This window comes from Lygodium microphyllum, chromosome 12, assembly GCF_053477565.2.
Source record: "Lygodium microphyllum isolate KBCC chromosome 12, Lygodium_microphyllum_v1.1.10, whole genome shotgun sequence".
In the NCBI taxonomy this organism is placed as follows: Eukaryota; Viridiplantae; Streptophyta; class Polypodiopsida; order Schizaeales; family Lygodiaceae; genus Lygodium; species Lygodium microphyllum.
In genome coordinates, this window is record NC_141146.1 from 88,468,331 (window position 1) to 88,595,624 (window position 127,294).

Consider the following 127,294-nt stretch of genomic DNA (forward strand, 5'->3'; position numbering starts at 1 on the left):
AGAAGGAAGACTTGGAGAAAGCGAAAAGACAATCCCTCAGGGAGGCCGAGGAGAGAGAAAGGAAGTAGGAAGCAAGAAGAAGAAGAAACAACAGAGCAAGTCAGGCAAGCTAAAAAGGTGTCAAAGCAAGAGGCTAAAAGGAGAAGAAGAGAAGAGCAGGAGGAAAAAGAGAAACTAGAGGAAGAATACAAAAAGGCCGAAGAGGAAAGGAAAAGAAGAGTCGTAGAGGAGGAAGAGGAGTTAAGAAGAAAGGAGGAGGAGGACTTGGCCGAGGCTACACGTCTGTCCATCGAGCAGCAATGTAGGGCGGATGACCCACAAGCCTGGAATCAGCCAAGGGAAGAAGGGCCTAGCTCCAGCATGCAGGAACCAGAACCCGCGCCCCCCGCAGTTTTGGAAGGAAAAGACAAATCCTATCCCCACCCTCATGGCACCCCCCAGCTGAACCCACTATGCTCACCCCTAGCATCCCCACCAACTTGGAAGTGTCCAACCTGGTGGCCTGGATGCAATACTTCATCAGTAAGAAAATGGCCCAAGGGAAGAGCACGGAAACCATGACCACGGGACCAAAAAGGCCAGCCCCGCAGATGCAGAATCGAGGCATGACCAAAAGCGTCCGCATATGGAGGCCTCAACCATCCCTACCCACGCAACAATGATGCCACTAGCCAGTTACGATGAATACATTGCTGAGCTGCTCTCCCAACTAGAGAGAGTGAAGGAGGAAAAAAGAATGGCAGTGGCTAAGTTGGTGATAAAGAAAGAGTCAGTGGTGGCGGCCTTCCAACTAGAGAAAACCCACATCCTCACCATGCAGCAACTAGAGAGAGTGAAGGAGGAAAAAAGAATGGCGATGGCTAAGTTGGTGACAGAGAAAGAGTTAGTGGCGGCCTTCCAACCGAAGAAAACCCGCATCCTTGCCATGCAGCAACGCCAAATATTTGAACTCAAGCAAGAATTGAAAGCAAAACAGGACAGGGAAGAAAGCTACAAACAGCAGCTGGAGGATGAGAATCAAGAACTTGTGCAGATGCACCGGGAATACAAGCTCCTCCTAATGCAATATAAGGAACTGGAATCAAAGACCGCCACCATTGAGTAGATGATGGAGGAACTAAACGCCAAAGAAGAGGAGAGAAGACAAGAGAGGGAGCAACAACGAAAAGAGATCGAGTCCGATCAACTACGCCTCGGGAAGAAGGAGCAAGACAACATGAGCAAAGAGCTCAGGGCTTAGGAGCAGAAGATCGTAACCCTAGCACAAAAGTAGGGGGAGAGCATGGAAGAAATGAGCAAAAGGGCCGAGAAATGGGCCATGCAGAATGAGAAACGGGTGAAGGCACTAGCGCGGTGCCTCACCTTGGTGGAGAAATAAAAAATCTTGGCAGAAAGCAAAGCGGATGCCACCTAGATAGCCTTCACTGCCCAACCATAGGCCTTCCTCAACACACTACTGGACACAATTCAACCAGAGGGAAAGGAGCCGTTGGAGGTGGTGTAGAAGAAACTGAGCATCACACGTAGAGCCCTGCATGTGGGGCTACAGATGCCACCCCAACTTGCGGAGGTTAGGCTGGGCTTAGAAGAATAGCTAAAGTACCTGCTACTAGTCGGCCTAACCCCCCAGGAAGTGGATACCCTGGGATTTGAAGAAAGAGCACCACAAGAAAATCGGCAGGGGGAGGAAGCTGAACTCGAAGTCGACATGAACAAATTCAGAGAAGATGTAATCCCACAGCGCCCCTCGCCGCACGATCAGGAACAGCAGCAACTCGACCCGCCCCTGGACAGACAAGCCACCCTCAAGGAGCGACGGAAAAAGATAGTGAAAGAAGCCAGAAAAAGGCTGGATGCCAAGCCAGTCGTGCAGCCATCCACATCCCTCTCACCATGCCTCGATGACCTCCCAATGCAATTCCACGCAAAGCTAGTGGTCTGGGAATGGTAGAAAATCAAAAAGGACCCTTTCTCTTTCAGCTTCCTTATGCCTGACAGCCTGACAAGGGTCCTGCCGATCAAAGTAATGGAGGAGGTGATCGCGGATGGTAGCCGACTAGGCCAAAAATGGCTGGATGACAGGGCAAAGACCCCCACTCTGTGGGGCATGGAGGAAGCCAAATTTTGGCAAGACAAAGTGTACGAAGTGCCACACACAGTAAGGGGCTACGACTACCAACCCCTCTGGAGAAGGTGAATATGCAATACCAACATACTTGCCTAGATGGCATTTTGCAACACCCTACCCTACGAGAGGAATGACCCCACATTCATGGCATATCCTCGTAGGGTAGGCGTGCATTTTGTCGCCACCCTCCATTGGAGGCATGACTTCCCCATCATCTACAATTCCAACGCCACCTCCTTTGAGGATGCTCTACTTTTTGATTTAGGAAGCCTACCCACCTCCATGATGCGCTTCCTCGGGTTGAATTCTCATCCTATCCCGATCCCGCTTTCATAACCACGTGTAATTACCTTAGGCTCCTTAAGCTCCTACTTAAGCAAGATCCGGCACCGCAAGAAAACGGCTTGCCTCCCCTCTTTTTTGATCCTAATGCTATTGATAGCTACGCTATGACCCACTTGATGAGAGCTAGCCTACTACCTTCCTTTTGCCTAGCTCTCCTAGAGGATATGAGTGACAGCCAATTCACTAGGTGTAATCACCCCTTTCTATCCACCACCTCTCTCCACGTTCGCATGAACCTGAAAGGGTACATGCAAAGCCACCAATTTTTATGTAAATCCATCCGCCCTCCCTCCCCCCCTCATTCCGATGATGAGAATTAAACTTGGCTGTCATACTCCTAATGTAATACTATCCCTAAATATATCCAAAAAAAAAAAGAACAGAAGTAAAGAAAAGCACGATCACTGCACCTAGGGGTCCTTAAGCTAGGCGTGTCTGGTGGCTTCGGTCAGCTGGCTCCACTCCTAATCCCCTAGCCCTTTTTGCTCCCCCACATCACGCTTAGGGCACATCAAGGGCAGGACACACCTAGGGAGGTAACACTCACCTATGGTTAGACCTGTCACCCTAAGCCACTGGCACCACACCCCCTTGGCACAAATGGGGTCCTCAAGTGTGGGACATCACCCGGGCTTGCCTGCGGTTAGACCCACCTCCCCATGCCACTAGTACAATACAATGCACCAACACGCTAGGAAAAGCACTCCCCTTAGGTAGAGCACCGCACCTTCTTCTTCAGGCACCCCAAAAGCGCCAAACCACCAACTTCGGAGGCCCTCGTCCACTCATGACATCCAGTGAGCTGCTCTGACGAACATCATTCTTGAACTTCCACAAGCACCTGAATCTACATGTGGCCCTCATCCTTACACCAACGCTGAAGTGCCATGGGATTGGCACCCGTCTAGGAGGGGGGTAATGTTAACCCCAAGTCAAGATGGCGAAAAAATGGAGGAAAAAGCAAAAGGAAGATGGAAAAAGAGCAAAGATACGCAGGTGGCTTCTAAAGATGAACCGGGGCAAAAAGGGCAACCTTAAATGAAAAGGCACCTCAAAAAACTCGAAAAACTCTTGTAAAAGAGTGCCAAGCTCCCTCCTGTGCCAATTGTAAAATATTAGATGGGTATGGGCTAGAGGCACAAGGCTAGAAGAGGGAAATGGAAAAAGGACCTTGCCACAATGGCCGATCATGTAAAAAAGGGATGGGTGCCCATGGGATTTTAGGGTTTGTATATATAAAGTTCAAAAGGTGAATAAGAGATCATTCTTTGATGTGTGGCCACAAGAGTCTTCATTGCATGATAAACAAATGCTCATTTTTATAATCATTTTGTCTTAAAGATGATGCATAATTTGCTTATTACAACTTGCTAGTTCGAATGTCATTCTTCTTATCAAAGCAATGGGCTACAATCTTACCTATTCTTCCACAATAATGGAAAACAATACCAAAATTATTAGCATCTCTATTGTGCCATCCACCTCTTCGTCTAGAGATCTCCCTTACCTTTAGAATTACCAAGGCCTCCCAAAATGTGCATATCACTAAACTCTTAATTTAATGTGGTTTACTAGTTACCATGAGCATAACCTATACCATGACCTCTTGAAGAGGATCTACCATATTTCCTTCTTAAACTTGACCAAAAAACTTGGACTTATTTATCACTTCTTTCAAATGATTCACCCTTCATATTGATCTCTTTAGTGAATTGTGAGAGAGACCAACCCGTTGAAATTTAGAAATGGCTTCCATACATACATAGAAGCAGTAAAGGATTTATAGGCCTTCTATGTAAGGCCAACCAAAGTAGATAAAACCAAATCATCATCATCAAGTATTGCATTGATAGCTACTAAGGCATATGCAATCTTCCTCAACTTCAAAACATACTCGTTTACAGACATCTTCATTTTCTTCAATGTATTCAACTCTTGCTTGAGTTGAATCTTCTGTACCTTAGTATTTATTGAAAACACATTCTTGAAGGTTATCCAAGTTTCATGTGAACTTTTGCATTTCTGATAGGCCCCAACATAGCGTTATCAATGACTACAAATACCCAATATATTACCTTTTTGTCTTTTGCATTTCATTATTTCCACGTCTTTAATTCTTCTGTAATCTCACTAGATCACTTAGCTCTGGTTCATTTTCCTCCTCTAAAACAAATTTGAAGAGACATTTTTCAATAAGGAAGTTTGTAACATAGAGCTTTCGTGATGGATAGTTGTTTCTTATCTAGCTTCTCAATAATTGGATTTCCAGTGTTCTCAACATTATGACATAACTTAGTACCAAATAGCAAGCAAAAATCTTGCAAACCTTCACAAAACGTGCATAACAATAACTCAAATAGCATTTTTCACTATTTGCTCAATAATATATAACAACCTACAATCTATACGCAGATAAACCTTGTGTTTACTTCTTGGCAAACACCTCATAACTTACAAATTCGAAATCTTTAACCTGTGCACCAGAGAATGACTGACATAGTTGAAGTTATAGTATATCCCGAAATTGTTGTCTACAATACTGCAAAGCTAAAAAGAGCTTGAAACGACCATAGATGGCCAAAAACATAACGGTCAATCCCTAAATAGCTTATCTACAAAATATGTATTATTTTTCTTGCTCATCAAATTGCATTGCAATCCTAGATTTTTTTCCCTACCCTACTTCATGTGCCTCCAAAGGCACTATCCAGGAGAAAGAGAAAATGAATGGGGGAGCTTCTTCCCAATTGCTTGCTTTCTTGAATCCTTGCTCCTCTCTCCTTCACTTCAAGCTTGAAAACTAGCCTGTCTCCTTATAGGTATTGCTTTGATACCATGTCGTGAATCGTGTGGTGGGGGGACTTGCTTGAGCTACTGTGCTGAACACACACAATACACTCAAGAGGAAGCTCACTCAAGAACACAAGAAGAGACATAAAGGCCAAAACATTTTCTTACTGGTTTTTCTTCTTTTTTTCATACACAATGCAATGTACACAAAGATAAGATACAATATAAAGCAAAGTGACGTACTAAGTCAAATAGTGCATAACTAACTATGCTCATTGGTTGATGCTATAACTATGTCAACTATAATTAAGTGTAACTAACCAAATATAATAATTGGTAAGTTAGTGGCCATGTGAGGATCATTGATGTGCTAAGTTTAGACTACAAACCTATTCAATCAAGTGGTTTGTCCTCATCAATGTCCACATGTGTTGAGCTTGCCATGTCAATAATTAGGATTCCCCCTCCTTTTATAATCTCTCTTGATTCTCTCTCTCTCCCTATCATTTGTATCTCCCATCACTTTCTCACATTTTTTTCTCTTACATTCATTTCTCAACTTCTCTCTCTCTCTCTCTCTCTCTCTCTCTCTCTCTCTCTCTCTCTCTCTCTCTCTCTCTCTCTCTCTCTCTCTCTCTCTCTCTCTCTCTCTCTCTCTCTCTCTCTCTCTCTCTCTCGTATTAGATTAGGGTTGCAGGAATGCAAGTACATAGCTTGGAGGAGAAGAAAGAGCTGGAAACAACACAAGTCAAAGTGTATTGAGAGGTATCAATAAAGAAGATTTGCAAGACTAAGTACATATTAAAATTGAATATGCATATATACATGGCTGAGGGAAAAAAACCTCTTAAAGAGGAAAAAAAGGGCCTTAGCAATCCTAAGCATGTTCACGCACATCATTACCAAAATATGGCAAAAAATTTCCATTCTGACTAATGTGGTGAATAAGAGATGACATTCATGTATAGGGAAGTGCCATGCCCAATGGACTACATCAATCCACAAAGGGGAATAAGGAGAAAGCTTTGTGAAAAGCTTCAAACTTCTCGTGAGGCAAAGCCTTTGTCAAAATATTTACAAGGTTGTCCTTTGTTGGCACACTTAGGCCAAGCTAATCTTTCCTATAGAGACTATCTTCCTAATATAATGTTAGTTCACCTCAATGTGCTTAGTACATGCATGGAACATTGGATTCCATGCAACTACTAATGCACTCTAAGTGCTAGTAAAAACGGTTGTGGTAAATGGTTGTCCAACACCCAAATCAATTAAGAGGCACTTAAGCCAAATACACTCGATTGTAGTGCTGAAAATTGCCCTATACTCAACTTTAAAATTGGAAGTGGTCACTACCAGTTGTTTCTTGCCCAACTATGATATGCATGACTTGCTAAGCATGAAGCAAAAACCACTTGTGGATGTACAAGAAGAGGCCTTGCTCAACCACGATATGCCTGACATGCCAAGCATGAAGCAAAAATCACTTGTGGATATACATGTATTATAATAACCAACCCATGCAGAATTTTAAAAAGCATGTAAATTTGGTAGGTAACGATCCCTCCTTGGGATAAAATGTCCCAAGGTGACAAGGATCACTTAACTACTAAAAGTTCAGCTTCATTGCCTACTAATCCTTAGTACATACAATATGTATAAACCTAATTGTTTGTGAGACTACAAACTAAATGTCAAGCCTTGTGATTCATACATAAATCAAGCATCCAAAAACCCATTGTTAGAGAAAGACATCAAGGTAGTTTGTGACATTATGAAGGCTCAACTTCAAACTTGTCTCCAAAGGAGTAGCAAAAGGCTTGTAGTCTTCAAGACCAAATTCTTTGCAATAATATCTCAACATACTTTATTTAACACAAAGAAATATCTCCATCACATTGCTTAAACTGAATGCCCAAATAATGATCCAATATACCCAAATTTGACACAAGAGGACATTTGGTAGTTGCTCAGATACCTATCTTGAGCAGCACCATTCAAAGACCCCTTGGCATTTACAAACTTTGATTTGTTAAGGAGACTTCTGAGTCTATCTCATAGAAAAATATTCGGTCTTGACCCACTAGGATTGACCTAACAATCTCTATCAACATTCTAACATCTAGTCAAGAAGGTTTGCTTTACAATCTATCAAGGTTGAGATAAAAATATCACGACACAGTTCAAAGAGAGTGATAGATGAAGAGGAGCTAGGCTTGACCCCTCTATCCATACGATATAATCTCAACTTTAGTCTCCTAAAATAGTGCTAATTAGGATTTAAGATGCAACCATTAAAATTCAACATTTAGCTCTATTCATATTTCCTTCTTTGGGAAAGCACATGACTAATTGACTCTACCCATTTGCTAGATAGCATCATCATGATGACCATCCACCAACTTTCCATGCACACATCTAGTTTGCTTATTACTTAGATCCTACCACATAGTGAGACATGTAAAATCAACTTCCTTAATTAGTTTGTTAGACAAAGTTCATTGAAACATTTAGGTCACATACACAAAAATAGTGAAAACAATAGTTTCCATACAAACTTAAAGTCAAGACTAACTCGATGCTTTCTCTTCATCCCAAACTTCTCCTTCCTCTTGGTATCCACCATTTGATAACCTGACCCTAAACCAAGTCAAACATACACTATGATCACTCTCTTTCAATCGAAGTCCCCCTCATACCCATCATCATGTACCTTGCTTGTCATAGTGAAGGATTTCTTTCCCCATCAAAGGACAAGCCATGAGTATTACCTAGCTGAATAGAACCCCATTGGTTCTCATACCACAATAAGGCCAAATCTTCCTTACACTTTTGACCTTTCAACTAGGTGGCTATCTACACTCTAGACAATAATAATTGTTCAAGTGGAAGCTGTGATAGCAAGACTCAAGGGCAACTACATGCACACACAATAATTCATATTTTCCTTATTCACAAGTCATCTTTTTAGTCATATCTAGCCACAAACATCTCGTCCAACTAGTAATTCACAACTAGCCATTACTAGGTGCAAGCATTCTCTATTAACAGTAAATCCACTTATGCAATGAGCTTTCATTTGCACCATTTAACAATACTCCTTTGCTTGCACAAGAGTAACATTTAATACAATCCCTTATCTTCCACAATGGGATATCCATGCAATTGGGGGGTTGACATCCACAACTTGATATAATTGCATGATCCCTATAACATTTTTCCTAGGTGTACATAGTCCATTACTGCACGATTTTCTACCTTCAATCTGAATGTCTCGAAAGTAGGGCAAAGTACATCTTCAAAAACAAAACCTCTTTTCTTCCATAATTATTTTCATGACCCCTTATCCTATCAACATTGCATCCATCCAACTCAAGGTAGGTTTCTTGAAAGCATAACATTTTACCATTATTCCGATATCACAAAGTCCCATTACAAGATCCTTATATGCCTTACGTAATCAATCTTAGATTATATTCATGTATACACAATCATCACAAGGCCTCTATAAAGGGCAACCATAATTAATGCTAGGAATTGCAACCATCTCATTTATAATTCTCTTTTCCTTCTTTCAATTGGGGGGGACTAGACACGTCCCTTAACCCATATTTAGTCACACTTACATTGTAAGGCACTTTAACCTTAGCTAGCCCTATCACTCCAAATTTGAATTGCACCTTCCTATTGCAATTGTTCCTTTTGATACAATTGCATAAACTCTAAGTAAGACCACCATAAAATACCGATTGCTACACAAGGAAAACCAACTTCCCCACATATATGCTTCTTAATTATCCCTATCTTCAATGGCAAGTAGGTGTCCCTACAAAACTAGTTATGGCTTGAGAATCATTACACTTTAATATTTATCATTGTATTGACCATATTAACATTGCACAATACCTAGCTCCCGCACTTGGGGCTCCATTTGTTTAGTACTGTGGGAGCTTTCACTCAACCGCCAAGACCCACGGACCGCTTATTGTTTCAAGCGTTCCAAGCCGAGCACTAATGGCTACCTCTCACATAACCGACGCGCCATCCATATCTAAGGGTGTAGTGAGCTTACCTCTGTGCCGTTCGAGTTATATCCTCTCTCGCGCACTCCGGTAGCTCCACGATCCAAGTGCAAGCTTCAAGCAATCTCTATCCTCAAGCTCCATGCTCCAAGCTCCATTGCCGCGAGCAAGAGAAGAGAAGAGAAGAGAAGAGAAGAAGAGAGGAGAAGATGGAGAGCTTCTCCTCCTCGGTCCCTCACCCTCACACACTCACTCCCTCACACTCTCACACTCCCTCTCTCAAGCACAAGCTCAAGCAAGCAAGAAGAAGAAGAAGAAGAAAAAGAAGAGGAGAGCTACTTTTGGCCACACACAAGAATGAGCTTCTCATTCACTTTTCAACTTTATATACAAAACCCCAAATCCCTTTTGGGCGGTCATCCCCTTTTCCCCTTTTTTACATGGCCGGCCGTAGCCTAGGCCCTTTTTCCCATTGTCCTTCTATCTTCCTAGCTTCCTTTCCACCGCCCATCTACATTTACAAATTGCACAGGTGAGAGCCCGGTGCTCCTTGAATTAAACCATGATGCACTTGCGCTCTTTTACAAAAGTTTTGACTTGCGCTTTTCCTTGTGCGCCTTTCTCCCTTATTTAAGACTCTTCTCCTTGTGCGTCTTTGTCTTTTGTTTCTCTTTTTCTTGGCCTTTGCCTTTGTCTTCTGCTTTAGCTTTTCCGGATTTTCCACCTTCGTTCGTTTGAGGGTTAACAAGTACATGGAGCCTGATCAAGAAAATTGCTTATGTAATTGACTAGCCTAGCTAAATTCCAACATCTCCATTCAGAGATAACTTATGCATTTCTTTTGCTTCCCTAATATATCCTTATGTTTCTTTCCCTTCTTGCCTATAACTTCCCCAAAATTTTAAGTTTGAATATTCGAACACCTCATTTCTATCATCACTATGGTCTCCCTTATTAGTTTTTCATAGCATCTAAAAAATGGGCCATTTAATAAAATTAAAAAACGTTTAAATATAGTATATTTTTCCATAATCTTTCCTCAATTCTTTTCAAACATTTCATTAATGTATATGTATTTTGCTCCTCTAATAGTTTTATCGCTATAATTTTCTCCCATATTTTTATTAGCATTTTGGCTGGTAATATTTAGAATTTTCTACTAGCTTTTCTAAATATCTCTAACTTGTCATTACACGATTATTTATTTAAGATTCTCTCCCCTTCTCTAAGTATTGTCTTTAAATATGCTATTTTATTTGCTAATAATGTACTTTCAAAATCTTCTAGCATTTTAGCTAAATAATTAATAAATCAATTATTTTCTAAATATCTTTAATTTATAAATGTTCTATAATTTCTTTCCTTCATTGAATTTATTTTTAAGAAATGATAATTACTAATATTTATTTTAGACTACTCTAAGCCCTCTTAGTAATTTAATTTTCCATTATTTCCTACTTTAATCTTTTACAACTTGGGACTTGATAAAGAAATGAAGAATGCCTAGATTTTAAGGAGTTGTTCCTACACTTTGTTGATCAAGGGTGACCCTACATCATTTTGTTGCTTGATGGGTGCAGGGAGTCCAAATAGGGAAGGTGAAGAGGAGGAGGTGGAGGTGTGCATTATGGAAGAAGGAGGTGATGGGGAGGATTTAAAGAAAAGGAAGGGGGGACTAATTTGTTAGTATGGGGGTCGAGCTAGCCACCAAGCACGAAGGGCCATAAGGGCATGTAGAAGGAGGGCTATTGGCATCTACACAAGGGGACGGGGGAAACTCAAGCGTGAGAAGGTTGGGGTTATGGCTACTCATGATGGTGAAGGAGATGAGCTAGAGGAAGAGTACAAAAGGAAGTGGGAGGTGGTGCACATATAATTAGTTTATTCCTAATTAAACTGCTCGAGTAAACTACTGACTAATTAACCTAGCTCAATAATCTTCTTAAGTAATTAATGTACTAATCATACTTAACTAACTATCCTATTCACTAACCCACTAATCGATTCTTATGGAGTTCATGTACGAGAGTCTTGGTAGGTGTCATGGCTTACAAAGTTCCTATGTGGGTGTTAGGGGTACTCCCGACTTGTATGAACATTTGTGAGTATCAATTTGTGCACATGATATACTCAACAAAAATGAAAGGGGGTATATTACAACAATGTAGTAAATAGCCATCGTATGCCCATTCCCATGCTTCCATAGTAATCAAGTTTTGTAGTCATACTTAGTGAAGCGTAAAGTGCCTCTAGTTCCTCTTGCACTAGTATCCCAAAATCTATAATATCCATTAAAAATGTCAATAGATAGATCATTGTGTTCAAGTTCAAGCTTACCCTTCGATAGAGTGACTGTGTTAGACTTGTAGATTCTAAAAATCTCGTAACAAATAATTTTTCTCTTAGTAGAACATAAACCATGAGCATCAAAGTGGGCATTTGAGGAGCTTCATCAAATTTTGCTTCAACCTAAGCTTTACTTTAAGCTTTCATGGTTGCCCCAACTCGACACTCCCAAGCTATGCATTAACTTTCCCCTTCATTAAGGCTTCTTCCTGGCATTTTATCCCACTTCCAAAGGACTCGTAGAGCATCTCTCAATGCTCATTGAGGAGAGTAGTTGAAGAAGACAATAGAGTAGCAAGTGCATTTTGCATTAAATTTTAGTCTCACGTGCCTTCTTTAGTAGCTCCTAACAAAGGCATTATTTGGTTCTTGGATGCTTGGCAACTCATTGGCATCCTTCTCAACATGGGGCTTGTTCTTAATCACTCCTAGAAGAGGTTTTGCTCAATCATTGTCTCATAGTTTGGTACAAGTCTTTTGTAATATGGACATCATACATTGAGTTACAAATGCTTATGAGATGGTATTTTGATGCCTAGATTTTACTTCAATGCTCGGGTAAGCTTTTGGATCATTTAGAGCTCAAATAACTTGACATTTGAAGGCTTCTTTATAGTAGCAAAGCTTGGACATCAAGCATTCACTATGAACATCTATGTATTACATGTCTATAATCACTTTAAGGATTCTACATCTACATATTTATACTTGGCATTGATGTTCATGCCTAGATATCCTTGTATTGAGCTCTACATCTTGGATTTGAGCTTAGTTGTTGCATTTGGGCATTGTCTATTTTCTTCAATGTGTGTGTGTGTGTGTGTGTGTGTGTGTGTGTGTGTGTGTGTGTGTGTGTGTGTGTGTGTGTGTGTGTGTGTGTGTGTGTGTGTGTGTGTGTGCACGCGCGCGCACGCGTGTGCATGCCAAGCACCACTAACAATAAGCAATACAAGGTGTCCAAGTTAGAGACAAATCAGCCCATAGTCATAAACAACTGCAATGACATGATATGCATACACCAAGAGAGCATAAAAGAGTCTCCCACTTGAAGGAAATCCGAGCATATATATATTGGACACCTAGATGTTTTGAGCTTTGTTTTGCTATTTGACACTTCGGATTTCCTTCAAGTGGGAGACTCTTTTATACTCTCTTGGTTTATGCATATCCTATCATTGCAAATTTTTATGACTATGGGCTGATTTTTCTCTAACTTGGACACCTTATATTGCTTATTGTCAGTGGGTTGTTAGTGGTGCTTGGCATGCATTGTGGTATACATTTATGTATATGATATCTTGGATGTTTTAGCAATCTTTGGTATTTGGTGATTTATGCTACACTGCTAGTTGCATTATATGTCCCAGTTGTTACTTGGATACTCATGGTAGTGGGAGCTTATTCTTTTGTATGCTTGCCTATATTTACATGTTGATTTACCATAGTTTTATGGACAACCGTATTGAAAATTATATTTGAGTAGTTTCTTTAGAGGAGACACTTGTATTCAACACTCTAGGGCTTCCTTCTTGTGGATGGCAATGTATTAGCTCAGTATCTTTCCTATTGTACTCTCTTTGGCTGAGTTTTTGGGACTAATTTGTAGTTATTATAGTAGCACTTGCTCTCTTTGGTTTGTAGATATAATGGTAGGTACTTGTGCACCTTGGACCATCGCCCTTCAAGCTCGTCTAAGAGATCTCGAAGTGGCTTAGGATTCATTGCTAGGTTGGCCGTCAACTTATTGGTCAAGTACCCTAGGATCTCCAAGAGCTCTTAATCATTGTTTGGGATTTGGAATGCAATAGGGTCGGGTTTTCCATGTAGGCTTCTAGTCATTATGCAAACGGCACCAAAGGTGTGTCCTTGAGTTTGGGAGTTGCCTTGATGGCTTATTCATACTCCTTAATGTCTGAGAATGGTAGGTCGATGGTAGCAAGAACATGCAGCTAGTATCGCTCATCCTCAAGGCATGGGATATACTTGGTAAGAGCTCCATAGGATCCCCTAGTCTGTCCATCGCCCTTCAGCATGGTAGAGATGGCGTCTAGGTTGACTGGTGTAGTCTTCCAAGTGTCCATCTCCACTCTCACAGTTTCTGTTCAATTGCCTAAGAAGATAAGACCGTTGCCCCAATCTTCTACGACTCTCACGTTGCGCATTTAGGGTCAGCTTAGCAAGATGTCATAGCACTCCCTTCATGACTATGAAGTCAATAGAGAATTGGATCCCTGTTATCTTTACTGCTCAATTCTTCAACACTTCGAATGGCTTCAGTTTCATTCCATTTGCCACTGTGACATTAAACTTAGTAGTCTCGACTAGTGGGTTACCCCAAGTTTGAAGCACAGCATGGCTTAGCACACTCACTCATGCCCCAGTGTCCACAATTTCCTTTCTTTTGACATCCCCTAGAGCTAGGACTGGCAAGACTGCATGCATTTCTGTGCCTTTCCAAAAGGCATTGACGTGCAGGGATTGAGACATGGAGTGTAGTGTCAGACTCGGTATTTGAGTTTCTGCGTCATGCTTAGGCAAGTCCGTGGTAATTGGTTCATTTGGTTGTTCAACCCACTGCTTCAGCTCCAGCCATAGCATTCGGTACAAACTAAGCAGGTCGCATAAGCTTAGAGTTATAGGGGTGGTCACTAGTGTATTGAGGAGATTGCTAGCCGCTTGCCCCTCTTCTAACTTCGTGATTCTTGGCCAATGGCCTTGACTAGCTTGGTGGCCCAGCTTGTCGTGCCATCGCCTCCCTTGATCTTGGCTGTGGGGGAGAGATTGGCGTACTTATGCTTGAGAGATCATCGATCTCATCCTCTAGAATAGGTTGAGCGTCCTTTAAGTGTCCCTAGGTCTCCTTCACCTTCTTGTTGGCTTTGAGTTGGCATTTCGGATTGGGATACTCCCCGACCTTAGCACTTCCCTTTTTAGGTGTCCGTGGAGCCGACATTTCTTCCTTTACGTCAATGACTTTCCTTCCAATTCACAGTGTTGTAGCACCTTCTAATTTGAGAATGACCTTGGCATCTTTTCTTCTCTTTCTTCATCTCTGACTCTTCTTTTCGACTGAGGTTGCATCAAGGTTTCTAGGCCTTGGCAATGATATACCGGCCTGCATTACTACCCAAGGAGCCTTTGAATTTCCAAGAGGATAGTGAGCATCACAAGCACAATGTTGCTCATGATAAGACCAATTTCTCAATGAAGCAAATGGCAGAACCATCTAACAGCCACAAGCAAATCTTCCAGCCAGTGTCAAAGCCACTTAGGAGTCCCAAGTCTCCTACACCCTCTTTCCCTAAATGGACACAAGAAACACAATAGCAGTCATCAAGTGCAGTTGCTCAATCCCAATCTCTATCTAAGCTTCCAAATGTCCAAGAGATGGGACATGACACCACCTGTAGCTCTCGGCCCAAGGATATGCTTGTGCATCTAATGTGGCTAGGTTAACTAAGGCTCGATCTGCACAAGTGAATGCTCAAAGGGCAACAAAAGACACAACCGCTTTCGATCTACCTGAGGAGCTGACACTGTAATCTACTAGCAGTAGCCAGTCCACTGAACTAGCCATTACTACTTCCAATCACGAATCACAACAGTCACAGCCTTTGGCCGTGATGACACTTCTGGTGGAAGGTGTCCTTGGCTATCCACCTGTGAAAGAGGTGTCGCAACCAACATCTTTGACACCCTTGGCACTTCCAAAGCACCTGAAGCCTAGGCTTAAGGAGAGATCTCTCAAAGAGGTGGCCAAGGAGAGGGCACATCTAACCAATCAACCTAGCAAGGCTATTCAGCAGGTCGCAGCCATGCCCCATAAGGACACACTAGAGAAAGAGAATATTGAGGCCCAACCAAACACATCAACGGTTGACCTAGTTCAAGGTCCTAAGTCCTTAAAGGATGCACCACAATTGCGCAATAAAAAGAGGAGAAAACAATGGCAGTTGCTAATGGCTATAGACACCAACAAGATTGAGACCAAGAGCGCTGATGAGCTGAGGAATAAAGTGTCAAGTCCATCTACCAATGAGCCTGTTGCCATCTTTCCTAACAGCGGTGAAACCTTAGACACATCCATGTGCTCTCAAAAATCAAAGCAACCATTACCATCAACAATTGCTTGCAACACTCAAACCACAGACAATAGAACTCGCACTGACCAATCAAGAGTGGATACAACACTGTCACAACAGGGTGACAAGACTATACCGGTCACATCCAAGGAGAACCATGACACAATAGCAGCAAGGCCTCAGGAGAAACATGGAAGCCCCGAGAGCATATGCAATCCTAGTATTGACCAATCTTGCTCATCTAGGCCTGAGCCCCAAGGTGTGCTAAAGCCTAGGGAAACTCCTAGAACCTTGCATAAGATAGCAACTGAACAAGCCCTCATCGAACATAGAAGTGTTGCAGAATGCTTAACTGAGTTGGATGCTAAGCTCAAAGTCTTCGCACGTGTCTACGTCCTTGCAGACATGGGCACGTTCCCTAGGGAGCAGCTTGAAGAATACTTGCCAATTCCCCTATCCTGGAAAGAGCAAGAACATCTTGATGAGCATTATGGCAGGCTCTTGCATGAATGGATGCGACTCATTTCTAATGAGGAAGCCAACGAACTACGCTTAACTGTGACATTCAATGATGTGCTCTACCAATCAAATGTCTTAGAGATAGAGCAACTAAAGAACAATCAAAGGGTCGAAGTCAATTTGAAAAGCATAGATTTGAAAATTGTGTTACAATGGCCGGACTGGGAGCCCAAATTATGTCAGTCTTAGAGGAGCATTTGACCAAATGGCGGTCTCACAGAGATCCAACCTATGTGGCACTAACTTCCTTTCGAGTGTTGATTGCCATTCTGAGTATGGACTTAGCCGAAACTAGCCAATAAGATTCTCTAATTGATAAGGTTCTCACTGAGGAGGAGCTACATGTTGCGAGTAGGCTCGAACAAGGTACCATGCTACTCAATGTCATAAAATATCTATGTTATTGAGTAAGCTACCACGAGTACTAGATGTGTGTGCCACACTCCAGTACAATCCTGAGTTCTACAATTGGTTTTTATCCTCACGAAGTGACATGGATTTGTAAATATGTACATGAATGAGCAATGAGTTTTGCGACCCTGTATAGATAATATCAACACACACAAACAATGATAGTCAAGCACAAGGAGAAGAGTTGGGTTTGACAGGCTGAGCTCCTCAGGTCCTCCTCTCACTACATGTCTAGAAGTCGTGTGACCATTCCAGCCTCTAGGTGGAGGGCATGCAACCCTCATTACCGCCATAGGAAGCCCTGACCAACATCTTTGACGGAGTAGACAGGGCGTTGTCCCCTTCTATACACCTTTTCCCTTTTCGGTCTATCCTTCCGGGGACGAGCCTTGCGCCTTGCTCCACTCCATCGCAACCAGTCCATGCAACTTAGCATAAGCCAAGATCTGCTAATGGCTGGAATATGCTTCGCAGTCGAAGCAGGGCAAATGTCATCACGGGGCCGTCCCTTTACAACAAATGCCGCATGCCTCACCTCACCCCTCCTCCTCATAAGAGCTTGATAATCCACTATTTAATCCCTTTCATGCAAATAATTCTATACTACCTCAAAGCCTAACCTGGGTTCACATTTTGCAGATTTTCCCATAGAAGTCGTCATGGAGCACACAATGTAACTGGCCTGCAAGGAAGCTCTCCGCCATCGAGGGAGCATAAGGCACTAGCGCCTCCATCAGAACGCTACGTGCCTACTCTAGAGAGGTACACGTCGGAAAGAGGCCCCAAGAGACACTGCCCAGGACGCATGCCGAAAACTCCCCAAGCCAAGAGGACGAAGACTCAAGGGAGCCCCCAGGGTGTAGCAACACCGGCCGTGCTGGCCCCCACCAGATACTTGGGCACCAGGTGCTCGAAAGAGGAGAAGGCAGCTAGAAACAAGCGGGAATTTGATGAATTGTTTAAAAGCATTCTTGAAACGGCTGCGACCAGAGACTACACCATTCGGGTCCAGGCCGATATCTTCCCTGCCCAGCCTGATGAGGCCCCTCACTGGCACAACCCTAGTCGCCCAACCACCCGAACTCACCTTGCCTCATATAAATAGAATAGCCCCCGTGTTATATAAGCCACTTAACAAAGGCCATCTTGCTATAACTTTTTGTCCTTGACTGGTTAAAGGGTCAAGCTCCCTTACTGTACAAACCTCTTTTACCTACTACTAATACATGCCACATCTTTAACAAGCACCGATGATATGCATCACAATCAGCACCATAGGATTTTGATAAAGTAATACCTTTTTGTGTTGCATTTATCATTATAATTGATGCATGTGACTTGCATATACTCTCACAAAGTGTCAAGTGGATGCAGGACGACATAGATCTTTGTACGAAGGTGTTCAGTGTCCAAGTCACCGCAAGACTAGCAATCTTACAATGAGCCATGACGAAGCCTCACCGCCAAAAGTGAAAATCACCTTGTCGATCACCCACATCGCATGGCCCAAAGCATGATCAGTGGCCATTTTCTCTTTTTGGGTCAAACTCTACACCTAGCACTCATTGCAACTGTTCCTCGATTGTACCAACATCTCATGTTTCAAAGAGGTTTTGCCTAGGGAGCTTGTCTCGCCTATGGTTAGACCTATCACCCTGATCCATTTGCATGATTCCTTTTTGCACTCCGCCTTAATACCATTGCAATAGATCGTGGTAAGCAATACACGAATAGCCATGGAAAGTATATTGTACTCGTCAAGCAATACAAGTAGCTGCCCGCTACCGAAAGTAAGGTGTTGTTGAGCTTGACCATGCTACATCGTGTTATCACAGCACAAATGATGTCTCATGCACCTTCTTGTGTACTTCCCCTCACCATTGACAACTTTTTCTACCTCACTGAACCCTTACTTCCTCCACACGTTGCTACGAGGAACCAGACCTACGGTCTCCTAACTATATAATATCTAAGTATGCATGTGCACTCACATCATATCTGCACCACCACAATATATATACAGTTTGGGTCCTCAAGTGCAGGACAATACTCTCAACTTGCTTAGTGTTCGACGTGTCTCCCAAACTAGTTGAATTACGTATTGTGCACGATAAAGAAGACTAGCACTACCCCAAGGGAGAGACCACATATGCGAGGTTTTCAATTGTAGGTATTGAAGACTCCCACAAAAGTGTCATTCGCCCTTCATCAATACTCAACTCTAAATTCTTATCCTTTATCATCATGCAAGCCCACCAAGAATCCTCGGCCACAGAATCTCCAAAAGTGCCTACCCATGAGTGCGACTTCTAGTCCTATCACCACCAATGTGACCCCAATGACCTTCATCCGCACCACCACCAAAACTCCTCTACGGCAAACCATAGATGTCCCTTCCACCCATGTCTTCGGTGCATGCCAAAACCTACTACCTACAACTGTGAGTGCGTCTAGGAGGGGGGGTAATGTTAACCCTCAAACGAACAAGGTGGAAAAGTTAAAAAATCTAAAGCAGAAGACAAGGCCAAGGCAAAAGTAAAATAGAAGAAGAAGGTGCGCCAAGAAGAATGTGGAAACATAAGAAGTGTAGAAAAGTTTTAAAGCAAGGAGAAAGGCGCACGAGAAAAAGTGCAAGTCAATACTTTTGTAAAAAAGGTGCAGGGCGCACCATGATTTATTTTAAGAGTGTCGAGCTCTCACCCGTGCAATTTGTGAAGGTAGATGGGCGGTAGGAAGGAAGCTAGGAAGATAGGAGGACAATGGGAAAAAGAGTCTAGGCCACAATCGGCCATGTAAAAAAGAGGATAAGGGGATGACTGTCCAAAAGGGACTTAGGGTTTTGTATATAAAGTTGAAAAGTGAATGAGAAGCTCATTCTTGTGTGTGGCAAAAAGCTTCTTCTTCTTCTTATCTTCTTCTTGTCTTCTTGCTTGTGCTTGCAAGAGGAAGTGAGTGAGTGTTTGAGAGTGAGGGATCGAGGAGAAGAAGCTCCCCATCTCCTCTCTTCATCTTCTTCTCTTCTCTACTCTTCTATTGTCTCACATGGCTATGGAGAATGGAGCTTATTGGAGAGGGATTGAGGTTACTTGAGCTTGCCTCAAGGATCGTGGAGCTACCGACGTGCATGGGAGAGGAGGGTACTCGATCGGACATCAAGGTAAGCTCACTACACCCCATAGGTAGGGATGGTGTGTCGGCTATGTGAGAGGTAGCCATGGCTGCTCGGCTTGAAATGCTTGACCAATAAGCAGTCTGTAGGTCTCAAGGGTTGAGTTTGAAGCTCCCTTCACTCATCGTACGACACATATGGGTTTACATAAGGCTCATCGCTACTAGGCTTGTCCACATAGTGGACTAGAGTATCACTTAGTGGGTGGGTCATGTAGGGTCCCAGTGGTCTAGGGATGCGTGTAGGATTTATTTTCATTCTAGGGATGGTCGGTTTAGTGCCATTAGGTGCAGAGAGAGCCAATGGGGCTCCCCTTCCAAAGAGGTTCAGTGGCCTGTTGGCAAGGTAGGGTTGTGACCGTAAGGCTGCGGGTATGGGAGCCTCCGAGAGGTAATCGACAATGTGTGGTGTCATGGCCAAACCTACCACAATTAGCACAAGGTCGTGACCTAGGATCCTGACACTCAACTAGCAAGTGGTTTCCGCCACAATGCCCACATTGAATATGTGGGCACGTTGGCCGTCTCATCATCTCTTGTAGTTTGGCTATGTCAATATGATCTCTGCTAGCTCTTGTCTCGAATCTATACCCTTCCCTTTATCCAGCATGCTCGAGTCTACCCTTTCACTTGGTGTTGAGGTTCTCTTAGAACTCCTGGCACTGGACTCTTCTTGATTAAAGCCTCTGGAGTCTCTTTCCTTGAGCTAGGCATTCACTCTAATAGCTTCTTCAAAGACCCTTGTTGCCAGTGCATCTCGTTGTAAGCCTGAGTTGCTAGCCAAGGCTTTGTAGAGCTCTTCGCTTCATATTCCGTTGAGGAATACTGTGGATACCACCCTTTCAGTTGGCCTCTCGCCCATGGGAATTCTGTTAAAGAGGATCCTCACATAGGTCACATAATCTCGAATATCCTCTCTCTCTTTCTACTTGACGTTCATAAGTCGCACTAACAGGTTATGGGAGTATCCAGGTTCGAAAAATCTCTTAATGAAGACATTTTTCAAGCCATTGAAATCGGCACACTCTGCAACATCTAGACTTGTGTACCATGTTCGACCCTTGTCACCTAAACACAATCCGAAGGCTTGGGAGCATTGAGTAGGATCAATGAGGCCGTTGCCCTCGCAGACCTGCTAAAACTGCTCCACGAAACTGTATGGGTTGTCGGTAGCTTTGTATTTGTCTAGTTGTTTTGCTATCACATGGATTTTCAATTGGCTCTGAGAGCCTTGGTTGACTCCTAACCCTATCAATGTAGTGATGTTGCCAATGCTATAGTGCTTTGTTCTGCGGTTGTGTTATCTACCAACCACTTTATCAGGAGCTCACTCAGTGTGACATCTCCTTCTAATTCTCTCTCACTCTCTGACCAAGTCCTGCCTGATAGGGCTAGCGCCCTCTGGATCTCTCGCATTTCTAAACTCTGGCATAAGTTTCTAGTTTGCTGATCCTGGTTGTACACAGCTAGGCCTTGCAAAGCTCTTCGGGCCAGTTTTCTTTTCTCCTCCAGGTATGCTAAGATGTCCTCAACTGGTCTACCGTGGTGTTCTAGCCGAGTTTGAGCATCGTATTTGTATACTAATTGTTGGACAACCTCAAGAAAGTCTCCTAGGTTAAGCTCCTCGTCGCTTCTACAACCTAAGCTACCCTCTTCCATGTCTAGGACTTCCTGTACTACTAAGTCGTTGATCAGGTCGATAAGGCCAAGTAGATCCATCTCCACAATAGTACGCGTCTAGTTTCTAGCTCTATTCCTCGCTTGGTCCTCCCTTCAGGGATTTAATCACCCGCCTATGTCTTTGGGTCTTCTCCTACTGGTGGGTTTCTTCAAGTTCTTACATCTGGGTGAGTTTCTTATTAATTACAACCAGTTCTCAACTTACCCTCACTCTGTGCGTGTGTGCGTGTGTGTGCTCTTTTCTATGCACTATGCAAAGTCAGGCTTTTAACTTTTCTCAATTGTGCTTAGAGGACTGGAATTTAGAGTGAGTGAGAAGACAAGTGCCTAGACGACTCTATCACTCTCGTCGTGGGTTTAGCCCGATAGATTTGCATGTTCGATTTTTGGTCATTCCCACTGGTTTATAGGGTTCTCTACTACTCTCTCTACTCTGTCAGGATTCGATGGTGCCCTTAGACTCCGCTCGATGTTGTTGTTGGGCTGAATCGCTACATGGTCGACTAGCGTCACTTCTATGCTTGAGTCTCGCTGATCCCTTTGTTCCTTTTGCCAAAAAGGCTTCTCTAGCATTTGTGTGTGGTCTTTTGATGTTCGAACATCCGATGTCTAGGTGGTCTGATTTAATATTCAAAAGATTCTAAAAATTCAAACTCAGTCCAACAGGTCCGAATTGCAAAGACTGAATGTTTGATTTGGCCCGTCCGAATGGCCGAGGATCGAATGAGAAAGGGCTAAATGCAACTGGTCCGAGTGTCAAATTCGAACAGTCCAAATGCGGTTGTTCGAGGGCCAAATGGCCAAACAACTGAGGGCCGAGTCAGGTGGGCCAACGTTTGAATGGTGAATTTGGGTAAGCTTTGTCCAAGTGGGATTGGGCCGAGTTGGCAAGGCCGAGGGCCAAAATTTTGAGTGTTTATGTAAGATGGACCAAATGCCGAGTTGGTTTGAATAGTTGACTCGAACGGGCTGAGCAGTGGTGTCCAAGTCAAGTGGGCCGAATGGCCAAATACAAGGTGGGCCGAGGGACGATTCTAGGACTCAGTCGAGAATCGCCATCACTTGGATGGCAGGCTGAATGCGACATGTTTTTCGCTGAGCTTGCACGAAATTCGTCGCGCCGAACAATTGAGGCCTTCCCACCGGTCAAGCACCTCTAGATCCTAGCTACACATGCATAAGAAGGTGTGGGAATACCTGTAGTGGGCAATGAACTCATCGGCGATGAGATTGAAGTAGGTCCACGCAATGAAGCTCTCTCTCACTCACTCACTCACTCTCTTTCTCTCTCTCTCTCTCTCTCTCTCTCTCTCAGGCAACCAATGTTTCAAATGAGCTTCCCCTTGGTCTCCTGGCTAGTAAACCCCTTTGCTTGTTGGTCTCAATCCCCTTTAGCTCTCCTTCCTCCCGTTTTTCATAGATATGTGCCCTATTTGGTCTGTTTTATAGCAGCAAACCCTACATTTGTCCAACCAATTTTCTAACCTTAACCTACTCTAAATGCAACAAGAATCCAAAGCAGGGTACTGAACTAATTTCTCCTACTAAACTAACCATCAAAGATAAAAAATACTTACTTGTAGCACAGATTAAAGACCCAAAACCTCATATCTACCTCAAGCTTCAATTCGGGGATGAAACCCTTACTTCAATGCTCGATTTGAAGTGCGCAAGTGTCAAGCTTGAATCCGTTGGTCCCAGCAACGGAACCAAAATGTAGAGGCGAGCTCAAGCTCAATCGCCAAGACCCACAGACCGCTTATTGTTCAAGCATTTCAAGTGAGCACTAATGGCTACCTCTCACATAGCTGATGTGCTATCCCTCTCTACGAGTGTAGTGAGCTTACTTTGATGTGTGATTGAGTTGCTTCCTCTCTCAAGCACTCCGATAGCTCCACGATTCGTGATGCAAGCTCAAGCATCCTCAAGCCTCTTCCTCCAAGCTCCATCCTCCATAGCCACGCACAAGACAAGATAAGAGAAGAAGAAGAGAGGAGAAGGTGGAGAGCTTCACCTCCAAGATCCCTCACTCTCACAAGCTCACTCCCTCACTCCCTCCCTCAAGCACTCACAAGTAAGCAAGAGAAGAGAAGGAGAGAAGAAGGAGAGTCCACTTTGCCACACACCAAATAATGAGCTCTCATTCACTTTTTGAACTTTATATACAAAGCCCTAAATCCCTTTTGGGCAGTCATCCCCTTATCCCCCCTTTTTTACATGGCCGACCGTGGCCTAAACCATTTTTCCCATTGTCCTCTTATCTTCTTAACTTCCTTCCTACTGCCCATCTACCTTTAGAATTTGCACCTCACCCGGCACTCTTAAAATAAATCACAGTGCGCATTGCGTTGTTTTACAAAAGTATTTGAGTTGCATATTTTCTTGTGCACCTTTCTCCTTGATTTAGGATTTTTTCGTACTTTTTGTGTTTCCATATTTTTCTTGGCGCGCTTTCGTCTTCCATTCCACTTTTGCCTTGGCCTTGTCTTTTGCTTTAGATTTTCTGAATTTTCCACCTTGTTCATCTGAGGGTTAACATCATGCTCACATTTGGTCTACTCAATCATGAGAATAGGTGCAACTAGAATGGTTCTAAATATTACTTTAGGTGAGGTGTGAGGATTATACATGTCCCTTATTTTGGGCAAACATATCATTAATATATTATGTGCTACACAAAATGTACAAGTGTGCTTATTTTCATATTAACGATCTTGGACATTGGCTTTGAAGTTTGAGTCTAAATATTTGGTTATTGAATCTAAAGCTAAAGATTATTGCTTTATTGCTAAAAATAGAGTTTCAAGAGTAAAGGATGGAAAGTACTGGTAGTTTTGAGTAGTGACGTAATCTTTTTCACCTTCCTATTGATGTAGTCCATAATGAAAATATAAGCGTGCACACACACACACACACACACACACACACACACACACACACACACACACACACACACACACACACACACACACACACACACACACACACACACACACACACACACACACACACACACACACACACACACACACACACACACACACACACACACACACAAAATATAACGAAATAATTTATTAACATCCACAAAGAAGCCAAAGTTACTAGTGAGACAATAACTTATATCCATTTGTAAGATAATACAACTACATGGGAAACAATAGTAGACAAAAAGACATCTAAATCTAAAAGTTGAGAAGAGAAAACCTAGTTGGTAGTATTATGATTGATGAAGGGAACCGAAGAAGGGCATACAGGGGCATATCATCTCAAGAAATCCATGGTCAATTGCAGATGAATATCTCATCCTATGTAGAAAAGAACTTGGGGAACTAGCTCCAACTCAAGCAAGAATATGCTATATCTTCCTATGTATATGCCATCAACGAATCTATTAGCATCTATGATGCCTAGATTGAACTCCTTGACAATTAATGTGCCTTGAGCATGTGTAAGTGCATGAGACTCCTTGGTACTCCTCTCATATGTAGAGTGAGAGTGGTTTGAGGTTGTTTGGGTGCTCCTTGTAAAGAAGTCTATGAGATAACTTTGAATAACCTTGACAACCGATTGCTCTACCTCTAAAGATGGTTTCTCTTAGTCCTTGTATCTCTAGGAGAAAAAGACCAAGGTATTTCTAATTTGTGTAGTCCATGGCTCTTAACAATGGCTCACACCACCCTTGAATAGACAACGAAAGCATCCCCCCCCTCGCCCCCTCCCCCCCTCCCAAACCCCAAATTTCATAGTACATTGAGCAATTCTAGGTATAATCCTCCTCTATATTTGGCTCTTGTTGGTAGATATATGCTAGCGTTCCTCATTGTGTGATGGAGCATTAGAACTAGTGTTGTATTTCTTCATCATATTACCTATGATATTTGGAGGGATTTAGTTGTTTATTTTGAGCACTATGCATTTTGAAAACTTTAAATCCTTGCATACTTTTTCCCAATTCATCATAGGCGATTTAAACTCTAGCTAGCTCTCCCTACATGTATAGCAATACCATGAAACTTATGATTTGTAAGTGACAAACTTTATCACTTGTGACTTATTTGGTTTTCATGATCAAATTTAACAACAGTTTCTAAATAATGTGACTATATTGGTTTCTAATTTGGGTTGTTTTGACCTCTCCTTAGGATGGCCATGCAAGTTTTACAACTTTGAAGAAAGTAAACCTAGGGTTAATAGAGAGCATTTATTGGAGTTGATACAAATACCTTCAACTTCGATGATTTATTAGTTTTTCTTAAATTTCACAAGTTTTTTGGTCACATAGAACCAAGCTACCCCACAATTTTGTAATGAAAAAGCATTTTCAAAGCTTTTAAAAATTTTGTTAACAATTTGCTTGACAATAAGCCTTATTTTTTTGTGAGCAATGAGTACATTTTTTGTACTGCAAGCTACACAATTTAAAGAAAGCCTCTGAAAAGAGTCATTAGTCCAGAATTGCTAACATAAGGAGTTATTTGAATTTTCATACTCTAGCTAGGCTAAAACTTCAAGATACAATTAACTTTTGTTAGGCACAAAGAGGGTGCATGCATCCTCTTTGTGGATGAGTTGTGAGGTCCAAATAAACTATTTGTTCTTAATGATTGTGCTATTGTAGTTTGTCCATTTCAAAATGGTTGCTTTTTGGATATTTTGCATGCGTTCATTTCTTTCCTGTTATTTATGAATCAATAGTTCACCTTATCATGATTATGATGGTTACATTAAGTCCTACCTACATAAATAGTTGCAACATTTTGAATCATAATAAACTTTTGGTCTCCATCTTGTGATTTCCATGTGCTTTGTATGTGTGATATAGTAAGAGTGGTGTTTTCCACCAAGGGGCGTGAGTTTGCAAGTAATATCCAATAATCCAATATCTACCATATTAAAGACAAAAAATGGAAGCATTGTCTTCAAATTCAATTTTTAAAAACTCATGCACACACAAGTTTCCATTTAGAAGTTGCAAATAGTAAATTATAATGGTACTTTTGCGTATGCACACTTGTCTTTTTGTAACAAGGCAATATAGAGCTTTTAGGTATATCCTACTTTTATATGGGTAGATATATGACAAACAATTATCCAAGAAAGTTATTTCATTTATACCTATAGTTTAGGGTAGCATCTGATGGACCATTAAATAGGAGAGCATTGAGCACACTTTAGTGCATTAATCACACTATACTGATTCAACTAGAATACAAGCATCTATAGATTGAATGACTTGTTTGTCTTAGTCTAAGGGTGTTTAGTTTACTAGAAAGTATGACTTAGTCCGCAGGGCCACAAAATGAAAGGGATGCCTATGTGGAGTTAATATTATTGCTTGAAAGGGGCATTGCCACTACTATATGGCAAGATGGAACTTTAAAGGAGATGGCTCGATCTATGCTTGAACTCATTTGATTGTCTACTTGTTTGATATTTGTTGAGGAGGTCTAAGGCCCATTTCACATTCATTTGGTTGTGACAAGGGTGAATATGAAGTTTGAGTGTGATGATCGGAGAACATGTTGGCCATTATCTCTACAAATTGATCAACACAAGTTGGTTGGATAGTTTAGTATCATGGCAAACATAGAGCTTGAAAGCCTATATCGATTTCACAGTTGGCAATTCAATCAATTAATATGTCATTGATGTATAACCTTGTTTGGACTCATGTGAATGAGAAGTGTGCATGTTTCACATTTTCCCAGTGTTCTAGGATTAACTATTCGGACAAGGGTTAAACCTTTCTAACTATTTGTACAATTGAACAACAAATTTTTGTAGGTCGGGAATGTTGGGCATGCACATACGCGCGCGCGCACACACACACACACACTCTTTCTCTCTCTCTCTCTCCCTCTCTCTCTAACACACACATGCCTGTTTGTACAATTGAACAACAAAATTTTGTAGGTCGGGTAGGAGCATGTTGGCATGCAATGCAATGTTGGGCGCACACACACACACACACACACACACACATACTCTCCCTAACACACATATGCCTGATCCCACAAGATGATTCCGTGTGTGTTAAACCGTTCTATTGTTTGTACAATTGAACAACAAATTTTTGTAGGCCGGGCAGGAGCACGTTGGCATATGCAATGCACTGTCGGGCGGACACACACACACACACACACACACTCCCTAACACACATATGCCTTGGTCCCACAGGATGATTCCGTGTGGGCTCTAATGCAATCTACAATTGCTACTCATTACCATTATTATACTATAATTATAATGTAATAGAACGTATAAATTCTCCTGGCTGTCAGGTCAAAAGAAAGGAAGGTAGGACCCACAAAGACAAAACACACAGAGAACACAGACAGAGAAAGGGAGCAGGGGCGGGGCGGGGGAGAGGAGTACAGAGCACGGTGGAACCTTGGTGGAACGTTCAAGAAGGGGGCGGGGGGGTGAGTACACAACACGATGGAACGTTCAAGACGGGTCAACAGTGATTGAAGACGAAGTTGCAGAGAAAGAGATGTTTGCATTCTTTTTGTTCACATGATCCTCTCATTCCATATCTCTTTCTTGTCATAGATACCCCTTATTCTCTCAGTTGCAGCAGCATACGAAGGAATCCAAAAAAAGCTTCTAGAGGCCAACAGGTTTGCCCATAATTTACGCTCATCTTGCTCTCTTTTTGTTTTCTCCTCGACTAAGATCCATTGATGGCGTTCGGAGGACGAATCTGTTTTGTGTGTGTGATCAACCTATATTACCAATTGGTTATCCGGATTAAGCAATTTTGCCCGAATTCAGCAGTTTCTAAATCTCCCTGCCCCCGCTAATTGCATCGCTTTCCCCCCCCTTTTATAACATTCTACTCGTTACCTATCTGGAATCAGGGATAAGTTCCAATATTACCCAGTAGCTTGCAACCTCATAATCTCAAAGGAGGCGTTTAGTTTCATAAACACACAGGGGCCTTGAAGGATGTCGGCAGGAGTTGCCAGTGTAGAGAAGCAGGCAGAAATCCTGAAGGACCAGGGCAATCTCTATTTCAAAAAAGAGCGTTTAGCAGCGGCCATTGAAGCATACACAGAGGTTGCACTTGATCGTGCAGATGTCTGTTTGATATAGTTATCCAGGTTTTTGAAATTGCTAATGTGCTCCTTTGTGGTATGCCGTACCTATTGTAGGCCATTACACTTCAGCCGCAGATTCCTACATACTGGACAAATAGAGCGCTTTGTCACAAGAAACGCAAGTAAGGACCTTGTTCTGTACCTCCCCCCCCTTCTATTGTATACAGATGCAGTGATTTTCACTGTCGTTATGTTTCCTGCAATGTCAGTGACTGGGAGCGGGTTGAAGCAGATTGTAGAAAAGCTTTGGAGCTTGACAGATCTTCATTGAAGGTCAGTTGCTTGGAATTCTGTTTTTAAATGAATGGGCATATCTGCAAAAATTGGAAGTCTGAAGGCTATCTAGTGGGATGCACACAAACAGTGCAGCACGTATTTTATAAGCTTTGGGTATGGTCTTTTGATACTGCCAATTGTTTGGAACACTTTTGATATGTTTCTAACTACCTCCAATATGAGCAAGTAAGGTGGGTTGATGCCAAGAGAATAGCAAATGCCCATGAGGATCTACTGTTCAATGCATTGCTCTGCATTATGCTGTCAGCGAGGCCAAGTGGAATAATTAAGTCCACAAAGAACAAACTCCTCAAACAACAAAAGAATACTCAGCTCTCTGTCTGAATGATATGTTCAAGGGTAATGAATGAACAGGTATAAGGGATGTCTACCAAGTTGTAGCACAAGGAGTGATGGTGTAGATGCAAATTGCTGTACAATTGGAACTGGGACGAAGCCTCAAAGCAGAAGGCAATAGTAGCATCACACAGCTCAGGGACACTCAAGGAGGTGGTTCAGGCTGTGAGGTGCTCAAGTTAGAGGCAGATGATGCTATAAACAGCAGATAATGTATCGTCATTGCACGAATCCGTAAAGAGAGCAGTCAAACAATGCTCAAGGTAGGGTATCGGATTGCAAGGTTTTTGGCAACGATCAAGGACAGTCTGCATTTTGGCTGCTAGCAACAATACAGGCAGCTGAGGCTGTGTTTGGGTGCAAACGGCTGTGTTTTGATGTAGGATGCTGGGTGGCAGTCCTGGACAGTAGCATGCAATAGTTGATGGCTCTCCTAGGAGTGGGCTGAGGGAGGTGCTGGAGTGTGATGTCCATTGGAGACAGTTTCTGATTGGTGCAACCACCAGTCTCGAAGCTGCAGGAGCGGGCAGGCAGCAAAAACACAGCCTGTAGGAGTGCGTGTTGAAGCACACGGTGACCTCTAGGAGCAGCACAACATCAGGGTGACTGATCAGATCTGAAAGTGCATCTGTCCATGTGGCTGGAAATTAGGGTGGCAGTTGGGAACATGCTGTTAGGAGCTGGGGGCAGTCAAGGAAGCAGTCCCTCAGGGAGAAGGTGATGTCCAGCAGCCTTGTGAGAGCTGTAAATGGCAAAACGCAGCAGGCAGTCTGGTTTAGAGCCAGGCAGGATGCTGACATCAGCAGTTTGGAGCAAAATGCAGCAAGATGACACCTCTTGTGGAGCAAGTGACAATTGGAAAAAGGATGTCAGGCTGTAGAAGACAGGTGGCAGCAATTGGTGATGGAGCTGGTAGCCGTGGAGTGATGGAGAGTGGATGGGGCAGGCTGGAACTTAATGACTGGGATGCGAAGTGACTGAGCACACCATCTATTTATAGAAGAGGAACCAACCAAATTGTGGGAGTTTGCTTATGGGAACAAAAACCCTGTTTAACATTAAAGTTTGAGTTCTGGGGCTGTTTATATGAGAGATAGTATGTACTCAGCCACCTGCAATGGTGTGGATAACAAAGTAGAGAATTGAGAGGTATGTACCACCAGTGTAGATAGCTCAGGATCTGACGTGAGCAATGTGCTGAAGGGTGCTTTGGACAATGAGCTGTATAGGTGAATGCTACATGATGAGAATGTGCATGTATTGAGGTGCTACTTGCACAATGTCTAGTGGTGACATTGGGACTAGCCCTAGGCCAATTAATTTGTGGGACAACTGAATGGGATTAGCACAATTAATGTGGATGGATACTAGTCAATTCTTGGGCAAGGTTGAGTAGTTAATGCTAACCCTAGGCCAATTAATGTGTGGGACAACTGAATGGGATTAGCACAATTAATGTGGATGGATACTAGTCAATTCTTGGGCAAGGTTGAATAGTTAATTAATTAATTTTCAGAAAATAAATTCTGAAGATGAATTAGTTAAAGCTGGAAATTACTTTTGGAAAGCTGCCAAGTGGCAAAACAGGTTGCTACTTGTCAAACTTCCCATGCAAATTGCAAGAGGGCTGTTTGGGGCTTGTGGCAAAGGGTCATTCTAGTGTTGAGCGTTTGAGGGAGGAAGGAGGAGCCGTCGGATGAGCTTTGAGGGAGGCGGCAACCGATCGCACAATGCGATAGGATAAGGGCAATAGGTTTCCTTCTCTGCCTTGGTGAGAGGTGGCAATATAAGAGGAGGCCTTGTCAGCTGCTTTGGGGTTTTTCCCCCTTTTGAAGTTGTTGGTACCACCATATTTGCCACTAGAGCTACCGATCAAAAGATACTCCTTCCAGTTGATTTTCTCTCTTGTCTACCAATTAGCTCTCAATAGTTCTCAGCCAATTCTAGCTTGGGGCAAAGAGCAATTAGAAACTTTGCTGCTGAAACCCTAATTTACAGCCAAAATCAGGGATTCCATAGCTGCCTTAGGATTCGTGCCCAATTATTGAAGACCCAGAACTTGGAGTAGCAGCTCAAAGCAAGATACTTGCAGCTGAACCAAAGGATAGTCCATTCTTCAAATTATTGTGGCTCGTTGAAACTACCTTCCTTCTCGGATTGGATGGTAAATAACCTTATTTAACCCTAACCACAACAAGAATAAAATTCACATAAACTGAAAATGCAAAGGTTACCACTTAATCTTGGACATTGGAAACCCGATTAGTCTTTTTTCCTAGAGGCTTCTCATCGGGGGTGTGTCCACAAGCAATGGGTTGCAGGCTTGAAAGATATCCCGGGTAGATGTATCTTTTGTACTACTTGTGATAAGACATCAGTTCATCTTTTCATTTCTTGCCTAGTTGCCAAACAGGCTTGAGACTTCATTTCCAAAGTATGGACCTCACTGATAGGGCAGAAATTGCTTGTCTATTATTGGGATCTTGGCAAGATGCCTTCCACGGCCAAGTTGCAGCCTCGTCAGATTTGGCCTTAGGTATTTGCGGCCATGTGGGATGAGTTCAGTGAGGCTTGCTTTTATGGCAGATTTTGTCTATGATTCAGCCAGCCTCATTATTGGAGAGGTAGCTGCTCCATGCATGAATATTGTTTGCTCCACCCTTGTTGTACCATTTGGATGATCCTCTTACTTTATTTCAGTGGATTGGTGTTTGATAGCTTTTTAGAGAATTTTTATTCACATAGTGTGTTGTTCGGTTAGCCTTTTGGCTTCCTGACAGTTGTTACTCATCTTGTTTGGTTGTCCTGATGTAAAATTTTCCATATGTTAATTTACACTTCTCAATGAAAAAAAAAGGAGCTAGGGAGAAGCAACTGCAATGGTAGGAGTAAGAGATGCTCGAAGATCTGCCTTGGGAGGTGAAGCCTCCCTGTTGGTATAAGAACAAGTCTCAAAGAAAGATGGAACCACAAAGAAATGGCTAGCAACCCATGTCTTGAGCTTAGGGAGGACTAGTGCAAGTGCGCATGTTGGCCCTTAACTGAAATACAAAACCCAGCATTTAAATACCATGGAAACTAGAATCTACATACCAATGTTTCATTGTGAGATGCTTTTGTAATAAACAAAGAAAAGCTAAGATCAAAACGATTAGAGTAAAGAAATGGGTGTATGCATCGGAAGTAAAAGTAACAAAAATCATGAAACTAAAGTAGCATAAGGACAGATTAGCCTATAGGCCCAACTTATTAGCCTAATGAACTAAGAGTACTAAGTGATCCTAGACTAGCCTAGTGTATCTTAGAGGACCTAGAAAGTGCTAGCCTAAGGGCGTGGTCACCGTTTCACATGGTCATTAGGCAATAGCTTGGCTGGCCTCTCTAAAGTAGGCGACAGTTAGAAGAGCAAGGCAATAGCCATCTAGGGCTCTAGATCAGCAGGTGACAACATTAAATGCTGTCCTTGATAAGGGGAGGAGTTGGTACAGGCACTTGTGCATGATAGAATCAAGAAATGTCCCTCTTTGTAGCTTTCTATCACAGACTTTGCCAATCCCTTTTAGCAGTTCTCAGCCATTTCCAGATTGGGGTGAAGAGGAATTGTGGAAATTGCTGCTGGAGCCCTAATTCACAACAGAGATTAGAGTTTCCATAGCCATCTTGAGATCTGTGCTCAATTATTGAAGCCCTAGGTACTCAGGGGAGCAACTAAAGACAATAGTCTGCAGCTGATGAGAGAGAGAGAGAGAAAGAGAGCCCATTCCCAAATTCTTGTGGCCCACATGTGAGAGATTGAAGACCCAGACTAAGCTTAGGTGGTTGTACAATCAAGGGAAAATTGTGCCCAAGAAGTGCTGGTCACTTATGACAGCAATTATATTGAAGTTTGAAGAAGATTTGACCATATGTAAGTGTACAGCTTTGTAGCAATACAAGATAAAGAAATACAGCAAGGGGTGTTGAAAGACAGGATGGTATGCATTGATACCATGTTCGAGCGATTGTTGTCAAAGTGCAGTGAATGCAAAAGCGTATGACTAGATTGAAAGAAAATGAAAATGGAGAGAGAGAGAGAGCGAGAGAGAGAGAGAGAGAGAGAGAGAGAGAGAGAGAGAGAGAGAGAGATGGTAAAATGCAGAAATATGTAGTGAATGAACCATGAAAAAGGAAGCAGGTCTATACAATGGGCTGTTGAATGTATCTACTAGAGAGCTCTCACCTACACCAAGTATGAACTAATGTGTGACCTTGGACAGCTAGCCTATAAATGGGCAAAAGAAAAACAACAAATTAATGCATGTCAGCTAGTAAAAACTCGCTGATTGCAGCCAAAACAGTTTGCCTGCAATAAAACATAATATAATAATAATAATAATCAATTGCAATTTTTGTCTACACGTCATGTGACACTTGCACCGACTATCCATATTATCCTAGAAGTGATGCGAATAGTTGGCGATTGCACGAATTTGTCAGACCTGATTTGGAAATGGGAAAGTTTGCCCTAGAGTGATTGTACTTTGCATGTGCTCATTTTGGAAATGGGAAAGTTTGCCCTAGAGTGATTGTACTTTGCATGTGCTCATTCACTGGATGACTAATCTCTAACATCCCCTCTTATATCTTGGATGCAACATAAGGTTCAAGGATTTGGAGTGCTGTCAAAGAACGACATGAGAAAGTGCCTTTGTAAACAAGTCTGCCAAGTTATGCTTGGCCTTGCATTACACCACATTAGTAGTCTCATCCAAGATCTTCTCTCGAATAAAATGGTAACGTATCTCAATGGGCTTCGACCTAGCATGGAATAAGGGATTCGGTGGCAAAGCAATGCAAATCTCATTGTCACAATGAAGTGTAGTATGGTCTGTTTGAGGATAACTAAGCTTGCTTAACAATCTCTGATGTCATGAGGATGTGAAGATTTATTGCTTTGCTTAGCATTTGATTAAAAGTTAATTAAATGTGCAAACGTGATTTGCACATGTGAGGTGCATGTCAATTATTTCACAATGTGGGATCCCAGACCCTGAGATATGAGTTGGTGCCAAAGGCAAAAGTTGTAATAAGTTATGCTTGACAGGCATTAGGTGGTACAGGGTGTTAGAACTTGGCCTAGAACATTTAATTAGCCATTAGTGTCAATGATGTCACTAGGAAAGTGGCATTAATTATTTAATTAATGCTAGTTCGGGGAGATTGAGTGCTCAAGATCACTTGGATGATAAATTGGTGTAGTTAATTTAATTGCTGACTGGTTAGATAATTTTTTTAGGCACATAGATAATTATTACAATAATTTTTAAAAATTTTATTTTGAAAATTAGTTTAATGGGTTGAATAATGCTGGAAATTCAGTTTAGAAGGCTACCACTTGGCAAAACTTGCCATGCAAGTTTGGAAAAGCTGAATTGGGGATAAAGGGAGAAGGAAATCTTGTTTTTGCATTTTGGAACTGTTGGGAAGAGAGGTTGGGCTACTGCTGCTTGCTTTTGGAGCCATTTCATAGCCACTAGAGACCATTTTGGTGAAGATTGCGTAATCTTGACCAGGGGAAGCTAGTAATCACGGTTGATGCACTCTCTCTTGAAGATTACACTCTCTAATGCCCTCTTTGCTGCTGTTAAATCCATTTGGGGCTGAAAATTCGGGCCAGTAGCTCAATTTCACCAGATTCTCACAACAAATTTGTGAAATTTTTCTCTCTATAGCATTCTCACTTTCTCTAGCCATTTCTTAGCTTTGCTTCAAGTTCTGCAGCAATCTCGCCATTGGAGGTGGAGATTTTAGATTTTGGTGAATCTCTACTGTTAACCCTGATTTGCAATATAAAGTAGGGTTTTGACAGCCACCTCGGGAAGTGTGCCCAGATTTGAAGGATTCATACTTGAATTTTCAAAGCTGAAATTAGTGTATTTCAGGAGGATTCAAGAGGCCAGCCAGCTAGTATTGAGTTTGGGGCTAATTTATTCCCCAAGGAGCATGGGTGAAGGTCAAATTGCTAGCAAATCAAGGGGCAAATTGATTTGAAGGCTTGCTGGTCATTTATGACAGCAAGAGGCACTTGGATTAATGGAGGTTGAAGAATCTCAGTTGTACTCCATCCATTTGGAATACAACTTAAAGAAATACTTGAAGGCACACCAAGTTCTAGGGCCAACAGGCTGTCCAATGTCTAAGATTAAGTGGTAACATTTGCATTTTCAGTTTATGTGAATTTTATACATGTTGTAATTAGTATCAAATTACGTTATTACCACCCTTTCCGAGAAGGATGTCTGGCTTTTTTGAAGCCACACTATCTCACAAGTGGTAGAAGAGGCCGCTCTATACTCTGCCTTTGTAGATAATAGGGCAATTGTGGGATGCTTCTTGCTACTCCAAGAGATAGCACTTGCATCCAAAGTAAAGTAATAACCGATCGTTGACCTCCTGTGGTCAACATCTCTAGCCTAGTTTGAATCCGTCTAGCCTTGTAGAATAGAAGCTGAATCGCTTGTACTTGTTGGGTAATAAATACAGAGATTGGTGGCCTCCCTTAGGAATTGCAAAATTTGCATAGCAACTTGCCAATGAACGAGCTTGGGTTCACTCATGAACGTTGCAAGCAAACCAATCGCAAAGCACAAATCAATCCTAGTATTCATGAGCCATATCAATGACCCAATCGATTGCCTATAGTGGGTAACATTCGCCACTGTTGGTGAATCTACATGGATTGTAACCTTCAAGTTTGGACCCATGGGAGTAGAAATAGACCTACACTCCTCCTCAAGGGTAGTCAAAAGCTCTTGCACATATTGTTGTTGAGAGATGAAAATCCCCCTTGGACTTTGCCAAATCTCATGACCTAGAAAGAAGTGGAGAAGTCCCATATCTATCATCTCGAATATCTCATATAGTACTTTCTTTGTCTGCTTGACCTTCTCGGCATAGTCACCTTTTAGAGTGAGATTGTGCACATAAAGCATGAACAACACATGCCCTTCAATTGATGTGTGGATATACAACTGGGGATCAACAGAGGAACACTGATACCCCAACTTTCCTTGGAGGAATGAGTCTATCTTCTCATTCCAAGTAATGGAGCTTGTTTGAGGTGGTATAGGGCCTTCTTCAACCTATGAACTTTGCCATATGATGAGGAAAAGAAAAGAGATTGCTCAACATAGATTTTCTTCTTTAAATCACCATTAAGGAAGACAAACTTCACATCTAACTGACAAACCAACCATCTCCTATGGCTGGCCAAGGCAAGAACAGTCCTAATTGTGGCCAGCTGAGATGTAGGGGTAAAGATATCATGGAAATTCACTCCAATTGTTGCACGAATCCTTTAGTAACTAGGTGTACCTTATGCTTATCCAAAGTGCCATCACTGTGGTATTTGGTCTCGAAGTCCCATTGGACTCTAGATCACATTTCCATGAACGGGTTGCTTCTTAAGATCCCAAGTGCCATTCCACTCAATAGCTTGTAACTCTTACTCCATTGCCTTCTTCCAATACTGTAATTCCAAAGCCTTCTTCATGGAGGTGGGCTCCATATCCTGTATGGCACAAGTCATTAAACAATAGTTAGTACAAACAAGCTCAGTGGAATGTGATTGGTTTCTCTAAGAGTGCCACAGACCATCTTGTGATTGCCATTCCTCAAAAACTCCCTCAATCCCTACATCATGGAGTGTATCATGTGCCCAATGAGGAGGAGGTTAGGTCGCTTTGCCTCTAAGAAAGTCTATGGAATATCTATCGATGCTGACTCAATGGGTGAATTTGGTGGTGAAGCAATCTCCTCCTCAACAGATAGTGGAGCCTTAAGAGGCAACGACTCCAAAGGCACTGGCTAAGGTACCCAATTGTCACTTGGATCTCCAAGTATGGGATGCTTAGCACCCGCCTTTGCAGCTGGAAACTCCACAAACAGAATGTTTGGACTCATATAGACCTCCCGTGAGATGGGATCAAAAAGTCTATATCCTTGTGATTGTAAGTGATAACTGTGACGAGATGCTCTAAATACAAAAACACAATACCAATCATATGACAAAGTACAAACTTATAACACAAAACACAGTTAGGGCTAGGGTAACTCTAGAGACAATGAACACAAATAATAATGAAATGAATGACTGCTGAATATACAATGCTCATGCAACAAACACACTATATAGAGAGTGAATAATGTATCGCAAATTCTTGTATCTTGAGGATTAGGGCATGGATAATGAGGTAGAGAGTGTGTCGTACTCGGAACAGATCTTAAAAATGTTGCAAGGCAGTCTCTAAGTGTTGAACACCAGCAAACACAGCCAAGGAAGGCTGGATCTGATGCATATGGTAGTGTAAGAGAGAGAGAGAGACAAAAAATGCAGGTGACAACTGAGAAGAACCAGCAGTAGCAGTTAGCAGGCTGAAACTTGTTCCGAATAGTGTGTGATAAGCTGAAAACAGGGGCTAGATGTTGTAGACAGCAATGGCAAGCTTGGATTGTGATGTTCTCCGTGTCGGGGGTGTGGGCAGCAAGTTGAAAGATGTGAAATCTGCAAAAGCGAGATTAAGAGAGAGTGGTGGGTTACATGCCTATTTATAAAAAGTTTGGGGTACCCAAATTAGGGTTTTGCATGTGGGACACAAGAACTCTCTAGGATTGCATTTAAAAAAAAAATAAAAGGTTTGCTTTATTAATTAAGCATGTTTTGGGGCTGTTTAAGTCATGCTAATGCATTTTTAGTTCACCCCCCCCTCTCAGGCCCAAAACAGAGCCATGTGAAATAAGCCCTTAACATATATAGTCTTTTATTCCACAGTGTTTCACTCTAAAGCAGCTAGGGTATCATCGGGTAGAGAGTGCATGTTGGTTGCCTAGTGACCTACCAAGACTACAAAGGCAATGGTTATCTTACTAAGGGTGCCCAAGTGATCACCTTAGAGAGGGCAGGGCATTAGACCAAGGGTGCGTGTCGACTGCTTAGGAGCCTATCAAGTCCTATAAAAACGGATGGAATCAACAATGGACTTTGTTTATTTTTTTTTTGAAAGGGTGGTTGGTTTGTTTTTTTTTTCAAAAGATTTAGCAGTAAGTGAGGGTTTGAAATTAGTTTTTGTCCTATTGAGTCACCTGCCCCGAAGTATGGGAAAATAAGGATGGATGGCTCCACTACCTTCATACAACGATCAAAGCAATCCCACACACTACTAGGATAAGTGCCTAGCTGAAGTGTGTGTGTGCCAATCATATGGAGAATATGTGAGAGGCAAAAAAGATAACGGTGAGCTTAGCATGATAAGAAAAGAAAGCAAGCAAGCATGCATGCATGGGGAAGCTACTGTGGAGAACTGCCATGTGCAATACCATGAATATGATGGATCTAGAGTCGACCACTCATGAAAGACCGAAAGGAAATAAATGTGCACAAATGTATGTTTACATGAACAGAATGCCAATGCATATGGTAATGCAAAGGGGTATGCAAGATTTCATGCTCATGCAGCAACAGTGCTATTGGATAGTGCCCTTACAGTGGAATTGTTCACTTGTCCCAGTGTTCTTTTACAATCATGTCATCTTGATAGTGCGAATGAAGTGACAAATGTCCTTAAGTACAATACAAAGAATAAATGTTTGAAATGTCTAAAGCTAAACTATAAACATCATTAATGCCATTGAGCAAGAGAAAAAACCGCCCCCTCTCAAATTGGAGGGAGAAGCAAAAGGGAAGCACCCTCTCCTTAAGAAGTAAAGAAGGGTGGACCCAAGCCATTCCGAGATAGGATGTACTGTAGGATTGGCTGATTGATCGCTTTGGTCAAAATGTCTGTAAAATTGTCGCTTGAAGGTACAAACTCTAAATGAACAATACCTAGCTCAACCTACTCTCTGGTGAAGTGGAAGTGGACTCCCACATGCCGCATCCGAGGGGTGATGATTGGGTTGCTTGCACGGGCAATGGCACTTTGGTTGTCGCAGTAGACAACTGTAGGAGAATCACAGGGAAAGTGAAGCGTAGCCAGCAAGCTTATTCTATCACACGCGTCCAATATGATATATAAATCTGCTCAGGTAGGTTTCGTTATCTTTATGGATTCTGTGCAGTTAGCATACATTACGCATCTGTTTTCCAAGAGTTTACTAGCTTTTTGACCAATTAGTCGCAAATATGTGTACACTCTATTTACACACTTTTCGAAGATCGCAAATATGTGTGCACTCCATTTACACACACTTTTCGAAGAACGGTCAATACTCCTCAGATAGATGGTCCTAGTGGTACCATTGAAGAGATGAGAGCCCTGCCTGAGGAAAAGAGGTAACCGTCATGGGAACGTCGGGTGTTAGGATCTCGTGCCCAATCAGAATTAGTGTATCCTTGTGCAAGCATAAACCATGTCCATAAGTTAGTTCATAATGAAAAGTACACTGCAAATATCTCAACACATGAAGACAAGCAATCCAATGTGACATCCTAAATGCTTAAAAATATTGACTAAGAACACTAATTGAGTATGCTAAATTTGGCCTATTATGAATCAACCAAAGAAGCTTCCCTACAATAGATTGATAGGTGTGTGCATTGAAGGGTTGACCTAGGATATCCTTCGATAGATGGACAGTGGGATCAAGGGATGTGGCCACAGGCTATGTTTGATTGATATAATATTGTTCCACTAGCTAAAGGGCATACTTTTGTTGTGAGACACAAATACTTTCCCCAGAACAAACTACCTCCATCCCCAAGAAATAAGGTAATAGACCAAGGTCAGTCATCTCAAAGGTAGAACAAAGCTTTGTTGGGATATAAAGGCCCGGTAACCTCCGTGTATATAGTACACACACATTGTACATGTGAACGCACCCTTTACGTGCCCTAAGTATAAATACATTTTATTCTTTGTGTACGAACACATTGTTGGAACACTCTTATCTTCTCGTACTTTCACTTTGCTCGCACTCTCTCCAGCCGTCACGCTCTTGTTCGAACTCAAACCAGCTGAGCTGTGGCCTGTCAGTCCAACAACTGGTATCAGAGCTTACGGTACAAGATCATCAGGTCGTGCAGGTGCTCGCGATAGGCGTGCAGTTGGCTAGAGTTCGTGTCGAGCTCGGCTGGAGTTCATGACGAGAATGGAGTCAGGCGACCACGTTGTAAGCATGACCAGTCTGCACCAGGCATACACGGCATAACGTGCGGCAGGTGGACAGCGGGTCAACAGACCCCTTCCCCAAGTCCAACAACAGGCGGCATCTCGGCGGGCAATACGTGACGTGTCAGTCAGATGTGACGAGACGGGCAGTTTCAGCGGGCAAACGCGACGCGACGTGGGTCAATGGACCCCCCCGGTTAGTTCCTTCGTGTTTTTTTTTTCAAAACAAATCAAATTTTCTCTAATCCCCTCATTAGCCTTGGCGGGCCTTCACACACCAAAGGCACAGCTTCAAAATCTGTGCAAATCGGGCCACAGAATTTGGGGTTTTTCTTAGATTTGGCATCATTCATGCCTGTGAGTGACTTTTGAAGAAATTGCAGACATCGTGTGCGGTGACCTCAATTAAATTGGGGATTTTGCAAATTTTGTCGAAATTTTACCTTTCTTGGGTAAAATTTCCTGACATTGGATCCCAGAAATTTGGGGCTTTTCATGTATTGGCAAAGCTTTACTCAGCTGGGTCAGATTGGCTGACATTCATGCAATTTTGGACTTGAAATTTTGGGGATTTGTGCAGAATTTGGTAAATTTCTGCATTTTTTACCCGTGCAGTGGCTGGTTAATGTATAAACAGTAGAGATTCATTTCTGGTTGAGGAAAAACAGCAGGGTATTTTGCTGGTTCAGCTTGTGCTTCCGCAGATTAGTGCATTTACTTTTGTGTTCGTGATAAAATGACTGCAACTTCTTCCAGTTCAGACATCAAGAGTTTGATGGAGATTAAACGGTTTGATGGTCATGGATTTGACCTTTGGAAAGACCGTATGTAGGGCATTTTGTTCCTGAAGGATTGTGAGGATGCTTTGCAGGAAGATAAATCCGCACTAATGTTTGATGCAGATTGGGCCAGAGTGAATAAAAAGACTGTGGCTTACATAAAGATGGGTGCCACTGATGACATTCTGACAGACATTAAGGGTTTAGACACAGGTTATGCAATATGGGAGAAGCTGAAAACTACTTATGAGATCACCACACCTGTTAATCAGGTGCATTTAATGCGCAAGTTGGTGAATATGCGACTGGATGAGTCAAAGTCTGCAACTGACCACTTGAGCGCATTTACAAGGATTCTAAATCAGCTCAAAGATGCAAACTTGGACTTTGATGATAAGTTGAAGGTGATCTTTTTGATTATGACACTGCCAGACTCGTGGGAAACTTTGGTGGTTTCACTCAGCAATAACCCCAATCTCTCGTATGATGGGGTGAGGGGTTCTATCTTGAATGAAGAAATTAGACGTATGTCTAGTGAAGAAGGCAGCAACTCAGCTTATAATGTAAGAGGCAGGGCTGAAAAGAAAAATGCATATGCAAGGCAGAGAAACAGGAGCAGGAGTAAAGGAAAGGATAAGAGTGACATCACTTGCTATCATTGTGGTTGGAAGGGCCACAAGAAACCTGATTGCAGGTACTACAAGAAGGAACAAGAGAGAAAGAAGAATGTAGGAGATAAAAAGAAGGAAGAAAAGACAGATGCATTGGAGACATCCAAAGGCAAAGAAAAGGTCAATGTGGCCTCTAGTGTGGTCATAGAGGAGCTTTTAGATATAGAGGTTGATGTATTATGTGTAGTTGATTATGATGCCCTTGCATGTCACATGCAGGATATGCAGATTACCAAGGTTGATGTCATTGATGCACTCTTGTCAGTTGATGATGGTGTCACTCAGACTTGGATTGTAGACTTTGGTGCCTCTTTCCATGTAACTCCTTGCTTGGAGTGTTTTGCTATGTTTAACGCAAGCAGTTATGGAAAGGTGTACCTTGGAAATAACCATGCTTGCAGCATTGATGGGATTGGCACCGTACACTTGTCTTTAGACAATGGTCAAGAACTTGTGTTGAAAGATGTCAGATATGTGCTTGGCATTAAAAAGAGTTTACTATTTGTTGGTCAGCTTGACTTGCCTGGTTACACCACATTGTTTGGTGCTGGTTTGTGGAAAGTAAAAAAGGGCTCCATGCTGATTGCAAAAGGAACCAAGAAGGGCACATTGTATTGTTTGCATTGTAAAGCCTTGAATGGCAAGTTTCTTGCAATTGCTGAAATTTGCAGCCACTTGGAGTTATGGCATAAGAGATTAGGCCATATGAGCCAAAAAGGACTTGTTGTTGTTACCTCTCTGAAGAGGGTTGATGGAAAAGGCTCTAAACTTGATTTTTGTAATGAGTATCAGTTTGGAAAGCAAATAAGAAATTCATTTTACTCTGGTGTCTCTCGTAAGTCCAATGTCTTGGACTTAGTGCATTCAGATGTATGTAGTATGCCCCTGAAATCATTGGGTGGTGCTGCATATTTTGTCTCCTTTATTGATGATTGTTCCAAGAAGATTTGGGTGTACTTGCTGAAAAAGAAAAGTGAAGTGTTTGCTGTTTTTAAAACTTTTCATGCATTTGTGACCACTCAGATAGATAGAAAGCTGAAATGCTTGAGAACTGATAATGGGGGTGAGTTCACATCGACTGAATTTAAGTCATTTTGTGACTTACATGGTATTAAGAGGAAGCTTACAGCCCCTTATAGTCCTTCAAATGGGGTGGCTGAAAGATATAACAGGACTTTATGTGAAAGAGTGCGGTGCATGCTGTCCAGTGCCAATCTCCCTCATGCATTTTGGGGAGAGGCACTCAAAACCGTGGTTCACATTTGCAACCGCTCTCCAAATAGGTCCTTAAATAATGGCATCCCTGAGGAGGTTTGGTTTGGCAAATCAACCTCATATGACCATCTACGTATATTTGGCTGTGATGCTTTTGTACATGTTAGGGATGAGTTGAGGAACAAACTTGACCCAAAATCTGCAAAGGCATTTTCATGGGCTATGGTGGTGAGGGTGAATTTGGCTATAGAGTGTGGTTACTGTGAGAGTGCGCAGCGAAAGAAGAACACGAACACAGAGGAGAGGAGAGAGGAAGCAGAGAATGAAGGAAGAAAGTCTGCATTGACTGAAATGAATGCTGAATACACTGGAATGGACAGAACAGTCCCTGCACGCAGCCCGGAGCGTCAGTGAGGGAACCAGGACAGACTGGAAGCAGACGCAGCACCAATGCCGGAGACGGAGACGGAGGGAGCAGTGCTGTACCTGCAGAGCATGAATACTGGACTGACTGGGGGGGCTGCTATAAATAGCCCCCCAGCCAGCAAACTGGCCGACCAGCTAAACTGGCCGACCTGGCCAGATCTGGCCGACTATGGCCAGATCTGGTCCAACTGACCAGAACTGGTCCGACTGTCCAAAATAATGGGCAGTCAGCCCAGAAACAGCCCAGATTGGGCTGTAAAATGCCCAAGGCTGAATGCTGACTAAAGCAGCCTAAAAACACACTGACAGAGCTCCTCTGTCTCCTGTCAGACTCTGACAGGAGCTCACAACCAGGAGATGACAGACTGAGACTGAATAAGAGCAGGCTAACACCCCCTCTCAACTCCTGGGAGAGTCTGAAGACCCAAGAACCGCATGTGATGAAGCAAAGAAGCCTGAGGCAACGGCTTCGTAAAGAGATCAGCTGCATTGGCCGCCGTAGGACAATAGACCACCACCAGCTCCGAATCCACGATCCGCTCTCGAACATAGTGATACTGAACCTCAATGTGCTTCGTACGAGCATGAAACACCGGGTTCTTGGCCAGAGCAAGAGCACTCTGGTTATCCACGCGCAGCTCCGTAGGTCCGGTCTGGGAAAAGCCAATCTCCGCGAGTAAGCGACGGAGCCAAACGGCCTCCATAGCGGTCGAACATCGGGCCCGATACTCAGCCTCTGTAGAAGAAAGTGCCACAGTAGGCTGCTTCTTGCTGCTCCAAGAGACAGCACTAGATCCAAGGGTGAAAGCATAACCTGTAGTGGATCGTCGCGAATCCACATCACCTGCCCAATCAGAGTCACTCCATCCAGAAAGGGTAATCCCATCTCCATACATGATCCCAAAGGATCGAGTCCCCTGCAAATAGCGAAGAACCCGCAAGGCCGCCTGCCAGTGATCCTGGGTAGGAGTCTGCATAAAGGAAGACAATAAAGCCACCACAAAGGAGATATCCGGCCGAGTGTGAAGCAGCCAGATAAGAGAGCCGACAAGGCACCTGTAACGGGTGGGATCGGTAAGAGGAACTCCAGCTGTCAAAAGCTTGGACTCAGGGTCCATAGGGCATGAGATAGGCCGACAATCAGCCATATCAAACTCCGAAAGAAGCTCGGAGATATACCTGTGCTGCGAGATAAAAATGCCCTGTGCCATTTGATAGATCTCCAGACCTAGAAAGAAGTGAAGGATCCCTAGATCCGTCATGTCAAACTCCTGCTGTAGAATGGACCGTGTATGCTCCACCTGCTGAGTGTCGCTCCCTGTAATGATAAGATCATCCACATACAAGATGAGGAACACCGAAAGAGAATCCACAACCCGTAAGTAGAGGTTGGGATCATAAGCGGAGCGCGCAAAACCACTCTGTAGAAAGAAGCGGTCAATCCGCTGGTACCAAGCACGAGGAGCCTGCTTTAGGCCATAAAGAGCCTTCCGCAGCCTGTAGACATGATCCTCCTTCCCCTGCACAAGAAAACCAGGAGGCTGTGAAACATAAATCTCCTCCTCAAGAACGCCATTCAGAAAAGCAGACTTGACGTCCATCTGATAGACAGGCCAACGGTGATGAGCAGCAAGAGCCAAAAGCACTCGGATGGTGGACATCCTAGCTGTAGGAGCAAAAGTCTCAAAGTAATCCAACCCTGCACGCTGGGCAAAACCCTTGGCAACAAGCCTAGCTTTATGCTTGTCCAAGGAGCCATCTGCAAGATATTTGGTCTTAAAGACCCATTTCACACCAATCACCTTCCGTTTCGCGGGACGCGGTACAAGCTCCCACGTATGGTTTCGCTCGATGGAGTCGAGCTCGGCCTGCATAGCCTGTCTCCAAATATCCTGTGCAAGAGCCTCCTCCACAGTGGAAGGCTCGGAATCCTGAAGAATCTGTGACATAAGAGCATAGTTCACACATAGTAAACTGTCCCGCTGGGCCTGTAAACGTGCTGATCGACGTGGACCTGAAGAAGAAGCAGGAAAGTGAGTAACACCTGAATCCTGCATGAGCCGGCGATACCATAAAGGAATCCTGAGAGACTTCTTCTGTGAGGGAGACTGGGGGGTCTCCGGAACCTGTAAAGCACCCAAATCGGAGAGGGACTCCCCCTCACCGAGTGAAGGTAAATCCTCCGCATCTGAAGAAGGCTGTATATCCCGAGAAGATCCCGAAGTGGCGGTAGAAGAGCTCGTAGAAGACGAAGGCACATCCACCAAAGGGGAAAGGGAAGCCGAAGGAGGAGGTATGGGGGGGTGCTAAGGGTGATCCTGGAAGGAAGTGAAGGGAGAGAAGGTGGGGGGGGTCCGTCGATGATGAAGAAACATCTGTAATAGAACCATCAATCGGATCCTCAGAGGCCGAAGCCTCATCAAAGATCACATCCCTGCTCACCTCAACCTGCCGAGTCGTCGGGTCGTAGAGCCGATATCCCTTCGTGGTCGTACTATAACCAACGAAGATAAGCTTTCTCGACTTAGAGTCGAACTTCGTCTTCCTCTTCTTCTTGTCCACATGGACAAAAGCATCGCACCCAAAGATGCGAAAGTGGGACACGGAAGGCTTCTTTCCAAAGAAAGCCTCATATGGAGTCATGTTCTGTAACGCCGAAGTCGGAGAGCGGTTGCGTATATGCACTGCTGTAGCCACCGCCTCACCCCAAAGGAAATGAGGAAGACTCCTATGCTCCAGCATAGATCGGGCCATCTCAATCATGGTCCGATTCGCACGCTCCACCACACCATTCTCTGATGGTGTGTTCGGATGGGAATACTCCACCCGAATACCATGATCCCTGCAAAACTGAGAGAAAAGGTGAGAAGTGAACTCTCCACCGTGATCAGCTCGAACACCACGAACCTTGGAAGTTGTTTGGGTCTCCACAAACACCTGCCACTCACAGAAACGGGAGTACGCCTCGCTCTTATACTCCAAGAAATAAGGCCACACATAACGACTAAAGTCGTCCACAATCAGCATCAAATACTTGGCCTTCCCAAGGGAGGCCGTGCCCATAGGTCCGCAAAGGTCGGTATGAACCAACTCAAGCGGAGAAGTAGCCCTCCTAGAAGCAACCCGCGGGTGAGGCTGCCGGTGCTGCTTGCCCCTCAAGCAGCTAGGGCACAAAGTGTGAAGAGGAGGGAAATCAGGAAGTCCCTCCACCATCTTCCTCCTAGAAGCCCGGCGGAGAGAATCGAGGTTCAAATGACCATACCGAGCATGCCAGAGCAGCCCAAGCTCATGGGAAGTCCGCGCAGCCAAGGCTGTGAGCGTATAAAGCCCACCCTCCTGTGTACCTGTCCAAAGAGCATCACCTGTAGAAGCATCCTCCACTGTGACTGCATCTTGAGTAAAAATGACTCGGGTACCTAACTGAGTAAGACCATGCACAGATAATAGGTTAAAACCCAAATCAGGCACATAGAGAACTTTGGCGGAGGAAGACCGCCTGTCAGAAAACATAGGTAGTCCCCACTCCATGAACAGGAACTGTAGAATTGTCACCAATGGTGACTGTACCCCCTCTGGAACGAAGATCCTGAAGCCAATCGTGACGGAAGGTCATATGTGAAGATGCTCCACTGTCGACGAGCCAAGGCTTCTCCTGTGTGGTAGAAGCTAGGGCAGTGTCTTCCTCAACAAAGAGATGCACAAACGCAGATTCTGTTGTGGCTGGGGCCGCCTTCGAGTCCTTCTCCTTAGGCTTCAAATGGGGATACTTCTGCCAACACTTCTCCTCGGGATGAGTGTCCTTCCCACAATGGGGACACTTGGGCTTCTTCTCCTTCGCATCCTTCTTATCTTCCTCCTTCTTGTCCTTGGACTTCTCCTTCTTTTGTTTCTTCTTCTTGCCACCACCTGTGGTAGCCGTAAATGCCTTGGTGGAGCCACTGGCTCCCACCTCTTTGAGTCGCTCGTCATGCTCCAAGACAAGCGGGGAAAGCTCCTCCCATAGGAGAGTCTCACGGGTTCTCGTAGTGATGAGGCTGGTGTAGAAGACATCATAACGGGGTGATGGCAGCTGAGTCAACAGAATCATCGCCATATCCTCAGATGATATCAGACGACCAAGAGAGGCTAGCTCGCTTCGCATATCCTCCATCTTCGTGATGTGCTCCTTCATGGAAGAAGAACCATCAAGACTGAGCATCCGCAACTTCTTCTCCAGGGAAATCTTGTGGGCAAATGTCTTGTGCTGATACAAAGATGCAAGCTTTGTCCATACTTCCGCCGCGGTCTTTAACCTGTGAACATGTACAAGAACAGAATCATGGAGACTCATAAAAAGAAAGGAACGGGCTCGAGAGTTGAGCCTATCCCATAAGGCTGCACGGTCCATAGAGGTGCCATCGGACGAATCCACGGGGGGTCGGTCGATGGGCGAAGAAACAAGCTCCCATAGATCAAAGGTATCAAGGATGCAAGCCACCTTGCATGACCATAGGGAGTAGTTGGAACCATCCAACTTATCTTCCTTCGGAAAGGAAGGGAGAATCGGCACCTGTATAGAGGGAATCAAGGAAGGCATCCGCACAGTTGATGCAGTCTTCATTGAAGAAACCTTCGCAGTAGATGGAACCTTCTGAGATGCATGGACTGAAGAAGGACGAGTGCGAGGAGGGTCTTCCCGATGTCGAACTTCACGATAGTCCCGCCTCCGCTCAGAGGAATGATGAGAAAGAAGCTCATCCTCTGAGTCTTCAAAGCCTGAAAACTGGTAAGACATCTTCCAATCTGCAAAATACCAAAGAAAGTTGTGCCGCTGACGAAATAGGACCAGCAATGTGGTCACCAACCACCAAGACGCAGGCAGAGAGTGCCTACAAACACCTGGATCTGCAAAACGCAAATAGATCTGATGTCGAACACCAGAATCGAGATCACCAGCACCGGGAACAAGCCCAGACAGAGGTCGCCTGCAGGATAGGAGCAGCCGGGGTAGAAGCGACCTGCAAAACAGCAAAACGCAGGCTGTAGGAAGGTCGCCCTGCAGCAGAAGAGGTCTCCTGGCAGCAAACGCAGGGTTGCTGCGTCACTGGATGACGTGGCAGCCCCTGTGTACAGCAAACGCAGGCTGTACAGCCTTCTGATGCAGTCGCCTGGCTGGGATGGACCTGTGGGCAGCCGCCTGAAGGAATCGCCTGGCTGTTGTGGAACTGTGGGCAGCAGCAGTAAGGTATTTCTCTCGTCCTCCGTGCTCTCAATCAGGCGATGATACCATGTGAGAGTGCGCAGCAAAAGAAGAACACGAACACAGAGGAGAGGAGAGAGGAAGCAGAGAATGAAGGAAGAAAGTCTGCACTGACTGAAATGAATGCTGAATACACTGGAATGGACAGAACAGTCCCTGCACGCAGCCCGGAGCGTCAGTGAGGGAACCAGGATAGACTGGAAGCAGAGGCAGCACCAATGCCGGAGACGGAGACGGAGGGAGCAGTGCTGTACCTGCAGAGCATGAATACTGGACTGACTGGGGGGGCTGCTATAAATAGCCCCCCAGCCAGCAAACTGGCCGACCAGCTAAACTGGCCGACCTGGCCAGATCTGGCCGACTATGGCCAGATCTGGTCCGACTGACCAGAACTGGTCCGACTGCCCAAAATAATGGGCAGTCAGCCAAGAAACAGCCCAGATTGGGCTGTAAAATGCCCAAGGCTGAATGCTGACTAAAGCAGCCTAAAAACACACTGACAAAGCTCCTCTGTCTCCTGTCAGACTCTGACAGGAGCTCACAACCAGGAGATGACAGACTGAGACTGAATAAGAGCAGGCTAACAGTTACCTCAGTCCAAGAAAATTATTCGCAGCCGTAATGTTGTGTTTAATGAAGCAAAATTGCTGAAAGGCTCTTTAGCCTCTAATGAAGATCTGAAAATGGTGAAATTTCAGAGTTTACAGCCACCCATAACTTCAGAAAATGAGCCTCAAGGTGCTGTACCACAGGTTGAAACTGATGATCAGCCGGTTACTTTTGAGCCAGATGATGATGGACAGCAAATAGAAGCACAAGGAGGTCATAGACAGCAAGATAGGCTTGCTGATTATGAAAATGCAAGTGCTGGAAATGAAAATGAAGGTGCTGTACAGCATGAACAGCATGCTGAAAATGGTCTACAGTAGCAAATGAATGCTGAAAATAATATACCTCCTGATGTAGGCCCAATTCTTGACAATGTTGATCATTGGGTATGCAGGTCTACACGCGTAAGAAGTCAACCACATAGGTTTGACCCCTCTTTGCATTATGTGATGCTTACAAATGAGGGTGAGCCTCTTACATACAAAGAGTCCAAGTCATGTGAGTTCAGCAGTAGGGAGCTAGCTATGCAGGAAGAGATTAAAATCTCTATATGCAAATGATACTTGGGATTTTGTGTCATTACCAAAGGGAAGGAAGCCACTTCCAAACAAATGGATGTACAAAGTCAAGACAGTTGATGGGAAACCCCAAGTACAAGGCAAGGCTTGTTGCCAAAGGTTATGCACAAAAGGAAGGAATTGGCTTCCAAGAGGTCTTCTCACCTGTTGTGAAGATGACCACTTTATGTGTGCTTTTTGCTCTTACTGCTATTTTGGATTTAGAGTTGTATCAAATGGATGTAAAAACAGCTTTCTTGCATGGTGACATTGATGAGGAAATCTACATGAAACAGCCCGAGAGCTTTGTAGTTCTTGGAAAAGAATAGATGGTGTGTAAGCTAAAACGCAGCTTGTATGGGCTAAAGCAAGCACCACGGCAGTGGTACAAAAAGTTTGATACTTTTATGCTATCTCATGAGTTTACATGCAGCCATGCAGATCATTGCTTGTACATGAAAAAGGATACAGATGGCAGCCTCATAATACTTGTTTTGTATGTGGATGATATGCTACTAGCTAGGAAAAGAAAGACTAGCTTGGATGCTCTAAAAAATCAGTTGAAATCAGCTTTCTCCATGAAAGATTTGGGGAATGTAGAGCATATTTTGGGCATGAGGATTCGTAGAGATAGAATGCAGAAATTGCTGTTTTTATCTCAAGAAAAGTACATTAGAAAGGTACTGGACATGTTTAACATGGTTGAAGCTAAGCCTTTTGGGGTACCCTTACCTCCTTATCTCAAGCTTAGCAAAGTCAACAGCCCGAAAGATGACGTGGAAGCAAATGCTATGAAGGGAGTTCCTTATGCATCAGCTTGTGGCTCTCTTATGTATGCTATGGTTGCTACTCGTCTAGACATTGCTCATGCAGTGGGAGTTGTTAGCAGGTTTATGTCAAATCCTGGCAAAGCACATTGGGAGGCTGTCAAGTGTATTCTTCGATACCTTAAGGGTACACAAAGAAAAAGTATTTGCTATGGGCAGGGTGCACTTAGTTTGCAGGGTTATTGTGATGCAGACATGGCAGGTGACTTGGACACTTGTAGGTTCACCAACGGGTATGTCTTTACAGTTGTTGGTGGGGTTGTTTCTTGGTGTTCCAAGTTGCAAAACATTGTTGCATTGAGTACCACTGAAGTTGAATACATATCAGCTAATGAAGCTTCTAAGGAAGCTATATAGTTGAGCAGACTTGCAGATGATCTCGGCATGTCTATGGGTACTGCAGTTTTGGGATGTGATAGCCAGAGTGTAGTGTATCTGGCTAAGAATGCCATGTATCATTCACGCATAAAGCATATAGATGTGCGATATCACTTCATCAGACAGATTCTGGAAGATGGTCAAATCACATTGACCAAGATTAAAACACAAGATAACCCTACAGATGTTCTCACTAAAAGTCTAAGCAGAGCTTAAAACGAGCATTGCATTCGACTAGTGGGAGTTGGTTAGCTGAATGTTCATATCGGACCTTTAAAGGCCCGGTAACTTCCGTGTATGTAGTATACGCACATTGTACATGTGAACGCACTCTTTACGTGCCCTAAGTATAAATACATTTTATTCTTTGTGTACCAACACATTGCTGGTACACTCTTATCTTCTCATACTTTTACTCTGCTCACACTCTCTCCAGCCGTCATACTCATACGCTCTTGTTCGAACTCAAACCAGCTGAGCTTGGGCCTGTCAGTCCAACAAGCTTGGCCTTAATTTCTGATATGGCAGCAGAATTGGAGCCAATGATTAGTAAATCATCGATGTTTAGTAGGATGTAGCTGACCACCGCTCATGTAGTGCACACATAGAGATTTGAATCATAGGGGGTAGAATGGTATCCATGAGTTTGTAAAAACTTGTCCATCCTATGGAACCAGGACCTTGGAGCTTGCTTGAGCCCATAAAGAGCTTTTTGCAAATGGAACACCTTATACAAACTGTTTGTAGAAGGAGACTCGGGTGGCTGCTCCACATAGACTTCCTCCTCCAAATAATCATTCAAAAAAGTGCTCTTGAGATCCATCTAGAATAGCGGCCAACTGTGCTGAGCAGCAAGTGCAACTAGCAAACGGAAAGATGTCATCTGAGCAATGGGTACGAAGGTCTCCTCATAATCAATACCTTGCCTCTAGTGAAGACCTTGCACTATAAGGGGACGTTTAGAGTCCCATCAACTTTTAGCTTGGTCCTGAAGATTCACTTCGTTCTGATGACCTTCTTGTGACTAGGACGATCCATCAAGGTCCAAGTCTCATTCTGGTCAATATTATCTAGTTCCTTCTCCATGGCCTCACTTCATAGAGGATCCTGGAAAGCCTCTCGTCAATTGTCCGTCTTGGAATGTGCAATGTAATCAGCTGTAAAGATTGAAGCATTTTAAGCGTGAGAGGCAAGCCGAGCAAATCTTCTAGGGCCCTTTGGAGAGCAATCTAGTGGAAGGATCCCTGAATCCCATATGGTCCTTTGATACTAGTGAGGTAATGGGTCTTGCGGAGGGGACTTGGAGTGGAAGAATCTTCAGAAAGGTTAGGAGCAGGTAGTAGACCCGGCTTAGAAGGCACAATGTTTGAAGATATGGGCTGAGGTAAGGAGTCAGAGTCCGGTGCATAAGATTGCACATGTCCCCCTCATAAACGATAAGATCCCACCTAATGATCACCTTGTTTGGTCAAGGGTCAAACAAATAATAGGCTTTCGCTTCGGAAAAATAATCCATAAAGATCAACAGATCAGCTCGGGGAGTGAGCTTTCCTATCTTGTCATCAGGTGTGTGCGTGTGTATGCATGATTCCTTAAGACTTTGAAGTGGGAAACAATAGGTTTCTTGCCAAAGAATGCCTCATAGAGAGTCAGTTGAGGGGCTGCCGCAGTTGGGCTTTGGCTGAGGATGTACATTCAATGCTAACAACCTCAACCATTGATGATTGGGAAGCTCTGTCGCGAACAACATAGAGTGTGCATGTTCAAAACAGTTCGGTTTCTACGCTTTATGACTTCATTCTAGGAAGGGGAGTTGGTGTAGGGGAGCTGGCGAGAAATACCATGCTCCTTAGAAACTCAAAAAACTCGTGGGAGATAAACTCACCACCGCTATCACTCCTCACAGTACCTACACGACATCCAATCTGGTTATGAACTAGCAACACCGAAGCATTGAAATAGGTGAAAGCATGGCAAAGCTGACTCGACCACAAGCTTGGATCTTGACTGATAAGTTGTTCCCTACTCTAACTCTCCCAGTTGCAGGATGTCAGGTGAGAAAAATGTTATCTATAGGGGTCATGTGATGAGTAGCTCCATTGTCCACAATCCAAGTAGGAGCAGAAGTGCTTGGCTGTGACAAGTGGGCCTTTGCGACCGCCTTTTCAGAAGACAACTCAGAGATATGGACGAGACTCACCTTTGATGCCTCTAATTTGATGATTAGGGCCTTTGTAGACCAATCGGACAAGCCCTTTGGCATTGAGAATGTCGTCGACTGTGATTGTTGACTGGTGGAAACATGAGACTGAGCTTTCCACGGCCCTTGAGATTAGCTGTCACCACCCTACTTCCTTTGTTGGGGGTAATCCTAGTGGGGTGCGGGGGTCTGAGATTTGGATTTTGGTTGTGTGTCTCTTGCCTTTGATTGAGACTTGTCAAAATGGCCAGCCTTGTGACAATGTTAATGATACCTATTCTTCTTAGGTATATTCTACCACCCTAGTTTAAGAGAGGATTGACTGTTCTCTTTGGTCTCACTAGATGAGATCTGAGTGGAATTTTGAGGTTTCTTTCCCTTCCCTTGCTCTCCCTTTTGAGAAGTGCCAACAAGGGCCCCCGCTATAGGAGATGCCCCATGAAATTGATCGAACAGCCTAGCATATCGCAAGAGCTAACACTCAAATTCATAGAATGTGGGCATAGTGGGTTGTGAGATGACTTGTTGCACAAAGTTAAAGTATTTCCTTGGCAGCTTGTTTAGGAATAGCGTGATAGTCATTAGGGGACGTAGGAGTCCTTGTCGTAGAGAACTCAACGAGGAGTTGCCAATACTCAGAGAACTGGACCTTAAGGTTATTCTTATCATTAATGGTGAAAATTTGAAGCTCATGGTTAAGATTAATGTGACAAGTCCTATCTTGAGCCGCATAGCAGTCAATCAAGTGTTCCCAACACTTTGATGCTAAGTCGAAATGCTGAAGCTGAGAATGAAACTTAGGTAGTAAGCCCTGCATCAGCTCAACTATAGCGGAGGCATTACGAGCCTTCCATGAGCGGACAACCTTGTATGGAACAAGTTCGGGATTAGGATGGGGTTCCAAACCTTGCACAAGATCCCATGGGTTCTGGGAGTCTAGGACATGCCTCATCAAATTAGACCAAGTGGTGTAGTTAGACCTGTTGAAACAAGTTTTGTCATTGAATGAGTTCTTGGTAGATGAGGAGCTAGAACCATGAGGTGTTGGTGGAGGTGGATAAGTGTGATGTGGTGGTGGATACGATGGTGGCGGATAAGGAGGGGGATAAAAAATAGGGTAGGCAAAAATAGGCTATTGATATCCAATGAGTGCCGATTGCTATAGAGGCACTAGAACAAAAGTGTTTCCATAAGGTGCTGAAGGTGGAGGTGATGGCATTGGGACATGGTAGCCTTGTCTAAGAGTTGATTGGGGCACAATAGAATGACTAAGTGGTCCACTACATAAAGCCATAGAGGGAAATTGTGGTACCAAATGATCCACACTCCAAGAATGCCTTGGAGGGGGAGAACTCGAAAATGTGTGTGTGGGAGGATGAGCTCCCATCATGGTATACCACCCAAATAGGAGAAAGGAGTCGTCCTAAAGGCTTTGCCTAATGGAGGACCCCCCAGTGTAGTGTGTGGTGAATACATAGGTGTACTTAATAGGGACTGAAAGGAATATACAATGGAAGATGAGGGAGGGATGGATGGGAGCCCAAATGGATTTGTGATGGGTGAAGATGTGGGAAATATCATTGGTTTCTTTTGTTTGTTAAATGCAACAAAATGAGATGTATCTACTAATATGACCATGAGAAACAAAATTCCTTGAAGGAAAGGAAGAGAAGGAATATTTACAAGTTCATACTTTTTAAAAAAAACCTTGTCTGGAGTTTTCAAAGAAATATCTATCTTCCTCATTACTTCCAAACCAAACAATGTTATGTATTACCCCTTCTTGAAGAGGATCTCCCGAGCCATGAGGAATAGAAGAATCAAATAGCATAGAATCAGAAACAAGATTGTGCGTACTTGGCACTAGAGAAAAAAAATAAGATGGAAGTGGTATATAATCTGTGTTAGTTTCCACTTGAGGATGGTCAGTCCTAAGCGGAGATTCCGTCGTACTTGCATGGACAATAGTTATGTGCACCAAATCTAAAGGAGGAAACTCAGGCTTACCTTCGATCTGCTGCTGAGCCCTATGCATAAGGTTGAGATCGTACTCAGCGGCTGAAATCTCGTATGGCCAATGGACTCCATGGTAGTCCGAAATTCCTCCACCCATGTTAGATCTAGCAGGGGTAAGCTCGGAGGCCCATTCCTACTCGTTTATTAACATGCTTGGATGTGTAGTCTGGAGCGGTGTCATTTGAGCCTTCTGTTATTTTTGCTTTTGCGAATGAGCTCTCCGATCAAGTCCAAGGTTTCTCAAAGAGAACTTGGCTCTGATACCATGTGACAAGATGCTCTAAACACAAAAACACAATACCAATCGTACGACAAAGCACAAATTGATAACATTGAACATAGTTAGGGTTAGGGTAACTCAAAGACAATGAACATAGATAATAATGAAATGAATGGTTGCTGAATATACAATGCTCATGTAGCAAACACACTATGCAGAGAGTGAATACTGTACCACAAACTCCTATATCTCGAGGATTAGGCCAGGGGTAATGCGTTGGAGAGTGTGTTGTACTCCGAACGGATCCCAAAAATGCAGCAAGGTAGCCTTCAAGTGTCGATCAAAAGCAAACACACCCAAGGAAGGTTGGATTTGATGCAGATGGCAGTCGAGGAGAGAGAGAGAGAGAGAGAGAGAGAGAGAGAGAGAATGTAGATGATAGCTGAGGAGAACCAGCAACAATAGGTAGCATGCTGAAATCAGCTCTGAACAGTGTGCGGTAGGCTGGAAACAAGCGTTAGATTGTTGTAGATAGCAATGGCTAGCTTGGACTGCGTTGTCCTCCATGTTTGGGGTGTAGGCAGCAAGTTGAAAAACATGAAATCTGTAAAAACGAGATTAAGAGAGTGTGTTTTGGGTTGCATGCCTATTTATAGAAAGTTTAGGGAACTCAAATTAGGGTTTTGCATGTGGGACACAATAACTCTCTAGGATTACGTTTCTTTTTAAAATAAAAGGTTTGCTTCATTAACTAAGTATGTTTTGGGGTTGTTTAAGTCAAGCTAATGCATTTTTAGCTCAACAATAATCCACGAACACTTGTCTTTTGGAAGTCAGCTTGAACTTATCTCTCTACTTCTTTGGAATGTGAATATAGGGATTAAACCCTAACACCTTGAGATAAGACACTTTCGATTTTAGACCAAAATAAGCCTCAAAAGGCGTTATACCAACCACGATCGATGTAGGTGACCAATTAAGGATATGGACAATAGTGGTCATTGTCTTAGTCCATAGACACAATGGTATTTGCCAATGCTCCATCACAGTCTATGCCCTCTTGATTCTTTATCTCCAATATGCCATTCTCTTGAGGTGTGTTCGTATTGGCAAACTCTTGACGAGTGCCACGATTTGCACAAAACTTGGCTAGCTCGTTGGAGACAAACTCTCCTTTGGCGGATTGCAGGGACTTGAGTTTCCTATCAAACCTGTTCTCCTCGAAGATCAACCAATCCTTAAAGTGTGAGAATGCTTTAGACTTCAGCTCCAAGAAATCCGCACATGTCATCCTGCCAAAATCATCAACAATGAGCATAAAGTATTGTTAGAGATCTGATCACAGCCAGTGTGCAGTTGGACACAGGCAGTCGGACTGCCACGTGGCAGTCCGACCAGTGCAGGCAGTCGGCCGCATTTAATGCAGCCGACAGGATATTTTCTGGCTCCCTGTTTTGTCCAAATTCTGGCTATAAATAGCCGACATCTCCAGCAGTCTCCCACACTTCTCTGCTCACAGATTACAGACCGGTGATACGCGCTGATTCCGTCTCTGTTCGCAGATTTCAGACAGGAGACAGTGCAGACTGCAGCGGACTTCGAGGTGAACAGCAGGTTGCATCGTCGAGGTGGAGACACGCAGTCTAGCGCACTGCGCCCGTGTATATATCTGCATATCTTTGTATTCAGCACACTTTATACAGCAGATCTTCATCTTCCACTGTCTCTTTCTCTCTCTTCTCTCTCTGCGTTCTCTCTCTCTCAGTCCTATGCTTCCGCATCGCTGCACTTTGACATGGTATCAGAGCAGTGTTAGAGGGCTGACTGAGCGCAGAATCAACCTGAAGAGGAGTTTCTATCGCGACACAAATTTGCATTTTTTGCGTTTGAGGGCAGACAGGAGGGCTGCGCCTTGGAACAAGGCTGAAGCGAGTGTGGGCGCGCAGGAAAGGAGTCCAGGTGGTGGATTTGCTGCTGTTTACTGCTGTTTGACGCGGAGGAAGTTTGAGTTTTCAGCCTACAAGTGCAAGTTTTGCTTTTTCATCGCCTCCGGCGAGTGAAGAACGTTGAGGACGCGGAAGAGCCTTAGCAGGCTGAGTTTTCCCAGTCAGAGGGGGCTGCTTTTGCGTTTGTGAAGGCATTACAGGTGAAGATGTCTACAGAGATTGACTTGGAGTTCCAGTCGATTATGGACCGGAAGGTGCTTGTCTTACCGGCTCTTCTTGCAGATCAGAAGTTCGACGGCGACAACTACCGCATTTGGCGCGTCATGATGTTGGCCATCCTTGAGTCCTATGATTTGGTGGAGCTGGTACAGGAGCAGATCGACCGGCCTTCGGTGAGAGATGAGTCCAAACTCTCTTCCGATGCTTGTGTGGAGTTGGCCAAGGCTCAGTCTCATTGGGACAAATTGAATGCCAGGATTCGTTCCTTTCTTTTTCTATCATGTACTACAGTCGTGATCACTCACATCGAGCACTTGACGGTGGCTCGAGAGATATGGCTGGAGCTTGATCAGATGTATAATCGGATGACCCTTATGAAGCGGGTTTCTTTGGAGGTACAGATGCGGACCTTGTCCGTAAACAAGTCTTCTTCGCTGCGGGAGCACATTAACAAGCTAAGGTAGCTTCAGATGCAGGTTCAGAATGCGGGGAAGCCGATTTCCTCCAAAGACATGGCGATCACACTTTTGTCCTAGTTGCCGCCACGATTCGGTATATTTTACTCTGCCCTTATTGCTTCGGGGCGAGAGTCTACTCTTCGGTGGGAAGAGTTGGTTCCTATGATCTTGGCCCAAAAGGAACAGTTAAAGGGACAGAATGCTTCCAAGTCGGAGGTGCTGACAGGTCAAGCCTCTCAGAAGAAGGGGAAGGACCAAAAGAAGAAGAAGGGGGATAACAAGTCCAAGAAGGACAAGGACAAGGACAAGGACAAAGACTCCACATGCCATATTTGTTGAAAGACTGGCCATTGGAAGAAGGATTGCCCTGACAAAGACAAGAAGGACACCAAGGATTCTGGAGCGGTGGTTGCACCCTCATCAGTTACATTTCTTCATCTAGCTGTCATTGAGGACGCTTCACCGAATGCTTCTGATGCTGCGATGATGGCTCCCCAGGCTCGAGAGTGGATCCTTGATAGTGGTGCCTCCCGGCACATGACTACTTCATCAGATGGTGCTGCCCAGTTGCGACCCTCGCGTGGGCAGATTCTCATTGGAGATAGCTCTTCAGTATCTATTGCAGGTCGGGGTAAGATGCAGCTTATTCCAGATGGACGAGGTGGTACCCATACCTTAGAGGTTCTGCATGTACCAGGCTTAGGGTACCATCTCTTGTCAGTTCATAAGATTTGCTCCCTTGGCCTTTTGGTGGAGTTTGACAATACTACGGTGTCAGTCCTTGATCGTGGATCGAGGAAGGTTCTATCATCTCGATATGAGGAGAACGGCATCTATAAATTGAAGTCTTCCACCGCCCTCTCTACTCTTCTTCTTACCTCTCAGTCACAGTCAGAGTTATGGCATGCTCGGTTTGGTCACCTGAACTATGATTATCTTCGGACGGCGTCACGTGGACAGCTTGTTCGAGGGTTGCCGGATATAGTGGTGAGCCAGCAGCCATGTGTCTCCTGCATTCGGGGGAAGCAGCATAGGGATGCCATTCCCCACACTGCTTCGCGGCGGTCTACTTCACCGATGGAGCTTGTATCTACGGATCTATGTGGCCCTATGAGGAATGAGTCCTTGCGCGGGAGCTCGTACTTCATGCTGATCGTCGATGCCTACAGCAGGATGACATGGGCCTATTTTTTGGCATTAAAGTCAGAAGCTTTCTCACACTTCAAGGATTGGCTTCTCTTTGAGGAGAACCGATCGGGCCGGAAGTTGAAGACGTTGCGATCCGACAAGGGCGGTGAATTTGTTTCTAATGAGTTTGCTCAATTTTGTGCAGATAAAGGAATTCACCAGGAGTTTGCCAATACCAACACTCCTCAAGAAAATGACATTTTTGAACGGAAGAACCGCAGTGTGATCGAGATGGCGCGCACCGTAATGGAGCACTGAGAGACCCCTCAGGTTCTGTGGGCCGAGACTGTGGCTACTGCAGTCCACATCCTTAATCGCTCCCCTACTTCGGCCGTGGAAGGGATGACCCCGTTTGAGGCTTACTTTGGGACGAAGCCAGATGTTTCTTACTTTAGGGTCTTTGGGTGTGATGCCTATGTTCACATTTCCAAGGCTCACCGTGATAAATTTGAAGCAGCTTTCCGAAGACATGTATTTGTTGGCTATAGCTTTCAGTCCCAAGGCTATCGATTGTATGATCCCGTCAAGCGGGATGTGCACACTAGCCGCGATGTGCGGTTTGTGGAGGTTCCGGCCATATCAACGGGTGAGGAGCATCCTGTTCTTGGAGATCCAGGGGCGAGTTGGGCTCCTTCTATAGTTCCACTGGAGCACGTGCCTTTTGATTATGATTCTGTTTCTGACACAGAGTCTACCGTTTCACCGGTCACCCTTGAGGAGCTACCACCGGTGGATATTCCAGAGTCTTTTGCTGATGGAGAGAGACGAGGGGAGGTTCGGCCTCCTCCTCGTTGGGCCCGTGACACACTCCGTGATTCAGGGATCGAGGGGGTTCCTGAGGAGTGGGGACTGCAGGATGGTCCGCGGCGATCACGGCGGCACCAGGCACATTCAACGGAGCTTGTATGCTCTAACTATTGTTTGATGACCCGTGTTATGCAGGATCGAGAGCCCACCTCCTTGAAGGAGGCTTTACAGTTCGCACCATGGAAGAAAGCTATGGAAGCCGAGTTGGAGGCTATTGAGAGGAATGGCACTTGGTCACTCGTGCCCCGCCCCCCGAATAAGAAGGTGATTGGCGTGAAGTGGGTCTTCAAGACCAAATACCTTAGCGATGGTTCTTTGGATAAGCACAAGGCTCGCCTTGTTGCTAAAGGTTTTGCACAGCGCCCAGGGATTTATTGTCATGATACTTTTGCCCCCACAGCTTGTATGGCGACCATTAGAGCGGTTCTTGCCTTGGCTGGCCATAGGAGATGGCCTGTTTACCAGCTGGATGTGAAGTCGGCCTTCCTCAATGGTGATTTGAAGGAGGAGATCTATGTTGAGCAGCCTCCTGGCTTTGGATCTTCAGATGGGAAAGTCTACAGGTTGAAGAAGGCCTTGTATGGCCTCAAGCAGGCTCCGCGTGCATGGAAGGAGAAGATTGATTCGTTCCTCCAGTCTCAGTTGGGATATCGGCGTTCCAAGGCCGATCCGCAACTTTATGTTCACACTTCTGAGGATGGTTGTGTGCTTTTTGTCTTATATATTGATGATTTGATTGTCACAGGTACTGATGCACTGCAGGTCCAAGAGACGAAGTCAGCTTTACATCGGACGTTCGAGATGACGGACTTGGGTCTACTCCATTTCTTTTTGGGCCATGAGATTTATCAGTCTTAGAGGGGGATCTTCATCTCTCAACAGAGATATGTACAGGAGCTCTTGGTGTCTTTTGAGATGGAGGATTGTCGGGCCCTTTTTACTCCTATGGATCCGAACTGGAAGGCCACTTCCCATTCAGCTTCTCCTATGGCGGATGCTTCCCGCTATCGTCAGTTGATTGGGTCCTTGATTTGGCTTCTCAACACTAGGGTTGATCTTTGTTTTGCTGTTGGGCTCTTGGCAGGGTTCATGAGTGAACCTAAGACGGTGCATTGGCAGGCTGCTCAGAGGATACTTCGGTATTTGAGGGGGACGTCTGATTTAGGGATTCATTACCCCGTAGGGACAGATGGTTCAGATCTTGTACTTGCAGGTTGGAGCGACTCGGATTGGGCTGGTGATGTGGACCACAGGCGGTCTACTACAGGTTACTATTTTACCTTGGGTGCAGGTGTTATCTCATGGAGTAGTAAGAAGCAGCCCACGGTAGCCCTTTCGTCTACTGAGGCGGAGTATCGGGCCGTGTCTTCCACCACATGTGAGGCTGTGTGGCTTCAGAGATTATTGGAGGAGTTTGGGTGCCCCCAGACTCGTCCTACTTTGCTGCAATGTGACAATGAGAGTTGCATTGCCTTGGCACGGAACCCTGTTTTTCATGCCCGGACAAAGCACATAGAGATCCAGTACCACTTCATCCGAGAAAAGCTTCTGGATGAGACCATCACTGTGGAGTACTGCAAGACGGAGGACAATCTTGCGGATTTGTTTACGAAGGCACTTCCCCAGGCTCTACTTCGGCGACATTCCAGATCCCTCCGGCTTCTGCCCTGCCCAGGCTCCGATAGGGGGTGTTAGAGATCTGATCACAGCCAGTGTAGTGGCAGCCAGTGTGCAGTCGGACAGGCAGTTGGACTGCACAATCGGACTGCCACGTGGCAGTCCGACCAGTGCAGGCAGTCAGCTGCATTTAATGCAGCCGACAGGATATTTTCTGGCGCCCTGTTTTGTCCAGATTCTGGCTATAAATAGCCAACATCTCCAGCAATCTCCCACACTTCTCTGCTCGCAGATTACAGACCGGTGACATGCGCAGATTCCGTCTCTGTTCGCAGATTTCAGACAGGAGACAGAGCAGACTGCAGCGGACTTCGAGGTGAACATCAGGTTGCATCGTCGAGGTGGAGACACGCAGTCCAGCGCATTGCGCCCTTGTATATATCTGCATATCTTTGTATTCAGCACACTTTATACAGCAGATCTTCATCTTCCACCGTCTCTCTCTCTCTTCTCTCTCTGCGTTCTCTCTCTCTCAGTCCTACGCTTCTGCACTGCTGCACTCTGACAAGTATAAACTTTCCACAAGGGATTTTGTCCTCATTGGTCCACATAAGTTTGTCAAAACAAGCTCCAAGGGCTCCTTGGCCCTTATGAAGCCTTACTGGGAATCACATCTCTATGCTACTTGCCATAAGTGCAAGACACAAATGGTGGGTGGCTCACCCCAATCTTTGGCAATCCACGTACAGGCTGTTGTCCACGGGCCGCCTTTTGAAGGTACTCATAATTGAGATGGTTGATCTGAGCGTGCCATAGCTTGGTTTGCATTTGAGAAGAAATAAGAAGAGAAGTAAATGTGAAGAAAATACCCTAACATAGAAACACAAATAACACCGTATGACAAAGCACAGACTGATAGAAGAAGACAAAAACTCAAAGACAATGAATGCAAAGAATGAATGAAATGATATGACTATCAAATATACAATGCTCATGTAGCAAATACACTATGCAGTGAATGAATACTGTATCTCGAACTCCTGTATCTCAAAGGATCAGGGTAGGGGTAATGAGTTGGAGAGTGTGTCGTACCTCGAACAGATCTCGAATCGCAACAAGGTAGCCTTCGGATATCGAACACTAGAAAACACAGCCAAGGAAGGTTGGATTTGATGCAAATAGTAGTGCAAGAGAGAGAAAGATTAAAAATGCAGGTGAGGAGAGAGAAATACTAAAAACGCAGGTGAGGAGAGAGAAAGACTTAAAACGCAGGTGAGGAGAGAAACAATGAACACAGTTGAGAGAAGAGAGAAAACAATAGTGATAGGTTGAGGAGAGAGAAAACAGTAAATGCAGGTTGCAGGAGAGAGAAAACAAAAAACGTAGGCTGTAGGAGAGAAAAAACATCAGCGACAGATTGAGGAGATGATGGCGATAGCTGAAGGAGAGAGAAAATTTGCAAGGCGGTAGCTGGGGCCTTTAAATGCAGCAGTGTGCTATCGTGGCATGCTGTATGACAGCTAGATGACGGACAACAACAATGGAAAGAGCAGCAAACTGATGATGGAGGGTTGGAAACAGATGCCAGATGAGTGAAGACTGCAATGGACAGCTTGGACTGCGATGTTCTCTGTGAATGGACCGTGGGTAGCAAGCTGTAAATACTTGAAATGTGCAAAAACGAGATTGGCGCTGAATGGAGGGTAGCATACCTATTTATAAAAAGTTTAGGCCCTCCTAAGTGGGTTTGTACTTATGGGATACAATCATTCTCTAGGAACGCATTTCTTTTTAAGTAAACTAGGTTTCTTCCCTAATTAAGCGTGTTTTGGGGCCGTTTAAGTGAAGCTAATGCATTTTTAGCTCAATCGTAAAGGTCAATGAAATCCGCATCTTGTAGATTCCATTCCCCTCGTGACCTGCACAAAGAACTTGTCTCGAATCTCAAGAACTTGGAAGGACTCTTAATTGAACTCAACCATTGCTATGTGAGCACTACCATACCCATCTAGAATTAGTTGCATATCGCCTTTACCTTTGATGGGGATTGAGGAGCTATCACCAATGAGAATTTTGCCTTGCATTGGAATTTGGATGCATATGGCTAAGACCATTTGTAGGAGTCATGTGGTGGGATGTGCTACTATCTGCAATTCATTCACGAGGCTATGGGGCCATCATTGTTGCATCAAAAGCCATTGGTGTTGAATCCTCAATCACCTTCAAATGGAGAAATCTACTTGATGAAGGAGTAGCCACCGCTCTCGAGTTTTTCATGTTCTCTCAATACTGTTCATATACATGCTTATTGATGCCATGTATGTGGTGGCACATTTATTAGGGAACTTATAGTTTCTCCTTCTTGGTGTCCTTACTTGTTCTTGGCGGGGCTATGCTTCTTTCAAGGACCTCTCTTGCCACAAATGTGACAAGTAGACTCCTTTGCTTTGTCTTGCTCGGTCTTCTCGTCCTTCTTCTTCTTCTTCTTGTTCTTTGTGTTCTGTTGAGAAGACTGACTTGTCAACGACTCTTGTTTGGGGAGTGTTCTGACCTTTGAGTTGTTCTTCTTGATCCAAGACGATCAGAATGAACTCTTCCCACTTAAGGGTGTTTGTCTACCTTGAAGCAATCAAGGCAGAGTAAAATACACTAAATTGGGGTGGTAACTATGAGAAAAGAGTTATCACCATGTCCTTCGAGGTGATCACCTTCCTTGTGTTGTGGACTTGCATTTGCAATTTTTGAAGCTTATTGACATGCTCTTGCATGGAAGCAGACTTAGACGGGTTCAATGTCTGCTAACGGTCATCTAATTGTACAACCGATCTAATTCCAGCCATAGTTCCCGAGTAACAATCACATGCTCTATGTGGACTATTATATCCAAGGTGCAAGAGAGAAAGAGGAACGATTAGATGCGGGCATTTAGTTTGTCCCAATGTGCAGGTACGTGCGCCAACTCAATTTTCTCATCAAAAGAAAGCTTGGATAAATCACATGTTGTAGGACAGTTTTTGGCCTCGGTCACGAGCTTTGCCAAATAGGACTCCAAGATGGCAAGTATCATTACTTGCCAGATGTGGTATGTGGTAAGTCTTTTCATTGAGCTTTTGATCTTGACGAAGAATGGGTAACACGGGGACCTTATGGTCCATAATAGCTTGAAACTCCACATTGAGCTCGGAAGACATTGTCACTTGAATAACTTGCGCAAAAACAAGGGCAGCTCCCTTTGACCCCCAAAATGTAGCTTGCTAGGGCTTTCTTTGCTGGTCCCAAACTTGTTCCAACCACCAATGGAGGCGTTGAAAACTCAAAATATGCAGCAAAAGTCTGAAAACCTGGATTTTTCTTGTTCACGAACAGCAAAACCTGCAAAAAATCAGCAACTCTGCTACTTTCTTATACTTCTCCACTTGTCTCAACCTTGTGTCAATGGAGAGCCCTCCTGCTCACTTGCAAACACTTAAAACACAGCCTTTTGTCATGCTAAAATCTCCTCTAAAGGTTTGCCCACGATCAATCAGTTCTTAAATGCTGCTTTGATACCATGTTAGAGTGTAGCGAATGTGGAATCATATGACCAGACTGAAATAAAATGGACTTGCATATATATATATATATATATATATATAGAGAGAGAGAGAGAGAGAGAGAGAGAGAGAGAGAGAGAGAGAGAGAGAGAGTAGAATGCAAAAATCTGCGGGTGAATGAATGCTGAAAAGGAGCAGATCTGTACAGCGGGCTGTTGAATGTATTTGCCAAAGCTATCTCACTTGCACACACCAAGTATGAATTGATGTGTGACCCGGGCAGCCAGTATATAAATAGGCAAAAGAAAAGCATTAAAATAATGCAGGTTGGCCAATGAAAATTGGCCGATTGCAGCCCAAACTATCCGCCTATAAGAATAATAATAATAATAAATTGCGATTGTTGCATGCATGCCATGTGGCACTTGCTCGACTACTTGGACTGTATTCTTTGGACTTGGATAGCGCCTAGAATATGGGGTTCCCAACCTTTTTGGGGCTGTGGATGGAAACCAAATGGGAAGTAAGGAAATGTAATGCACTTAATGATTGGGGTTTCTAAAACCAACCTTCCTCCTTGGATAGGGTGATATAACTTGATTTAACAATAATTACAAGAAGCATAAAATTCACAAAAACTGAAAATGCATTCTTTACCACTTTAATCTCGGACAATGGACAGCTTGTTGGCCCCAAAACTAGCAACCCTTGCGGTATTTCTTTAGCTTTTATTGCAAATGAATGGAGTACAACTAAGATTCACTAATCTCCTCTACTTATCCAAGTACCTCTTGCTGTCATAAATGGCTAGTAAGCCTTTAAATGAATTTGTCCCTTGGTTTGCTGGGGGATTGGCCTTTATCCTGTTCCTTGAAAGACAAATTAAGCCCCAAATCTAATATGGGTTGGCTGGCCTCTTGAATATCCTTGAAATGCTTTAATTTCAGCTGTTGGAATTCAAGTGCTAGGCCCTCAATTTTGAGCACGTATCCCAAGGTGGTTGTCAAAACCCTAATCTTTGCCCTAATTTAGGGTTTACAGCTAAGATTGATTGAAATCTATTCCTTTGGTGACTCAAATGGTTGGATTTTGTTGAGATAACTTGAGAGATGGCTAGAGGATGAGAGAGAATGTTGTAGAGAGAGAAATTTCGGAGTTTCATTGCAAGAAAGGCTAACAAATTGCTATTGTCCTGCTCAAACATCCATGGAAGCTGTCGTCTACAGCTTAGGACCACCAAAAAGGGTGCTGCCTTCTCTTGTATGTTGTCACCTGCACCTAGAGGGCATTGCTGTCACCTAATGTAGGACTATTCTTTGGTGGTTGCAAATCACATTAGCAACATCTTCTTGCTCTCTAACAATCTCCCTTTCTCTCACAATGACTGGAATAGACTTTCACCAAGCCCCAAAAATGTTTTTCCCACTTGCATGGGCAAGTTTTGTCAATTGGTAGTCTTCTAATCCCATTTTTCAGCATTAACATTCTAAAAATTAATTTAATAATTTTTCTAGTGCCCAAAAAAACAATTCCACCAGTCAATAATTAAATTGGCTAGGCCAAAAGATCGTCATTAATTAATTAATTAATGCCTAGTCTCTAATGTCACTATTGACATTAGTGGCCAATATATTGGTCTAGGCCCAAATCTGACATCGGCTATCACCTGGTACTTGTCAAACATAACTTATTATAACTTTTGCCTTTGGCATCAATTGATATTTCAGGGTCTTGGGTCCGAGATTGTGATTAACTTGCACCTTATATGTACAGTTCACATTTGTATATTTGATTAACTAATAATCAAATGCTAAGCAAAACAATAAAAATGGGCGCTAGTTGTTAGAGCCAATTTGGTGTTAATTGTCCAAAAATTAAGTGGTAAAGTGTGTATTTCTAGATTTGTGTATTTAATGCTTGCTGTAATTTGAGTTAAATCAGGTTATCGCCACCCTTGTAAAGAAGGAAGATTGGTTGCACTATGACCTATAATAGGCTGTGTTTTCTAGTTTCAATCCTTATGCAATCGGCATTTGTAGATCAGCCTCTATTCGTGGCAATGTTTGGGTCCTCCAGTCTTGGATACTCCTTGTTTTCCAATGTTGCACATTAGATTTTTCTGCATAGTAGACCCATGGGCCTTGATTAGGTAGAGTTGATCATCTTTTTGGTTGTTTTTAAACTAGAGCAATAACATTTTCTCGTGTTTTTTTGCAAGTTTCCTGAGGGACATTTAGATTGGGATCATGAGGACCATTGAAGTGTCGACCAAGGCTATGAAGATTGAGGTTGGTTTCCGTCTCAATACCATCTTGCCTTTCTCTCGCTTCTCAATCTTTTGGAGATGCCAATCCTTGATCGGTTGTTATGGCACCCCTTGTGCATGTGCTTGTCCCACCCTCTCTATTTGCTTTAAAAAATTGGGACAAACTAGTGTCTATGGTCGTGCAAAGTTGAGTGCCTCCTTGATATTTTTGACCTTGAGATTTCGTGATAGTCCTGATTTCCCAACCTATTGTGGATTCTCATGCTAGATTGAACACAAACTCGATAGCTTTATGGGATGGTCTCAACACCAGCACCCATTTTTTTTTGTTTCGGAGTTGTGGAGAATCTATTTTTGTGCAAATAATGTGCATCCACATGGCTGCAGAGATTTGGAAGAGATTAGCATCTCTTTGTTGGGTTTGGACATTTAGGCACCACATAACCCTAGAGTTGAAGCTTTGATTGCTATCTGTCATTGATTCCCCTGCCGTGAAGGATGATATCAATAAGATGGAGGAGATTTTGGACAAGCTTTTATTTCTTGGTAAGGTCGTGCCTTTCGAGAATCTTGTTGTGACACTTCTCTCACATCATCGATCATCAAAGTATGATGTGTTCTGCACTTGTCTTCTCACCTTGCACACAAGGGATACTACCACTTGGAAGGAGCTAGTCTCGATGGTGCTCGAGTAGAATGCGCCTCAGAAGAAGATAGATTTTGGTGGTGCCAGAGCTTAGAGTTGTTCCCTTATAGCATCATCTTCAGGCAAAGGACAAGCCAAGAAGAAGTTCAAGAAATCGGAGTCATCTTCAGACTTTGATACATATTCAAAGGGGAATCACAAAGACTATCCGAAGTGTCCATATCATAGAAAGACCTTGCACCCAGAGGATGTGTTGGACAAAATAAACCCCCCCCCCCCCCCCCCCCCCCCCCAAACACACACACACACGCACCCCTTTGTTGGGGAGCGAAGGGTGGAGCTACATCATCAAAACCTCTCTCTACCTCTACTTCTTAGTCTACACCTACTATTATTCATGTGTTAGTGTTTATTCATACCCATGAGGAGAAGCCTTTTTTGGCAATTTTGTCTTCTACTCCGCTTTGGCTCATCGACAATAGTGCATAGAGATATGACTCCATGATGAGATTTTCTCTAGGATCTCATTTCATTTGAGGTGACTTTTCATTGGTTCTTGTTTGTGGTGTTGGCACCTTGCCTTTGTTGCTTGACCATCCATCTTCGTAGTTCCACCTTGGAAGTCCTACATGTTTCGAACTTGGGCTTCCATCTCCTATGAGTTCATGGCCTTATGAGACATGGTACTTAGGTTGTCTTCATCGGCAAGCAGCCTTTGTTGAGGATCATTCTACGGGAACCATTCTTGCAGCAATTTGGTGGGAGAGGGGGCTATACAAGTCACATTCTCTTTCCAGCTTTCTCCTCTAGTTGCTTCATGTTTGTTTTCCCGTCTATTGTAGACTCTCACATGGTATCATTCGCCTTGATGCCAACTGAAATTGATGAAGAAGAGCTGTTGTCCACATCTGCATTGGCTAGGTGGCATCTATAGGAGAGCTGAAGTCCCTAGGTTTTTATTTGCAGCTACTAGAGCTGCTTTTTCCCTCCCTTCCTACATTTTCAACTTGGGGCATGCTACCAGCCAGCTATTTTTCTTGCGGGATGGTACATATTTCTTGCTGAGGTCATCATTTTTGAGTGCTAGTAGCTACATCTTTTGTGTGTGTGTGTGTGGGGGGGGGGGGGGGGGGGTAGGTTTCTTGAAGGGCATCTATGGAAAACCTTTAAAACTAGGGGGATTATGCAGATTAGGACCATGAGGATTGTCAAAGTGATGACTGAGACTGCAAAGACTGGTGTTCACAAAGCCATGACCATGAGGATCTTTGTTTAGATTGTCGAGATCGACACAATGATCATGATGTGGTTTGTAGGACAGATCACAACAAGGTTCCTTTTTTCCCACCATCTTATTATTCTCTCCCCTTTTCAATCTCCCAAGGCTACTAGTCTCCGACTAGCGATTTATGGTACGCTCTCATGTAGGTGCTTGTCCTATTCTCTCACCCCACATCAAATAAGATGAATGGGACGAAGTACCTTCCATGGTTGGCAAAGTTGGGTGCATCCTCCACACTTTGGACATTTGGGATTTTGTGATAGTTCCTATTCCTTGACCTAAGAACCGAGTGTGGATCCTTGTGTTTGAATGACCTCAAATTGCCAGCTTCAAAAGCTCCCTCTTTTCTTTTCTCAAGTTATGTAAAGCCTTTGCTCATGCATGTAAGATGCATCCATAGTGCCATAGAGATTTGGAAGAGTTTGGTATCTCTTTACGAGGTCAAGATATTTAGGTGTCACATATTTCTCGAGTTGAAGCTTCGACAAATATCTATTGTAGATTCCCCTACAATGAAGGACCACATTGACAAGATGGAGGAGATTCGGGATGAGCTTGTATCCCTTGGTAAGGTCGTGTCTTTATAGGACCTAGTTGTGATACTTCTCTTATATATCTCATCATTGAAGTAGTATGATGTGTTTTACACCAGTCTCCTCACCTTTCATACAAGGGATACTATCGCTTGGAAGAAGCTAGTCCCAATGGTGCTTGAGTAGGATGTTAGATAGATTCTGACATCTGTTGCGTGAGAGTGCTATGGAGTCTGAGACTAGAATAGTAGGGATAAAGCAGAGCTGAGAGAGAGAGAATCGAATGTGAGTGTACCAGTGTGTTGCACGGTACACAAACAATAAAAATGTATTTATATGTTAGGGTACAAGTAAAGGGTGTGTTCACACCTGTAAGTTTATACACACGGGATTAATGGGAGTGTACACCCAATGCGGCTTTACACCCAACAACCTCTCACTTAAACTATCCAATTTCCACTAGTCGAATGCAACACTCATGTTAAGCCTTTGCAAGACTTTTAGTGAGAACATCTGCAGGGTTATCTTGGTTTTGACCTTAGTCAGCGTGACAAGGCCATCATTCAAGACTTGTCGAATGAAGTGATACCGAACATCTGTGTGTTTGGTACGTGCATGAAATATGGTATTCTTAGCCATACATATTGCACTCTAGCTATCACAACCAAGCACTAGAGTACGCGAAGAAAGACCAAAATTCTTGAACAAACGGCCAAGCCAAATAGCTTCCTTAGAAGCTTCTGTGGCTGAAATATATTTAGCCTCTATAGTACTTAGTGCTACAATTTTTTGCAACCTTGAATACCAAGAAATAGCCCCACTAGCCAAAGTAAAGACATACCCACTGGTAGATTTTCTAGTATCAAGATTTTCTATCATGTCCGAATCACATAATCCATGCATCTCTAGTGTATCCTTTCCATAGCATATACACTTGTATTGTGTACCTTTTAAGTATCTAAAGATACATTTCACTACTTGCCAATGTGGTTTGCCAGGGCTAGACATGAATCTACTAACAACTCCCATGGCATGAGCAATGTCTGGATGAGTTGCAACCATGGTGTACATCAAAGAACCACAAGCTGATGCATAAGGTATGCCCTTCATAGCAGTAGCAACTACATCATCTTTTGGGCAATCAGCTTTACTAAGCTTTGTATATTGCGGTAAAGGCACACCAAGAGGCTTAGCATCAACCATATTAAATCTGTGAAGTACTTTGCTAATGTACTTGTCTTGTGAGAGAAACGAGTGTTGCCCTCTATCTCTTTTAATGCGCATGCCCAAAATGTGTTCAGCTGCTCCTAAATCTTTCATTGAGAAGGCTGAACTCAATTGCCTTTTAAGAGTATGTAAGGTACCCTTATGCTTTTCTGCAATCAGCATGTCATCCACATATAAAACTAGCACGATAAGGCTTCCATCATCAGCCTTTTTAGTGTATAAGTAGTGATCTGCATGATAGCATTTGAATCCATGGTTAAGCGTAAAGTATCAAACTTTTTATACCACTATCTAGGGGCTTGCTTTAGCCCATACAAGTTGTGTTTTAGCTTACAAACTAAATGCTCTTTCCCTGGAATAACAAAACCTTAGGGTTGTTTCATGTACAACTCTTCATCTAGGTCACCATGAATAAAAGTAATCTTCACATCCATCTAATCCAACTCTAAATCCAAGGATCCAGTGAGAGTATACAAAACACGGAGCGTAGTTATCTTTACCACTGGTAAAAAAACCTCTTGGAAGTCTATGCCTTCCTTCTACGTATAACCCTTAGCAACCAAACGTGCCTTGTATTTAGGCTTCCCATCAATACATTTCACCTTGTAAACCCATTTATTAGGAATAGCTTTTCTATCCTTGGGCAAAGGTACAAGCTCCCATGTGTTATTCACATATAAAGACTTCATCTCTTCTTGCATAGCAAGCTTCCACTTTCTCTTGTTTCTACATGACTGTGCCTCTCTAAATATCAGAGGCTCACCTTCATCAGTCAATAAAATGCAATCCAAAGATGGCTGAAACCTCTGTGATTGCCTTCTGACACGTGTAGACCTTCTTATCCAATGATTTGTATTGATAGGCAATGGGCCTACATTCTCAGTTATGTGCACACCATCACCCGGTGCCTGATTTTCAGCAATTTCTTACTGCTGTAACCTGTTTTTGGCATGTTCTTCTTGCTGTCTTATTCCATCATGTGCATCAATTTGCTGTCCATTATCTTCTGGTTGTAGCACAATAGGTTGCTACTCATTTTCAGCATCAAAAGGGACAGAATCTTTAGCTAATGGTTGTTGAATGGCTGGCATTCATGCTGAAATTTGACCTTTTTGTCAAGGTCACCATGTGTAGCATTTTTTAGCAACTTTGCCTTGTTAAATACTGTGTCTCGACTGCGTACTATCTTGCTATCTTGAGAAAGCCAAACTCTATATCCCATCTCTTCCTCATCTCCATAGCCCATGAAGATGCCCTTAATGGATTTCATGTCTAGTTTAGTCCTTTGATTTATAGGGATATGCACAACGGCATCACAACCAAAGATGCGTACATGATCATATGAAGCAAGTTTGCCAGACCAAACCTCTTCAGGAATGTCATTTTTCAATACACCATTGGGAGAGCGATTGCACATATGAATTGTAGTTTTAAGAGACTCTCCCAAGAAGTGCTGTGGAAGATTAGTTGTGGACAACATGCATTTGACTCTCTCACAAAGTGTGCGATTATATCTTTTAGCTACACCATTTGATACAGGATTGTAAGGAGCTATTACCTTCCTCTTAATGCCATGCATCTCACAAAATTATTTGAATTCATTTGAAACATACTTGCTCCTATCATCCGTTCTTATAGCTTTTAACTTAAGCCCTTTCTGTGTGGTAACAAAAGCATAAAATCTTTTAAATGCGTCCAACACTTCCTTTTTGCTCTTTAATACATATACCCATGAATTTCTATGGAAATCATCAATAAAAGTGACAAAGTACCATGCATCCCCATGTGAATTACCAAGCATAGTGCACACATCGGAATATACTAAGTCAAAAGCATTGGACTTTTTAACGACACGAGAGTAATAAGGAGACTTCACATGTTTTTCATATATGCAATCATTACAGAAATCAAGACTAGAGCCTTTTACATCAAATCTCCCTAAAGAGGAGAGAGCCTAAAGGCCTTTTTGGCTCATATGGCCAAGTCTTTTGTGCCAAAGTTCCATTTGTGAATGAACTTTAGCCACAACCAAAAACTTGTGAGGTAATGCTTTACAATGCAAATAATACAAAGTCCCCTTTTACTGCCTTTAACAATCAGCATGGAGCCCTTGTAGACCTTTCAAGATCTACCACCAAAGGTAGTAAAATACCCTCTTGCATTAAGCTACCTAACTGATAGTAGACTTTTCTTTATGGCAGGTACATATCTTACATCTTGCAAAATCAGCTCTTGACCATTTTCAAGGGCCAAGTGAATGGTACCTACACCCTTGATTTTACATGCATAATTGTTGCCCTAGTAAACCTTGCCTAGGCAACTTGCATTGTATTCAGAAAATGACTCCAAAGAGGGAGTAACACGAAAAGAGGCATCGTTGTCCACTATCCATGATTGAGACAGCCCATCATGAGCTGAAAGTAAGGTATCAATTACCTCCTTTTTAGTGACGTGCATATCACTTGTTGCCATAACATCTACATCATTACATGAGGCTGCAACAAGTATCTCTCCAATGCCAGAGAGCTCTTCAATGACCACACTAGATGCAACATTTGCCTTTGCAACTTCTTTTGAGGGAGAGCTGTCATCATCTTTCTTATCATCCTTCTTTTTCTTTCCTTACTGTTTCTTTCTTTCTTGCTCTTTCTTGTAGTAGCGACGATCGAGCTTTTTATGCCCTTTACGTCCACATTGATAGCAAACAACATCTTGTTGTTTGCCCTTGCTTTTTGCTTTTACTCTTACTTTTGCCTTCATTTCTTGCATTACCCCTCTTTTTTGACTTGCCTCTAAGATGATAGCCTGAACCACTGCTTTCTCCACTAGACTTTCTTCTAATCTCCTCATTGAGAATAGAGCCCCTAACACCATCGAAGGTTAAAGCAGGGTTGTTGCTCAATGAAACAACCAGAGATTCCTAGCTATCAGGCAAAGTCATCAATAAGAAAATAACCTTCAATTTATCATTGAAGAACTGCAAACCAGAGTCGTGCAAGTGGCTCAAAATCCCTGTGAAAGCACTCAAATGCTTCAATGCTAGCTTAGACTCATCCAACTCCATGTTTACAAGCTTGCGCACGAGATGCACTTGATTTATTGGAGTTTTTATTTTCACAAGTGTCCATCAACTTTTTTCATATGGCATAATTAGATACAACCATTTTAATGTATAAAGACACTTAATGTCTGTAAGTACATCATTAGATACAATCATTTTAATGTATGCAATGGCCTTCTTGTTGAGTCTACCCCAATCCTCATCTATCATGGCTGCAGGCTTGACTTCCAAAAGGGCATCATCACAATCCTTGAGAAACAAAATGCCTTGCATCTTGTTCTTCCACAACTTGAAACCGGTGCCATCAAACCTCTTGATTTCAAGAAGGAATTTAGTGTCATTGTTGCTTGAAGCATTTGCAGCCATTTTTCAGCAATGCACCCAAAGATCAATACTGCAATTTATGACAACAAACAATGAGCTGAATATTCAGCTAATATCAGCTCAATTTTTCAGTCATTAAGAGCAAGGTTTAGTCCAAGTACATGTACAGCAGTAGAATGGATGACTTTCAGCAATATAACTGAAATTCCAGCATATAATCCAAGCATACATCATTGCCAGGTGACTCCCACTTGAGTAGTATCACCAAAAGTACATCTGTAACAATCCCAGATCTACAAGTGATCACTAAGGCTGCTGCAACATGACTATTCAGCAATACATCAACTCAAATGGGAGCTGCCCAACATGTGTATTGCATACATATGTGACCAAGTCAACTTCTGATACACAAAAAACACCAAGATTCTCTGCAATTTCTTCAAAATCTCACAAGTGGGAGATAAATCTCACTGCTTACAGCATCAAGATTGCTTCAACAATGTTCCCAATGTAATTTCAGACATCATTTTTGCCGAATTCTCAAATTTCAGCGAGAGCCCGGAAATATTACTGACCAGTCTGCCCCTATTGCATTAATACATGAACCCAAGAGCATAAAACGGGCGAAATTAGCAAAAATTGCCATAATCTTGCAAAAGCCCCAAAATTCTCAAGTCAAAATGTGCACCAATGTCAACAAATTTGATTCAGCTAAGCAAAATTTCATTGATATGAGAAAAGACCCAAAAATTTTAGAGCCAATGTGCACAATTTCTGTAATTTCCTGGTCAGATTGTTCTATTATGGATCACGGTTCCTGAATTCGGAAAGCCCCCAAAAATTTCAGCCAAAATGGTGGTGTGTGCTTGTGCACGCGAACACCCGACAGAGAAAGAAGAGAAAAATTGCAGGAAAAAAAAACTTTTCAAATTGTTGAACCATTTGCCTAGTCAGCCGCTTGAATTGTCGCCTGTCAGTTGCCTGGTCTGTTGCACGCGTTGGCTTGGCTTGTCGGCCACTGATCAGCCCCGTTGACAACTTGTCGAGCTGCACACGACCTGCCCCGTTGACCTGGCGTGTCCGCTGCACACGACCTGCCCCGTTGTTGTGCTGCACACAACCTGCCCCATTGTTGCGCTGCACACGACCTGGCCCATCGACCTGGCCTGTCACTCTGCACACGACCTGTATTAGTTGTCCTCTCCCTGACTCCTGCTGCACACTGGGACTGTACTGTCTCACTTGTCAACTGCTGCCTGTCCTGTGACCTGGCACATTGTTGGGAAGCGCAAATGCTATAACCGATGCTCTAATACTAGTTTGTTGCGTGAGAGTGCTATGGAGTTCAAGACAGGAATGAGCAGGGATGGAGCTGAGAGCTGAGAGTGAGGGAATTGAATGTGAGTGTACTAGTGTGTTGCATGGTACACAAAGAATCTCTTGGGCGCTTTACACCCAAGAGATTCTTCGGAATGGTATGTCATGTTGTGGACTTGGGCTTCCATCTCCTCTCAATTCATGGCCTTATCTAACTCAGAGTACTTGGTTTGTTTTTATTGAGTAGACCGTCATGTTGAGGATTCCACTTCAAGAGCCATACTTGTAATATTGGTAGAAGAGGGGGACTAATATGGGCTTCATTCCCCTTGGATTGTGAGGGCCTTCCAAGATACTTCTATTGTTGTACCTATTCTCATCTGTGCATCACCCATCCCAGATCTTCTATCCCATCCCCTATCGTCTCCTCAAGTGGTTTTCTTATAATTCCCATTCCTTTCAGAGAAGGATGATATTCGTGATGCAACTATGGATTCCTTGACCCTTTGTGTTTCAAAGGGGGATTCCTAGGATTTTGAGGAGCTTCTTCACGGATTGCATTCATCTTTGGCCTTTCTTTCATGGGGTGGTCTCTTTCCTTCGTCATCGAGCTACCCTCCCTTGTTGCTTGCATACTCATTCCATTGCCCTTATCCCTGTTGTTCATGTTTAGCACATTATGGTTTCTTCAATAAATCCTCGCTATTGTCTCTTAGTTGGGTACCAGAAGCTTCATTCACCCACCCGACTTAAGTTTTCGAGAGTGATTTGTTTGAGGTCTCTTCATTACCATGGTCCTAGGGTGGCCTTTCATTTGATCGAGCTTGTATTTGTAGATGGGCTTATACTCCTTAGCTTGACATTCTTCATTGACACACTTCATTGTTTGTATCACTCCTCTTGCCATCGTTGAATTCATTCCATCTCCTTTGGCCGTTTACCACATCCAGGATCTAAGAGGGGGTCTTAGCAATCGTGTTTGTTATGCACAATCATCTCTTGCTTGTGAGCCTCAATTTGAGTCAAAGGACTTTAGGAGCTTTGACATTGTGATTATTTGTCAATTTATGTGTTTTAAACACTTCTAGTGGAGGTGCCACCAATGCATTTTGTTTCTGGTAGAGTGACCATTTTTGGTTAATCGGGTGGGTTGAAATGGACATCCACATATTGGGCCTAGATAGTTTGTATGCTAGTTGTGCGCCTCACTCCATTCTCTCATTGATCTATCAAATTAGCCAACCCTCCTCATTCTTCTCTCATCCCCTTGCTTCTATTTGGTGCCCACACTGACGCTTTGCGTTGTGTGTTGGGGCTCACTGTTGTAGCCTTGTATCATATTGTCATCAATTAGTTTGATCCTTCTTTCTATTCAGTCTCCTTCTTCTCTACTCGTTCTTTGTTTACTATTTGCTCTTTCTATTCAATCTCCTTTTTCTCTATTTGCTCTTTGTTTGCTTTCCTGTCTGCTACACACTCTCACAATTACTTGGTTTTGCTCACTAGAAATTGAGCATGCTGTGGGCATCAATCGGATCAAGCAATAGGTGCATATGTTGTTTGATTATGATGTTGCATACTTTGCTAGTGGTTATACACGCTGTTGAGAAACCCTTCACCCTTCACTCACAGTTTGCGTTTTTGCGTTTCTGCGTTTTGTGTTTAGGGTTTGTAGCCCCAAAAAGGGCTGTTATCCTAGACTGGTTGTGTTTATAGGCCACTCTCTCATTCATTCCTCACGGTTGATTCATTTAGTCTGTCACCTCTTCTCTCCAGCCTCTCCACTATCCTCACACCCCTTCAGGAGGACATTGCAGTTCGTGGTTCGTGGCTGTCTTCATCATCTTCCTTGTGCTACGGCACCCTTGTTCCCTTGTATCACATTCACTCCATGATTCAGATCTTCATCATTCCATTCATCAGAGTTTCTTCTCTCTTCTCTTCTCTTCTCTTCTCCATGTTTGCCGAGTTCACTCTGTGTTTCTCCTCGCAAACCCTACTGTCTCGCTGGTACGTTATCTTTTGACACATGCTTCTATCACAATGCAGTGCAAGGACAATTGTGAGGATTTGAGGGGGAGGTCTACTATGAAATCAAGAATTTTAAATGAAATACTCTTTGGCCACTTGAGAGTTGACACTTAAAAGTTGTGCATATGTGAGATACAAATGTGAGTTTAAGTTGAATGTGCGTCCCAATGACAAGGCAATCCTAGCTTAAGCAACGAGGGTCATTGATAGAAATTGTTGTGGACACAACAACACGTGCTAGTGGATGCCTGTTGTCAGATCTTGGTCATTGACATTGAATTTCTTCTTCAAAATTGACTTTGGTGTCATGGGGGTTAGAGATATAATTGATTTAATGCCTTAGACTTGGTTTGTGGAAAGTTTGAACATTTTCAGTTCAAAGAGGCTAGGAATTTAAAACTGAAGCTGGAAATTATATCTAGAAGCTGAGTTTGCACACGCAGGTTTGACACTTGGTAGTTGGCTAAGTTTGGTGCCATGCAAAGCTGTGTGAGGTGGTTTTGAGGTAGATCAAAGGGTGGAGATCTCAGTTTTTGGTTGGAAGAGAGGTGTTGTAGCACCATGACAGCAGGGCAACCTGTCTCAAGGGTGATTCTGGAGCTGAGGGGCTTTTGGGTAATCTGGTTTTTTGGATAAATGGGGGCTGGAACAACGAGCGACAGTGGTAGGAGGGTCAACAACAGTACGCGACAGCTAAAGGAGGCATGCAGCAGCTGTGACAGAATTCGGCTCTGATATCTGAGTAGGTGACCAGTTTTGTGGGTGAAGTTGGGGCTAGACAACCTGATTCTTAACATGTTTCAAGGCAAGAAATGGATGCCAGTCATTGTTTGAGGGCTGAATTGCAGATTTCTCTCTCCTTTCTCCTCTCTCTCATCTATGCTTGAAGCATGTGCCATCTGGTGAAGAGAGTTGCAGACTTGAGCCTCAAATTTGAACCTAATGTCATCAATTAGTTTGATCCTTCTTTCTATTCAGTCTCCTTCTTCTCTACTCGTTCTTTGTTTACTATTTGCTCTTTCTATTCAATCTCCTTTTTCTCTATTTGCTCTTTGTTTGCTTTCCTGTCTGCTACACACTCTCACAATTACTTGGTTTTGCTCACTAGAAATTGAGCATGCTGTGGGCATCAATCGGATCAAGCAATAGGTGCATATGTTGTTTGATTATGATGTTGCATACTTTGCTAGTGGTTATACACGCTGTTGAGAAACCCTTCACCCTTCACTCACAGTTTGCGTTTTTGCGTTTCTGCGTTTTGTGTTTAGGGTTTGTAGCCCCAAAAAGGGCTGTTATCCTAGACTGGTTGTGTTTATAGGCCACTCTCTCATTCATTCCTCACGGTTGATTCATTTAGTCTGTCACCTCTTCTCTCCAGCCTCTCCACTATCCTCACACCCCTTCAGGAGGACATTGCAGTTCGTGGTTCGTGGCTGTCTTCATCATCTTCCTTGTGCTACGGCACCCTTGTTCCCTTGTATCACATTCACTCCATGATTCAGATCTTCATCATTCCATTCATCAGAGTTTCTTCTCTCTTCTCTTCTCTTCTCTTCTCCATGTTTGCCGAGTTCACTCTGTGTTTCTCCTCGCAAACCCTACTGTCTCGCTGGTACGTTATCTTTTGACACATGCTTCTATCACAATGCAGTGCAAGGACAATTGTGAGGATTTGAGGGGGAGGTCTACTATGAAATCAAGAATTTTAAATGAAATACTCTTTGGCCACTTGAGAGTTGACACTTAAAAGTTGTGCATATGTGAGATACAAATGTGAGTTTAAGTTGAATGTGCGTCCCAATGACAAGGCAATCCTAGCTTAAGCAACGAGGGTCATTGATAGAAATTGTTGTGGACACAACAACACGTGCTAGTGGATGCCTGTTGTCAGATCTTGGTCATTGACATTGAATTTCTTCTTCAAAATTGACTTTGGTGTCATGGGGGTTAGAGATATAATTGATTTAATGCCTTAGACTTGGTTTGTGGAAAGTTTGAACATTTTCAGTTCAAAGAGGCTAGGAATTTAAAACTGAAGCTGGAAATTATATCTAGAAGCTGAGTTTGCACACGCAGGTTTGACACTTGGTAGTTGGCTAAGTTTGGTGCCATGCAAAGCTGTGTGAGGTGGTTTTGAGGTAGATCAAAGGGTGGAGATCTCAGTTTTTGGTTGGAAGAGAGGTGTTGTAGCACCATGACAGCAGGGCAACCTGTCTCAAGGGTGATTCTGGAGCTGAGGGGCTTTTGGGTAATCTGGTTTTTTGGATAAATGGGGGCTGGAACAACGAGCGACAGTGGTAGGAGGGTCAACAACAGTACGCGACAGCTAAAGGAGGCATGCAGCAGCTGTGACAGAATTCGGCTCTGATATCTGAGTAGGTGACCAGTTTTGTGGGTGAAGTTGGGGCTAGACAACCTGATTCTTAACATGTTTCAAGGCAAGAAATGGATGCCAGTCATTGTTTGAGGGCTGAATTGCAGATTTCTCTCTCCTTTCTCCTCTCTCTCATCTATGCTTGAAGCATGTGCCATCTGGTGAAGAGAGTTGCAGACTTGAGCCTCAAATTTCTATCCCATTAGCAAGTTTAGATCGATGTTCATAGTACACGTTAGCTTTAAAAAAGGTGAATAGATGGTGTAGATTCAAAGTAGAGAATTGGTTGATTACTTGAATGATAACATGATTTTGTGATGTTGAGCTTCATTTTTTATTTATATCAAGAGGGTACTAAGCTAGATTTATCAAGTGAACGACATTTTTTAATTGATTAGTGTATGTGTTTTCTACCAAAACTGATCTTCATTTTGGAGATGGGAATTTTTGTCTTGTGCTTGTCTTATGTTCTTTTGGTTGGTTTTGATTCTAGGCACGGTATATGCTAGGACTTGCCTTGTTACAAAGCAAACAATATGGAGAAGCAATCAAACAACTTGAGAAGGTTTCTTATTCTTAACTTGCAAAACTTACTCTTGTACATTCCTTGGGAGAGAGGCAAGGGCTGTAGGGGGAGAGGGTAATATAAAATTCATGTCTTCAAGAAGCGTGCAATGAAAGATGCTCATACATTCTCCATTAGGGAAGAACATAAAATTGTTATTTTAAGGCTTGACCAAAAAGGGACTCTATGATTGTTTTTTGGCTATTCCTTCTCTCACGTAGGTAGTTCAAAAGTCTATTGTGCTAGAGGACTTGAAGTAATGGTAGTGATATGCTCTATGTTTTTTGGGTCCTTCTTAGTTGGTGGATTTTCTTAAGAGTGACAATGTTGTGGCCCTTGCTATGTTGTGTGTGTGTGTGTGTTTTTTTTTTTGGTGTGTGTGTGAGAGAGAGAGAGAGTCATATTAACGTCTACAAAAGGCCAAGTTGGCCTATGAGACCAAAAGGTTACATACAAAATGTCTAGGAGGTGTGTGGGTGAGTGTTATGCACTACACAATGATCGCAATACATGCAATAGCAAGAGGCACATATGTATCAATTTGGAGACTTGTATTATTTCAAAGAAAGGCACATCTTTAGACTACACCCTTGTGACACAACACACATGAAGGTTCACCACAAAGGATAAGATTATGTAGAGTTCACTTGAGCTCAATACTATCCCATTATTAGTCCCTTTGGACCTTAACGGAGGCACATACCTACAAAAACCCAACTAGGGAGGGAGATCCTCGCACACACTTGCACACACTGGTTAATATCTTGATTGATGTAAGGCTTCCTTCCTTCAACTTACGCTTATTCAAGGTCTTAAGATAGCTTATGCTATCAAGTTATTCAACGTTTGGTTGTAAGGATTCCTTCCTTCGGCTTAGGCTCATTCAAGGTCTTAAGGTAACTTATGCTATCAAGTTATTCAATGTTTGGTTGCAACAACTTGGACTTGGGGGTCTTAAGATCGTTTAATAGCATATCTTATCAAGTTGGTTAGTGTTTGTCTATCTAGAATCTTTATTTCCTTTCAGTCCATTGTTGACTCTATTACATTGGGTGAGTGGAGTGGACAAGGGGGATGCGTATGAGATTCTAGATTAGATGTGCATATGGTATTTTCAAAAGCTAATCATCAATCTTGAACCATTCATACTTTTAGGTTTTCTTTTTTAAAGCAAGCTTTATATGAAAGAAGCTCAAGTGGTTGCTAGCTTCAATATACTATTATCCTTAGCTTGGCTTGAAAATGGCTTTGCATGCCAAGCTTTGTATGGGTGATACGAAGTTGCTGCATTGTTTGGGTCAAGGCATTGGAACTTTGCCATGGTATGCCGGACCTTGAGGGAGGTAATCCATTAGGTTCCCTTAGCCTTTGTCCTCTTAACTTGTGGAGTGAGGTCCCGTGGTGTTGTTCCCATGGTCCTTCCATTGACTTAGATTCATTCAAGGGTCTTAAGTCATCTTGTATGATCAAGTTTGTCAATGTTTGCTTGCAATGACTTGGACTTGGGGGTCTTAACACAACTCATCAAGAAGGTCAATGTTTTCTATGACCCTTTGTTTCCTTTTAGTCCACTGGTGACTCTATTACATTTGATGATTGGAGACTTCAATATGTTGTTATCCTTAGCTTGGCTTGAAGATGGCTTTGTATGCAAAGCTTTGTACATGTGATACCAAGTTGTCTCATTGTTAGGGTCAAGACAATAGGACATTACTATGTGTGCCACACTTTGAGGGAGGTAGTCCATAACATTGTCATACGTTGAGGGAGGTGGTTCATTAGGCTCCCTTAGCCTTTGTCTTTTCAACTTGTGGATGGAGGTCTCATGATGCTTTTGCCAAGTCAATTACTTGGTTGTTTTCCTTTGCTTTTTTATTGGTTATTAATTATTGCCTTTGCCTTAGACAAACTAGTTGAAGCAGCTTGCTCCTTTGCATGGAAGGTTGGGTCCCATTGAATAACACCTTTCCTTTCACTACAACTTCATTTGGTGTTGAGGTACTTGGAGGGGAGCACTAAGTTGTTGCACTTAGCTTGGATTCGGCATTAATAGAGGCATCATTTGGGTGCTTAGGGTGACACCCATTTCTTTGGTGCCTTGAGTGTCAATGATCCATTGGATTAAGCTGGCATTACTTGGCACGGTACGCAGTTGGAATTCTGAGAAGATGCATGAAGGGGACAACATGGATGTCAGAAGTGAATGTAGTGATGGAAGCGTGGAAAACGGCTATAATAGATTGCTGAACACAAGAGATAAAGGAAAGAGAAAGAGAAACATTGCAAAACAAAAGAACACTACAGAAAGAACTCAGAAGCAAAGAGATACTCGGGAAATGGAATCCATATACGAAGTTATGAGACAATATAGAACCAATGTGATGACTGTGAAGGTACTGGCACCTGCTTCTCTCCCTCCACTAGAATTGTCAAATGATGAATGACAGATGATGCATAATGATAATGGCTATGGAGGAGGAGCTTGATTATATTGGCAAAAATAATGCCATAAATGATGTCAGGTCGGCTAGCATAAAATGCTAAAAATGACCATAATATAAAATGCCTAAATAATCTAGGAAATGTTCTAGTGCCCTAGCCCACTGACATGCATAGACTCAATCATGAATTGACATATCTGCTAACACCCTCTCTCTGATCATGGGTGATCTGATACAATACAATATACAATGATAAGGTCCCATCATAGTACATACAACAAGGACCACTAGAGTAGAACCATGGATACCCAAGTACTGGGTGCGCAAGTCACCTCCAAGGTGCCTCGGAGAGAACCTGATGTCAATGTCAGTTGTATCAGCTCTTGAAAATAGAGAAGAATCATAGTAGCTTGCAACATCTGTCAACAATGTTTCTCACCAACATACAAGACCGTCCTATCAAAAGTGCCTTTGAACATATATGACCATGCCGCCTTTGGCTAGACCGCTAAAGTGTCCACTCATGTGAACTCAGTCTAGGAGGCAATCCTGCTCTCTATCAAAGGACCAGCTCATCATGAACTTGAATGTCAATCCTAGCTCTAGGATTTGACCTTGCCAAACTTTGGTCGATGTGTCAAGGAGACCCCTCTCAAGAACCTGTGCACCTGTATATCTACATAGATGAGGTGTACCAACCCCATCTCACCACCTTCTCACACTCCCTCTCTGACATTAGAGAGTTATGAGGGATGGCCGTATCATCTCTACTAGCAATATGGAAGGGAGGCCCTGGCAGCCATCATAGGAGCCACATACTAAACGTGGACCTGGAGATGAGGAAGAATCGCCGAGAGAGTCATCACCCTTGTCATCGTCCACACCTGCTCCTTCTGTAAATCTACTATTATCTGGCAGTCTTTTCGGAGGTGTCCCTTCTTACCACAATAATAGCACTGAGACGTCTTCTTCTTTCACCTTATGGCACCTTGCTCTAAAATTGGAACATCTGAAGCACCGAGAGATAGCATCCTCACGGAAATCGGAAGTTAAACACATCAAGTCTTCAACATAACACTTGTAGATGAGGAAATAATGTCGGCATGCTAACCATCAGGAGGAGATGCTGGAGGAGCCATGAGGAGGGAGATATAGAGAAGATGAAGAAAGACAAGGGCAAGGTTGTCATGTTCGATGGTGTTCGATTAGTACCGGTCGATACTAGTACGGTACTAATCAAACTAATAAATCTTGGACCTACGTCCGATGAAAAAAATTATATATATAATTTTGATTCCTATACTTAATGTTGGACTCAAAACAATATACTTTAAACATTTAGCGACTTTATACCAAGAGTTTACATATTAAGAGCTTGAGGATAGAGAGGATGGTCGATGAAGAGCTTGAAAGTAGAGGTAGGGTGGAGATATGTTGAAGGAGAGCTTAAGGGAGTGGGATTTGAGAGTTTAAGGAGAGAGAGTTTGAGAATAAAGAGCTTGAAAGTTGAACTTGAAATTAGAGAGGGAAAGAGTATATTGCGAAGAGAGAGAGAGAGAGAGAGAGAGAGTGTGTGTGTGTGTGTGTTGGGGGGGGGGGGGGGTGGGTGTGGGTGTGGGTGGGTATGTACAAGTGTGTTGTGGAGAGGAAGGCTAAACAACACCTATGGTTTACCCCAAAAGTGACCCTGAATGGTCATAAACAGACACTTTGAAATAGTTGGATAGTTTCCATTAGATGCCATTAGACGTAATCGGACATGTTGTATTGGACAAGACAGATCAGACGAGTTGACCCATTTGTCAGATGTGGACAACTAGGGACAAGGGATCTTTAGGAAGAAAAGTATGGCAAAAATATAGACTCACAAGGATGGCATGAGTTCAAAGTAGTAAAGAAAGCACATAGAGAAAATATCAATAGTAACCAAAGTGTAGTGATGAGAACATGACAACCGGATGCACATGAGGCTGATACCATCTTAGAAGTGGATGCAGTGATGGAAGCGTGGAAAATTGCTGTAATAGACTGCTGAACACAAGAGACAAAAAAAAGAGAGAGAAACACTGCAACACAAAAGAACGGTGCACAAAGAACTCAAAAGCAAAGAGATACTCGAGAAATGGAATCCATATACCAAGATATGAGATAGTACAGAACCAATGTGAGTCACCGATTGTGAAGGCACTGGTGCTTGCTCCTCTTCTTCCACCAAAACTGTCAAATGAAGAATGAGAGATGATACATGATGATTTTGACTATGGAGGAGGAGCCTGAATAAATAGGCAAAAAAATGCCATAAATGGTGTTAGGTCGGACAGCAAAATGCTCAAAATGACCATCATAAAATGCTAGATAAAATGCCTAAATAATCTAGGAAATGTCTTGGTGCCCTAGCCCATTGACATGCACAAACTCAACCATGAATTTGTTAGCAGTCATGTTTGTCATGCCTTGTCATCTCCTACCTGTGAGCCTTAGTCTGAGTCATGAAGATGATAATAGAATTAACATATTCTCTAACAATGGATGCCTATCTTACATGGATTACAAATTGGCATGAGTAGTTGGTGAACATTGATGAAGAGATATCCAAGAGCTTTCTCGTCTCTATTGTGTTTGGTGGACTTCCATAATCATATCTAACATTTGCTATCACCTTGCAACTATTTGCTTAGGGCAATGGGCATCAATACTCTATTGATGAATTAACTGCACTTCTAGTTTGTAGGTGAAGCAGAGTCGTCTCAATCACTTTGCTATTGCCTTGAATGATCAAGCCTTTGACTCCTCTCATCATAGCGGCAAAAGGAAGTTATCAAGTTCTTCATCTAGACATCATAAAAGAGGGGGACAAGTGGGAAAAGAAGAGATGCAACCATTGCCACAAGCTAGCGCATGAGATCTCTGAGTGTTACAAGCACAAGGTTGTGAAGCAGGAGAAGAAACAAGTCTCATTGGCTGGTACAATTACCGTGTCTAGTACTCCTAGTGGTGGGACGGATGAGACAGATCATCTTGCAAAAACTTTCTGTTCATATGCTTTTGCAATGCCTTGTTCGTATGATCCCGCCACACATGATGTAGGCCTTTTAATGAAGGACAATGATCAGCATTGGTATGTTGATAGTGGTGCTAATAAGCACATACACCTTAGGTAGGCATTTTTTATTTCTTTGGTTGATGCTACACAAGGGGGCATTGTTATATGTGCCAATAATACTACTTATACAGTCAAAGGCATTGGAAAAATCTTTTTATTATTGTAGTGAATGGGGATATTGTTACCTTAAAGATATTTTGTATGTACTTGGCATTCATAAGACCTTGTCGTCAATGTTAGTCATTGCTACTAGTGGCTTTGAAGTTTTCTTTGTTGGGCTAGGATGTGTGGTTAAGGACACGCATAATGATGATATGATTGCCATTACTGGTACTTCATGTTGTGGCTTGTACAAACTTGATGTTTACGATAGCCACCCTGATTTGGATGTTGTGGTTGTGGATGTTTTTGCCTTATGTGTTACTGAGTTATGGCATGCTCGGTTTGGGACTTCAATTTTGATAGCTTGTTATACTTATACAAAGATGATATGGTGCATGATTTGCCTGAAATATGTATGCCTTGTAAGCATACATGTGAGGGGTGTTTGCTAGGAAAAATACATAGATTTAGCTTTCCCAAGGATGGGTGTGTGGGGCATATGGAAATTGCAGCTTGTGCATAGTGTTGTAGTGGTGCTATGTGCACTCCCTCTCTTAATGGATGCATTTACTTTGTCACCTTCATTGATGACTATACATTGCATACTTCATTGGTTGGCTTGAAGGCCAAGTCAAAGGTATTTTCATGCTTTTCACATTTTATTGCCATGGCTGAACTCTAGTGGCTGCAAATTGGTTACTCTCTGCACTCATAGAGGAGAGGAGTACATGGGAATTTGCAGCATTTCTTTCTTCTAGGGGCATTATTCATTAGTGCACTACGCATTATACATGGCAATAGAATGGTCTGCGTGAGTGCAAGAATAGATCTCTTTTGGAGATGGCTAGATGTATGCTTGAAGGAAAGTCTTTGCTAGATAAGTTTTTGTTGGATGCAATTTATATAGCTTGCTATGTGCTGAATTGTGCACCTTCTTGGGCATTAAAGAATGGAATGCGAGAAAGCCACTGGTTACACACACGCATACGTTTGGATGTCTTGCCTATACTCATGTTCCATCTCAAAAGAGAGACAAGTTGCAAGCTATATGATTAGATGCATTTTTATTGGGTACAAGAACAAAGGCTATAGGTTATATCAGCCCGCTATAGGCTAAGTGATTGTCAATAGAGACATTGTCTTTGTTGAAGATTCAGAAATGTGCATATTACACTTTTGTCAGCTACTTGTATTTGCATTGACATTTAGAGTGCATTGGTAGTTGCATGAAATCTAGTATTTCATGCACGAACAAAACACATTGAGGTGCATTATCACTATATTAGAGAGAGACTCCATAGAGGGGAGATGGATTTGGTTTATATGCCTACACATGACAACATAGCAGACATATTCATGAAGGCTTTATCCAAAGAAAAGTTTGAAGCTTTTCGCAAAGCTTTAGGCTTACTTCCATTTGGGGATTGGTCTGTCACATCCTTGTTGCGATCACATTAGGGGTTTGCTAAATATACCTTATATTTTCCTTTGAGTCGTTTTAGTGTGAATACATCCTATTCATGGGCACTTTTTACCCTCTTGCGTGGGAGGGGTATTTTCCCTGTGGTGAACACTCTTCTGTGTGTAGGTCTATATAACCTTAGGGTTGTACCTTGTACTTGTGGAGATATGATAGGGATTGCAAAAGAGAACACCAGAGTGTATGACCACAAATGAAACATATAGAACTCAAACACAAACACAAAAATGCAAAAAGGCAAAACACAAACAAAAACACAAAGAGAGAAGAAAGATAACTCTAAAGTGAATGAAGGAATGCTGTAAATGAAGGAAATAGTGTACAATATGCTCAAGGGCAGAGCTGTCCAACAGCCCATGGCTCTTGTGGGAGCAAGCTAAGGGATTAGTTGGAGTGTGATGCCCAATGGAGATAGATTCGGAGTGCTGTATTCACTAGTTAGAGGTGAGATGATGTAGAAAGTGCAAGGGCAGCAGGCTGGAACCCAAAACACAACGGTCTTTGGGGTTGGAATTGGTAAATGCAGCAATGCCACTACTTGAAGATGATGACAATCAATCATCAATAGTAGTGGGAGACTGGGCAATAACTATAGGAAGAAGATTTGATGAAGATTAAGCTTGCACTGCAGTAAACGCAAGCTATATGATGCTTGAGAAAAGGCTGGACAACAAGATGGCAGCAGTGGGAGCAAGCTAAGGGAGTAGTTGGAGTGTGATGCCCACCGAAGACAGATCCAGAGTGCTCTATCCACTAGTCAGAGGTGAGATGATGTAGAAAGTGGAAGGGCAGCAGGCTGGAAAGCAAAACACAACAATCTTTGGTAAGGGAGTAAAAAAAACCGCTGGTGAAAACAACTTAGGATCTGCTTAGGATTACTCTGCATAATGAGATGCATAGATGAATGCTGTTGGGATGTAAAGGTCCTTTATTCACCTCCGTGTATTTTACACGTGTATTGTTATGTTGTACATGTGAATACACCCTTACGGGCCCTAAGTATAAATACATTTTATTCTTTGTGTACCAACACATTGTTGGTACACCCAAAATCTGTCCGTCACTCTTACTCTCACTCTCACTCACCTGTTCACTTCCTCTGTTGCAAATCTTCACGCTTCCGCTACCCGCGCGCTCCAACAATTGGTATCAGAGCTGAGGTTAAGGTGCTCGCGCTCCTCGAAGTCCGTGTGAGACAACACCAGCTCTTCGCTCGCGAGAAATCAGTAAGTCGTCACTGTTTCCAGGCACATGTATGTGCTGGACAGTCAGGCGACAGTGTTGCAGGTCACGTTTTGTGCAAGCGACAGCCTGATAGACAGGCGACAGGTGGTTTTTGACCTGGCAGGCAGGACAGGTCATTTTTGACTTGGCAGGCAGGGACAAGTCGTTTTTGACCTGGCAGGCAGGACAGGTCGTTTTTTGATTAGGCGACAGTCAAAAAGGTCACGAGCAGCTAGGACAGGTCGTTTTTGATCAGGCGACAGTCAAACAGGTCACGAGCAGCCAGGACAGCTCGTTTTTTGATCAGGCGCAGGCTGGACGCCTGGACAGGCTGCGTGGCATCAGGCGCAGGTCAACGACTGCAGGCGACAGCTCACGCAGGCTGCGTGGCATCTGACGGGCAGCGCGACAGTCAACGGCTGGTGACGGGGTGATTCAACACATTTTTCTTCCAAAAATTTTTTAAATTTCTCTAAGGTTTACTGCAAGCAACCCTTTTGCCACTGACGGGAGTTCGCGCGCGCAAGCACAGTTCTCAGATTTGGTCAAATTTGAACCTGGAAATTTGGGGCTTTTCCCAGATTTGATGCTGTTTATGCTTGACAATGACATCTGTGTTAGAAATTGCAGACATTGTGCGCATTGACCTCAATTAATTTGGGGATTTTTCAAAATTTGTTGGAATTTTGCTCATCCGAGTAAAATTTCTTGGCATTGGACCAAGGAAAATTGGGGCTTTTCATGTATTGATGCAATTTTGCTCAGCTGAGTTAGTTTGGGTGACATTTGCGCACATTTGGACCTGGAAATTTGGGATTTTGTGCAGAATTTGATAAATTTCTGCATTATTTGCCTGTGCAGTGGCTGGTTTATGTCAAAACAGCAGAGGATTATTGCTGGTTATGCAAGAACAGCAGTGTATTTGCTGATTTAGCTTGTGCTCTTGCAGTTCAGTGCTTTTACACTTGTACTTGTGAAAAATGGCTGCAACTTCTTCCAGTTCTAACATTAAAAGTTTGATGGAAATCAAGTGATTTGATGGTCAGGGCTTTGATCTTTGGAAAGATCGTATGCAGGGCATACTGTTCTTAAAGGATTGTGAGGATGCTTTGCAAATGGATAAACCCGCACAAATGTCTGAGGCGGATTGGGCCAAAGTCAATAAAAGGGCTGTGGCTTATATAAAGATGGGTGTCACTGATGACATTTTGACAGACATTAAGGGTTTAGACACTGGTCATGCAATATGGGAGAAGTTAAAGACTACCTATGAGATCACCACACCTGTTAATCAGGTGCATTTAATGCGTAAGTTGGTGAATATGCGACTGGATGAGTCCAAGCCTGCAGCTGAGCACTTGAGTGCATTTACTGGCATTTTAAATCAGCTCAAGGATGCAAGTTTGGATTTTGATGATAAGTTGAGGGCGATCTTTTTGATCATGACATTGCCTAACTCTTGGGAGACTTTGGTTGTTTCTCTCAGCAATAACCCCAATCTCACATATGATGGTGTGAGGGGTTCCATCTTGAATGAAGAAATTAGACGTAAGTCTAGTGGAGAAGGCAGCAACTCAGCTTATAATGTTAGAGGCATTGCTGAAAAGAAAAATGCAAATGCTGGACAGAGAAGCAGGAGCAAGAGCAAAGGAAAAGAAAAGAGTGATGTTACATGCTATCAGTGTGGTCGGAAGGGCGACAAGAAGCCTGATTGCAGGTATTACAAGAAGGAACAAGAGAGAAAGAAGAATGCAGGAGACAAAAAGAAGAAAGAGGAAAAGACAGATGCATCTGAGGCAGGTAAAGGCAAGGAAAAGGCCAATGTGGCCTCTAGTGTTGTCATAGAGGAGCTCTCAGATGCAGAGGCTGATGTATTATGTGCAGTGGATTATGATGCCCTTGTATGTCACATGCAGGATATGCAGATCACCAAGGCTGATGTGATTGATGCACTTTTGTCAGTTGATGATTGTGTCACTCAGACTTGGATTGTAGACTCTAGTGCCTCTTTCCATGTGACTCCATGCTTGGAGTGTTTTGCTACTTTTGATGCAGGCTGTTATGGCAAGGTTTACCTTGGAAATAATCATGCTTGCAGCATTGATGGGATTGGCACCATATACTTGTCTTTGGATAATGGGCAAGAACTTGTGTTGAAAGATGTCAGATATGTGCCTGGCATCAAGAAGAGTTTACTATCTGTTGGACAGCTTGACTTGCATGGTTACACCACACTGTTTGGTGGTGGTTTATGGAAATTAAAAAGGGGTTCCATACTGATTGCTAAAGGAACCAAGAAGGGCACTTTGTATTGTCTGCACTGTAAAGCTTTGAATGGCAAGTTTCTTGCAGTTGCTGAAATTGGCTGTCATTTGGAGTTATGGCATAAGAGATTAGGCCATATGAGCTAGAAAGGACTTGATGTTCTTACCTCTTTGAAGAGGGTTGATGGAAAAGGCTCTAAACTTGATTTTTGTAATGACTGTCAGTTTGGAAAGCAAATGAAAATTTCCTTTTACTCTTGTGTCTCCCGTAAGTCAAATGTATTGGACTTGGTGCATTCTGATGTATGTAGCATGCCTTTGAAATCGTTGGGTGGTGTTGCATACTTTGCCTCTTTTATTGATGATTGTTCCAGGAAGATTTGGGTTTATTTGTTGAAAAAGAAAAGTGAAGTGTTTGCTGTTTTTAAAACATTTCATGCATTCGTGACCACTCAGACAGGTAGAAAGTTGAAATGCTTGAGAACTGATAATGGGGGTGAGTTCACGTCTAATGAATTTAAGTCCTTTTGTGACTTGCATGGGATCTGACATGGAAGCCAATGCTATGAAGGGAGTCCCTTATGCATCAACTTGTGGCTCTCTTATGTATGCTATGGTGGCTACTCGTCCAGACATTGCTCATGCGGTGGGAGTTGTCAGCAGGTTTATGTCAAATCCTGGCAAACCACATTGGGAGGCTGTCAAGAGTATTCTTAGATATCTGAAGGGTACACAAAGAAAGTGTATTTGCTATGGGCAGGTGCACTTAATCTGCAGGGTTATTGTGATGCAGACATGGCAGGTGACTTAGACACTCGCAGGTCCACTAGCGGGTATGTCTTTACAGTTGCTGGAGGGGCCGTCTCTTGGTGCTCCAGGTTGCAGAACATTGTCGCACTGAGTACTACTGAAGCTGAATACATATCAGCTACTACTGAAGCTTCTAAGGAAGCTATATGGTTGAGCAGACTTGCAGAGGATCTCGGCATGTCTATGAGTACTCCAGTGTTGGGATGTGATAGCTAGAGTGCTGTGTATCTGGCTAAAAATGCCATGTATCATTCACGCACAAAGCATATTGATGTGCGATATCACTTTATCAGACAGATTCTGGAGGATGGTCTAATCACATTGACCAAGATCAAAACACAGGACAACCCTGCAGATGTTCTCACTAAAAGTCTAGGCAAGGCTCAGCATGAGCATTGCATACGACTAGTGGGAGTTGGTTAAAGGTTCACTCCGGACCTTTAAGTGGGAGGTTGGGGGGATGTAAAGGTCCTTTATTCACCTCCGTGTATTTTACACGTGTATTGTTATGTTGTACATGTGAATCCTTAGAAGCTTCAGGAGCTGATATGTATTCAGCTTCAGTGGTACTCAACGTAATGATGTTCTGTAACCTGGAACACCAAGAAACAACCCCACTAGCAGGGTTGTCTCTGTACATAGTACGGATTGATCCGTACGGTACGGTACGGTACGATACATATCTGTACGATTTAGTACGAAAAAATGGGCACTTTTTGGCCACTCTACTTTAAGTCTACAACTTTTTTTTTTCTTTCTCCTTTCTTTTTTTTTCCTTCTTTCTTTCTTATTTCTTTCTCAAGCCTCTCTCTCTCTCTCTCAAGCTTCTCACAATCTCTTTTTCTCTTAAGCCTCTCCTTCCTCTCTCTCTCAACCTTCTCTCTCTCTCTCTCTCTCTCTCTCTCTCTCTCTCTCTCTTTGTGTGTGTCTAGCCTCATCCTCTCTCTAGTTGCACTAGTACCACGTACAAAAGGTTTGATACTATACCATACTTTAGGTACCGTACCTTACGTATTAGTACCATAAGGTACCGATTGAATGGATGCATCTTTCCCATTCGAAGTGCACTTTTGAACGAGCTAAATGTTCCTTATATTAATATGATTCTCCCATGAGATTAGGTTATTTGAGATTCAAATCATTTCTCTCAACCTTTTCTCTCTCAAGCCCACACTTCTCTTATTTGTATGATCATGCATGTATGATATCCACTCCCATCTATGTAGTTATAAGTTGTAGGTAGTAGTAGCGCATGTTGCACATTCCGCATTAGGTTTTGGGCCTTGGCTTGTTACCGTCAAGTACTCATCTTATATACTCTAATAGCATTGCTATTTAGACTTGAAATATCTATTCTATTATCTTTTGTCCAAAATAATCAAGTTATTTTTTTGTCATACTAATATCGTACCATATCTCATAAAATCTTAAGGTACCATTTAATACCATATTTTATCGTACCGTACCTTTCATACTTGGCAACTATGCCCACCAGCAACTGTAAAGACATACCCGTTGGTAGACCTACGAGTGTCCAAGTCACTTGCCATGTCCGCATCACAATAATCTTGCAAACTAAGTGCACATTGCCCATAGCAAATGCAATTTCTTTGTGTACCCTTTAGATATCGAAGAATACACTTGACAGCCTCCCAATGTGTTTTGCCAAGATTTGACATAAACCTGCTAATAACAACTCCCACTGCATGAGCAATGTTTGGACGAGTAGCAACCATAGCATACATAAGAGAGCCACAATCTGATGCATAAGGGACTCCCTTCATAGCTTCCACGTCATCTTTTGGGCTGTTAGCTTTACTAAGCTTAAGATAAGGAGGTAAGGGTACCCCAAAAGGCTTAGCTTCAACCATGTCAAATCTATCTAGTACCTTTTCAATGTCCTTTTCTTGAGATAAATACAAGAATTTCTGCATTCTATCTCTACAAATCCTCATGCCCAAAAAATGCTTTGCATTTCCCAAATCTTTCATGGAGAAAGCTAATTTCAATTGAATTTTGACAGCATCCACGCTAGTCTTTCTTTTCCCCAGCTAGCAACATATCATCCACTTACAAAACAAGTATGACAGGGCTGCCATTTGTATCCTTTTTCATGTACAAACAATGATCTGCATGGCTGTGTGTAAACCCATGAGATAGCATAAAAGTGTCAAACTTTTTGTACCACTGTCGTGGTGCTTGCTTCAGCCCATATAGGCTGCGATTTAGTTTACACACCATCTGTTCTTTTCCAGGAACTACAAAGCCCTCGGACTGTTTCATGTAAATTTCCTCATCAATGTCACCGTGCAAGAAAGTTGTTTTTACATCCATTTGGTACAGCTCTAAGTCCAATACAATAGTGAGAGCAAAAGGCACACGTAGAGTGATCATCTTCACAACATGTGAGAAGACCTCTTGGAAGTCAATCCCTTCTTTTTGTGCATACCCTTTGGCAACCAGTCTTGCCTTGTACTTGGGTTTCCCAACAACTATCTTTACTTTATACACCCATTTGTTTGGAAGTGGCTTCCTTACCTTGGGCAATGACACAAGATCCCAAGTATCATTTGCATATAGAGATTTAATCTCTTCTGCATAGCTAGCTCTCACTTACTGCTGAATTCACATGACTTGGCCTCTGTGTATGTAAGAGACTCACCCTCATTTGTAAGCATCACATAATGCAAGGAGGGGTCAAACCTATGTGGTTGCCTTCTTACGCGTGTAGACTTGCATACCCAATGATCAACATTTTCAGGAACTGGATCTACATCTGGAGGTATATTGTTTTCAGCATTTATTGGCTACTGTAAGCCATTTTCAGCATGCTGTTCATGTTGTACAACACCTTCATTTTTATTACTAGCACCTACATTTTCATAATCAGCAAACCTATCTTTCTGTCCATGATCTCCTTGTGCTTCTATTTGCTGTCCATCATCATCTGGCTCAGATAACCGGCTGATCATCAGTTTCAGCTTGTGATACAGCACCATGAGGCTCATTTTGTGAAGTAATAGGTAGCTGCAAACTCTGAAATTTGACCTTTTTCATATCTTCATTATAGGCTAAAGTACCTTTCAGCAATTTTGTCTAATTAAACATGACATTACGATTGCGAATAATTTTCTTGGATTGAGGTAACCACAGTCTGTAGCCAAATTCACCCTCATCACCATAGCCCATGAAAATGCCTTTGGTGGATTTTGGGTCAAGTTTGTTCCTGAGCTCATCTCTAACATGCACGAAAGCATCACAGCCAAATATGTGTAATGGTCATATGAGGCCGATTTGCCAAACCAAACCTCCTCAGGGATGCCATTATTTAAGGACTTGTTTGGAGAGCAATTGCAAATGTGAACCGCGGTTTTGAGTGCCTGTTCCCAAAATTCATGAGGGAGATTAGCAGTGGACAGCATGCACCACACTCCTTCACATAAAGTCCTATTATATCTTTCAGCTACCCCATTTGCAAGTCACAAAAGGACTTGAATTGAGTTGATGTGAACTCACCCCCATTATCAATTCTCAAGCATTTCAGCTTTCTACCTATCTGAGTGGTCACAAATGTATGAAAAGTTTTAAAAACAGCAAACACTTCACTTTTCTTTTTCAATAGGTATACCCAAATGTTTTTGGAACAATCATCAATAAAGGAGACAAAATATGCAGCACCACCCAACAATTTCATGGGCATACTACATACATCAAAATGCACCAAGTCCAAGACATCGGACTTACGAGAGACACCAAAGTAAAATGAAATTTTTATTTGCTTTCCAAACTGACACTCATTACAAAAGGCAAGTTTAGAGCCTTTTCCATCAACCCTCTTCAAAGGGGTAAGAACATCAAGTTCTTTCTGTCTCATATGGCCTAATTGCTTATGCCATAGCTCCAAGTGACTGCAAATTTCAGCAACTGCAAGAAACTTGCCATTCAAGGCTTTACAGTGCAAACAATACAAAGTGCCCTTTTTGGTTCTTTTGTAATCAGCATGGAATCCTTTTTCACTTTCCTCAAACCACCACCAAACAGTGTAGTGTAGCCATGCAAGTCAAGCTGACCAATAGATAGTAAACTCTTTTTAATGCCAGGCATATATCTGACATCTTGCAATACAAGCTCTTGTCCATTGTCTAAAGACAAGTGTATAGTGCCAATCCCATCAATGCTGCAAGCATGATTATTTCCAAGATACACGTTTTCATAACTGCCTACATTGAACATAGCAAAACACTCCAAGCAAGGAGTTACATGGAAAGAGGCACTAGAGTCTACAATCCAAGTATGAGTCACACCATCATCAACTGACAAAAGTGCATCAATCACATAAGCCTTGTTAATCTGCATATCCTGCATGTGACATGCAAGGGCATCATAATCAACTGCACATAATATATCAGCCTCTGTATTTGAAAGTTCCTCTATAATCACACTAGAGGCCACATTGGCCTTTTCCTTGCCTTTGGCTGCCTCAAATGTATCTGTCTTATCCTCCTCCTCCTTTTTATCTCCTGCATTCTTCTTTCTCTCTTGTTCCTTCTTGTAATACCTGCAATCAGGTTTCTTGTGGCCCTTCCGACCATAGTGATAGCAAGTAATGTCACTCTTTTCCTTTCCTTTGCTCTTGCTCCTGTTTCTCTATCTTACATTTGCATTTTTCTTTTCAGCCCTGCCTCTTACATTATAAGCTAAGTTGCTTCCTTCTTCACTAGACATATGTCTAATTTCTTCATTCAAGTTTGAATCCCTCACCCCATCATATGAGAGATTGGGGTTATTGCTGAGAGAAACCACCAAGGTCTCCCAAGAGTCAGGTAGTGTCATGATAAAAAAGATCGCCTCAACTTATCATCAAAGTCCAAATTTGCATCCTTGAGCTGATTTAAAATGCCTATAAATGCACTGAAGTGCTCAGCTGCAGGCTTTGACTCATCTAGTCGCATATTCATCAACTTGCGCATTAAATGCACCTGATTAACAGGTGTGCTGATCTCATAGGTAGTTTTCAGCTTCTCCCATATTGCATAACCTGTATCTAAACCCTTGATGTCTATCAAGATGTCATCAGTGACACCCATCTTAATGTAAGCCACAACCTTTTTGTTTACTCTGGCACCCAATCTGTATCAGACATAAGTGCGGGGTTATGTTCTTGCAAAGCATCCTCACAATCCTTCAGGAACAATATGCCCTGCATACGGTCTTTCTAAAGGGCAAAGACATGGCCATCAAGATGTTTGATTTCCATCAATCTCTTGATGTTTGAACTGGAAGAAGTTGCAGCCATTTTATCGCAAACACAAGAGTAAATGCCCCTGAACTGCAAAAGCACAAGATGAACCAGCAAACACACTGCTGTTCTTTCTTAATCAGAAATAAATCTCTACTGTTTGTACATGAACCAGCCACCACATGGGCAAGAATGCAGAAATTTACCAAATTCTGCACGAACCCCCCCAAAATTTCAGGTCCAAAATTGCATAAATGTCTGCCAATTTGACACAAGTAAGCAGAATTTTATCAATACATGAAAAGCCCCAATTTTCTGGGATCCAATGTCAAGAAATTTTACTCAAAAGAGCAAAATTTTAACTAATTTGGCAAAATCCCCAAATTAATTGAGGTCACCACACGCAGTGTCTGCAATTTTTGACTTGAAAATCACTGTCAAGCATAAACAAAGTCAAATCTGGGAAAAGCCCCAAATTTTTGGGCTCGAATTTGCACAAATCTAAGATCTAGCTGCCACGCTGTGTCGTGTCGTCTGGTCTACCTTATCTTGTGCCCGGAGCCTGACACGTCGCCTGCTATGCGTCCCTGTCACCACGCCACAAGTCGCCTGTTGCCTGGTTGTTGCCTAGTCAGCTGCCCTGTCGTGCCCTGTTACACAGTAGTCAACCTCGTTGGTCACGATTGCTGCGCCTACCTTGTCACCCTATGCTACGACTGCTGCCCACTCTAAGCTGAGAGCCCGAGACTCTTGCTCAACTCACTTCCTTTTGCCTCGAGGTTTGATCTCAGGAAGCGTGCACTTTGTGCTTTGATACTAGTTGTTGGAGCTCAGCTAGATGTAGCAGAAGTTTGAGGAGTGAGCGTGAGAGTGTGAGGGTTGGTGAGAGTGTGAAGAGGAGTGAAAGTACGATTCGATATGAGTGTACCAACAATGTGTTGGTACAGAAAGAATAAAATGTATTTATACTTGGGGCATGTAAGGGTGCATTCACATGTACAGCTAAATAATGTGCGTGGACTAAACACGGAAGGTTAAACGAGCCTTTATCCCAACAGAAAGGATGCCTAATCTCGAGAAAGAATATATAATCTCTCTCTACGTGCTAATGGAGATAATAGTCACTAAGGTAGGAACCAAAATACCAAACCTTTAGCCCAAGTAGAATAGGTAAAATACCTGCAATGTTAGCCCTAATTGAAATACAAACTTAGGATGTAAGGATCAAGAAAGAAACTTGCATACTGGATGTTTCAAATTGAGATGCTTTGGATGTTGTATTAAGTGAAGAGAGTCTTAAATGAGTACTAGATGCAATGGAAATAAATGAAAGAGAGAAGTGTGCAACAAAGGATTCTTTTTACGTATGGTTAAACCTAAAGAAAACTAGCCTCATTTCCTAAGGATGACCTAGGATGCCTAAGAAACTAGCCTAGGGAAAGATAATGATGAAACTAGTTAGAGATACCATGAGACACTAATTGAGCGGGATATCCAAGATCCACCGCATCAATGGCTGGATTAATGAACATGGATATTGGGGCTAGAGAAATTGTGCTACCTTCTTGGAGAAGGTCCCTTCTCAACCTCCTTGGTGTGGCAATGCCACCGTTAAAAGGGGTGAGTGTTGTTCTCCAAATCAAGACCATAATTACTCAAGAGAGCCTACATTGAAAGAGTAGCTTGAGAAAGCATTAGAGATCCAAAGTGTTGAGGAGTGTGCGTCAAGATCGAGACAAAGTGCAACTAAGATTTGCACAGTGAGAGAGGGAGAGTGAGTGCAGAATAGAGAGTGTGGAAGAGAGTAAGAGCACGACACTCAATGTGGGTACAATGACAAAGTGTACCACATTAGGTTTTGATAATATATATAAAGTATATGGGTAAGGGTATATGCGCACCCAAACACCGTAAACGGCACATTGAGCATTTATTTTCAATAACCTCCCACCTAAAGGCAACATGCCTAAAGGTAGAGAAAAGAATCACCTAAGTCTATGTATGTACCAAGTTGAAATACTCATATACTATCCGACCCCCATCATTTGGGGACAATGAGCAAACCGCTTTGTTGGAAGTTGTGAGAAGATTTGTAGGGTTATCATCTGTATATACCTTGACAAGCTCAATGCTCTTACTGCAAGTACATCTTTTTTGGATAAAATGATACTTCACTTGTATGTGCTTTGTCTTTGCATGAAAGACAAGATTCCGTGCTAGTATGATAGCACTTTGACTATCACAGTGGAGGATAGAAACTTCTGTAATGCTAAGCTCTCTCACTAGACGTAAAAGCCATAAAGCCTCCTTGCATGCCTCAGTGGTAGCCATATACTTTGCCTCTGTAGTAGACAATGCAACACGCTTTTGTAGCCTAGATATCCAAGAAACTGCTCCCCCTATGAATGTAAACACATGTCATGAAGTAGACTTCCTGTAGTTAGGATGACCAGCATAGTCTGCATTGGTGAAGCCAACAACAAATGACTTTTGCTTCCCAAAGTAGATACACAAATCCTTTGTGCCATTAAGGTATCTCATGATACCCTTCACTACTTTCCAATGCTTTTTGCCAGGATAAGCCATGTACGTGCTAACCACTCCCAATGCAATGTCATGACATGTAGCTTTCACATATGGAGGCAATGATACACCAATGTCTGCACACCATCTCCCCCCCCCCAAATCCATATTGAAATGCTATAAAATGATGTGTCCCTAAGTATACACATGCCAAGAATATGATTGGTCTCACTAAGTTCCTTCATATCAAAGCTACTGTGTAGGCTTTGTTTCAAGGAGTCCAAAGCATGAACATCCCTGCTTGCAATCAACATGTCATCCATATACAAAACCAAGAGAAGCAGTGATTAACTTAAGATCTATGGAATCCCTAAGATTGCATAAATGTATCAAATTTATGATACCATTCTCGTGGTGCTTGTTTCAATCCATATAAACTCTTGTTGAGTTTACATATCATGTACTCTTTCTCCTGTGCCACAGAACCCTCAGGTTGTTGCATATAGATCTCCTCATGCAGATCACTATGTAAGAAAGTTGTTTTTACATCCATTTGTACAAGTTCCATATCTTCAAATGCAACCAAGTCCAAAATGGTTTGCAAAGTAGTCATTTTGACTACAGGAGAGAAAATTTCATCAAAATCAATTCCATGTTCTTGCTTGTACCCTTTAGCAACCAATCATGCCTTGTACTTTAGCAAAGAACCAAAAGTGGCTTTCATTTGTAAAACCATTTGCATGGTAGCACTTTTTGCCCTTAAGGAAAATGCACCAAATCCCAAGTGCCATTTTTCATAAGAGATTCCATCTCTAACAGCATAGTCTTATGCCAGTTCTTGCTATCTTTTTTGTCCATTACTTCCTTGAAGCATGGTGGCTCACCACAATCTACCAACATGACATTATCAAGAACATAATTGACACTAGGAACAAACCTATCTGGCTGCTGTCTTTGCATTCTAGTCGACCTACAGATCCAGTGATCAAGATTTGCTGGCTATTCAACCTACAAATCTGTATTAATAGCTTGCTGTTTTGCAAGTTTAGCATGCTATACAATTGGTTCTGGTTGTTCCAAAGGCATCTGTTCTTGCTGAATTTGTAGTACATCATGGGCAATATCTTGCTGATCATTTTCAGCATTATTCCCTGCATTTTCAAGGCCATTTATAGCAGGTATTTGCTGCTGTCTAGTGGGTATTCTTTTCTTTGCTATCGGTACATCTTCCCGGAACACAACCTTTACATTTACAAGACTTTGGCTCAAGTTTGTTGTGTTCTTCCTTGCGAATGTGTACAAATGCCTCGCAGTCAAACACTCTCAAGTGAGTATACGAAGGTGGCTTGCCTGACCACGCTTCTTGAGGGACTCTCCTCCCCAAAGACCTGTTTGGTGACCAATTAATCAAGTGTACGGCTGTCGTAACAGTCTCTGCTCAAAATCCATGGGGTAAAGTAGTATGTGATAGCATTGTACGAACCCTGTCTTAAATGGTCTTGTTCATACGCTTTGCAATATCATCTCGGGGTGGATTGTGAGGAGCAGTGAACTCCCTTTTAATCCCTTTGCTGTCCCAAAAGTCCTGAAAGACTTTGGATACATATTCCCTACCGTTGTCAGAGCAAAGACACTTTAATGTCTTGCTGGTCTAACTAGCATGATGACATGGTTTTTTGAAACCTCACTTAATGTGTGGATTAATTTTTAATCACATGGTTAAGTAAATGTTACACATGTGAGATGTAACTAGGGGTAGAGTAAATTTACAAGGCTGAAACCCGAGGAAATCATGGGATGTGAAGGGCAAAGTTTGCTATAAGTTATGCTACACAGGTACTTGGTGGTATCTAGTGCCAGTTGTTGGCCTAGGTCATTCATTTGGCCATAAGTGTAGTTGTTGGTAACACTAGAAAAGTGGTATTCAATGGTACCTAACACTAATTTGATAGTCAAAGATAGTGCTTAGATACTCGGAAATGGAAGTTGCCTGGCCAATTTAATTATTGGTCAGTCAAATTATTTTTTAGGGCACCGAAATAATTATTAGATTAATTCTCAGTATTTAAAGACTAAAAATTATAATGTTGGAAAAACGATTTGGAAAGGCTACCACTTGTAAAAAATGCCCATGTAAGATTAGAAAACGTCTTTAGAGACTGAAGAGAGGCATTTTAGTGTATTCAGCCTACAAGAGAGAGGGAGGAGATGTTACTGGTCTGATTTGCCTCCATTGGAGAAGCTTTCAAGGCAGCCAAGGGACAGGAGAAGACCAATCAACAGCTTTTGACAATATCTACAGGCTACTTAGACAGGGAAGCAATAGTTGATTGATTTTCTTCAGTTCTTTGCATCTATAAGCTGTTGAGACAAGGTAGCAGTAGTAAATGAGAGATTTTCTTCGATTCTTAGCGAATAAAGTCTGAATTTTCTTTCTCCTTAGCACTCTCTCATCTCGTAGCCTTTCTACAGCTTTGTTCTAAAAATTACAACATTGAGATCACAAGAGGCTAAGAAATTTCAGATTTCTCTGATATAAACGAATAAAAATTAGGGTTTAGAAGTATCCTCGGGAAGCATGCCAAAAATTGAAAGCTCCAAGACTTGGATTCAACAGGGTTGAAGCTGGTTTTAGTCAAATTTAAGTGGAGGGACCAACAGATCAATGAATTTAGGGCATTTTTCATCTCCTTCAAAGTGGGTAAAGGCCAATTGACTACTCGAATCAAGGGGCAAAACAGATTGAAGACTTGTTAGTCATTTTGGACAGCAAGGGGAGTTGGAATACCGAAAGGGATTGGGAGAATCCCATTGTACATTAACTTCTTCTTTAATTAAGTTAAATAAATACCGAAAGGGGCACCGGTTTTGGGGCCAACGGGATATCCATTGTCCAAGATTGTAAGTTAATTTGCACTTCTCAGTTTTGTAATAAATGTTACTGTTGTAACTAAGTTGTAATTAGGAAATTACCATCCATCCACGAAAGGAAGGTTGGTTTCACTAACTTTCAGTAAGTGCAAGGAATTTTTGAAATTTATCCAAGGCTTTGTCTTTACGACGGATTGGATGAACCCATACTTTGTATGTGGCATCATTGACAAAAGTAATGAAATACTTCTTTCCTCCTAGAGATAACTCTAGCATTTGACATATATTTGAATGTACCAACTCTAAGGGTAAACACTTTAGAGAGAGATTTTTTATGTGACGTTTGAGCATGTTTACCATAAATACAATGATTACACAGTTTAAAATTAGCATACCTTAAAGACTACAAACAACCCAAACAAGAAAGCACTTTCATTCTAGTTTTACTTATGTGTTCCAATCGGCTATGCCACAAAGAAACACTTAGCTGCTTGGTTACGGTGACTACATGGTCATACACACTAGATACATACAAAGGATACAAAGTGTTACTTTTGGAGCCCTTGGCAACAATGCGAAAGCCCTTACAAATTTTCCATTTGCTATCTCCAAAGGTGGTGTGATAGCCTTTGTCATCTAGCTACCTTGTGCTTATCAAGCTCTTCTTAAGCTAAGGTACATGCCTCACATTATGCAAAACAAATACGGAGCCAACCCACTCGTGATGTGGTGTAACATAAAAAGAGGCACGTGAATCAAGTTTCCAAGTGTACATGTCATCCTCAGAATCTACAATCAATGCATGTGCACTCAAAGAAGAAGCAAGAAGTACATCACCGTCATTGTCATTCTCATGAGTGACTACATTTACCTCCTCTATCTTCGCACTTCTCTTCTTTGCAAGCTAGCTGTCCTTTTTCTCAGCCTTGTTGACTTTAGTATTTTGATTTTTGCCTTTGTCTTTCTTCAATTGAAAACAGTCTTGTTTGTAGTGCCCTCTCTTGCCACAATGATGACACCACATTTTTGTCATGAGACTTGCTGCATGCTCTATTTTCAAAACTGCCCTTTTGTTGAAATTTGCCCCTAGTGTGCAATGCATTAGAAGACTTGTTTGCTGAATTATTTTGCCTATTGAGTTATTCCATCAAGAAATAACTCTTCACATCAAAATATAATAGCTGACCATTCGAGTTACTCAAAGCTGTCTTGAAGGCATCCCAACTTTTAGGCTAAGTGCATAGCAAGAAAGTAGCCTTGAACTCATCATCAATCCAAAGCAATTAGCTGATTGAAAATTGAGTTGAACTCGTTCAAATATACAAACATGGTTGTACCTTCATGTGAAGGTTCATCAACTTTTTCTGTCAATAAACCTTATTGGTTGCACTTTTGTGAGCATACTTCAAGGCTTTGCCACAATGCATATGCTGAATTCAGCTTCTCAATGTTAAAGAGCAAGGTGTCTGACATTGAGAGCTCAATGGTAGAGCGTGCAAGCTCATCCAAATCATCCATGATCCCACTCTTCTTGTTTCATACCTATTGGTCTTATTCCCTTCGCTTTGATTGGCTTCACCTGTTTCTTCTGCACCAAGACATTGTAGCACTGTTTTTGCCATATTGCAAAATTGTGTGCACCCTCAAGCTTCTTGATGTGCAAAAGGTTGCTGTTGTCACTATTTCCAGCCATGATTTGCAGCACTAAATTGACTCAAATGTCAGCAAATGCAAGCCCAAATGTCGCACAAATATCATGATGCGCTGAAGTACCAACCAGCAGTGAAATTTGAGAAATTGCAGAAATTTTGTATATGCAAATTGATTTCCAGAATTAAAGAATGTCTTCTACTGCACTCCACAAGCAATTACATCCATTACATCTACATTTATAGGCCAATGCACCAATTACATGTGAAATCCGCAAAATTCTGTTGCAATTTCTGCTCCAAATGCATTCTCAAGAACAAATTTGACGATTTTGATCAAAAGCCCCAAATTTTCAATAGAAAATCTGCCCAGATTGCGTCAATACATGTACCCAAGTGCATATACTAGGCAATTCGGCCAATGCACCAATTACATCTGAAATCGTCAAAAGCACCAAATTTTCAATTGAAAATCTGCCCAAATTGCGTCAATACATGTACCCAAGTGCATATACTAGGCAATTCGTGCACAAATTGATGAAATTCTGCAAAAGATCCAATGCTCTCGGGTCTTGTGTTTAGAAATTTTAGTGAAATTGGAAAAAAATTACTAAAATGTGAAAAGCCCCAAATTTCCTGGGCAAATGTGGACCAAATTTGTAATTTCTGAGTCAGATTGTCTTGTCTTGCATCAAAATTCCCAAATCTGGGAAAAGCCCCAATTTTTTAGGTTAAAATTGCACATTGTGCATGGGCATGCAAACACTCATCAATGGGAAGGAATAAATTGCACACTATGCATGGGCATGCAAACGCCTGTCAATGGGAAGGAATAAATTGCAAGAATTACATGAAAAAAAATGACAAAAAAATGTCGGTCGAATTTGAGGCATGACGCGTTGACCTGTCCTATCGCCTTTGTCGCCTGCCCGTGTGTGCTGCCGGCTTGCAGTCCTATTAGTAGCGTTGAATTGCCGCAGTTGTCACAACCCTCGTCAACTGGTCCATCTGACATGTTGCGTGCTTGGTCGCAGGCTTGATCGCCCGCTCTTAGCTTGTTTGACTACCACAGCCCATCACCTGCTCCCAGTTTGCCTGATCAGCCCTTCGCCTGTTCACTAGCTTGTTGACTGCTCCACTAGCTGTACGCTTGTGACAATCATGTGTCAATTGACCAATTGTTAAGTTGCCTCTTGCTTGCTGTGATTCCAGTTTGTTGACGAGTGTGTGCGAGAATCGAGACAGAGTGCAGTTGAGATATGCACAGTGAGGGGGGGAGAGTGAGTGCAGAGTTGAGAGTGTGGAAGAGAGTAAGAGCATAACACTCAATGTGGGTACAATGACGAAGTGTACCACTTTAGGTTTTGATAATATATATAAAGTACATGGGTAAGGGTGCGTGCGGCGTGCACACCTAAACACCATAAAAGGCACGGTGAGCCTTTATTTCCAACACAAAGATGGAGTGGTTTGAGCTATCGTGAATCAACAAGTGATGTATAGTGTCATTAGGGGCAAACCAAGCAATCCATGATAGTGTAATTAGCCATCTTGAATCAGTAGGTGATGTAGTGTAATTAGGGACAAACCAAGCAATCCACAATAGCCTCAGGTAACTCTTTAGAAGAGAATGGGATCTAATACCTTGTGGAGATATACTAGGGTTTGCAAAACCAAACACTGAGTGTATAACCACAATTGAAACACAAAGAATTCAAATACAAACGCAAAAATGCAAACACAAACACAGAGAGAAGAAAGGTAACTCTAAAGTGAATGAATGAATGTTGTAAATGAAGGAAAGAGTGTACAAGATGCTCAAGGGCAAAGGTGTCCAACAGCCAATGGCTCTTGTGGGAGTGGGCTGAGGCAGTAGTTCGAGTGTGATGCCCGTTGGAGATGGATCCAGAGAGTTGTAACCTCTCGTTAGAGTTGAGATGATGCAGAAAGTGGAAGGGTAGCAAGATGGAAACCAAAATGCAAGTGTCTTTGGCAGCTATAGGAGGAAGATTTGATGCAGAATGAGCTTGCACTACAATAAATGCAAGTTTTATGATGCTCGGGAAGAGGCCAGCTTTGTATTATAGATAGAGCTTCAAATAAGGTAATTATTAAACTTGTTTTTCAATGTAAAAGAGTTGTTTGACTAACTTAAAGGTGCAAAGTATTTTACAAAGACTAACCTTAGGCAAGGTTTTCATCAAGTTAGAATTAGAGCTTAGGATATTTTTAAAACCGCATTTTGAACAAGTTATGAATACTATGAGTTTTTAGTTATGCCTTTTGGTTTGATTAACATTTGAGTACTTTCATAATACTTATGTTTTAAAATCTTATTTAGGTCAGTTTATATTGGTCTTTCCTGATTATATCTTTGTTTTTGATAAAGTAAGAAAATAACACTTTATTTGTTTGCTTTATTATGAGAACATGCTTTGTATGCTTATTTTGGATTTGATTTTAGGTTATCTAAGAGAGAGAGAGTCCAAAAAATCTAGAAAATAACGTAAAATCCCAAACAGCATGACGATTACTATGGACAGGGCCAGGGGTGGCTGATGATGTGGCAGCGGTTGCAATGGGCTGGATAGCCATTGGAGGGAGAATAGATGGTTGAAACTTGTAAGACAAGGGATGAGATTGAATGGTGGATAGCTTGTCTATTTATAGATGAGTGGATCCTCCCAAATTAGGGCGGTGGTTCGGGAACACAAACACTCTCTAGGACCTTGTGTACAGTTTAATGAAACTTTCGGTAATTTGCATGTTTTGGGGTTGTTTGAAAGAGCTAATCAGTTTATAATGCATTTTTAGCTCAACGCCCTTCTCATTCTTTGTGATTCGTTTTAGTGAAGGTACTCTGGCATGCTTCTTTATGCGTCTTCTCTCACTTTCACCCTCTACTCCACTTCTTGTCTATTGACCTGTCCATTTGATCCAACATTGGTTGCCCTAACTTAGAAGTGCCCTTAGTGCATTCACATGAAGTCACTATATGACCATTGTGACTAATGCTATTGAGACAAATGCTACCATGACCAACTCTACTTGGCTGCCCTAACTTTGAAGTGCCCTTAGCGCATTTGCACCACCAAGTCACTTCATGACCACTGTGAACAATATTACTAGCACCCATTCAGATGTCTAAGGATGTAACAAGGGGGAGCCAAAGAATGGACAGATGGGGGTACTAAAGAAGAAGTGGTGCTAAGAGGTATCCTAGAGGATAGAGGTGGTGCAGAAGCTAAGGGAGGAGGTGGAGTCTAAGAAGATCCACCTGACAAAGAAGCACTATCAAGTGGAGAGTTAGAGCTCGTATCCCAATCAAACACATCTTGGGGCCCTGGCTCACCACTATCTTACCAGTCTTAAGATTATAGTCTATAATCTTTGGTTATATTACTATAACCAACAAAGTTATGCTTCTTGGATTTGGCACTGAGCTCCCCCCTATGTTGCTTACCTTTGCCTAGAGGGTGTGAGAAATCCCTTGGTGCTCAAGTATCAAACAAGCTCTCCCACATGGCTATATTTTGGCACTCCACAACACCATTCTATGATGGTGTGTTCGTATGAGGAAACTTCATCTTGATCTCATGCACCCTATGACCTGTTAAACTTCTTTGAGTGAAACTCTCCTTCGAGATCAACTCAAATCCCTTGAACCCAAAAGGCAATCTATTTCTCCACAAACACCGTCCACTCACAAAAACTGAAAAATGCCTTGGGTTCAAAGTCTAGAAAATAAGGCCACACATACTTGGAGCAATTGTCAACCTTGAGCATAAGATACTTGGCATTCCCTAAGGAAGCTGTCCTCATAGGGCCATACAAGTTGGTATGCACCAACCCTAAGGGTGTAGAAGCCCATGTAGAAGCTGCCTTAGGAAAAGGCTGGTGATGTTTTTTGCCCCTCAAACAACTAGGGCATAAGGCAGGAGTAATGGAAGGGAAGTCCAATGGATCCTCAATGAGACCCTTCCTCTATGCTTGACGAATGGAGAAGCAACGGCTGCTAGGCCTGTGAGTTTGTACAACCCACCCTCTTATGTACCTATCCAAATGCGACACATCTAGAGTGATCAAATCCTCCATGGTCATTGCCTTCTAAATGAAGACCACATGGGTTCCTAATTGTGCATGTCCACGAGCAGAAAGTAGGTAGAAATCTAAGTCTAGTACATAGAGAACTCAAGTGCACAATCTTGTATGTCATGAATCAATGGGGTCTTGTCCAGGCCTCGAATTGGCACCAATGAATTGTCTCACCGATGGTGACATTGCCCCCTCTATCATGTAGGTTCTAGATCCAATTTTAGCGATAAATCATATGGGATGACACACCGCTATCCACAAGCAAAGGCTTCTTCGTAGAGGAAGAAGCAAGAGCAGTGTCTTCCATCTCATGGAGAAACAAATGAAAAGGAACTTGGTAGTCATGGCTAGTGCAGTTTGAGGCTTTGGCACCATCCTTTGCTCCAGGCCAAAGATGGGGTTACTTTTCTAGTGGTTCTCTTTGGGGCGTGTACCTTTCCCATAGCATGGGCACTTGGGATTTCCCTTGAATTTCTCGTCCTTCTCCTTCTCTTGCTCTTTCTTTTGCTTTTGATTGCTACACCTCAAGAACAGAAGCTCTCACGTTAAGCACCTACCTCTCAATAAAAGCATCAAGTACTCCCTCTTCACCTACCTCTTACCTCCTTTTCCTCGGTGTCTTCCCTCTTTTCACCTTCATCTACCTCTACCCATATCTTAAAACCCTGCATGGGTGCCCCCAAAACAACACCACCACAAAAAACCTCTACCCCTACCCCTACCCCTACTTCCTCTTCATTCTCGTCCCCTGCATCTGCACCTTCTTGAAACTTTAGAAGCAGTAACTTAAAGTTTATCTTTCATTGGTTAATCCTAATTTCTTATGTTTTATTTCTAGGATAGTCCAAATTACCATATTTTATGTTTTTCACAGGCATTGGATTTGAGTAGGGGTGGGCCAACAACAAGCGACATGGTGGAAGTGATATGGCTGGAAGTTGCCAAAGCTAGGTATACAGAATGGGAACAAGCTGCTATACTTCGTCAACAAAAGCAGGTGGAGCTAAGGTTAGCTGAAAACCATCTTCCCGATTATTCCATGTTGTGGTTGGGCCTTTGAAATACATACTGGATGACAGTCATTCACCATGTTAGGACTTTCTGCGAAAAAGCTCTTCATAAGGCATTCAATAAGGCTGTGATGGAAGTAAGAGGCCCAAGCAGCATGAATTCAGATGATGCAAGTGAAGTTCGTATTTCAAGTGGAAGAAGCTGGTCCCCAATTGAAATTCAAGAGAAGGAACCTGACCCAGTAGCCTCCGAGTTGGCCAAACTAAGAAACAAATTTATTGAACAAAAGCAAAACCTAGCTGAAATCTTTGATAAGGCTGCTGAATTTGACAAGCCATCAGAGGTGGGCTATTATTCAATTTTGTGGTGTTTGGCAGTGCACACATAGCTGTTGTGCTTCCTTTCAAATTCATTATCTGAGCTGTTAGACAGCACAGATTTTTAGAAAACATGCATCTTATACTAAATATTCAGTTATTATTTTAGTACATTTATAATTCAGGTTGTTGGTTGGTTACAGATACCAGAATATCTGTGTTGCAAGATAACAATGGATCTTTTCAGGGATCCTGTGATTACTCCTAGTGGTGTAACATATGAACGAGCTGTGCTTCTAGATCATTTGCAGAAGGTTACCTTACATGACATAAAATACCATTTTTCAGAGTATTCTTTTGATGTGCTCATAAACCCTCGTCTTGGTGGTTTATTTTTTAGGTTGGAGAGTTTGATCCCTTAACACGTGCTCCTCTTCAATCAGACCAGTTGGTACCCAATCTTGCATTGAAAGAAGCGGTGCGGTCATATCTTGCAGACCATGGTTGGGCTTACAAAATGAATTGATGGGCTCCTTAGTGAGATCAATCTCTTTCTTGACTTTAGCCATCCTGATCTCTCTGATCCTCATTTTCAAACCTGAGGAATGCAGCCATGTTCATTGCACAACAAACCTCTTCGCTATTTTCAGATTGTATTTTGCATGACTGAAACTAGCACCAACCCTCTTGTGGGAATGTACAGCTTTGACTGACTGACACAATTCCAGGTCTTCTGACATTTGGCAGGGGTCTGTTCAGATTCGAGACTGGTGTTACTAGTAATGCTGGTAGCCTGTGAGGTGAATGTCTGTTGTATAGTTTTCTTTGTAATGCTATTCAGGAGTACATTCTTTTTACAGGGCTGTAGCTATGTGCCCTAACGTGTGGCCTAGATGTTATGTCAATGGACATTGTGAAGCTATATGAGCCATGATGTTGTTTCCTGGTACTTCTTGTCAAACTGTTCTGGGAAGCATATCTCTCAGGTTCTGGTCTTGATAGTTTGAAGTGTGTAATTTATGTTAGATTTGCTACAAGTCCTTTCAAACATATACACTCAAAAGGTTCTCAGAGGATGTCTGTGGAGTATATCCACACGGTCTGCAATTGATAGCTTTGATTAACATTTGAACAGGTCAAATAAGGATGGCCATCCATCTTTAATGCAAATGATGAATGTTCACACACTAATGGACCAAGCTGGTAACCGTGCTGAGAAGTTTGAAAGTATTGATGAGGGTGAGTGAAATTTGGGACAGCCTATTTCTAGGAATGACATCAAGGAAGAAGACTAAGTCGTAAGAATTGTGTGTGATGAAAGCAGTCCATCTTAACGTGAAGGTTGTTCAAGTGGTGGGTGAAGAGATATTCATAATAATCTTGATCTTAGTTGTGTCGTGGCAATGCTTATTTTGGATATAACATGACCCAAAATGATATCATGTTATACCCAAAATTGACATTTTAGAGGATTCAAGGACAAGCGATATTGTCAACATCTCTCCAAGACTAGTTGGAGTTTCTCAAGGTGCTTCTCTCCAACTAGAATGGACATACAGGTCATCTATGAACACGTCAAGCCACTTTGTAAAACTAAACTCCAAACTAGTTGGACTTTCTCAAGGTGCTTCTCCCAACTAGAATGGACATATAGGTCATCTATGAACACATCAAGCCACTTCGTAAGCATGTTCTTAAGAATAGTGCACATGAGCCTTTGAAAAGTTACAAGTGCATTAGTCAACCCAAATGGGGATTATCTATTGGCCTGAAAAAATTTGGGATATAACTTTTTACTTGCTAAAGGTAGCGATTCATGATATTAAATGGCTAGAAATGAGCTACAACATTCTAGATTAGCAATAAATAGTTGACAATGGCAATTCTGTAGGGTTCAAGGTAGTTAAATTGATTTTTTGAGAGTTTAGTTTTTAGACATTAAAACATGTGGCAATTGAGAAGGATTTGAATTTTGCACATTGAGGCATATTGTCCATGAAGATTGAAAGAGAATGAGGTTGATCAATATAGTGCATGGCTCGTGGCTACTAGTTGACTTTGCAATTAAAAACATTGACATAATTTGAGGTTGTTGCAAATATAAATGTGTTGCTAAGTAACAACAATGCAAGAAATAGCCAAAGTAACCACCTTGATAAAGAGTTGAGCAATGAGAGAAACCTATTGACAAACTGTGAACTTCATTTTGATACGTGCAAGCAGTTTCCACATTAATTTTAATATATGAACTTCACTTTGGTATTTTAAAGTGGTTTTTGTAGTAATTTTAATTTATGATTGTGGAGGTTGGAACTTTACTTTTCTCAAGGTCAAAAGACATTCACTAGGCATTTATATCGAAATGTTGTTACATATATAAATAGTTAGTATTCTTTCCATGAATTAATATATATAATTTAATTGACATGGTTTTTTTTAGTCTTATAGCTTTTTGAATATTATAATTCAAGCAACTAGCCATGGCCAATGGGTCCAAGCAATGAGAAGTGAAAGCAAAAAGGAAGAGGGACCAAAGGTGGGGGTAGCGTTAAAAGTAGATTCACAATCCAAATGCAATTGTTTAATAATGAACATCATTGATTTTGAGCATGCTTCAAGTATTGATTCGAAGGCCACACGTCCCCCCAAAAAATATTATGGACTATTGATATAATTTGAAGCATTTATTACATTCCTAGTTGCATGCTAGAAACTATTGACAAGGTGTTCTAAGATGAAGTGCACAACTTGATCTTTTGCCTTCATACATGATAAATGGAACTTGACAAGTCATACATAGATTATTGGCCACAAGTTTTGATCAATTATATGCAAATAAATGAAACAAAATAGTTTGTGTTTTACAATCATCACTTCTTAATGCAAATTGCTTTGCATTGGTGTTTCAAAACTTATAATGAAGAGACCACATATTGGAGATGACCAAATACATTGAATGAATTTACCAAACATTATCTAACCATTCATAGCAAAAGAAAGGATTCTATCCATGTGGCAAAACTAAGTGAAGGGATGAATTTACCAAACATTATCTAACCATGCATAGCAAAATAAAGGATTGTATCCATGTTGCAAAACTAAGTGAAGGGAGTGTCCTAAAAACTAAGTGAAGGGAGTGTCCTATAAAGACAAATAGTAGGTGGAATCCAAGTTAACATACCTTACTTTTTTCACCTTCTTTTTGGGGAGTGTGGAGTCTTCTAAGTCAATTGATAGGTAAGATTAGACATTCAACTTTGTTTTTCTCTTTGGTAAGTACATGTCCAAGGTCATCAACATAGTTTTGGATAGTTCTAATGCTCTCTCACAAATCTAGACAATCCAAGAAGACCCATCCATCCACAAGAGCCCAAGAAAAACATTGAAAAGCTCAAGTCCATCAAAGTAGCACTCACATCAATAGAAGGCTCCACCTCCGTTAGAAGAAGGCCTACCACCTTTGATGAGAAGGACAAAGGAAAACCCAAAAGTTGAGAGGATCAAGGGTCATTGTCAGAAGAGGAAAGTCAAAGAAGAAAGAAACCAAGAAACGAAAAAAGAGAAGAGGAGACTGACCAAGGAGGGCATTAAGATATTTGAGGTTTGAGGAAGAGAAAATAGTAATTAAGAAGAAACAAGTGAAAAAGTGTAAGTATGCTAAAAGGTCTAAATAACACTATATAAGAGTGATTCATGGGAAGAAGTAGAATATTGAGATGCTATTGAGCAATCATAAGGCTTCAAAGCAAGAGAAACAATTGAAGCCAAGGAGCATGAGGATAACAACCTTAAGGTTACGATATTAGGAGGACATGAGGAGGTAGTGAGAAACTTTAGAGCAACAAATTCAAGAGAGATTGTCTGGAGCTCACCAAATAGAAAGCTCTAGCAAGGGCAAGGAAAAAGTAGTGGAAGACACTAGTTTCTACATTGGTTGCACAAGGAACAACATGCAACTAGTGGCAACAGTGCAAGAGCTAGAGGAGGAGATAATACAACTGAGGGCAATGGAGGATACCATAGCTACATCCCTTTCAAGTGGAAATAATGCACGAGCTAAAGGAGGAGATGATACAACCAAGGAGGAAGGTAATAGAGCACACCACCGCAACGTCCCTTTCAAATAGCTTACTAACTCACAAGACTATCTTACCAAAGTGAGTCATATGCTTAGAAGTGTCATCACTCTTGAGAACCTTCATGAAGAACTAGAGTAAGTCAAGGCCAACGCAATCAAGGAGTGACAGTAGTTGCCAATGCAATCAAGGAGTAAGATGAAATAAAGACTCCCCACTAGAAATATTTCTAGGTTGCCACCCATCAACTCTTGGTAGCTTAGAATGAAGTATTAGGCCAAAATGGAAAATATGAGGGAGGCACACATCAACTATGAAGAAACCAAATGCAAAGTAGCCCTAGTCAATGCTCCATATCTAGAGAAAGAAAGGGCTATGTCCAACATGGTGAGCAAAGAATTAGAGGATGTCCACCAATCCCATGAATAATTAAAAAGGGCATTCACAAGGCTATAATCTAATCTTGGGAGCTCATTAGTATATGCAACAAAGAATGTAGAAGAGGAGCACAAAAGATACAATAGGGCAAGGATGGACAATCCATATGATTACTTCAGATCTAGCAAGACCATTGTTGAAAAGAGGCTTAGTGAGCAAGCTATGGTCAACAAGCACATTGTGGCCATGCGATAAGATCTATACTTAAGTCCTTCTTTATTACCACAAATCCATCAATAGATGATATGGAGGACTTGAAATCCAAGGTATCCTCAGCTACATTGACTCTTATGGCTTTGGTGAAGAAATCAAAACATGCAAGCTAGGTTAGAGAAGGACTAATGGGGAGCATCTTAAGTTCTCTAGTTATGGCAATCAATAACTAAAGGCAACAAGGGTTTGGATGTCTACATCTTCAATAGAACCCTCCATGTACATTTATCTACATGCACACCATGAAAAGGTTCTCCAAGATCCCTTAGAGCCACCACAATCACCTATAGAAGGACTTGATGATTACTTTGCACCCACACACCAAAGAGGATTCCTAAACTATATAGGAGGAATTGGAGACATTTGCATATGCCCAAAAGCACTATGACAAGATGGTTGAGATCTTAAGTGCTTCAACATAGAAGGTGCCAAGGCCTCGATGTCAATTGAATTGCCTATAATAGAGGAACAAAAGAGGACTTTGAAGAATCCATGTAACAATTCTAGAATAGGTACAAGTTAGATAATGTTGGTACAACATCTCATGAAAGCTAGGCCTTATAAGGATCTACCCATTAGCATCATTAACACCCTCATCAAGATAACTACTCACATAGGGAAGAAATGGGTAAATCAACAAGATAAAAAGGCTTTGATAAAGCTTGCAAGAGTCACAGGGACCAGAAGGCTAGTCTTAACAAAGGTACAAGGCACAAGGGCGTGGAAGATTCAACTTCCCAAAGATTCATCTATTTCATTGGGAGATATGAAGGATTCATTTGCTATCTTCATTAGGAAATTCAAAAACTACCCAGATCCCACCTTCATCATTGTATACAATTACATGCAACTATTCATCAAGCTGCCAAACAAAAGCAAACATTGTATGGAGAGAGGCTTCTTGAACTATTCTTTGATGTTAATGTTGCAATAGACCTCATTGCCATGGCATGGATCCATCTTTGTGTATTGTTCCTCTTGTCTTGTTTGGAGCTACTAGAAAATGTGATGGATATCAAGTTTTCTTGTTATTCCATCCCTTCTTCTCAGAGTCTTCCATAGCTTTATAGGAATCACTTAGGAATACATCCCAAATGGTAGTTTCTTATCACAAGGACTATGTTCTTTCCCTAAATATTTCTATTAGAAAAATGAAAAAAAAAAAGAGAAAAAGATCTCCAACTTGAAAATAGATGCACCCACATCACTCCAATCATGGATCCTCAAGTTAGACACACTTAGTAGCTTGATCGGCCAACGCCATAAAGGTGAGAGTTGGGCTCACTCCCATGAAAATTATAATCTCTCTTAGAATTAAAATGTTGCACAACAAATGTAAAGGTTGTGGCAAAGCTTATTCAATGTTACATGGAATGTTTCTAGAAGTTACCATAGAAAGACTGTGAGCCTAAAGTGGTAGTGTAAAAGAGAGGAGAATTAGTCATAAGTGGAAAAGGGTAGAGGATGGAAAGCCTAAAAGGAAACAATATCTATATAATCTGTGAAAATGAGTGCAACAAGAGTGAGGCACAAGTGAGGGTGAAGTACTATCTTTAGTTCTTACTTCCATCTCTTCTTTCCCTCTTGCTTCTATAGCCTGGGAGGGTAAGAGGTTGAGTGAGAGAGAGGAATAGAGGGAGAGAGAAAGTGAGAGATCTTTTCTCTATTCCCTTCTCTACACCTTTTCCTCCATCTAGACTTCCAATAATAGAGAGTTTAGTTAGGTGAGTCCACTACACCTTCTGGATCATCTTGCTTTCTTTCATTCATAGATTGAGTAGAAAGAGAGCATAGAGGAAGCTAGAGTATGAGCCGATGATGTGAGAGGTACCTTGATCCATAGGAAGGATTGAACACTTGAAAGAATAAGTGCTCCTTTCAATATCTCATTGTTAAGTGTAACCTAGAAAACCTTCACAAATTATGATGATTTTCCAAAGTTGAACATGATTGCCACAAGTTCTTGTAGATAAGCTACTTACTAGATAAGAAAAAATGATAGAGAAAATCTTTGAATGACTTTTTGGTTCATAGCAATTCACTTTGAATGTGATATTAGTTTCCAAACTCAACATGTTTATACAAATACAAGTGCATCTACTAATGCATGTAATGGATGAGGTGATCCTTGCAAGGATGGTCCATGATTGATGGATGTTCTTCTTGGAGTGGTTCATGAAGACTTTGATTTTGAGACAAAGAGCTCATCCTAAGGGGAGCATTGGTAGAGGGGTGGCTTGTTAAAGAAGGTAAATGTCTATACCATAGAGTTTATGGATCATGTGGATCCTAACATTCCTCTACTAGCATGGAGCATGAAAGATGATGATAGATTGGTGGGCAATGTAGTGTAAGTTGAGGGTATTCAAATGTGCATGGACGAGGCCATGAGAGAGAGGGTAAAGAAGTTGTATCATATTGAATTGTGATGTGATGCAGTAATGGTGTGCTTGTTACTAGGAGGAGAAGGTGGAATGTATTGGTGTAGAGCTCTTTGGAGATCTACAAATAGGAGTAAGTCATTCCCCATATTGCTCTCACATATATATCACCCACCATTTTATGTGACTAGCTTCAAGGTGCACTTCACAAAGCAGAGGTAAGTGGAGAGTTTGTGCTAGTGGAAGAATGGGACTAGACATAGGGATCCAATTGTCATGTATTTTTCCTTGATTTTTTTCGTGAATGCAATGTTTGATACTAGGTTATAATCATTTATGGTGTTTTTGTACATTTCTACAACACTACTATGTGGTTTGTGGTCATTAATTTTGCATTCAATGTGTGGATGGTTGTCAATCTATGTTTAATGTAATGGTAAGATGTGAGCAATAGATATATGGCAATTCATATATATAATCAAGTACATGTCATTTGAAGTTTACTTATTGAATATATGGTTCAAAGTGGTACATTGTAGGTCACATAGCACGTAAGAAATTGTAAACATGTGCTATTTGTGATTGACTCAAATGGGTTTTGGACAAACTAATGCAACACTCTAGTCTTTCCTCATCCTTGTGAACAATTGCATATAATTTACAAGCTAGTTTGACTTTCATTAATGTTCTATCACATTCTAATTTTAAAGTTATGTTCAAATACATTACATTATTAGCTAGGTTTTCATCCTAAGCACATTCCAATAAAAAATGGTCATATGTCATATTGATTGCACCCCAATCTACCAACTTGATGTAGAGTCCAACGATCAAGGAGAAGATGCTAGAGATTGAGATTTATAGGTCCACACTAACCCCTATATACAAGCAGCCATAACATCTTCTAGCTATACTACATCTGATGAGGATGATTTGGAGGATGACAATACAAGCTAGGCAAAGGGACCTAAATTGCATGAGGATGAGGAGGAAGATGAAAATACGGGCTAGGCAAAGGGACCTATATTGGATGAGGATGTTAATAGACATGAACACTTAGAGGTTGACATAGATCTTCACCTCGAAGTTGTGCTTGAGGCCATAGATGCTTTGGAAGTGTTACAAATGAGCAAGAGGTTGTAGATGATATCTCATGATGTGTATGGGCCCATTACATTATATTTTCGTGGCATGTCTACTTTCAATATGTGTATGGATACTTCATGTTCTATCTGATTGGTAAAATGGTTACATTTGGCATCCTATTAAGAACATGTTACCGGTCCATTTGTTGTTTTAGAAATTAAAAGACTCTTTATGGTTGTAGTGTTTGGGCTTATGAGGTCAACATACTTGAAAGGTATATCAGTGAGCAAAAAATGGGGAGGAGAGAAACCATATCTATTAACAACTAAGTGATGCTTCTTCCTCTCTCCATGTTTTCTCTCTTTTTTACATGGGAGGAAAAAACCTATTGAGGCCTTAAGGATGGAATTGAACTATTCCTTTCTTAGATATTCCTTCCATGTATGCTAGTCCTTCCAATAGAACCGCACTCAATTCTTCTTTACTTATTTTTCATGAAATTATTGCCCAACACACAAATCAATCATTCCTAAAAGTGTCAATGTAGATATTTGATTAAACATTGAGAATCCTAGTATGAATTTGCTCTAATATTTGTTCTAGTTTACAAAGTGAGGGGAGGGAATTCATCGTAATCCAAATGCATCTTAAAAGTAAAACTAATGCACCATTTGAGTAAGAGAAATATGGATAGGCTCTATAGTACAATTGAAATTAGAGATTCATCGTAATGCAAATGCACCTTAAGAGTAAGACTAACCATAATAATCAATGTAGTACAATTGAAATCTAAGATTCACCACGATGGAAATGAACCTTACAGATAATTACAAGGAAATCACACCTTCAGGATAAGAATAACATTGGTAGTAGGATATGCAATACGCTTGAAATTATAGATTCCTTACAATGCAAACACGCCTTTTGAGTACGAGTAACATCTAAAGGCTAAATTGTACAACTAAAATTAGAGATTCATTACAATGCAAGTGTAGCTTAAAGGTACTCACAATGTGAATGCAACTTAACATAAGAGTGCCATCAATAGGATATGCAATAAAATTGAAATTAAAGATCCATTATGATGAAAATGCACCTTATTGGTGAAAGAAATAACAGAGACAATGAGTGGGGTCAATAGAAATTATGTTCTATATTCCTCTATTTTGTATTGCATAGTATGAGGTAGAGATATAAAACTTGTAAGGAATGTGATGAGTACACCTACTATAAGGTGACCAAAAGCTCATAAAAATATCTCTAACATACACAAATATCTATGTACTACCTAGGCATAACAACATGTGGAGTATGTGTTATCCTACATACATTTTATTCCTAAAATTCCCCCTATAAAGCAGAGTGGGTTATTGTTGATACATCATACATCTCATTCTCCCTCTCCTATAAATAAAATGCCAATTTTCTTTTACTATACAAAGCTTTTCTTCCAATCATTTATTTCAATGAGTAAAGTATGGATACAATTATCTTGATGCATGAGAATGATTTACTGTGATTATAGTTGTCATAGAAGAAGCTCTTGGTTCTTTTCTTCTTATAGACTTGTGAATCTTGATTGATGAAAAAGATAGGGTTCTACTTGGTGGAAAGTATAAAATTGATCAGGATATGATTTGCACCATGAGGTAAATGATGCTCATATAGGTTTTCATAGGGATGAGGGTAAGAGATGTGCAGATCAAGGATTGCATGAGAGATAGGTAGAATGCATAGTGCCATAGTCATAAATGATGTGAAGGAGGGTGGTACGGTTTATTAGTGGAGGCAAATTAACAAGCATGATAAAAGTAAGCTCATTTGACCATGAAACTATGGAATAAGGGAAAGGGAATATCTCAAGGTAGGTAGCTAGATCGTGACAAATAAGCTTTGGGTATACAAGGTGTAGATTTGAATGTGAGGTGCTAGAGATGTGTTGACCTATGGTGAGCACTAACAAGATTACTAATGTATTCATTCAAAGAATCATTCTCTGTCTTTGGTAGAGCTATTTTAATTTGAAACTAGAATAGAGTGAGGAAATAAGTAGAGGATCCAAGCTATTTTCTTTCAAGGATGAGAGAAATGTCAACAATAGGGATTGCCAAAAGAGATGCGTTTGAGGAGTAGATATGATGAGCTCAAGAGTTTTAGTAAGTAAGAGAAGATTTAGATGAGAGAGATGAGATGTGATATGAGAGCAATGGATCAAGAATACATTTAAGATGTAGGATTGGCAATGTATAGAGACAAGATTTGGAGACAAATTTAGAGATATTGAAGTATGTGTGTTGAGAGAGAGAGAGAGAGAGAGAGAGAGAGAGAGCAAAATTAGAAGTTTGAAGTAAGTGTGTTGTGAGAGAGGGAACAAAATTAGATAGACTCGAGCAAGTAGAGGAAGTTCCAAGACATGGGCTTATAAGTTAATGAAGCATTGAGAGAGTATATTCATGGAAGAAAGAGAGAATAAAAATTAGGGCTGGCTAGTAGGAGAGTATCAAGGCCAAGAGAGATCTAGAGAAGAGGTAGTTTAGAAGAAGAGCTAGAGCATGAGTGGAGGAGTCTTTATATATGTACATGAGCAAGGTGATGATGAAGTTGTCAATTATAGAATCATCCCCTTCATTGACTAGGCCATTGCCGTTTGTCATGTTTGCTTCCAGAAGCAAAGTATAAGGTGGTGTAGATAGGTCATAAGCATAACCATTTAAGACCCATGCCATCGAATTGTCCAAAGAATTTATTGAGAATGAACATTTGTTTGGGAGCGTAAGGAGTGACTGTCTCAAGTAGAAAGTGGAATCTCTAGAGAATACAGCAAAAGAAGAAAGTGATCAAGGCGAAGTAGAAGGATTCTTGGAATGTGAGGAGATCAATGAGGAAGGGTAGGTTTGCAAGGAAGTAAATGAAGGGGTAAAGGGTACAAAAAGGCAATGTGAGGGGTTAGATGCAACAATTAAAGAGTTTGAAGATGACTTTGACAATGTAAAGAGTGTAAACCAGAGATGGGTATGAGGAGATGCATGTGGTAAATTAAGCAAATTGAAAACATGAGTGGAAAATGAGGAGGTGAAAAGCAATAAGAGAATGGAAAGTGTGGTGGAGCAAAAGGAGAAAGAAAAGGGGCTCAATGAAGGGGAAGGTAAGAAGAGAGAAGAGCCACGAGGTGAGATAGCTAGATGCCATAGACTCGATGTGGGGATGCGGTGTGTGTGAAAAGGCTTAATGTCACGGTGAAAGGGATGAGATAAGTTGATAGAGCGACCGATGGAGGGAGAGGAAACGATGGGGGCATGGCGGAGGGACGAGAGGGAGGCGAAGCATCAGAAGGTGGTCCTTGCACGTTGGAGACGACAAGAGGCCATGGAAGGTTCGGGGACTCAAGGAGCCGTGCTAGAAGAAATATGCGGCTAGTGACGTTGTTGACACCACATAAGCATGACTTGGCAAGAGTGAGGCTGTTGGTGATGTGGGGGAGAATGAGTAGTAGAGTGCAAGAGTGCACAATGCCCATAGGACCTAGTGGATGCTAATGGAATAGCACAATGAAAAAGAGGGCTGATTGTGGGTGACTCTCCACAAGATACTGGAGATGGACTCGCAGTGGGCGTGACGATGGAGTGCCCATGGTGAAGGAATGACGATACTAGGAATAGAGTAGCTGCCAATGATAGAGATGTTAAGACCTAGCAAAAACTCCATGATGAGGATATATTCTTCTTTGCACTCTTTTTCTTTTGTTTGGCAGTGGATGGACGGCCAATGGAGTCCTTTGAAGTGGGTCAAAGACCCATGTGCACTCTATAACCTTCCAAACAACCGCAAGTGAACAAGTGTGTAGTGTCCTTTGTGATGACTCAAAGTAATGAGAATTAAAAGCACTTTCTTGAGGTATACTTGCACTTGCAAAACTAGCTTTCATGTGCTTCTTTCCTCAAAGGCAAAAGATCTCATTTTCTTCTATCACTCTTCCTTTGGAATAAGGGTTGTGGATGGAAGTGAGATAAAGGCTACAGTATTACTACTTGTGCCCAAGTTGTTAATTAAAAACCTTATTGATGTAAACCTCTTTGACGCAATCGTTACATTGGGCTCTTCATGTTGATCTTCTCTATAGACTTGAGAATCATTGTTGCTTTGTTGAGACTCTTTGAGCTTAATGTCCTCTCAATTTATTTAATGAAGCACTTGAGGTAGTCTATATGGTAATATTTTTCTTGAATATATCATTATATGTAGTAACGCCTTACAACCTCAATCGTAGCCTTACTAGACTAAGTGATTGGGCAAGGAATTTGCTCTTTTGAGTAGTAAGACTAGCCTAGAAGTGGTCTAGGAAAACTAAATCTCTAATTATTCTAGGATGCAAGGAATAATCTAAGTGGGCTCTATACACTAAGCTTATAGAAAACTAAGAGCTGCTAGTGCATTGGTACAAGAGAACTTGGATAAACAAGAATGAGAGGATATAGAAGAAGCTAATGGCATGATGACAATAGCCTTTGAGAGCTTAGAGCCAATGCTTCAATACCATGTTGTGAAAGTAGTAATAGAGACTACGAGAGAGAGAGAACAAATAATGATGTTGTATATTTTTCTATGTGTGTTGCATAATACAAAGTGGATATATATACTAGATGTAATGAATGTGGTGGGTATACTACTAAAAAAAAGCTCATATGAAACATCTGAGATACTCATTTGAGTACATTGCACATACATTATGTTCCAACACACATAAAGGGTAAGAGTAACGTCAATAGGCTAGTTATTTAGTACAATTGAAATTAGAGATCTTTTACATGCATATGCAAGTGGGACCTAAGTCAACATCCCAAGCAATTAAGCATTTTCCTTACAATCCTCCAACAATAGCCCAATATGATTTATTGCTACAATAGTTGATAATTTATATTTTACCACTAAATACATACTCATGTCACACTACATGCACATTGAGCTTATATTATTTTTTGGAAATATGAATGGTTTGTGGTAAAGGATAGAAAGGCTTAGGTAAGAATTTTATAAACTCAACAAAATGTCCATATGTCTATAGTTATGACACAAATATAGTTGTATTTTTCATCTATATTTGGGATGCTTTAAAATATTTTTCATATGTTCAAAGAGAACCTCACGCACACACGCGTGCATGCACACACACACACCCCGTCAAATGGATAAACCTATAAGAATCAATGAAATACACATGAAAACAAGAAAATCTTTGCACTCATTAGGCCCATCTATTGGGCATCGTGCAAAATTTTATAAGTAGGGTAGTGCTCCTAAAAAACAAATGAAAGTGATCAGATTGCACTAGTGTGACCATCATTATCATATATGTTGGGTGGTCTATATGAATGCCATGAAGTTGGGTCCATAACTATGTGCAAAGAAGTAGGAGATACATATACAGTCGCATGTTTAGATGAGCAACCAATAAATATGTACCACCATAGAAAATGAGTGGAAGAGACACACTGATGGAGACTAATTGGAAGCTATAGTCGTTACATGGGGGTGCCCTTTATGACCTTCACCACCTCTCCAAAACCAGTAGTTTGATATCACTGTCAATATCAACATGTGATCAAAATCACTACCCCAACATAGATTAGCAACATTTGTTGTATTACAAGAGAGAAGCCCATGAAAAAGGGTTAACATCAATGTTGGTGGATACATCTTGGTATGTGACCCAACATATAAGCCCATAACTCATCGATTAAACAATCGGCTTGTGAATTTTTCTGACAATTGGACAAACAAAGAGATCACTGTTGTAAGTAAAAATTGAACATCCATCCCTAGTGTGAACCTTAGACATTTGAGCTAGCAAACTTACTTGCATGCAACTCAATTGGAAAAAAATAAACTTAAAAATGGATTGCATGAGGAAAATTTTTGATTAGTATTAATGAAGTTTAGGTGATAAAGAAAGTGGGCCCCTTCTATCTACATTAAATGGAAAAGTTGAGTTTGGTTGAACTTATATCTAGAAAGTGGAGGGATCTTCTCTTTATTATTGGGAGTTAAAGGCTTTATGTGCCTAGCCACCTACATTTACTTGTACTTACTACTTGCACACTTGTATACTGCATATGTGGTGGCCACCCATCACTATCACTTTATTCTTTATTCTTTACATGACAATAGAATAACAAAAGGTAGGTCACACCTTGTGACTGCTGGAGTTTCCATACACTATCTTACTCTCTCTTGCTTGAACGTCCATTTTGCTTGTCTATTACTTCCACTTGTGCTTCCAGACTGGCTCCACCTTTCAACTAGTATCAGAGTAGGCATTCAAAAAGCTTCTTCAACATTGCATTTAGTTTGGGAAGAGAGCTTGACTTGAAGCTTTCATGGTAGCTCCACACCTTCCAAGCTTACTAAGGATCTCCAAGGCGTTGCTTTAAGCTTTCTTTAGTAAGTTTTAAGCTCACAACAACAATAAAACCCTTAGGAGCATCTTGTGTGAATTGTGCATGTTGGTTGCCCCTATTTTTGACATCAATTCTCTTCTCTAGCTCATGCTTTGGCTCATATTTGTCACTCTGACTATTGGGCATTTCTCCCAACATTGAAAACTTGGTTTTGAGCACCATTTCAAGTGCATATGCTTAGGCACCGCCTATGGAAACGAGCCAAATGGGTAGTGTATATTCAAATGCATATGGTTTATGTACTACTTATGGGGTAAGTTTGTAAATCTTGGATGTTGATTTGATGCTTGGGTGACCTTCTTAGAATAATCACACAATGAATGTCTATGCATTGAATACTTACATGCTATTTGGGTATTCTATATGGTTATGTTTATGTTTGCTGATGTTGTTTATGCCCAAATATGCTTATGTTAAACTCTACATCTTGGATTTGAGCTTGGTCAATTGCATTTGGGCAATGGCTATTAGCTTCAGTGACTTTCACTTGTAGGCTTGAAGACATATTGAAAGTATATGCTCCTAGATGTATACTCCGGATTTTCACTTGTAGGCTTTAGAAGCTATGAACTCTATGCATTGAGTTTTCTTTGCTACTTTGGATACTCCGGATTTTCTCCAATGGGAGTACTTTGTATTTCTTGTGGAAGATCTTGGTTCATCTGAGTCTGTGGGAAACTCTTTTATGCTCTCTTGGTTTATGCATATACTATCACTGTAGAGGTTTATAACTATGAGCTAATTTACCTTTGATTTGGACACCTTGTATCACTTATTATCAGTGGGTTACCAATGGTGCTTGGCATGCATTGTGGTATGTATCTATGTACTTAACACCTTGGATGTTTTGACACTCTTTAATACTCAGTGATTTATGTTACACCACTAGTTGCATTGTATATCCCACTTGCTACCCATATCTTCTTGGCAATGGGAGATTACTCTTTTGCATATTTTGCTATAGTTACATGTTGATTTACTACAATTTTATGAATAGCCTTGATGAAAATAAGTTTTGAGTGATTTCTTTGAGAGTAGACACTTGTATTTAGCACTCTCATTCTTTTTCCTTTTGGGTAACAATGTATTGGCTTATAGTCTTCCTCTTTTTGCATGTTGTTTGGCTTGGTTTTGGGGATGATTTTATATTATTAATGCAACATGTACTCTCTTTGCTTGGTAGACATAATTGCAAGTGCTTGTAATATTTCCAATGACAGTGCAATGAACTTCAACATAGAGAAGTTGGATGGCAATAACTTCTAATATTGGAAGACTTAGATTTGGTAAATGTTGGTGCTAAAAAAGCAAGTCAAGCCATTGAAATTAGAGAGCATAAAACTAGAACTTTATGATGCAAAGGATTAGCAAGAGTGTGATGAGCTATGTAAGTCGATCATAAAAAATGTCTACTTCAATGTCATTGAGATCGAGAGTGATACTTATGCATTATGAAAAAAGATTTGCAATCTCTACTATGATAAGCAAAGCCTTGCAACATAGGTGTGTTGGCTTAAGAAACTCATGGAGCTTCATATGAACGACATGATGTCTCTTTTCATACTTAAATGAGTTTCATTCCATTTTCAGTCCACTTACATTGCAAGGTCTTAAGTTTGAGGAAAATGTTAAGTCTCTTTTCTTACTTGTCACATTGCTTGTGTCTTGGGATACATTTTGCACTCTATTATGAATGCAAACCCTCCTAAAGTTGGCTTTCAACTCAAGGATGTAGAGGATGCTTTTCTCACAAAAGAAGCAAACAAGAAGAATATTGATACATCCCATACTTCTCGTGCACTTACAATGAGAGGCAGAAATAGTGGTAATGGGAATAATGATCGTGGTAGAGACTCACAACCCAAGAGGGGCAAGTCTAAGTCTCATGGATGGCATAATAAATCATGTGGTCCTAAGTCATGTCTTACTTGGCATTATTATGGGTGTTAGGGTCACATAAGGCCACAATGCCATAAGATACACAATGATAGGCACAAAAAAGACAAACAAAAAGCCTAGGATAATACCGAATCTTCTTATGATCACGGCATTGTTCCTAAGTTCGGTGTTAAGATAGGAGAGATAAATGCCTTGGAGTATAGCTCAGATGATTATATACTTGCTACTTTATCACTTGATGCTACTCACTTTGCCAATGCCCTATCTTCTTATCTCAACGTTGACTTCTTAATTTGGGGGCTTCATTTCATGGTACCCTACATCGTCATTGGTTTTACACCTATTGTATTATTACAAGTTCAATTTAACTAGGAGATGACATTCCATTGGATATTGTTGACACACTTACAGGGCTACTCTTGCAGTGATATGGATCCGTGTCTTTATACAAAGAAGGCCCGTGATGATAGCCTTATCATTTTGATACTATATGTTAATAACATGTTGATTACCGAGAGTGCTCATGATGAGATGAATACTTTGAAAACTCGGCTCAAGAAGAGCTTTGAGATGAAGCACATGGGACATGCATCTCGCATCCTTGGTATGTGCAATCACTCTAAGGGACTCTGCTTGTGACAAAGAAGTGCATTCATAAAGTCCTTGAGCAGTTCCATATGCAAGGTGGTAATCTATTGGTTGTTCATTACCTTCTCA

At 42.0% G+C, this 127,294-nt stretch overlaps 1 protein-coding gene across 2 annotated transcripts; it reads left to right on the top strand.

Annotated features, from left to right (window-relative positions):
- Positions 1-27,855: 27,855 nt before the first annotated feature.
- On the top strand, positions 27,856-111,066 carry CHIP (carboxyl terminus of HSC70-interacting protein). 2 transcript variants are annotated; one of them, XM_087689695.1, is made up of 9 exons: positions 27,858-28,112; positions 28,353-28,551; positions 28,647-28,714; positions 28,802-28,865; positions 80,829-80,900; positions 109,576-109,709; positions 109,797-110,055; positions 110,233-110,343; positions 110,430-111,066. In XM_087689695.1, exons 2-9 carry the CDS (start codon positions 28,441-28,443, stop codon positions 110,553-110,555), a joined length of 945 nt encoding a protein of 314 aa, XP_087545821.1. In that variant the 5' UTR covers positions 27,858-28,112; positions 28,353-28,440; the 3' UTR covers positions 110,556-111,066. The 2 variants fall into 2 exon arrangements, with proteins under 2 accessions (XP_087545822.1, XP_087545821.1); XM_087689696.1 differs by lacking the exon at positions 80,829-80,900 and having other exon boundaries at positions 27,856-28,112.
- The last annotated feature ends 16,228 nt before the right edge of the window (positions 111,067-127,294 follow it).

What these genes read in the sequence shown, in the direction of transcription:
- CHIP (XM_087689695.1), top strand. Translation starts at nt 28,441, where the DNA reads ATGTCGGCAGGAGTTGCCAGTGTAGAGAAGCAGGCAGAAATCCTGAAG. An exon ending in TTGACAGATCTTCATTGAAG is followed by an intron (nt 28,866 to 80,828) that starts GTCAGTTGCTTG and finishes TTTTGATTCTAG; the next exon opens with GCACGGTATATGCTAGGACT. An exon ending in TTCTAGATCATTTGCAGAAG is followed by an intron (nt 110,344 to 110,429) that starts GTTACCTTACAT and finishes TTTATTTTTTAG; the next exon opens with GTTGGAGAGTTTGATCCCTT.